A 144,179-nucleotide genomic window follows, 5' to 3' on the forward strand; every position below is an offset into this window, starting at 1 on the left:
AACCACGAAACTACGGTATACGCGTGAATCCGTGTCCCGAGAGAATTATTTACGCAACATACATACGTATGCAAAAAATAATTCTCGTGGCATACGAATTCACACACATACTGCGACTGAGTGTGTTCTCTCCATATGATGAACACAATTTTACACGCTTTTTGATACGAAAAACAGAAAAAACAAAAAGAGCAAAAGAAAGTGAGAGAGTTAGCTCCGCCTTCGTATACATCAATTCAAAACAGGTCGCATGCGAGTAAAACATAATCTATATCCCTAGACCTGTTTACAAGGTCTGCTCAGAGAGAACTAAAAAACTATGGTTTCCGATAGAGGTGAGTGGGCTGCCCATAAAAGTGGGCTGCCCACGCCCATGGGCATGGGCACTTTACAATTTCGTGGGCATAGGGCGCAGCATGGGCACTTTTCAAAAATGTGTGATCCCACAAACTTAAGTCTTAAGTGCAGTCTAGTCTTTCCGTACGATGTAATATTCATTCAAGGAATTTTAAAACGGCTATCGCACATAAAATCGTGTTTCCAACTGTGCTGTCAACATCGGTTTCGCCTCAGATTGACAACAAGCACTCTATGTACCAGGGCCTATTTTACGGAAACATGTTTCTCAAGTTTCTGAAAGTTTCCAAAATGTATCTAAAAGTTTCTTAAAGTTTTTTAAGGAAACTTTTCTAGAAACTTTAAGAAACTTCAGAAACTTCAGAAACTTTAAGAAACTTTTCAGAAACATTTTGGAAACTTTCAAAAACTTGAGAAACATGTTTCCGTAAAATAGGCCCTGCTATGTACTATCTTTTCTGACATTGCAAAATTTTACACTCGCGGAATTTTGAAAACTGATACATTTTCTGTTTCGTGGCTTACTGGTTTTTTTTGAGAAATTAGAAACTCAAGTAAAACACAGAAACAGAAAATGTGTCAGTTTTCAAACGAAGTAAAAGATTTTATGGCAAAAACGAGACGTTAATTTGCTCAAAAGAAATAACAGATTTAAATTCAATGACTATCCATCACTATCACACTCACCGCTTCTAAACGGTCAATAAACATTCTGTTCTCGCTTCACGACTACACAAATGTTCGATTCGATAAAATATTGCTGTCTTCCAATAAATTCAACAAGATGACTTTTAAAGTATAAAGCTCCTCTAAATGCGTCGCACATTATAAATAAAAAGTACAGCCGAAAAACCCCGTTAATAAATCATAATTTTCATTGGCAATAAATCTCAAGAACATTCGTCGAAATTCCAATGGATTACCCCATCATGGAGATGGAACAACAACTTTGTGAGAAAATTTATCTGTTTTGTATAACCCAGATTGTTGAACATGTTATTCTCGTTGAGTATGCTATGCCATTGTTTATAACGTTCCATTTACACGTACGTACGTACATATATATTGGATGCTGGCATTCCATTATTATTACCATCATCATTGAGACCTGAAAAGATGAAAATGACTAATGTGAGTTCGAATCGTATATATAATAGCATCAGTCTAATCATCGTAATGGTACAAATATTTATGGAAGTGTAGTTGGGTTCCAAAATCATCACCCCCAAAGTACATTGTTATATTAGTGCGCTACAAACAGACATTGCGTCTGTCTGTACAATACGAATGACAAATTTGCACATATTTAAATAATTCCATACCCACAACAGCCACTCATTCGTTCAAATAACATTTATTCCAACTGTTGTGGCTGTGTTGTTTGGCTGAAGCCCACTTTCCAAACTATATTATACGTCATTTCAATATATTATTATCAATCACTAAGAGGAATGTTAATGACTTCAAAATTTACATCGTATTTTTTGCCCTAACTCCCCTCCATTCTCATAATATGAATGACTCTCTCAACCGAAAATTGCATAATATTTACTTATTGTTTTGCTAAATAGTAGATTACATTGCGAAATGAACTACTTTCAGTTATTGCTTTTTTGTTGGGATGGCAAAGGCAAGGTTGTGTATTCTTGAGGAGGTAACGCACCGCCATGTAATAGCATTCAGTATTCAACCTTTGCATTAACACCAAGGTTAAAAAAAGGGTTGCGATCCCACTATTCAATACATAATAGGAATTGTAGGTAAGTACAGGTAATCGGAATGGGTCTTTTTGGTATCGACCTGAATCAAATATCAGTTGACCTGATTTCTCACTTCAGGTTCAGACAGAACCATTGATCAGTTTCAAGTGCAGGTGCAAAGGGCAGTTTAATGTCAAACGTCATCCACAGAGCCATAAAATCAACGATTTTCCATACATTTTGTTTGGTTATGTTGTCTGTGGATGACGTTTGACATTTCGATGTTGCACTTGGAACAGATCAATACTCTATCTAGCAAACAAACTTTCATCTCTCCGTGTCAAATTCACACCTTATTTCTTTGTATTCTACGAATACTCTACATCTGATTTTGACTTACTACGATGTAATGTACATGTAAATTCCAAAGGCTACTTAATTCTTTCACCACCTTAATAAACGTAGTTTGTTTGCTAGATAGAGTATTAAACAGACCTATTTTCAGTGGAATCTGCTACTCTAAAACGACAGTAGTAGATCGAAGTGCCTCTGTTGTTTTTCTGACCTTTTTAGTTGTTTAAGTTAAAAGAAATCAAACTTCAGGCATCTGTTATCGATTGGAATGATAAATATTAGTCAGATCTGATTCGCGTTTCAGCAAAATAAACGATAAAACAAATGAAGTAAGAAAATTTGAGGCAAAGATCGAAAAGTATCTCCAACAATCGAAGTAACAGATTTGTTCATTTATATCGTAATAAGGGGACATCCACAAGTCAGATATTGTGTAAGTTGAGTTTTCTTTTGTTGTAAAAAAGGGAAAATTCAAGGAAAGTGCTTAAAATTGACGTTTAGCAATTGTTCATTTTTTTCCGCTAGCAAATACTCCGAATGCTAGGGAGAAAAAACAAAGTTCTGAAACTCGGGTGCATAATCTACTATGACCATAGGACCTGCCGTTTCTGTTAAAAACATTTGTGTAAATGAAATCGCCCAAAACCACTTACAGTGGAAGTGTGACGCAAGTCCTGTTATCCACTTACAAAAGAGCGTCGGTGTAGGTGACGCTTACAGATTCGACACGCAAAAAGATATACGTCACAAATGGCAGCTGATGAGGAAAGTACGTGAAAGTTTTATCAAAAAAAATCTTACCAGAAAAATTTTAGGAAGAAAATTATAACAAAAAAGATTTGCGTCACAAGTGGCATTTACCATATTTTCTGAGTTATAGGTCACATAGCACAATAGCTTAACACGCTCATAGCTCCGAAATTATAAGCTTTTACGAAAATTCCTTCAAATTAGTTTCTTAGAATTACGTCCTCGACATACCCTGAAAATTTCATCCAAATCCAAATTTAAAAGTGTTGTTGTAACAGAAGGACAAAGTGGCAAAGTGACAAAGGTTGGTAAAATTCATCAATTTCAAAATGTATGAAAATCCATTCATTTTCTACAAGTTTCCAAGTTTTGAAATATCTCGACCAAATTTTAACCTTTTTTGGCCTGTGATAGCTCGTTGAACTCGTATGGACGTCCAGATTACGAATAAAATAAGTGAAGGTAGTAGGAAAAAAGTCGTGTATATATGTTCCTCAGTCCTATGGAATTTTTTTTTTTCAAATTTTTTTGTGTGAAGGGACTTGCGTCACGGCCCTTCGCTAACGTGGGGCCATGATCAAAATAGTCACAAATCTCTGTTAGAATATCATTTTCATGTGAAAATGAAGAGATTGAGTTTCGTAGAAATTGTTTTAATACATAACATAAAACATAATTGCCATTTCAGATTAATAACTCGACATACAATTCTCTGAATGCACCTTTTCATTATGTTTGGACTGTACGGGTTTTTTTGTTGTTTGATTCAAATGTTGATCTTTTTATCTCTATTAGAACAACAATTTCATATTTTAATGTGTATATTTTGTGGTGAATATTAGTAAAACGAGGCATATTTATGTAGCGGCATATTTGTTTTTCTCTATTTCGATTGCAGAAAACAAACAATCAATGGTACAGTGTAACCAGGTACACATACACTCAACGTAAACAATAAATCATTCCACCGAGTGCGAAACTTTTTCAATAAAGTGATGAAAATTGCCTTTCACGTTATCTACTTTGCTAGAACAAAATTTGTGCGATAAAAAAAAATCATTCAAAGTTATTCATCACTTGAACGTAGATATTTCGGTCCAAAGATATGCATCAACTATCTTTGGAAAAAGTTTGTAAGTGCAGAACACCCAACACATTAAACTCTAGGTTCGAGATTTTCCTTGCAATAAAAGACATTCGATTGTACAAAATAATTTCCACATCTGTTACTCTTTTCCATAGAAAGTCTCAGAGTTGCACTCTTAACTTTTAGCAGATTCATTTAAGGAATATTCAACGGACTTCTAGGTGCTAAATTGATGTTAAAAAATTGAAATATTGAACTATTGAAACATGGTAAGCGTAAATTTTCAGTACATCTTGTGTATAGATGTTCTTCAAATACATTAGAGATGACTCAAATGAGGCTACGTTTGAAAGTACCGCAACTTTTAGATGATCTATTTCGTTTATCTTATCAAGCCAGTTCATATCAGCGCAGGAATTCGGTAAAGTAATTAGTTTTTATGTATTTATGCCACTCATGACAGTTCAGGCGAGAAAATTTCTATTTTCTCTACACTTTCTCTGCCATAGAGGGAAAATAGAAATTTCTATTTTCTCTGCACTTTCTTTCCCATCTGGAGAAAATAGAAATTTTCTCAAAACCTCACAAGTTGCTACTTTTACATAACAAGGGATGAAAAGTAGAGTTTTCGTGTGTATTTTGTTGATCCGATGCGAAACCGATGTCAATAAACAATGATAACGAGACTTTTTATCTTCTTATCCCAAGTTATGTGCAATCAGAGGCAGTGAAATTTCTGTATGAATTTGCTTCAGCTTTCTTTCAGCTGATCCACACATACAATCAAAACTGGTTATACTTGTTTATACAGTTGAAGCTGAAATTTCACTGCCTCTAACTGCAACGGATTGTACATGCTCTCGAGCTTAAAGTCAATTTACTTTTCATCCACAGGGTTGTAATAAGCCACTTTCGCCAGTTGACACGATTGATACTCCAAGTCTGATTATAAAAGTAAGTAGCAGCAAGCATTTTCTCTATTGTTTCTAGTTCCACACACACCTTAAAATTGGGGACACATAAAGCAGAAAACATATGAACCCTTCATAGTGTAATTATAAACAAAGTTTAGAGTTTTCCTCTACATACAATTTAAACAAAATACAAGTGTTTCATTGTCTCTCTTCGAGTTTCTTTGTCAAGCCCAAGTCAGGCAAAAGTTCGACAAAAGATACTTTTGCAATATTGTCCTCATACACTGTCACGAAGAACACACACTTATTACCGAAAAGAAATATATAATAAATTGATTTTGCGTGAGCAACACACTTTTCGGTTGTAAGAATTCATTGAATTTGAGAAAATCTAAATTGAATTATCTGCCTTAATTTATCGTTGCCTAACAGAATGAATTAACACACTCGAAAACTATGTAAAAGAATTTTGTTGAATGAAAATCCTCTTTTAACAACATCGACAAAATAAAATCTAATTAATAATGTTTACAAGCATGTTGTGTAGTTGAGGGAAATAATATATAGGAAAATTGAAACAAAACAATTTTGGGTATGTGTCTTCCCATACAGACATAAGTTTTTCTCTTCGCTTTATATGTCTGCAAAAGGTTTCTTTCTTCGTTTTTTTTTTCCTTTTCTTCCCATGATGTAATAATATGAAATGAAACCGCACAATAACTCTAACAAACTCATACAGTAGACATATAATACCGAAAGCACTTATTGAAGTTTTCCCTTTGAAAGAGTTGGGTAAATCTTCAATGTAGTAAGAATACGACGAATCTACCACATTTTTGGGCAACGAAGCCAAAGTTTTCGTTTTGTCTTTCTTGGTGGAATCTATACATATATTGCCGTAAGGAATTTTGTGTATTTCTAATTATGATAGGTGTGCTGCGGAAATAGTAAAATACAACTCATAAGCCGACCTAAGAGGTTACAATGTATGTGCGATTGTGAAATATTTTAATTAAAAATATTAGTTATTTGTTCAACGAGGGAAATTGGAAATTTCACTTCGAGGGATGTGTGGATGTATGAAGAAAAGCCCAACATTACCATTCATTCATTCAAAAACCGAAAAGCCGATTCCCTTAAAACCAGTTCGAGCCTGCTCGCATGAATTACTTTTGCATTCAACTCTAAAGCAGGTAATTCCCTTGACTGTAAGTCAGGGTCTTATGCCGGAAATTACCCTAAAATGTTTGTCCCAAAGGTTGTATGAAATGTTATGAAAAACGGAATTGTTTGACCCAATATTTTGCTTGTAAACACGATAACTTGAGGAATTATCAATCAATTACTAATTTTATTTTTTTAATCGACGCAGAATTGAATTCCTGAGGTTAAGTTCGAAGATTCGAAGGGACTAAGGATCTGGAAGTTATTCCAGAAAAACAGTATTTTCCACTGTTGGAAATTCAATCAATCGAAGATGATTACTTTGATGGAATTTGATTTTGTCGGTTAGTTATATCCATCTATCACGTATGATAGTCACGGTGATAGTTGGCTATAGTCAGGGATAGTCTCAGGTGAAAGTCAGCTATCACGGTGATAGTTGGCTATGGTCAGGTATAGTCACGTGAAAGTCAGCTATCACGTATGATAGTTTTCTATAACAGTGATAGTCAGCTATCACGGGCAAAAGTAGCAGATTTCACGCCATGACATAAAATATTTTATGAAAAATTTTATGAATCGTTATTCAAATGTATGGAATGACCCTAAAAAAAACAAACAAAAAACTTTAAAACTCCCACGAGTGTGAAGTTTGCAGTCAGAGTGAAGCGAGGGCCGTAATTCGCACGAATCGTGCTATTTTATACATGATTAAAGGTTTTGTGAATGTAGTAAGTACCGGGGGCTTTCTTTTTGTACATAAGTGCGAAGAACGTCTACCGTACTATTTTATATTGTACCAAAGTGAAAGAGTCTTCTAATCGTTCCACATTCGCATCTTTTACTTTTGATTAGCGTTAGCAATAAGACTATGAAACTGATTAATAGACACGAGTGGGAAGTTTGCGGGCAGAGCGGAGCGAGGGCCGTAATTCACACGAGTCCTTGTCTTTTTATGATGTATGGTTGACTAAAAATCTGGCAAGAAAATAGATAACAGAAAAAGTTCGTTTCCTAAGAATTTGTACTCAAGCGAAGGTTTTTATAACAGTTATTTGTGATGTTTCGGAAGTTTAACCACAGAAAATAAAATGAAATTGATTAAAAATGTATTGAAAAAATTGTCAGTCAAGGACCAAAATGTGGGGCCTACTTTATTCAACGTAATTTACGCATCTAACAAGAATTAAATTGGTTCCTCAAGCACTCCAGTCGATAATATTCAGCCTGAGCTTATTTCGACATTGTTATGAAAAGAAAATCCTACACGTAAATCCGTGAAAGATTGCAACTTCAGCAGGTGAGTGGAATGCAATCCTTTATTCTGTTACATTGTAATTAAATGAATTAAGCTAAGGTAAAAAGGTACAAGGAAACAATAAGTATAATTACAGTTTCTGTACAAACTAACGTAAAATATTAATTGCTAAACACACACCACCCACTAAATTATTAAATTTTCTATAGTTTTCTTAATGCACAGCAAGATTTTCTTTCAGTTATCTTTCCAGTGAACTTTCAGCTAGTGTTCGTGATAGTTAACATTTGAGCTATTTATGTATGATAAACTAAAGATAAAGAGCCTTTGATTTAAGTCATTACTGTGTTACTCGGTCTTGCATCGATAATATAACTTGAGGGTTAAATATGAGATTTTGCACAACCCGACCTCAGCAAAGAGAACTAAATATCTTAAAAGCATGAACGACTCTACCAACACGGTAAATAAAGTTGTTTATTTCTTGCAGCACGGTTGTCTGTCTAAAATTAACAGTTTTTCGCCGAGCAGAAAACTTTTGGATCAAACGACTCTTGTATGTATCTTTTTATGAGGTATTGAAATTGTCAATTTACTGTTCACACTCGTTGCGAAATCATCGCGAAATTAATTTGATTCATTCCAATCACATGTGCATCCACGTTTAACTATTAATAATATTTTTCATGGATGCGTTGTAGATTGACTTATTTCACGGCAAAGTAAAGTAACCCAGGCAGGAGCACTTGTTTGTTTAGTGACCTGAATTATCGTAGTAATTGCGAATTAAATTTTTCAACTTATGTCAGTGTTCATTTGAGTTCATTTTCATACAATGTATTAGGTCCCTTATTTGACGTTTCAAAAATGAACCGCTCCTGCCTGGTTTATTTTACTCTGCCGTGCTTATTTTCTCTCCTCAATAGGCCATGTGAAAATTGTGTTTCTTGCCGACTGGTCGAATGACATTTCTAGTGAGAAAAGTGCAGAACTTTTGTCATTCGAACTGTCACTTTGTTTATGTTTTCGGAAATGGTATGGCGAATCGATGTTTTTGTTTCGTGGAGAAAAACGGCAAAACACAACATGCACGCATGAAAAACGTTATGTTCACCTCTGGGAGAAATAGGAAATAGGAAATTTGCTATGACATCACAGATATAATCGAGGAGCTTTATCAAATGAAGTCCTTTATAGCATAATGTATGTTACTAATGAAGTAAAAGATTTTTGGTTAAATCTGTTGAGTATTCTATGACTCTAAGTAAATAACCGATTTATAGACTGTAGCTGTGACATTGTTGTCTGTAAAAATGTATTACAGAATCTAGAATTTTGCTCGTCTCGTTGGTCGAGTTGGATAGGCGCTGGGTTTATAAACCAGAGGTTGCTAGTTCAAGCCCAGCTGTGGACATTATGAGCAAAAATGCTTTCACTTCAGATTTTGATGTCTATTATGTTTCACTAAATAAAAATTAAATGTGAATGTGAAACTTCGAATCTTAGCTGTAATTGTTCATCGACTAAGTGACTAATTGAATTTTTATTAGAGTGAGGTGGCTTAAAGGACCAAAAGAAAAATTGAAATTTTATTAGTGTGAGGAACAAATATTGAAATTATATAGTCTTTTACAGTTCGGAGAATGCAGCGGTCAGTTAATACCCAAACAGATCATGATTTGGGTGATTTTTACATGTTAGATCAAAGAATGTGTCCTACTGTTGTTCATCAGAAAAACAGGAAAGGGTCATCGCGAGTTTATTTGAACTTTTTTCCAGGCCAACATTCATTTCACACTTTATTTGTTGTACAAAATTTTTTAGGCATTTTCCTAACTAAAAAAAATCGAATTGCCACCGTAAAAAGCATAAAAACTGAACGAAATAACCCGTTTTAACTAAAGGGTTCTGTTTTGCAGACGGGTTCGTAAACGTTGTACGGCAAATATTACGGATGCCACGTACATTTATCATTCAATGTTTCGTTTCAGCGTTTATTTATGCAATACTTTATTTACCATCTGTTCATTTTCAAATTATTTTGTATTTGCAGTGCATATAAACACATCAAAATGCACGAACTGCAAGCTTTTGAGGCAGCATCGCATGCATCTTTACTTTAATAATTAAAGAAATTGTTTAAACAAAAGGCTTTTGATTATGGTATGAAGGTAATGCTTTAGCATACGATACGAGTCTGCTTTTTAATAAGATTTTGTTTTCCACTTCTGTAATTTTGCAATCAGGAACAATCTTCATTTAAAATTATAAAATTCTGAATTTAATTCAGAATGAATCGCAAGGCACATAAACGGAGTTCTTTGCTCTATACCAACAAGGAAAGCGTTTTTTTGCCGTTTTTAATTTTGAGCAAACAAAACTAGTCGAATCAAAACTAAAACAATAATCATATAATTGTTCAACAACAGCGAAAGGAGAACCGTTCTGTGTTAGCATTCGAGTACACATGAAAAATTTGTTGTTATTAAAACGGTATGAGAAATAATACAATGCACATGCCAACAGATCCTACAGTGAATGGAAATGAATTCAAGAGGAAAAATACAAGTAGAACTTGTGAAATGTTATGAAATGTTTTTACACACACAAATAAAAATGTGCGAATTTTCCGTATAACCATCATGTACTATTTGATCATGTAAATGTTATTGGGTGGAGGAGGTTTATGTACCATGTACGGTCGGTTCTTTTTTTTATTATGGTTAAGCAAATATTTTTGCCATCTCTTCGAGAAACTCGTCGGTTCTTATTAGGTTTATTTGTTAGCTCGTCAAAACAAAATTTACACGAAAGGAAAATAAACGGTTCATTAGGTAAAATATGCGTAAATATAGTAGACGATGTAGTTGTACATTTTGTTATTCGGCTATGTTTTATATATGTGCACATTTCGGCCTGGGTTACACAATTGTTCGAAATTAGAGGGTAACATGTTGACAGAACTTCTTTGATTAAGTTGAATTCTTGGAAAATAGAAAAAAAATCGATGATCATTGTAGGCAATTTATTAAAATTTGTAACTTGCGGAAAATGTTTTTTGTTTGTTTCGAAAACAACTGGAGGAACAAAACAATACTGTTATGTATAGGTGATTGTAATGCGTAAAATTCAAGTTCGTCGTAACGGTACAATATACATCAGTGACGTATTTGATGCATCGACAATGTTCTATATACGTGAATTCTTGGAAAGTACTTTAGGTGTAAGCTGACAACACTATTAGCTTTACCTTTACAGAGTGCAGCTCAAGTGCTGATATCCTAAACTTAAAAACCGAATCTGGTTAATTAAAACAAACGAGAACCAGTGTTCAAGCCATGAAAATATCAATTTTAAATTTAAAAAATTAATTAAAGAGACTATGCACGAATACAATGGAGGGAAGGGTTAGAGGTGAGTTTCTTTGAATTTTTTCGGTGAATTTTTGTGATCAAATTTTTCATACGTTTTCGGGAAAATGTCCCGTCGTATCACTATGAAGGGCCTCAGGGAAATATTTTGTGGAAAATATTTTCCTGAATTTTGCCACATTTTCCTAGATTTTTAAATATTTTTTGTAAAATTTGGGAAATGCATTGAAAACTGGAAAATGTTGAAAATACATGTAGAGAAAAGTGAAATTCGACATAATATCTAATTTGGTAGTTGTTGTGGTCTGTAATTGATTCCACAAGAATTTCGTTGAACAAATGAAAATCTAGATTTTTATTTTCTGAGTTTCTGGTTAGGCACGCACTTGCAACAGTAATGAAACGCTAAAAACAAAAATCTAGATGTTCGTTTGTTAAACAAATTTTGTGTGGAATCATTTACAAGCCACAAAAACTCCCAAAACAGAAAACTAATCGCGTTTAACTTTTCTCTATCTGTAGTTTTAAAATTGGTCACTGGAAAATATTACTATCAGTAAGGTCAAATAACCGGTATAAAGTGTGAATGTAGTGAATTCCGGGGTAATATTTAGTAAAATTCATATTTTTATATCTGTAGTACGTTTCACACGTATAATACCCACACTTTCTGTATGATTGCTTCTCCACACGTTATAATAGTGGACTGGGCACGTATGCTATCTATTTCACAATGAGGAAAATGATTCGCCCTTGATTCATACATTCCCTTTGAAGTACAACTGAACTGAGGCACTGAACAATTATTGTTCAAGTTGGATTTAGTTTATTTCAAAGAGAACCTCTGATTTTAATGTCAACTTCATTTAACACTTTTTCTCTGATTTGAAACCGGAAAATGGGATCAGGTTTAGGTTTGTTAAAAAGTAACCTGAATCTGGCAGGAGAAGATGTTAGGCGAAACCTTTAAATAACCTTATACGTGAAGAACCCTTACTTATAACATATTTTACAATTGATGCTACTGATTTGAATTTCCAAAATATTTTGATATATAAATGTAGTAATGATCCGCTTTAACAACCAATCACCGGCAATTATTTCATTTGTTTTCCCTCGTCGTATTTATACCTAAGCAACATATTTGCAGCGCTGAAATACAAAGTCGAAACCACGAACTTCCGACGTTTTGTTGGAACCAGGGCCCATTTTAGAAATTTAATTCAAACAAAATTCCCCAAAAACTCCTAAATTCTTGAATTTCTAAATTTTAGATTTTTTTTTTTAATTTTTAGATAATTCTTAAAAGTAGGCCCTGGTTGCAATGGAAATAAATTTCATACCACTTCAAAACGAAACCGTTCATACTGCTATACATCTTTGGTCACCGACTCAATTTTACTTTTCAATTTACAAACGAGAAAGAAAAGTTTTATTTTCATTCAAATTCATTTCGATTTAAATAAGCGAGCGAAGCGTTATACATTATTTATGTATATCTACACGAAAAGGAAAACAGTTAATGATAACACACCTTTTCACAATGAGTGCTAAAAAGCTTTTTATAAAATTAAAAGAATTTTTTTTCTCTACAATGCACGGAAAAACAATGCTAATTTGATTTTTATTTAAATTTATTTTTCTTAACAGAACAGACAAAAAAGAAAGAAAATGGAAAAACAAAAAGAAGTAAAAATACCGTCTCTATGCTCTAATGAATATCAACACTCAACACCGGTATAGAAAATAAAAGGGACATACGGAAAAAAATATCCTCTGGCTGACAAGTTGTTTATAGTGCCACACAACACGGCCAGGCACAGATGTTGTCATATACTTATTTACAGATTGATAAATATGTTATATCGTTTGAATATATGTACACAAGCCAGAAATGTGCTCGATGTCCTCATGAATATTCAATATCGATTCACAGGTAAGATAAGACTGCTTTTAAATTGATGAAAACGAAATGATTAGTAGTTCACGATGATGGAAATTGGAATTTGCTTTGTTCCGCATTTTTTCCCGATGAGAACTGGGTATAAAAAAAAGAGTCAGACATGAGTTTTGTGAAACAATGCGGAGGAGTTGTTTTTTTCGTCTATTGTCTTCCAGTTACAAACCAATTACATTCCGACCTTTTGCGATAAAGTTTTTTTGTTAATTGATTATAAATGTTGAATAAAATTGCGCCATTCAATTTTGTATAGCAGACAACATACTTTACTAATTGTGGACGGGCTGCACTTCGTTGCATATTTAATTTGAGAATTTTCATCTTCAAGTTAGAGTCAATGACTATGGAAAACATTAAATCTTTTTAAAGGATTCAGAGTAGTTCTTTATTCGTTTTTGAATAGTTTGTAATTTCCACTGCTAAATATAATCAGTGAAAAAACCCTTGAAGGCTGAAGATGACGTAGGTCCTTGTGTCTATTTTATGTACGAAATAACTGATATCGGTAATGGTGACGCATTCTGAGTAGGAACTCAAAAATTTTACGAAAGAAAATTTTCACACAAATCACATGTGCATCACCAATGGCAAATGATTAGGTTTTCATCTTGAAAAATGTTTTTTTTTAACATTTTTTAGTTTTTAAAATCTCCCTAAAGGAGGTCGAGATTTTTTAAAAGCCATTTTTATCTACAGTCCGAGAAACATTCCAAATTTCAAGGATAGAAACGTTGAAGAGTTGCTGCATCCTACTTTCAATAGGAACTAAGTAACTATGAGAGAGATACTTTGGGTCCTTGACGTACAGAATCAATATAATTTCCTCGACAATATTGGTTCGAAATTGAAGGAATTAAGAGCAATAGACCCCTTTCAAATTGGTAGCCTGAATTTAGGTGGAAAAATATTAGTTTTTTGATGATTTCACTGAACCAACATCTTTTTTTTAGTTACTTATCCATCCTATTTGAAGCAACTTCTGCAGATGGTGTAATTTAATATGTACAGGTTTCTCCAAATACGTTAACTTATGACTCACAAACCAATTTTCCCTTTAAAAAAGGTTTTAAATTATCATCGAAAAACAAAAAAATTTCCGCCCCAATATAGGCTACAAATTTGCAAGGGTCCATTGCTCTTAACTGAATACAAAAAATCAAAATTTTATCTTACACAAAGAATATCTTTGGCTATTCAACGATTGAATGCTAGTTGTGTGTTGGGTACGATTCCGCGGTGATGCCTTTTGAAGAAATTTTTCATTTGTAATTTGTATTCTGAAAAGATCCAAGTTTTTACAGGTTGGGATGAGGGCTTAGCCTGACGACCTTTTCATACATAAAAATTTATTTTAAAAAAATTAAAAGATTTGAAAAAAGTAACTAACTAAACACAGGCGTACTCACACAACGCACTCTAAATGCAGTACTGAAACTGGACATTGTATTATAAAAGTGATGCTTGTTGGGCGTTGTTCGGCCAATTCCTAATAAATTCCAAATATGAAAATTGGGCCAAGGTGCGAAAATTCAAAAGAATTCTGTAAATATGTTCCTTAGTCCCTAAAACATTTTTTTCCGTAGTAGTGGACTTGTTTCACGACCGCTTACTAACGAACGGTCATGATTATGGAACACGTACTTTACGTGACAAAATACGAACAAGTGAAGTATAATGTAGTTGAATTGATTAATCAGAGTCCTCCATGTGACCTAACGTTAATGTAGAGACCAACGTAGAAATTGTCTTGAATTATTTGAAAGAAAAAAAAATGATGAAAGGAGACGTGTGTACCTTGAAAAACGAGAAACCTTGAACAATTTACGATCTGCAAATAAAGACCACTAAAATTTATGGAGCCCCATTTCAATGCCATTACGTTCTTTTTATATATATTTCTTCCACACACATACCCAAAATACAGAACTCATTTCGACGCCCCAACTCCAAAATTTGTGTTTAACATAAAAAATTTAAATAGTCTTTGTCTTTTCTAAGCGCAAGCTATACGACGCCAGTTTGGCAAAAATTGTGATGGTAATTGAAAACTCAAAGAGAAATAAAAATTGAAAATGGAACAAAATTTCCCTGAACATTCGTCTTCTGGATAAGAATAAACTTCCATAAATGGGAAAGCTCGTTTCTTGTATATGTACGGTGTGTGTACGTACAAATGTATTTATTGCAGCACCTATGTATTGTGCTCTATTAATAACGTCCGCACGTTAGTTAGCAGGTGTGACGCAAGTCCACATTACAAAAAACAATTTAGGGACTAATGAGCATACAGAAACTATTTGACTTTTCTGCCTTGGTTTTAATGATTATCCAGCCAGATTAGTCTGAGCGTTAGTGATAGTTCAACGAGTTATTGCATGTCAAAATTGGCTACAAATTGGCGGTGATATTGCATTTCAAAATTTAGATTTTTGTATGCAAATTGGTCGTTTGCTTGCTTGTGAAAAATTTCTATCTCGAGACTGGCCCAAGCGATGTTGATGAAATTTTTAATGAATTAGTTCGGGGCGTGATTCTAAGACATTTGGCAAAAACATTGTGTCCTAATGATCTCGTTTGTGAGCTGGAGCTATCGGAAGTTTGTATGGAAGCCCCATATATTTAAGTGTATCTCGAGGTGTTGTGAAGGTTTGACATGTTAGGTGGCTCAAAAACAGCAGAGCCGGTGTGTTATTCGCGACAAATGTTGAGTAGTTGGAAAATTGTTTCAATTTTATGGTTTTTTGCTATTTGTGGTGCAATATAAAGAATTGCTTATGTTATGAAGTTAACCGTATTGCAGATCGGAGCTTTGGGCTTTATCCTTTCTGTTATCATTACTTTTGTAAGCAAAGGACTTGCGTCACACTTCCTCTTCTAAGAGGTTTTCGTCTGATATTATAATACAGTCGTAACATTCGTATGAATATATGCTTTGCATAAATAAAACATAAAAGCGAATAAAAAGACCGCCAACCAAAAACGAGGTCAAACTTTTGTCGAAGGATTTATTATTGAACTTTTTCGATATTATGACCAGAAAAATAATGTGATTGATGGTGGCTAAATATATCGCTTCGAACTATCACTTCGTCGATTGTGTTCGAACCGACCTCTATATATAATTCAAATTCGTGGTGGTGCAGTTCATATTGAAATGATGTTGACTGATATTCGAAAACTTTAAATGATCTGCGGGTTTCCGCACTCTCTTGAGACATACGAGAAAACAACATGAAACAATTGAAAGCTTTCATGACGTATTGAATCGACAACAAAACACTTTATCATTGAACTTAAAACATTGTGGTTCATAAATCGTTCGTTCTGTTTTGTGTGTTAATATTTTGCTGAATTGTATAATTTTGCAAAACTACTATATGAACTGCAAATTCGATAAAGCCACTTCCATAACTATATATATAACAGATAACAGACAAACTAAATGCCATGCTAACACTAAATGTACGACATACATCCACCATAAGGGTTCATCAAATAAATTTTAAACTTATAATGTTGTAATGTCTACAGCAGCATCTTCAAGTAGCATTACAAATAAATTACTTGAGCTTTTTCGTATGTAATACATTCAAGCGATGTAGGGTCGCTTCGAAAGCTTCTTTTTCACTTGTTGGCGGAGCGAGAGGAGATTGCAGTTTTCACACCATAAATTGAAAAAACAAAAACATATAAAATAAAATAGCATCGTAGATTCACTTCGGTCGCTCTGTGAGAACATAGTAGAGGTGGAACTCAATGTCTGCGCTGGGTGGTACTTCTTAAATAGTTAATGGAGTGAAAATTGTCTTGTATATGAAGTTTGTTTGTTATATATTTGTTTTGCAGAAGAAGAAACATGTATAGCACACATAGCGAAAGTTAATACGATTCAGACATGCCAATGAATCATTATGCTCAACTGGGGTTTGTTTGCCTGTCTGACCATTTGTGACAAAATAACTCACAACAAAATTTGTTATTTTCTTGATTCAATGTAACGGCAAAACTTTCGTTATTTAAGAAAAGACGGTTAAGGGAATGTATGAGATAGTTGATCTATCGAAGTACGACGTTCTCGGATAGCTAGTTTCCAGTGGTATACTACGTAATGGTTTGGATATTGCTATTTTGACTTGTTTCATATGCATTCTCTTTGGCGTTTCTCTTTTTATTTGTTTTAATCTACAGATGCGAGATCAACGATTCTCGACTCTTTACGCTTCTCCTGTTGAAACCGAAGAAATCGATGCGGATCGATGAGCTAATGAACTATCCTTTTTGTCAAATGAAATGAAATCCATCTTTAGAGTCGTTCCTGCGGAAGACTTTTCCGAAATATCTATGGAGAATGGGAAATTGACAGAATCTATGAAGCTTGGAAAAATTGAAAAACGCGCGGCTCGTAGCAACAGTAAAAAAATTTATGAGAAGTTTCATTTGTATGAATGGACCAGCTGAAAAACAACTGATGGAACTTCATGTATAAATTTCACTGACGTTCACTGTAGTTTCATTCAATCAATAATATTAATAAAAAAATCAAATTACCATGAGGGATTCTTTTGAAAATCCACCTATCAAAATCGGACCCATTTCGTCTGGGATGGATATATACATGGTTTGAAAGGTCTTTGCCAGTAGCCCTCAAAACAGGCCTCACACAGTCTCGAGCCACACCTGGTTGCTGGTGGAAGATCTCCGAAGTTGGAAAAATAGTGTTTTTTATCCGAAATTTTAGGCCGTTATAAATGATCGTTCCGGGTGAGAGTGGGCTCGTTGGAAAGCTGAGCTCAGGTACTTTCGGGTCATGCCTAGTTTGATTAGATTCATTGATATATGTTTGCAAAAAATGCAAGAAATTTTTTTCAAAATCTGTGTGAACTTTAGACAGGTCTGGGCTGGTACTGATGACGCTTAATGTAAACCTAAGATGCTAGTCGTAACATACATTGTCTAAGCTTTTTATTGATACCTCATTTGCAGTGCTGGTGATTGCTGGCGAGTTTTACGAGTAGCGGTTGTACTAACATAAAGTTCTGTTATGTCAGCAATCACCAGCACTACAAATGAGGTATCAACGGAAAGCTTAGACAATGTATGTTACAACTAGCATGTTAGGTTCACAATAACCGTCATCAGTACCAGCCCAGACCTGTCTAAAGTTCACACAGATTTTGAAAATATTTCTTGCAAATTTTTGCAAATATATATCTAATCAAACTAGGCATGACCCGAAAGTACTTGAGCTCAGCTTTCCAACGAGCCCAATCTCACCCGGAACGATCATTTATAACGGCCAAAAAATTCGAAAAAAAAACACTATTTTTCCAACTTCGGAGATCTTCCACCAGCAACCAGGTGTGGCTCGAGACTGTGTGAGGCCTGTTTTAAGGTATACTGGCACAGACCTTTCAAACCATGTATATATCAATCCCAGACGAAATGGGTCCGATTTTGATAGGTGGATTTTCAAAAGAATCCCTCCATACAATGTTTGTGAAACGTATTGCATCGGACTCAGTAATAAAGTTATCGAATTCGCCCTGTATTTTCCTATAGAATAAAACGACGTTAGCTGGTGCTCGTTATTATTGTCTAATACAGTTTCTGTAGACACAGACTCGTCTGTTTGGCATCCTAATATTATCGAAGAAAACACATTTCTTAGCTATTCATATTACCTGTATTATATGATGAGGGACTGGGTTCAGAATTCATTCAATTTGATGATCAAAGGACTTTCTTTTTGCCAGGCATCTTCCCGTTATTCACTTACTGTATAACGATATATTATATAGAAAATGTGCCTTGAAAACTAAGATCTCTTAATGCTGTAAACTCAGGACTATTTTTTTTCTTGTGCTCCATGAACCGGTAGAAGCCACAAAAAACCTGTTTTTGTGTAAAACGTCAAAGGTGTATACCAGTTTGCCCGGAGTTAGAGCAGCCCTAATATTCCAGGCAATAGAGAACGTCAGATTTTTTAATATGTGTCGCTAGCAAAACAGCAGCAAACTGTAAATTCAACGGTAAAGCAAACGGTGAAGCTTTTCCTAGTGCGAATTTAGTCATTCACTTTACCGTTAAATTTAAAGCTAGCGGTCGTTTGGCTAACGACCCCAAATAACTAAAGTCGTTTAAACAATTTTTTTTTGCTGAGTCCTGAAATCGAACCTGTAAAAGAGCAGCAAATGAACCGCTAACTTTGAGAGTCATTTCCCTGACCGTTTCTTAAACAAATTTTGACAAATGGGCCTGATTTCAAAAATTGGTGCAATCATAAAAAAATACTCGAATTCTACTGAGATATACGACCTTGAAGTTTTACATAAAAGCCGATTTTTACCGGTTCATGGAGCTCAATAAAAAAATTTGTTTAATTAGTGTTGAGCTTCTACGATATCCAGTAGTCAAAAATTCATTAAAACTGACGAGCGTGCGAGACAACGTTTTATTAATGCTCATTCATATTCGTTTATCCACTATTCGCATAAGGTGGCGAAAGAACAACTCTTTAAAAATTCCATTAATGTTAATAGAAATATGTTTGCAGTAAAACGCTAACGGTCAAAGTTTCGTAATTATTTTTAGCATAAGCATAGAGCATGCTACCATGCCAATTAAACAAATTACACGATATATGCAAGTTAATATTATTGCATTTTTACCCGTTCGGTAAATGATTCCCATTAATTCCGTTTCCTTAAAACAACAAACACATCAAAGTAGAATCTAAAATGTAAATTTTCTATCAATTTCCATTCAACGGGTATGCAAAGTCATAGCAGTACAGTATACGTATCAACACATTTACGAGACATAAAACTGCAAAGAACTACCATTATTTTGCCAAGTTAAACATGACATTTAAAGTGAAACCTTTTGGCTTTGCCATATTAAAATAATGAGTGGTGAAGATTAAAGAGTGACTGCCCCATATCAAGGTATATTATATGATGGCCTCATATAATAGACCGCCATACAACACATAAAAAAGCCGGAGTGTACGATGTATGCATAATATATGGATTTTAAAAGGTCATGTTATTCCCCTTTTAACGTGGAATTCCATGACTGTTGGTAATAAACTCTTGTGAGAATTTTACCACACAGGAAAACCTAATATCCGGTTTTCATTCAAATATATATTAATTTATATCATTTTGTAAGTGTTGGCTGTAAAAAAGGACTTTTATTGCAAAGGATAAATCATATTACGGGGTTCTTTTTTGAAAAGAAAGCTTACACAAGATTTCTCAATGGTTTACGTTATTTTCGGGCAAAACGCTTTTATATTGTTCGAATTTATTTAAATGTAAAAAGGGGTCGATTTTAGTGTGGGCGTTTTTTGACTGCTTTATAGACTACAATAATATGGTAGGTATATTGCTGTGTAAGGAATAAATAAGTTTATATTTAAGTGAAACGATTCAGGATGAACGGATATAGAAGCTGAAAACCATTTTTATTAACCGACAGAAAATCCTTTATTATTGGTGTACTTGTTGGAATATAATACTGGTGTATACACACTGCTGCTTAATCATGATGTTGTTGAAGCAATACCATTTAATGTCACCAAATTGAAGTGAACGGAAGCAGAGCCGGATTATGGTTTTCATCGCCACAGGGCTATTTGGTTTTCAGCGTCAATAGAAAACAATCTGCAGCCTGGCTATAACTTACTTTCAAATAATTATTTCGCTTACATCCACGTTAAATTGTAAGTGTTGAAGAAGTTGTCGTGAGCGAAGCGAGCGATAAATTTGTAAATTCTTATTTACAATGTATCTGTCATCTTTCCGTAGTCAAAGGACTAGGCAAAACGGTTAATTCAGGCCCGTTGAGACTTCGTAGAAAGCTGCTTTTGCAAAATTTGATAGTTTTTTCAAATGTAGGCAGATAGCAAAAGTTGTCTACTTAAAATTGGAAACTAATTTAAGTGTTCAGTTCATGTTCAGCGCAAACTGTCCATTACCTTACCTAATATTACCTTGTCTTCTACATAATAAAACCGAAATGTCGTAGCTTCACTGGGGTTCACGTAGCTTCATTTGGGATCAGCTAGCTTCACTTGGAATAGAAATTGAGTTTCAAAAGGAATTCCGATTTGCTAGAAATTTTGATTTTCTAGAATTTCCGACACACTCTGTGCACATTACGCTAGCTGTCTCACTCTACGTGTGCACGTTTAAGCGGCAAATCCGAGTATATACCGAATAATACTAACATATGAAATGTGAGGAACGTGTGGAACTAAGAAAAACAAAAATTCGCATGAATATTTCTAACTATTCTGAGCTGGTTGTACGATTACTTCGGAACTACGACACACTCGGAATTACGATTCTTGTTGTGCCAGTGTTGTTTTGAGTATCAGCATGGTTGAGAGTGTCAGAGTTGTTGGGAGTGTCATATAAGTTTGATGTGTCAGTGTGGTTGAGATTGTTAGTGTTTCCGAAGCCTGGGTATGTTATAAGTTTAAGATATGCTAGAGTAAAAGTTGGAAGCTATGATTCACAATCCTCTTAAGAGTCTTAAGAAACAATGTGAAGGAGCATTTTTTTTGGAACAATTTCAATCTAAGCGACAATTTGAGAGGTACCACAATGATGGTTCATTATTGGAACTTAGTCACTATAGTCCATCGGTAAAAGCCGACCCTGAACGGGAGTGTCGGAAGTGAGAATGTGTGTTTAATCTTCTATCAAAGAATGTGTGCAGTGTATAGTAACGGGGCCATAAAAGAATGATATTATTTTCATACATCCGCCACTCTGGCCACCATAAAAGGGTACTTAATAAAGTTTTATCATAATTTTATTAAAAGGCTGCTCACGTTCAAACTTAGAAGTACACCCAATAAGTCACATATATTATATTAACACGTCCTCCATAAACTCTGCATCACATTACTTATTTAACGTCTATCGTACGTCATTTATATAAATCGTTGGTCCAGCACCGTATATCTGTGTATAAAAATGGCATGCATCAACGAACGATACACCTCACTTGAACCGGCGATGTTGTAGTTTTATGAGATACTTCCGCAAAGGATAATCAAAGGGGATTGTTTTTTTTACGTTACGTTCGTTGTGTCATTTTATTTTTTATCCACTGTGTCCCTTCTTCCACAGCGCTGTGCCGGAGAGTGAAGATATATTTATGCAATATCAAATTTACGGATAGTTTTGATGTAGCTTTTACTGGCAATGTCCTTATAGTATTGCTCGGCAAATGGGTACACATAAAGACTATGCATTTAACAGCTATAAGGCAGTTGAGCTTGATTAATGGAGTGAATTTTGAAATCCCTTTTGCGGGTAAAATACATTATGCTACGCTGTTATAAACGCCCGACAGTGTTACAATGTCTGAAGAAGTAAAGTATACCGGATTATGGAAACTGTGATGTAATAAGTGTGAATGATTATTCAAATGGAAGGAAATCAGATTTTTCGATTGCCGCAAAATGTTCTCAATCTTCTCAACGTTCTCTCTGTGTTGGACTTGGTTTATATTACGTTCCATTGAGTCGATGATTTGAAACATTTTATCTGTTTACATCATCGACAATGTTCTCGATGAGATATTCTTCTTGTCACCACCCCACTGTTCTCATTTTTATTAATTCTTTTCTTCATTGAAGTCGCTACATCTAGGTCTATTATTTAGTACATATAGACCTAGACGTACTGTACATGTTTCGTTGGTACTCATTGCGCCGATATAACAGTAAAGATCGTCCTAGGTCATGAATATGCAAAATTAGTGCTCATAAATAACAATCTTCGTGGAAATATATATTCGCTAAACAACCGCCACAGCATTGCACATTTATGTACAATAATACACGTCATTCGTCTAGATGGTCACTGGTTACATATAGTGAAGACGGTTGAGATGATTATAGTAAATACTAAGTAACTGTACGAGTTATCTACATTCGTCTTTGCAATTTGTTATGTCAGATTTAAGAAGGAAATATATTTTCTCAGCAGCATTTTTATCATTTATCCCACAGTTTGAAATAATAAAATATTGTCTGCCCCATGCGAAAGTTGACCATTACATAGCACTTTGCCATTTGTGAAAATGATCAATTACTTGAAGAATATTATCGGGAATTTTCTTTGAATCAGACACACTTTTTTAAATGGACATTTATGATTTTACGGAAAGGGTTTTCCGGCCTGATCATCATAGACAGCAAAATATAATTAAACAATCTTCCTGGCCTGTGACAACTCGAAGAAAATTTTAAATTATCGAAAACAAGACACCTCTAAAAAAATTATTTCTCTTAATGTGGCTGAGCGATGTTCTTAGATGAAAGACAGATTTAGTAGACAATGAACTGGATTCTTTAAAAATATTTTAACGAGTTGCATCCGTGGGTTCAAAGTCCAAATATGGTATGAAAAAAACGGAATTACCTAATTTGGCTCGTTTAATTCTACGTGAAAAGCTTTAAGTTAAGCTGCAAAACGCCGGATAAAATCGGGGTGTACCATAGGGTTGGTCGATTTTCCCAATTTTAAAATCCACAACCAGTAGGGTGTGTGGCTTGAAGAGACGAATCGATCTGCATCAATAGTTTTTGATGTCCGATTACTTTTGAATATCCCATGACAACTTTTACGAGTTCAGCGCCATACTTAGTTTTGAGATTTTTTTAATTTTTTTTTTTTTCGTTGGATTCCCTTCAAATTAGTAAAATGAAGACTTGTAATGATCAAAAGAAACTAAGCGAAGCTTTTTGAAAAAAAAGTGCGAAATTGGCACACCTGTTCCACAATTTTCACATAAAAGTTCATATTTCTCACACAAAAAATCCATTTCGATTCATAGTCTCGGTTTTTGGTGCTATCGTGCAATGAAAAAATAAAGTAAATAACAGAAATCAACAAATATTACTACAGTGAACGACATCTCAAATGTCTCACTGTCATTTTTTTCAGAGAATGTCATTGTGAATTTGCAATGACACAATAAAATTCTCAGAAAAATTTGACAGTGAGACATTTGAGATGTCGTTCACTGTATCGATTTAATGTTTTTTATCTTTCATTCTATTACTTCCGACAATTAAACTTAACATTCTACCATTCTGCACACCCTACCATGAGAAACACTATATTTGGACGTGGATGTTGCTCTGTAATTCATTAATTCGGAAACAACTTTGTGATAAGGTAAGTGAGGTAGGAGCTGACCGGCTAAGCAATTTTTCTACTTTGGTCATCAGTATCTCAGGATGATTTCGATGAAACTAAGTTTTTCCTTCGTCAGAATTTAATTTGATCTGTTCCCATTCCGCATAATATCAGAAATATTGACAATTAATTAATTTTATTGTAAAAAACTGATTTTACTGAAGCACTGTTTTTGATGCAGTAGCTGACCACAAAAAAACGGATGTTTTTATACCTGACCAGTCTTGTTGCAGTAGTTGGCCGCTACAAAATTAAGACATTTTTCACATTTTTCGCAATAATCTCGCATTATTCGACACATTTTCACTCTTAATTCACAGATATTAACCAATTTCAATTATAAAAACACAAAATATCAACGAATTTTAATCACATCATTTTGTACACAACAATGCACATGGAAGGTGATTTTGTCACATGAAGAAAAATGTACGGAATTTGGTGCGGTCAACTACACAAACATGGCATATTTTTGATGAAAAGTTTTGACCACCATGTAATAATCCAATATTAACTTTTAGACGCTATTTATGTTACTAATATTAATTGTCGAACTATTTGCTACCTCAAAACACCAAAACTTTGTCTATTAATAATTCTTTTGTCAATAAAAACCTTAAATTAGACCACACCGATCTTATGATTTTTTTAAGAAATGTGCAATTTTGTACTGAGATGGTACACTGGTTTCATTTTATGGTTTTATCAAATAAGTAAACATAATAATCGCATTATTTTCTTGAAAAAATTAATCTTTAGGCTCTAAAGATTAATTATAACGTTAATTTGCGTATTTTCATTTGTAATTATTTTCCAAAACTGATAAATAATGTAGCTGGTCAGGTACACCTGTACGGTCAGCTATACCCTCACTTACCTTACTCACTGGCGCAAAAGTGTTTTTTTTTAGCAAAAACTTTGGTGTCGTTGTATGCCTCGCCTTCGACCTCGAAAAGAGCGCTTGTCGAAAAGACAGTTACTGAAGATTGTTTCTTAACGAACAACCTTGTGCGGTTGCTTTTATCACAAAACTACTAACTAATGTCATGAATGACTTTCTCAGCATCCAATGTAATCTATTATTATTGCTCACATTTTCATGCATTTCTCAAACTTTGCACAAACCTACTCCATGAAAGTATTCACTCTTTAAGTAAACCTATATAACATTTGAAATTGCTCCTCTGTGCATTGGTCATATTTTATTGTACACGAATCAAGTTAATCAACTCATAATGTTCCTAACTTGGTGTCCAGTTAATACTAACTTTATCCCACACTTTCGATTATGAAACATCATTGTATGAAGCTGGCGACCTAGAACAGTCGAATCACCGAAATGTACGCCATTCATAACACCGGTTTACCAACGAAAAAAAAAGCACACACAGTGAATTAAATAACCAGTCATGACGAATTCCTTAATGGATCGTAATTAGATGTTAACTTACCCATAAAGCCTTATACAAAATGCGTACGGTCACATTCAAAAATAATGTCAAATATCCATTCAGTCGTTTACCATTATATGGTTCTTTGTTGATTACAATGCATGTGACCCACAAAAGCACTAATAACACGATTCATGATGATGATAATGACGGCTGAGTTCTGCTCGAAGAAAGAAAATTGTCAAAAAATATGACATCCAGCGAAATATGTTCAGCAAAAATATGCAAGAGAAATTCTTGATTTTTTTTTGCCCGTCTTGCCATATTCGTTTTCATTTACCGCCAACACACACTAGTTATAGTATCCCACTTCTTGAAAGGGTTTCCTTTTCATTTATGCATGGCATAGGTATATATCGTATTATATATTTGGGACACGATAGCTCGATCATAAATAACGTTTTGTTCTGTAATTTAATGACTCAGCACTTTCTATCATTCCTTTTATTATAAGGCTTTTTCTGTAATATGCCGTCATATAATATACCACCCCGTTAATACAAAGAACGAAAATGTGATAACATCTTCAATATGAATGGAAAGACAGCTTTAATGAAGATCTTTGATAAAACGGTATAAAAAAACACCTCCGCCTCGCCTTACTTAGCCATTGTTTATCGGTATTGTGCGGTGGAAAAAAATCTTTGTAATAACTTGATTGGTGTTCTTTGTGAGTGGTATGTGTTTATATGGAAATGATTACCATCACAGTTCGCAATTGTGGTATATATATCCGTATTATATAAGAGCACTGTGTCGTATTTATCTCGGCTTCATGAGAACAATGTAATCAATTTTCCTTCCGATTCTTACGTTTATTTCATTTCATTTGACATCCAACAAGAAAAGACATTTCTTTATTGTATTTCTGTTCTCATTTTCACTGAGGTAACAGAGTATAAAATAATTGTCGATGTTGTTATTCCATTTCGTAGGATTCATGTCACAAGCTTGTTGAGAAGAAAACAGTGAATTGAAGAAAGTAAAAATAAATTTACAAAGGAATGAGCAACTATTAATGTGTTGAAGGTGCTTTTGTTGCTATGCTGCAATATCCGCTTTTGAAGAAAATGCGCTGAATAGTTATATGCAGAAGAAAAAAGTGATATTTTGATGAATGTGATTTATTGCTACCTGTACGTACAGAACAGAAGAGTTGGAATCGAACTGGTTAAAAAATCAATTTCGACATTTTTAACACTTGTCATGTGGATGCGAAAGGCCGTATTTGATATATTTCAATAATTTTAAATTACTGCCTAAGATCGGGTTGGGTCGTAAATGTGGTTGCGAAAAACTTTTGATCTTCCTCGTACCACTTCAGTTACTATATTTTCGATTACTGAATTGTTGATTTTGAATTGTTTGAAGAAAAATTTCGAATTGTACCCCTTGCTCCCAAAAGGAGGCCAACTTTACATTTTGTCGTATAAAGAAGACATCCCTTGATATAAAAATACTAAAATTTCAAAGATTGAAGTTGGGTGTGAAAAAGATTTTCGCATCTTTAGTATTACCAATTTCCTCAAATGGCTAAAATCTATGTACTGTCGGAGGTCAACTTCCCTCGCAAATGCTTGTGAGTTGATATCTTTCAACCGCAAATGGTTCTGTGTGGTTATGAGTTGATATGTCCTGAAGAAAAACATTCACGAAGTCCATCAATATTTCCGCAAATAGTCGAAACATTCTTTTTGTTATTTTCGAGCAATGGTTCAGAAGATGTAAGATACTTTTTGCTTGCCCCGTATCTCCTGAACAGTACCTATCAAATGAACACCCACACATTTAGTTCTTTAGTCTGTAGCGGCAGTAAATAACGGAAAAAATACCCTTTTTGTCTTTTGAGTATCCACTACGGTTTTGGACTATTTTGAGGCCATGGCCATATACAAACCATCGCTAAACAAGGCATCAGAACAGTCGGAGCGTTTGCTGCGACTTAGCCCCGTACGACCCGTAATCCTATTTCGTCCGTAACCATAATACGCCCGTAGCCGTAATACGCCCGGAACCCTAATACGCCCGGAACCCTAATACGTCTACAGCCCTCTAATGTGTCTGTTACCAAAATGCAAGTCAAGTTGGGCATGGTCAAATTTACTGAAAGTGTTCATTTTTAAAATTGCGCATAGCGCAATTACGAAAGCCCGTACGAAGTACCTCTCAAATAAAACCAACAATTTACGATATTATTTTAGAAACCCAAAATTGTTTGCCAACTTTCTATTGGGTATTCAATTATCTCTCAAATGAATCAAAAACTAGCAAAATCGGATGAGATTTACTCGATTTATGTGCAAAAAACACTTAGGGCCGAGTGGCGGCCTTAGTCCAAGGGCCCAAATTTGAAACTTTTTTGCCACGTTATTTTCGGTATTCAATTACCTTCCACAAAAAACTAAATCTAGCAAAATCGGATCAGATTTACTCGATTTATGTGCAAAAAACACTTAGAGCCGAGTAGCGGCCTTAGTCCAAGGGCCCAAATTTGAAACTTTTTTCGACACGTTCTTTTCGGTATTCAGTTACCTTCCATAAAAAACTAAATCTAGCAAAATCGGATGAGATTTACTCGATTTATGTGCAAAAAACACTTAGGGCCGAGTAGCGGCCTTAGTCCAAGGGCCCAAATTTGAAACTTTTTTCGACACGTTCTTTTCGGTATTCAGTTACCTTCCATAAAAAACTAAATCTAGCAAAATCGGATGAGATTTACTCGATTTATGTGCAAAAAACACTTAGGGCCGAGTAACGACCTTTGAGCCCTCCCAACAAGCTCGCGTTGCATCTTACCCAAAAACAATGTTCAGCAACTTTGTTCTACTCGTCAATACCTTTCATTTGATATATCACAAGCAGCTATTGCGTGCGTATTTCGGTAGATATCGTCGAAAGACTGAAAAACACCTATAGGGCCCTAGCTCTGGAGGGGCCGACCCTACCATGCCCATTTTCGAACTTGACCTTACTTTTGTCGATACCAATCAGGGAAAAAAAGAATTTTGAAAAAAGGTTGTGATTTACTCTAGCTAGAGGGGTCACGGACGGACGGACGGACGGACGGACGGACATTTTTTTTATTGCGGATTCGTCATCTATGAACACAACCAAATGCTTTGCCCTTACTGTCTGCTTCCAATTCGACGTGTTACAAACGGCATATTAATCTTATAAGCCCCCAGTACTTCGTACGGGGCTAAAAATAGTTCCCTCGTCGACGAGCCTGGTACATTTTCAGAAATCTCATCAAATAAGGTACTTTGTGTAAGGGGCCTAAAAAATAGTGTGTGTGAGGCGGAATCAGACTAAAGCAAGCGAAACCTACATTTTTAATTTTTTTTTCTCATACTTTGTGACCCCTAAGTATCTCCAAGTTTTCATACAAAATCTATTACTTCAATATTTTTATCAAAGATTTTGCTATAAAAGGGAGCACTAGATAAACAAAATCGACATTGTTGAACCAATTCCATGCGACATTATGAGTGTATGCTTCCCCTTTCTCTATCAATAAAACTAAGTGTTTTTTCTTACAATTAAAAAAAAGACTCAAGCGTCGAATACACCGAAAATAAATGGCAAATTGAATTTCTAAGCCCAATGAATCTGTATTGCAGATTTTTTTAAATGATTCCAAATACTACCATCGTTCCTAATAAGTAAATCTTCACTTCTGTAAATATAACTTTAATATTGAAATGAAATTGCGCAGGACAAAGCTGACGTATTTCAATTATTTTCCTATCTTCAACGTCAATTAGATTTCAATTGATGTGCCTTTACATTCTCTCATATAATATAATATTTCGCATAGCCGTTGGATCCAATTATATTCACTCATCTTACTTCCCAAATAAATAAATAAAAAAAACGCGCAGATTTGAACAAAACAATTCGCTGGTAATAAACCGAAATTTTCTCCACGACTAAGTTTTCTCGCAGATAGAGTGGAATGTTTAAGCAAAATGCCTCCAGCAATCTATATAGCTAATTTGGTAATTTATATTCTCAAACTACTATGTAGGTATGTGATTACAGGGCAATAAATCTGGTTTCTATTGTATCGTAAGTTGTGGAAAGCAGGATAAGCGAAAAGGTTTTCCTGTGATAAAATTCTCTTGAGAATCTATTGCGATAGGTCATGACATGGATGTGTGAGTGTATATATGCATGGGCCGATTACGAATATGAAAGAACAAAAAAAAAACATTTTCATACACCACCCTCGGATCGCTAAAAAGAAACGTGTTCATATATGAGAAAGTATTCTTACGACTGTGGGGTTATGCGAGTGGTAATATGGGAAATGGATTTAGATAATGTGAAAATATGGCCCGAAAGAAAAACAGCATACTTCTGGGTGTGAAATTTCATGATCGAAAAAAAAAGTTTTTTTTTTGCTCTTGTAAGACAAACTACATACATCATGAACCATTTCTTTTGTTCATGTTGTGTTCTTATTATTAGGTTTAGCATTTTTTTCAGTTTTTTTTTCAGTTTTTTTTTTCGCTTATGCGAAAAGTGTTTTAGTCAAGTTTTTGATAAGGCACGCAAAATATTGTTTCCATCATATGATGATGGTTTGGTCGGTCTATTTACTTTAATAAATGAATACACTTTGTACGGTAACCAGGGTGTTTTAAATGGAAAACCGAGAAGGTAAGAATATTTCTAAATTTATGAATATTCCCAATCTTTGCTGGGCAAACTCTTACAAACTTCAAGAAAATCATTAATCTTTCAGAAACGGTTTGGGATATGTTACCACTATGATTCCGTAAGATAATGTATCAAGAACTAGCTGATACTCCCAAAAGAATTGACAGTTTGAATATATCTTGATACGATTTTCGGAACGACGCGTGGCGGCGAGGATTCAAGCTTGAATTGAAACGTGATTTTGGCGAACTGGATTTAGTGGTAGTGGTGAAAGTGTTGCGGAGCCCCCTCAATGCTATTCCGAACTGATCCAGAAGGGCGAAGAGGAGTAGTCGGGCGCGGAAAAGTGCATCAAATAACCGGACACTATTACCGCCGGTAAAGTACAGTAAGTAAGTAAGTACGATTACCATTAAAGCATGCTGGTTGTATGTTAGGCTGTCTTGCAAGGTATAGCGGTGAAAGTAAGGCCCACACGCCAATGCGAAGAAATTATCAAATTGGAACATTTGCATCATCATCAAACCATCTGACCATACAAACCAAGTTCGGAAATTACCTGTGATAAGGAATGCCAATTGACGGTGAAATGATCTGATTATGATTGCGATTGCATTGTAAATTTGGTGATCTCAGGACAAGAATGTGGAGCATTATACTACGACAAATGTGAAAGTATTGCCTCGCATGCGTGCAAGGTCAACGACATTGTCGAATGTGGGATCGAATTCGCGAAAAAAAAATCGTCAACGATGGAAGGCATAGTGTCGCGTCGTGGTGAATTTTGCCATTAATGGATTAAACTTTCTGAAGGAATGATAAGAATTCCTGTTAATGGACTCTTTCCCAACATTTATGTGTTTGATGATGCTCAGCGAGAATAGGCAGCATTGTAAGATCAAAGATTCTTTGAAAGGAAATTTCAAAACATTTTTACTTTATTCTTTTTGATGTACGCTCGTAAGATTCAAAATTGATTTCAGGGAATCGCCAAATTCTTCGCTGATTTCGTACGCAATTAGTTTGATGTAATTCGTTTGTACCGTTTTGTCAGCCTTCCCCAGAAAGGCGGCAATGTTACCAATAATTCGTTTCTTCTCGTCAGCCGCAACTAACTTCTCCAAATAGTACCTCGGAAGCGAAAAGTTGTCATCGTTACCAGTGTCCACACGATCCACATCACCACTGACCGAAAAAATCGACTGTTTGACAGACTTAGCGCCTTCGTCAATGGAATGGATGCCACCGAAACTGTTCGGAAAATAATTTGGCGCACCAGCACCATTCCCGCCGACATTCATGTGTCCGTCTCTCTGATACGTATTCACTTGGAAGGGACAACTATTTACCGGAATTTGTGGGAAATTGACTCCGAGTCGGTACACTTGAGCATCTGGATACGAAAACATTCTAGCGTGTAGCATTCGGTCGGGACTGGGTTCGATTCCCGGCACCATATGCGATGGACTGAATGCTAACTGTTCCACTTCTGTGAAGTAGTCTTTCGGATTTTGATTCAAAATCATCGTACCCACCAATATCATTGGGAAATCCTCCAATTTCCAAAACTTCGTAACATCGAACGGATTTTGAGGATGCACTTCCGCTTGATCAAATGTCATCACTTGAATGTACAAATTCCAGCTGAGATACTCATTACGTTCGATGCGGTCGAATAGATCCTGTAGTAGGATATCTGGATTTGTACCAGCCATTTGGACACATTCATCGGAATCGAAAAACTCTTTGTTTTTCTGATTCGATATCCAGTGGAACTTCACGTAATTGGGGATGCCATCCGCATTCACCATTTTGAATGTGTGCACACCAGCTCCGTCAATGTACGCCAGAGATTTGGGTCGGGCGATATCGGAGAAGAGATATAGTGTATGCATCGTCATTTCGGGCCGTAAGCTAGTCATATCCCAAAATGACGTTGGATCGTGTAGATGAGTTTGAGGATTTCGTTTACGCGATCGATTCAAATCAGGAAAAAGCATTGGGTCACGTATGGGAAATACTTGGATATTATTTCCAACTAGATCGAAAATCCCTTCTTTGGTGTAAAATTTCGTCGCAAATCCTTTCGGATCTGTGATAGTGTCAGCCGATCCAGACTCACCACCAACGGTTGAGAAACGGACAGCAACTCGTGTTATTCGTCCAATCGTTTTCAGAAATCCAGCTTTCGTGTATTTGCTTACATCGTTCGTTACTTTGAAGAAGCCGAATGCACCGGCGCCCTTTGCATGAACAACTCTTTCCGGAATGCGTTCGCGATTGAATGATTGCAGTTTTTCTAGAAGGAAAGCGTCTTGCAGCAGAATATGCGCACGATTTCCAATCGCTTGAGATGCTGTCAACGATGGATATGTAATTCCATGAGCTGTCTGTGCTAACGGTTTAGCTCGGTTGAAATGCGTTGACGCGTAACACGGAAGCTGATTACTCGATGGTGATTGTGAAGTGGATGAAGGGTCTGAAAAGTGTTCATGAAGGGCACGGTTAAATCCAATTTAAAGTAGAAAAAGAAAATCAAAAGAAAAGATAAGGAAAAATTACCAAAATTCGCTAAACACAGTTTTGGTGTTTCAATTGGAAATAGAGTGGCGCGGCATCCATTAACATCCTAAAAATGTTGATTTCACCATTAACGTTTGGTCTAGATTCGGCAAATCTAGCCTTACACCACAAGAACAAGAAGTCTTAAGAGTGAAATTGCGAATACTTTGAACCGGCTAGCCATGCCATCAGGATTTTGGAAGAGTATTGAACCAACGAAATCTTTGCTTCACTACGAGTTCAACGAGGTATATCCCGCCTCTCTCGGAATCGTCGTTTTCGTGAATTTATTTTCTTGGTACATCAAACTATCTCAGAATGTAGCCCTAGGTCCGAGAAGCATGTATCTCAAGTATCCAACCAACCACAAACTCGGCTGCAGAAAAACAAACCAAATTTTATGTAAGAAGTAAGGTCGGGAAAGCTGAGGCAACTTTGTAAATTTAATTAAAGGTAAAAAAATGGTCGAAAATCGGTCTAAACTTCCTTGGAGTACTAGTTGACATTTTACAAACTGCCCTATCACTTATTGCCAATAGACCCTCCAGTGCAGGTTTTTATTTTTATTTTTAGGACGAGAAACATTTTTCTCTATACAGTCACTGGAACTAGTTCAGCCAACGGTTCGACGTATTTGATGTGTGATCGCCCTAGTCTAGCACTAAAATCCACTAAAATTTGAACCGAGACAACCAGGTAAAAAGAATACACTTGAGGACCACCAATTTTTTAAACAGCTCTACCACGAAAACGACCATTCCGAGAGAGTCAATATATACCTCGTTGAACTCATAATGAAGCAAGAATTTCATGGATACCATACTCTTCAAAAATTCGGATGGCATGGCTAGGCGATTGTTCAAAGAACTCGCGAATTCACTCTTAACTTTTACACAAAATAATGCATTGGTTGATATGAGTAGTGTATACCTGTAGCAATATCAATATTATTCCAAATAAATGTTTGAAAATAATGTTACACTTCATGTTTGGTTCGTGAAAGCCTTCACTTCAATTTTGTATTGAATTAATTTCGTGATGAAAGTAAGTATCGAACAAACTGTACTCGGCACACAACAGAGCTCAACTCAAGACAAAGAGGAAGTGATGGAAAGTGTTAAATTCTTTCAGAAATTTTTAAAATTATTCACCATCGTAGTACTACAGCATAATTGGGTCAATTGCAAGACCAGCTCCGACATCAATTAGAAATGCATTATTATCCCATTTAAAAGAATTTAGCAAACAAGTTTTTAGTTCGGAATCGATGTTATAAGTATACCTGATGCGAGCTACGATTGTGTATGACTCGATCCAATGCACTTCAAGCAAAAGTGGTACTCTAAATAGGGTACTGCAACTTGACAGTGCTCCATACAAAATTTTACACTGTAAAAAGAGTGGGGATAAAATTTCATTCAAAAAGTACTCTATTTGGCAGCTGTCATAAATATCACTTTTGCTTGAAGTGCGTTGATCGATCCCATTATCAAAATTAAAATGACCGAATAGACAAGCTCACGAAATCGCTTCACCAGCAACATCAACCACAGCAGAGTAAAGTCAGTGTTAATTACAGTTCATTTTCGTACAGTGTGTTAGGTCCCTTATTTGACATTTCAAAAAGAAACCGCTCGTGCCTGGTTTATTTTACTCTGCCGTGACATCAACAGAACATTCAAACCAATTTCAGATGAAATTTGATAAAGAAATAAACAAAATTTATCATTACACGTATAATCAAAATATTGTTTCTATTTTCTTAAAAGAGGAAAGTCTGACGTCATCATACTTGTGCGAGCATTCATATCATGACACCACGGTAGTAAGGTGCCGTGACGCAAGTTTTGTAATGTATGTACTACATCGATGACGTCACAGCTTATTTCCATACGGAAAATCATCATGACATGTAAACGAGGACTGGTTATATGTTGAACCTTATATTTATTATGAAAATGAACAGATGTCGACTCTTAAGAAATGATGAGGGCAAGAGTCGTCCTATTGCTGGGAGATTAATTTCAATAAAGAAAGAGGGTTCATAAAAATCTTGATTTGAAATGAATTTCAACCATCGAAGTTAGGCTATGAAATGTGTTACCCTTCTTAATAAAAATGTGGTGCTTGCAGTGCAAAATTCAAATTCTATTTCTCATTTTTTGGTGTTGTTGTCGAAAGGAGTGTTAAAAAAATGGTTCACAATGTCATCTGTCACGAGGTGGCATGAATATAACCTGATGGACGTTTTTGTTTTTAAAGAATTGTCAGATGTTCAGGTACTTAATAGCCAAAATGGTATATTCTTAGCATTTTCAAATTGCCTTTACGACAATGTATATGAAAAATGAGACACAGTTACAAAGTGATACACATTCTACTCAAATTTCCAAGCTCTCAAAAAATGTTTTTTAATCCGGCACGGTACTTCACTGTACCACCCGGTGACCGCACTGTCTGCAGTGTATTATTGTAATACAATTTGTTCGTATCGCCATTATCTTTTAAAGTGTGTTCGATATTTCAGAGACACTAATGACCTACTTAATCCACAATGGAATATTTTATTGATATTTCTATGAAACAAAAGGTCACATAACATCAATAACAACGCAACGCACACAAACTGTCATTACCATCAATCTGTTCATTTAAAAACAGAAATTACTCTAAATTTTCTCCAATTTTCGGTCCAATTTTCAATGAAAAAATCATTTCAGATCTCTCGATATTGTAAATTTTCCAGTATACGTAGAAGTAGATTCATCTTTTTTATTGTGCGTTAAATATAGGTCCAATTCTTAAGTGGACACGATATGTTATCAACAATAGCCCATTCACTTACAATATTTCCATCCACTTGAATTACGCATTGTGCGTTCGTTGGGTAAATCATTCAGAAAAATGTTATCAATTGTTTAGCGCAAGTGAATTATTTAGTTTTCGCTTCATATCAGACATGACAGCCGTCCAAGTCGCGTTTTCGTTGAAGCAGAAGCTGTGGCTTTTTCGCAGTCAACTCACCGCTAGCAGTAAACAGCCTCGATGAAGCGGGTAACAGTGGCAGAGACAGAAATATGCGACATGAGAAAATGCGACAAAGTGGATCTGTCGTAAAATTTGGATTTTTTTTAGCGCAACCATTTTTGAATGTTAATTTTCAAGAATTCGATTTGAATTGATTGAACACAAGAAATAATAAATATGTTCATAATTAATGCTCGCAACAGGTCAAACCTGGCCTGAAACAAGAAAGTCTAATTAAAATCATGTTGGGTTGAGGCTTTTAATTGATTGATCACAGGAATTTAATCAGAGAAAATCTCTTCACATAAACTGAATCAGAAAAAATCTCAGATCTAGAATCTAGACCGACGGGATCATATGAAATGAATCAGGTCGTTGGAGTGCTTTCCTAGGTTCATATCTCAACGTAACAATTTCTTTGGATCTATTCACATAAAACCAATTTTAATGTTTATGAGAACGAGAACATTGGCCATGGAATTTTTCGTTTTTGAAAACATTGAACACCGATTTTATTATTTATGAGAACACTGTCACGGGTGGCACATAATTAATCAATTATTAATATGATAAAATCATAATTTTGCACACTTTTTCACACACAAAACGAAAAATCATCACAATCAACCACATCAAAACAAAAAAATCTAATTTAGAATTTTCACAACTGTCACTTTTTCGTTGAACCACTTTGTCTCAATATGACGCAACGACAAAACGACTCTGCCACTGTTACCCGCTTCATCGAGGCTGTTTAGCTAGCAGCAGTGACAATAAGTGAAATTCGTATTTTTTTCCGGTTCATTAATTCTGTAAGTCATTATAAGGCGAATTTGGAAGCGGTGGAAATCGTCATTCGTTTCTGTGCTGCCGGTCGGTAACAATAAATTAGCAACACAACAACTGGGGGCCTCAACATCACTCCTCCAGTTAAATAATTCTGTAAGTCGATCACAATGCGTTAGTTGGAGCTCACGTCTTTAAATTTAGAATCTTTTCAGCTGGTCGACGCATACAAACAAAAGTGCTTAATAACGTCTTAGTAACAGCTGTAGCAAATTCATGTCTAAATTTTTGTATCGTTTATTGATATGAAATAGATGTGATGACGTAAAAGCAGGACTGGCTACCAAAAGACCCTCAGGGCGAAAAATGTAAAAAATGTCTGTGCTTACATAGAAGCAATTAATTGTTAACCAAGAGAAGAAAATAGGAAATTAAACCAAGAGCGAAAGTTTGCGTCCAGAGCGAAGCGAGAAGAAAATAAAATAGATTGCGTGTTTTGGTATTCAGCTATTTTAGGTGAGAAAATGATCATTTCCTCACCCAATATGGCTAACCCGCCATAATGAACATTTTCTCACCTAAAATGACAACAAAACACCATTTTCACAACGCTTCATAGTGGACAAAATAAGGATCTTACCATAGCTAAGAATATGACAAGTATTTGATGTTAATGCCGTTGACACATAACTCTCTTGAGGCGTGAGTCGAGTAGGAAGAGCGGTTGCGGAAAAGGTTAAAATATGTTCCTGACAACTTGATTTCGTCTCATATTATTTACTTGGCAGAACAAGCCTCAAAGATCATTGATGCAATGCATTGATTTTAATTCAAGTTGAAAATGACGCTCGATATTCAGCGACGTTTTCTCGGCTGTCATGTCTGCTTCAGATTATGGTTAACATGTATAGACAAACAGTAAGCGGATAATTTCTCACAACGCGAGATTATTTCACCGGAAAACTGCAACTCGTGTTAATATTGACCTTGCTTCGCAGCTTGGCTTCGGGTAAACAAATTGCACACAGGAAACACTATTTCCAATCATTTATCGTATTGATTACGTAAATGTTTATAATTATGGTTGAAATCACATGCATATAAGTAACTGTGATCATCAAGTTGAATTTGAATTGGTCATTTATTAGCCGCTTAATTCGGTGTTTATAAACTTCGGATTTTCGGTGCTGCAGTCAATTTAAATCTTGTGTTCGTTTGTGATACGAACTCAGCAGACTGACGTATTCATTCACTACAGACCTGTCTGTGGTGTATTAGTAGGTATACCATATGGAAATACGCTAAGCTAGATTCAACAATAGCTTCGATAAACATAATAAACGAATAATTTTATAGCTACTAACACTCGCGAAAGGTCTTCCAACTCTGATACACTCTTACATTGTCTGTTCATTGTTCCAACCGTTTCGATAAGCAAGCGTCTCTTGATTTCAATGGCAATAACACTTAAAACATCAATTTAATTATTGTTACGCTTTTGTCAACTGAATATTACACTACAATTGCGATCTGTATGAGGTATTGAGTGCTGTAGAATTGCGTTGACTTAAATAATTAACTTAATAAATAATATAGAAATTGTGTATGGGAAATGTGTTTTATTGTGATTTCGTGTGAAATTCCTCGTTAGCATGTAATACAAATGCCAATTGTTGATTTGAATTTAATTGACGTTAAGGCAAACTAATTACAATCAATCATTTGCATATTTTGCTGTTGGTGTTTTTTTTTCGTGTTTTTGTTTTTACTTCGGAAAATACTAAAGTTTCGGTGAAAACCTATTCTGCTAAAACCCAGTGTGAGTGAAATAAAAAAAACATGGTAGATTCTACGAAAAAAGAGGTTGATATTGATAGCATTTTGCTGGAACTGGGTGAATTCGGTCGATATCAAATAAAAAATTTCATTCTCATTTGCATTGGTATAATTGTTGTATCGGAAATGTCTCTCACATATGTGTTTACAGCTGGTATATTACAGTATCGGTGAGTACATTTTTATTGTTATTATCTTGTGCTGATTTAATTACCGTCTTTCCGATTCGCTGGCTTTTGATTTACGATTCACGAAAATAAATATATTGGAAAATTCAATACTCTCTCTAGCAAACAAACTCTCAGCTCTCTTTGTCAAATTCACACCTTATCATGCCTGCACGTTAGTAAGCAGGCGTGACGCAAGTCCACACTACAAAAAAATAAAAAAAAAAAAATTAGGGACTAAGGAACATATATACAGCAACTTTTTGACTTTTCCCCCTTGGCTCCCACGACTCTTAAAGTATGATAATCGTATTCTGGGCGTCAATACGAGTTCAACGAGCTATCGCATGTCTCATAAGGTTCAAAATTGGCCGAGATATTGCATTTCAAAATCTAGATTTTTGTATGGGAAAGGTCAGATTTGAAATGATGAATTTTAACAACCTTTGTTTGTTTGTTTGTTTGCTAGTGGAATCTATCTCTACGATTTTGCTGAAATTTTGGAAGTAGTTTCTTGGCATGATTCTAAGACTTTTGGCAAAAAAAATTGGGTCGACATGATCTCGTTTAGGAGCTAGGGCTTTCGGAAGTTCCCATACAAGCCCCATATATTTACATGTAAAATGAACGTTTTATGTGTCTGTGTGTTTCTCTTGATATGAAGGCGGTTTGGAGATAAAATTGGAATGTTTTTTACTTTCAGTTTTGGGAGTAGAAAAATTTGGTCACTATCAGTTTTTAGATTTATCTCCGGATTTATGGCTGATGAAACGTTCGTTTCTTCGGCAAAGTCTCAGAGTTTTGGGAGTAGAGTATGGGTGAAATGACTAAAACTGGAAAAGTGTTTCAATTTTATGTTTTTAGAGTTTTTTCGAAATGTATGGCAGATGGAGAATTGGTGTCTTCGGCATAGTCTCAGAGTTTTGGGAGTAGAATACGGGCGAAATGACCAAAACTGGAAAAGTGTTTCAATTTTAAGGTTGGTGCCTTCGACAAAGTCTCAGTGTTTTAGAAGCAGACAACAGCGGCAAAAATGAAAATTGTCGGGTAGTTGGATTTTCCTGTTTCAAATGTGGTTTTGGTATTATCTTTTGTGTTACGGGATATTTAAAACTGCTGTCTTCGTCTCTAAATAAAAACTTTTGATATGTTATAACTGGCGCTTTAACCTTAAAACTTACAAAAGTACTGATATCAGACAAAAACCTCTTAAAATAGGAAGGGTGACGCAAGTCCTTTACTTACAAAAGTATTGATATCAGAAAGGGTGACGGTCAAGGCTCCGATACGCAAAAATGTAACTTTAACACCAATTCTTTATATTAAAAAATTGCGTCACAAATGGCAGATGATGAGGACAACCAAACAACAAATTTATAAAAAAAAATTTTGTCGTCCTCATAACTGAGTGAATAATTGTCGTGGCACTATTTCAACTTATTCGGTCAAGTATGTTTCGTGAATGTAAATTTTTAACATACAAGAAACTAAGCTTACACAGGTGCAATCCGAAGTAATACCTCTTAAAACTTCCGAGCAAACATTTTGAATATCCATAGAGGTTTCTTGAACACGTCTAACTTCAATCTTTATAATTTTATTTTAATTAAAAAAAAGCTAATGAAAATAAACTAAATAAGAGGAATTAAAAAAAGAGAAAACTGAATTCTCGTATAGTCGAAAGTAGAATTACTTCAGAAATAGAATCGAAATCATCTGGCACTTTTCAACGAAGATGTATACAACTACACTTACCGAAAAACATCGAATCAAGTTGCTCAAGAACACACGAGTGAGCTTCGACTATCACGAGGTTGTTTCCATATATTTTGAATTACATACCAGTGAATTCTCGTTTATTGCCTGCCTGCCCTATGCGAAAGTTGATTATAACAACAGAATTCACGTAAAATGAATCGAAAATATTTTGCACGTAATGGATCAATTTCGCAGCGGGAAAACTGTCATCGTCCCACTTTCCCGGTGGTTTTGTGAGTAATATTTCAACATAAGCCAATACACACAAGGTGTGTACGTATACCGAGTGCACAGCACGAGGAAAGTATACACCGAGTGTGTATTGATCTATTTTGAAACATAATAGGCGAAAGCGTGTCAATGCACATATAGCGTGACCTTTCTATCACAGTAGTATACGGTAATAGTACATTACTTAGCAGTGGAGCAAATGATGGAAATGGTACTTCTTGTGTGAAGTTAACCATTTCCATCATCTGCCCCATTGCCAAGTATTTTATTCAACAACTTGAGGTAAAGTTTTGGCTCAGTGAGGTAAAGTTAACTTTATGTCAAATTTTTGACTGAAATACCTTACCTTATTGTCTGGAAACTTATATTTTGCCTCACACTTTGCAAATAAAAAGTGTCAAACTAGATTGTAATCTAATATTACGATTGACGTACAAAGTTGTCACTTGTCTTCCCATGACTTAATCGAAACGTTCATAATATTGACAGAGTAACCTTCTGATCAGCTGATTTGTAGCTGATTAAATGATTTAGTTGGCGGTAAGGTAATTCGAAAATTTACTTAATTACAATTTCTATTATCTCTAACCACGCTACTGTAATTTATCTACAGAGAAAGAAATTGCGGTGTTCGTTTCCTTGAACATTTTATGACTTAAATATAAACTAATAAGACTTAATGATGTAACTTGATTAATACTATATTAGTTGTAGGAGTAGGATTAACAAAGCTATGCGGTTAGCTGTACATTGAGATTATGTCATTTAATTATCACTTCAGATAAAACAGACTGTGTGGAACAATAAAACAATTTACTGAAATAATAAAAAAAATCAGCCGACGAAACAGAAGAGATCAGTCAAATACTATCAATGTAATTACACTCTCCATATGAATGTTAAATAATGTCAGATTACAACAAAGTTGTATATGCATCTGAGATTAGAATACTAAATGGTGTGATTTTTGATGTATTTCTACATAATATTTGACGGCGTTGAATGACCACACCAAGGCAGTTGTCAATTAACAAATGTGTCTTCTTCAAATATTTTTCATGCTTGATGTAAGCCTTATGTATACTCTCATTTTTGTGCACATTTTTCAAGCATTTTCCACAGTCTCACGAACTGAGTACTTTTAAGGTGAGTACAAAGTTCGTGAAAAATGTCTGAAAGCTGCTTGAAAAAAAGACCCATTAAAAATGCTTGCAGAATAGTGACAGAAAATGTATGAACCATCTGTCAAATATTTTGATGCTTTTTGTAAATCTGATGTAGACGCGTATTTTTCAGGCATTTTTCATGCATTTTGCACCGCTTTACTGATAAAGATGAAAAGTCTTCAGATGTATCCTTCGTTGTTGATGTTCCACCGGACGGTAGTAACTCCTAACGTTTCTGTCGAAAAAACATTTAAGAAAGGAAATCCAAAGAAGTTTACACTTTCAGGATCCTGGGAAACATTTCAGCATGCATTTATGGACGAAAGGCTGAATTTGAGTCCAACGGATACACATCGTTTCACTACAGATCGAAAGCAAGGCTGTAAATTTTGTTGAGTTCATGCAGATGCAAATGACCTACCACGTTTCATACAAAAAATTCACCACGTCATACAAATTCGATTTTGGTGAATTTGTTTGTATGGAAAAGGTGTGTTCCCGCGTATCTAATAAAATGGCGATCTGTTCGATCTACCCAAAGTTTACATTCAATATTCTGAAGGTACAAAACTTTATTTTACCTGGAAAACACACTAATTCCAGGGGTGGTGTTATCTAACACGCAGAAAAAATCAATCAAAACAAACAGAGCGTAATTGCTCTTCCCTTTCCCATGGATCGCGTGAAGCGAAAGTGGAGACGAAATGCTGTTTCGGCCTCCGGATACAGTGGCGGTCAGAGGTTAGCGTGGTCTAACCATCTTCAGTCGTTTCCACTGGTCCGTTACACGAGACAGCAGTAAATTTTCTGATTGAACTAGTAATTTGAAAATTTACAATAAAAGTTCTGCCACCTTTCGATGGAAATTTCGAAACTTAGTGAGAAGCTACTATGAAAATGTACCCACACTTGGTAAATACTGGAATACAAGAGAAATTTCTGAGGGAACAGCGCTGGCTGACTTCACAGCCTATTAGTATTCTCACCATAGTAACACATAAGTTAGCGCGATGAATTGTACAAAGTACAAAGTTATAAGTAGCCTCCTGACGCACGACATGAAGTCTGACTTTCTATGTCTTGAGCAATGAACAGTCGTCTGTCAGTCAGATCAAAACAAATCTGTCGTGGACCGTTCGTGATCAGTATTCTTACTAATTTTATCAATCACTTCGAAGCCTTTCCATAATTTTAAATTTTACTTAACCTTTCACAAGCGGTAAGCATATCAGCATTTTAACTATCGGATCTATTACTTCATTAAGTCCACGTATTTTCAAGAGATTGAAGCAATATCTTCTACTTCATTCGTTTTTGACCATACGTTTTTCAATATAAACCGTATTAGTCAGAGCTTGCCGTTATTAATGATAGCCGTTCGTAATAGTTTAATTAATTAATGCATTAATTAAGGTAGTTAGTCTGGGGGAGGATTCAAAAAAACAGTAAATTCGAGGTCAATGAAGGTCACGCTACTAAGGAACCATCTGCATTCTTTATCACAATATTAAAGTTTTATTCGTTTTTGAAGCGTTCCCATACATCAATCAGATGGTTGAAGGATCCGTACGGAGAAATGCAATTAATTTTGTATTCATTCAAAAATTTCGCTAGCAAAACTTTGGCCACATAGTTCGGAATTTAGGTCAAATCAAAACAGCAAATCAAATTATTTTAAAGTTTTCATTTGATGTTAAATAATAGCGAAAGTTTTCATATGTTTACCAATTATGCATGGAAACAAAACCCAAACGGAAATGGGTATTGAAACTCGCCACTGCATTCGTTCAACATTCGATTGGAATCCGAGTCGCCCCTTACCACTTATACGGAAAAACAGACTTGGGCCATGATACCACTGTACTACATTCCAATCGATACGGCTTTCAAACTTCAATTCACAAAATAATTCCGGAACAAATGTCCTCCTCTCATTCATGGATATATTATCGATAATTGGATGTTTCCAAAATATTTTGTGTGTACTGATTAAGCGGATGACGACTGACTTAAAGCGAGCAAATATTATTAACCAATTGAAACAGCATTCAAAGCATTCATTTCGAATTTGACCAAAGATAATTCGAATTGACGAGATAATTATTGTGATTAGGTACTGTGAACATGTGAACAACCTTTGAGCCGTAGCTGGAGATATTTTCAGCTAAAAGGTTGTCAAGTGCAGCCAAACGAGCGGGTTTTCTATTTTCATGTGGAAAATGTTTTTTATTTTTTTTTTGCTTTTAACCGCAAACGAATTACTTGATTTTATGTAAATAATACAGCGACGCCAATCAGCAATTCTGCCTGCAGTAGACAGGCGAATGCGATAATACTGGTAAAAAGCGTCTGTTTCAATTAAATCATTTCTGTTTTATGATTTTTTGAGTTGATTTTATTATTTCTTTTTGTTTGACTTGACACCAGATTTAGATTTGTTCGCTTGTGTTTTGAATTTAGCAATTTCCTTGTCAACTTTTTTCCATATTTTCTCCTGGAAATCGGGTCTGTATCCGAAGTGGAAAAGGACTTCAAGCAATACGAAAAACGGGGCCATGCTAAAATCGACAAACATTTGTAGTCCACTTCATCAATCAAATTTCAAATTAACTTACACAAAAGCTTGCACAAGATTGTCGAATAATGCTGGAGCTCGTCCTTCGTACACTCCATGTCCGACGAACTTTGAGACAAAAGAATTGTGCAATTGAATGTGCCGTACGAACGAAATTTTTGTTAATAAATCACCTGAGCGACCCAACAAACAACTTGAACAACGGCTGCTATTTGCCAGGCTGGATAGTCGAACATAGCTTCCGATTCTAAGTAGAACTTTCGTCCAGTTATGAGACAAAATCCTAAAAGAATAGCTGCAATGACGCCAGCTTTTTTATCCATCATTATGTACACAGCAGCATAGAGAACAGCGGCAACGAAGGTAACATTTAACGGATGAACGGCTGATACAAAAGAATTAAATGGCGCAGGTGCCACATATGGAATGTATTCGGATAGTACATAGAATGACCATAAAATGGGCCAAACGCATACAATGTGGATCAGTTTGTTGACCGTTGTGTGATGATAGGCTGCGTAGAATGTAAACTGGAGGATATTCTTCGTCAGTTCACTCCATTTTTAAGCAAATAAGAAATCAAAATACTGACTTGCTCCTCAAGGTCCGTAAGTCCCATGATGAATTCGGTTTAATATTTGGAATGGATCTGAAATAGAAGATTGTTGTCCAAGCGATCAAACGTTTCGTGATTAGTCAAAGTATACGATAAACACTCGAGGGTATACATATAATTGTTCAAGCGTTCGATATTCCAAATGGCTGGTAAACTTATCTAAGCCGATGACAATATAGTAATGTCGAAGTCAATAGATATATCAACAAAATGTAATGTAAATCTAATGTAAGTTCTTGGATTATTCATGAGAATATCCTTAGCAGATTACCTGCTATAGTTTCGATTATTCAACAAACTTTGAAACTGTACCTATGCGATAGGAAAACCTTTCTTGCACCGAATAGTACAACCGATAACGTCGAACTGGATTATTTTGCCAAATAATCTCACTTTGATTTAATTTTTTTTTGTTTTGTTTTATCAGCTAAATTGGTATCAAAATGTTTCTTTGCGTGGAATATATCCATGAAGATGTGTACGTTGTGTGTAGTGTACGAGTACTTGATATCTTTCTGTACTGTACAATGTTGTGTTTAAAAATGAGTGGGGTTATGATCTGAAGAATAATAATTATTTAAAGAAAATCGCCAGAAGATATACTACGGCTTTGATTATGATTTTTAGCACATCATTAAAATCACAGCAGAGTATATTAGATGTTGTGAACGAACAGGCGTTAAAGTGTTGATTATGAAAATGTCGGATCCACACTAGTGAAATATCCCCGGCTTGGTTCGGGCATAAATTTCTGACTTTTTCGAGTGATTTAGGTCCTCAGCAAGAAAGTTTATGTACGTATCTGTGGTGGACCGCTTAGACACTTTGGCTTATCGCCATAATTTCGCTCGAGCTACAAATCGCGAAATTGCCTAAGATGTACCGTCCACCACATATACGTAAACAACAATTCCTCTCAAAGATATTTTCACTCTTCAACAGTCAGTTTTTATTTCAACAATAATTTCACGTGTCAAAAATATTTTCCCCCGCCAAACGAAAATTTTTCCCAAAAAATGAAAAGTGTGAACTTTGGTGATCCTAGGCAAACGAGACATTTGAATTATATACACTACTACACGTCGAGAGACGATATACAAAATTGGGCATACTTTACAACCCTAGGATTGTAATAGTTATTTTACTAACGCATGCTGAAAGGCTTTTTTAAGCGAATGAGAGGCTTCCAGCATGAGCCAGAGACGAGTTATGGAATCGAATTCGCTAAAAAAATCCTTTTAGCATAAGTTAGTAACAACGTTTTTCCTGAATGACATTAGTCATATTAGCGGTGATCGTAGATTAAGCAAAATGGGTAAGATTTAAACACGTCATTCACAGGACGTTACGTTTATTAACTGAAAATTTCGACAATTGGTCATTTGCGCACAGCTAACTTCGATACTTTCTCATTTATTCACGGCGAACTTCGATAATTTCACATTTATTCATTGAAAATTTACAAGTTCTTGACAGTGTACTAGATGTGTGTTTTATTTGTGGGGAATATGAATGAGTTTCAGCTTCAGTTTAATTTTTTTAAATTGGTTCTTATGGTGATTATGACATTACAGGAGATAAAACGTTGTTCCTAACACGGTAGTAAATGGAGACTTTGCGCACACGATGTGTTGCTGAACTCGCTTCGCTTGTATCGGCAATCTCACATCTAGTGCGCAAAACAATCCCATTTACTAAATACCTTATTACGAAAATAGCTATTATGCACCGGAAAAACAGAATGACCTCCTATCCCTATCCCATCGTTCACGAATGAGGTGTATACCGACCCTTTTTTCTTCGGATTGAAATTCCTTTTTTCTGTCAAACAACCTTAAACCACCAAATATTTTCACTAAACTCAACTTAACAACAATGAATCAGTAACTTTTCCATGCAATAATTTCAGATGCAATATCCCAGGATGTGACCAAGAACCGTACAGTTTCAGTGAACCGTGGGTTTTCAATGCGATACCGGATACGAATGGCATACGGGACAAGTGTACACAGTTCAAACAGGTTTTCGTTCCGGAACATCCAGATGTGTGTAATAACACCGGCATGTTCGACCATTCAAATAAGGTGACGTGCACCGATTTCATTTACGATACCGACGAATTGACTCTACAGAATGAGGTTTGTTCTTGCTTCGAAGTAATAAAACTCACTGCACCCCGGAAACTGAGTCATTACTACGTTGACATAAACGTCACAACTCATTTAACGGGACTTAGTGAGTAAAATCACTTACGTAATTGTTTGGAACTTTGTATTTCGCCTTGTGTGGTTCCCTCGCCCTCGGCTCATTTGGCGAAATAAAAAGTTCCAAACAAGGACGTAATCTACTATATCATTCGATTTGATTGACATTTTTGTTTTATTGTTGTTGCACAGTTCAATTTAACTTGTGATAATGAATGGAAATTAACATTAATTGGTACGATAAACAATGCTGGATTATTTTTCTTCATGGCCACCATGGGTATTCTATCTGACAAGTATGAGCTCAACATTTTAAAAAATTGTTTAGCCTAATCGAAACCAATTAAACAAGAAAACATTTTTTTTTGTATTAGATTCGGTCGCCGCACAGTGTACATATACAGTCTATTCGCTGGTGCCATAGCTGGAACAATTAAATCATTTTCCGTAAATTATGTCATGTACGCCATATTCGAATTTATCGATTCGTCTCTGGTATCTGGAACTTATGCAATCGCATTTGTATTGGCGATGGAAATGCTAGGCCCTAGCAAGCGTGTAATCGGCGGAATTTTAATTGCCTGTAGTTATACCATCGGTGAAGTGTTGGTAGGGTTTATTGCAATGTACGCATTGAACTTTCGACTGCTCATTCGGATAGTGTACTGTCCGATGATTTTGGTTTTGATCTATTTTTGGCTGATTCCGGAGAGTGTCCGGTGGTTGTGGGTAAATGGCAAAAGCAAGGCAGTTATAGATGTTGTGTTGAAAGCGGCGGATGCAAATAAAATAACGCTCAAGGACGATACGTTACAACTAATTTATAGTTGTGGTATCGAGCCGAGGACTTCATTGGAAGCGCAAAGTCCGAAAACAGCAGAGACCTCAGAGAAAAGGAAAGAGATGAAGAAGGTATTCCGTTCGAGGATACTGTTGCTTCGAATAGCCAAATGTTTCTTAGTATGGATGACGTGTGCGTTCGTCTATTACGGTCTCAGTTTGAATGCAGTTTCTTTGGCTGGCAATAAATTCTTGAACTTTATGCTTGTCTGTGCCGCTGAGATTCCCGGCTATTTTATTACAAATTTATTAAGCGGTCGAATCGGCAGGAAATGGACTCTAAGTCTATCGTTATTCGTTTGTGGTTTGTCGTGTTTAGGAACGCAGTACATTCCGATGGGTGAGAGCACAATGGGCAAATTGAGTTTATTCTTTGTGGGAAAGGCGGCAATTACCGTTTCATTTACCGTACTTTATGTGTTCACCTCGGAAATGTTCCCAACCAGTCTACGTAATAGTTTGGTACTAATTTGTTCGACAGTTGGACGCATTGGATCGATGTCAGCCCCACAAACACCGTTGCTGGTGCGTAGGAAAGACTGAGTTAAAACTTAGACGCCCTTTTTGTAATTAAAATCTCTTTCTATTCTCTGAAGGCCAAATACGTTCCGGCCTTACCACTTCTGTTATTCGGCGGATTGGCTATTTTATCAGGATTTACTGTTCTGTTGTTTCCCGAAACGTTAAACACTTCGCTGCCCGACACAATAGAGGAGGCAGAAAATATTGGAAAGAAGAAAATATAAAGAAAATTCGATTGAACGATGCAATCGTTGCTGGTCATTTTATTACCCAAAGAAAGAAGTGGATTGACCATACTGCGCTGTACGTATACATTGATTTGTACTCTATCAAAGTAATTAGCTTTTACAATAAAATTATTCTATTTATTCAGATGCCATGCTTTTATAATCTCAAGTGTTACATATGTGGGCTGCCACGTAAAGCTTTTTTTTATCTAAAATAGAGCTCGAACAATTGATGTGTGTTTGACAATGACTTTAATCGAATTGTAGCATGATGACATGATTTGTGTAGTGAATTAGTACTTGTAATCGTTTCCAATCGATTCAGCACATTAGATTCAATTTACTTGAACTTAATTTCAATTGATAAAATTTTGAATTGGCACTTGGATTCAATTTAACTTTTATTTGCTATCATATTTAGCATACCCAACCCATCGATAAAACGATAGTTAAAGTTGCTGAATACATTTTTTTGATGTCATGCAGTGAACGAATTATAACATCAATTCAGTGGTATTTGGTTTGAAATTATTTAACGGAATTTCATTTAGCGATATTTGCTTGTGCAAGAATAAATTTCATTTCAAACTTACATCGAGGAAATAGAGTTAAAACACCGAGTACACAAAGAACAGAACTTTCGTTCGATTTAATTTGATTTGAATAGCTCTAGGTGTTCTTTCCGTATAACTATTCTTCGATTGTATTTACCTTTCTCTGAACGCAGTAATATTCGTACGTATTCTATTTATAGATTTTTTTTTTAAATTGAACCGTAAATGCTTACCAGCACACGTATACTCAACGCGATATTTGTAGACCGAGAGTCCATGCGCATATCAGTCCCTTAGAAGAACGCAATTCGAAACCTGAGCGTTCTTATCGTACTACCTACGAAGACAACGTTTTGTTTAGCGGCTTTCGGATATGAGCGTTTTGGAAACATCTTACCAAGTATAGACATTTCAGTAAGGTTATGCATCGAAGAGAAATTAAATTTTGATTGTCAAAATTTGTCAAAATTAAGATACTGTTGCTTCACGAAAAATAACTTTATTGTCTGCCCCATGCGAAAGTTGATCGTTAAGTAGCAGTTTGTCCCCTGCGAAAATGATCCATTGCATGAAGACAATTTTCGGTTCGTTTTATGAAAATTCTTTTTTCATATTTATATTTCGCATTGCTCAGGCAGTGAAGATCCTGCTGCAGAATTCATTAATTCGGAAACAATTTTGTGACTCACGCAAACTCACTTATGCATCTCGGAACAAGAAACTGGGGAAACGGTTATTTCGACTAAAGCAAGGTCGCCTTCGGCTCGGGTAAAGCAAGTTTCTTGAGTACACAGGTTACTAGTATCACAAACAAATCACCATCTAAGGTACTATTATTTGTTGTCCCATCTGGAAGGCTTAATTAAAAACTGATGAATTGCAACAATTCTTCACATTTTAAAATGGCTCAGTTCTTTCCGTGGGGGAAGAATGAACTTTCATGTTAAACGAAAAATCTCCGTGAGAAGTACATTAATCTGTTATGACAACTTTTCGGGCTTTCATTCTTCATTTTACTAAAATATCTTCATTTTGACACCGATTTGGATATTCTACGATGTTGGTCGGCTGAGATATTTATAAGGCCCATCCTTGTTAGGACATCATATCGCTCCAAAATAAAAGTCGTAGAAGAAACAGTATTTCCCTAAGATAATGTCAACAATGCTCTTGCTTTTACATATGAACGACTCATACGCACATGGGCTCCCGACCTATTATAGCTCACTCAGAAATAATTTTCAGAATTTCCCTTCAAACGTTTTTCATAAGAAAAATATTTTTCTGATGAATATTTCATTGGAGTAATAAGTAAATGTTTCAGCACAAATATAAAAGCTTTTAGCGAACCAGAGAACATCGATGTAAGTAAACCATACATATTTGAATGTCCTAAATTTGGTCCAAAAATGGGAATTTCGGTTCTTGCTTTGAATTGACCAGAAATATTCAAAGTGATTGAATTTCATGAATTGGATAATGCAACGAAAATAGTTCTGAGTGATTATTAACTATGCGGAGACTTGCATTCATTCTGGAACGTTTTGTTCATGGCACGATTTGCTTTGCTCTTGTTGAAACTAAATTTCTAATATGATGCTAATTAAGGTTATTGTCTACTATGGACTTTATTAGTCTAAAATTTCAATAATATTCAGATACTCCGTTCGTTCATAAACAGAATAATTGTGCTGACTGACTAACACTCACACACACACACAAAACCACAGTGGCGAGCACAACTATTGAGCTATATTTATAAATGAGAGAATAGGTTGTGATTGTTGGTTGACTTGGCCAATATAATTATGAGCTCGCAATGAAATTTCGACGATTGTTGTTGTTGGTGGATGTTCAAGCTATTTGAAAGCTGAGAAGACTGGAATGAAGTTCAAAATTCACAAAGAATTCGCCAATTTTCATAAAACGACTGAACATAATACTTTACTGTAACACGATAAGTCGCTGATATTACACATTTCGACAGTCCATCATAGCCTGTTTTCGTTTTCCCGGCATCATTATAAAGAACACTAGGCAAACGAATATCGTGCACTTGTATGTGCCATAGTGCAAAATTAAAGTATAAATTTTGTAGTCTGGCAGCGATGAGATTCGAGAAAATGAAAATGAAAATATTTACGTCCATTTCATTCTGTTAAGCGGTTGATCATCTACAGGGATAGAAAAGTGAAATTCGACATGTTGTTTTGATTTGGGATTTGTTGCGGTTTCGGTGTCGAATTTCAATGAACCATGTAGATGATCAATTTTGACGCGAAAGAGACTTAATTCTAAATTTTCTTTTATTACATTGTCAAACTTGACAGAAAAAAAATCAATTAGGTCTGCGCATTCCAATGTCTAGCTAGGGTAATATTGCCATTTTCAGTCTAACAACACAACGTCATCATAAAGACTTACTCTAACTACACATAGCGACGTGAAGGAGACCTAATTCAAATTTTTGTTTAGTTCTTCTGTCAAGTTTGACAATGTAACAAAGGAACATTTTGAATTAGGTCTCTTTCGCGTAGTTATGCGTAGCTGCACTTACTGTCGCTACACACACAGCAACGCGAAATATACCTAATTAAAATTTTTCCTTTGTTACATTGTCAAAATCGACAGCAAAAAAGACAAAAATGAATTAGGTCTCTTTCGCGTCGCTATGTGTGGCTAGAATTATTGTCGCTACACACAACGCAAAAGAGACCTAAATCAATTTTTTCTTCTGTTACATTGTCAAACTTGACAGAACAACAAAAGACAAATTTGAATTAAGGTCTACTTCGCGTCGCTAGCATCAAACTGTTCATCGACAAATCGCTGGACTATTTAAAGATTTAGAGAACAGCGGACCGTATACACGAAACTGTTATGCCGAAATTCTATAAGTGTATTGAGTTGAAGGTGGCTATATGCCATGAAAATAAACATTTTAGCGTAATTCAACCCGTTCCTCTTGTACATTAGAATCATTCTGAATCATTTGCTCTGAACATGTGAGGCGCGAAGCATAAATATACATTTAAAATAATGCAAAGTGTTATTACTCAATTCTAAGACAGACATAATGAATCAACTGAACCATCAATCGCCAATGATATATTGAAGTCGTATTTCATCATTAAACACGATCGTCAAAGTACAATAAAAAGATCAGAGAGTCAGATAGTTAAACGTTTTTCGAGTGAAATTTTATTGTCATTGCTGTTTAATTTAGACGAAGCAATGTTCTTGTGATAATATCCGTCGGATCCGAAAAAAAATAAATAATTTCTGTGTTCAGACATAATTAAATTTAAATTGCTAGCTAAAACAATGACCAAAATCAAATTTACCGGTCTTGCTCAATTGTACGCTGAACCGTAAAGAGTTATCGCTTTGAAAAAAAAATATAGCGAAAAAAAGCATTGATCTTCATCGCCAATGAATGATAAGAAAATTTGACTTTTTTTAGTATTGACTAGTGTCTCGTGACGTTCAGTTGAAATTCCTATTTATTTCGTATACTCGCAGTGTCGTAATGTTTCGTCGAAGAATGGTGTCATAGATAAATAAATTATTGTTTGTTTATGCTGCGCGCAATTACTTTCTGTGATAACCGAAAAAGAAACGTGAACTATCGACAAAAAAATTGTAGAAAAAAAAATCCGGCAAATAAAATGAAAGAAGAAACAACAAAAAATGACTTTGACTTAGATTCAATATTGCCGGAACTTGGTGATTTCGGTCGATTTCAAATCGTTGTTTATATTATATCTTGTGTGATCATATCGTTAACAGCTGCTGTTGGACTGAGTTATATATTCACCACCGGTCAAGTTGATTACAGGTAAAGTTTATCGGTCTATTATTCGATGGATTGTTCTCTGATTATGTACGTAATTTATGCAAAAAAAAATATCTTGAATAGCGTTGAATGATCAGCTAGGGTAACGACACCGGTTACGGGACTCGCTTATTTCAGTTACGAGCCGACCAAAGTCTCTCTACTCGTTTGGGGCTCGTAAATGAAACATTTTTTTTATGATGATAAATGATGATAAAACGTCATCTTTTATTGTAGACGGGTCGTAACTGGAGGGGACTCATAATATCCATAAAAATTCCTAATTTTTTGATAACACTTCTATGAAGGTTTTTTTTTGCATTTTTTGCACGGTGTTGTTCATAGTGTTCACACGATTTTCCATAGACGATTGAACGATGCAATTCCTGACAGTAAACAATTCTTTTTAAATTCGTGATATCTTTTTTGAGAAACATTTGTCGGAAGCGGTTTCGGTTAGGATCTATCTGATTATTATTTTCAATTGATTCTACCACGGACGATATTTGTATTGAAATTTGATTCAACTGTTTTCCAGCTGGTTCACTGGTTACATAACAAGAATAAAGTGATTTTTTTCGAGTATTCAGTGGTGATACCCGAGCCGAGGACAAGGGTTACATGCATACTCGCCAAAAACAAGTTGATTAATATTCTTCGACGGGAATAAAGTGCGGGGCAAATGTAGATATTTACGTATCTGTTGTGGATGGTGTATTTTAAGAAATTTTTCGAGTTGGAGCCCGTGAGGACGACAAGGGAAAGTGTCTGAATTCAACCGTCCACAACAGATGTGAGAAAAATTCTGAAATGTATGCCCAAGACTGTAAACTAGTTATACTTCTTATAAGAGTGGGAATAGTTACACGCACCTGCATGGTTGTGGCAAAGCTACAAAGACTTATAACCGATTACGATTGCATGAGTTAACCAGCTGGAAAACAGCTGAATGAAATTCCCACACAAATATCACTGACGTTCACTGTAATTTTAAAAACAAATATAATCACCAGTTCATTAACAATGCAATTTCCTATCCAACCACCGAATTTTTTTTTAAACCGAACATACCACCACCTGATAGAGAACTTCTTTATGCTTTGATCCACCAGATGTCGAATACCAGAATGCGACAATAGCTCATCGGTCTACAAGAGTGATTGGCTGAACTTTACCACACCTGCAGCAAAGGGACGACCGGCTACATGTACACGATTCGTTAGCACACTAAATCTATCTCAATACTACGATGACAATGTAATGATTGAGCCAATCTGTAGTGCCGATAATTTTAATCAATCTTTAGTGGAGAGGTGCACGTCTGATTTCATTTACCGAAATGATGAATTAACCATTTTGAATGAAGTAAGTATACATCACATAGCAAAAACGAATCGATCTCGGTTGGAATGGGTTTAGCGGTATTGTTATTATTTTATTTACATTGATTAACCTACACGGTAAATTGACGTTAATTGAAGCACGCACAACAGATAATATGATAATGATGATGTAACGTATGTGTGTATATGTATACACTACACCTTTTATCTTTGAGAGGTAATAAAACACAATCGCATAATAGTACATTATGATACCGGGGAATATTGCCAGCGTTATACACTCGTGTATATTAGACGAAACACGAGTGCAACGAGTGTCTGTGTAATATACAAGAGATTACTACGCGTGTAACATCCAGAAAAAGAAAATTCAGACAATACTTCGGTTATGTGTAAAATTTCTCGGATAGGTGTAATATACTTCACTGACGTATATGAGACATGGGCACTGTTTTCTATACGTGAGACATAACGAAAACGTAGTTACGTATTTCGGTTGTTACATTTGAATATTCATGTGTTACGTATTGTGGTGATGTACGTGGAATGTGAATAACTTACGAATGGGACGGAAGTTTAACCCCTCAGAAAGATGCTTAAGCTAAAATTATCTATAATCGATCCAAGTCCACAACTATCTTGCCGTCAAGTCGTAACTAATTCCTCATTCTTTATGAACTTAAATTCAATTATGTTAAAACAAACGTCATATCACTGTTTATGTGCGTTCTGTTATAACGCGCTCTGGGTAACTTATACGCCACACACGTTTATAGCTTTCAAAGTACGCTTCAACAATAAGAAAAGTTAACCAACACTACTGTTCTGCAACATTAGTAAGATCGTTGGCTCATGATCCAGAGGTCACCGGTTCAATTCCCAAAGAAGTCAATTTTTAACTTGAAATATTTGTTACCAATAACTTCTAAAATGTATAATAACTACTGTCAACTGTTACTATCGTGTATATTGGACACCATTTTGTAATAACCAAGTTTCTAACATTTAAAAAATGTCTTTTAAACATGGTTATTGCAAAATGCTGCTGAATTGTAAGTGAATTCAATAAAATTCATATTTTTAAATCTCTGTCAAAGCAAAATACGTCTCGCATGTATTATATTCGAGATCGCTGTATAACTACCTTATCACACTTTTTAACAGGTGGCACGACTGATATACGTATAGCATGTAGGAAATTTCGCTCAGTGAATATTCTCTGTACTCTCTTTTATATTACAGACACTTGTTGCACTCGTGTTTTGTGTAGTTGCACTCGTGCTTTGTGTAATGTACACGAGTGTATAACGCTGGCAATATTCCACAGTGTCATAATATACTAATATTGTGTTGGCGTAAACGACCAACTTATTGACATTATAATGTAGGCAACTCTAGGTAAATAATAATGACGTCACGCATATCGCACAATATGGCAGAATTAATGTTCGGAATAATACTAAGGAAAATAGTGTTTAATGTCGATAAATTCACCGCAATGCAATAAATTTCAATATACCTTCCATTGGCTCTGCTATCTATAATACTAAATACTTAATTTTAACTTCGATAGAACATTGTATTTCATTAACATTGCTCAGCACTTTTAACTCGATTTCGAATAACTTTCATCGAAACGTGTATATGGTTGAGTCAGTAATTAGTTATTAGATGGTTCAGTGTATGCATATATACAACGAGTTATATCTGGCGAAAATGAAACTCACATCGGGAATTTCGACGAATTCTCTAAAACACCTTGTGCGATGTTTGTTCAACAGCAATTAATATCAAACATTGAAGTAATATACAAATATTATGAGGAAGATGAAAGCGACGCACACGTTTTACAAAACAATTAAAAAAAAATCGCGAAGTTAATTAAATTCTAATTATCAAAATAATAATTTACACGATAACGATATGTTCAATGTTTTCCGTACTTCCGATCGAATTTTGTAAATAAAAACAACGTTTTCAATTCCGTGCAACAACAACAACAACAACACAGTTTAACGGAATGAACAGAACTTTTCGATGAACCAGTTAGAAAGAGACTGTTTTAATTCATTGGGTTACGTCATATTGTATGCATGGGACAGTGTGGTGTTAGTGTAAGAATGATATTATATATATAATGCGAAATGTAGAACGACTGTCGCAGTCGTGGCAGAAAAAACTGTAGAATGTAACAAAATAATCATCTGTTATCGACAACGACCATAATATGGCGATAAGAATAAATGACAAACATATTGAAACTAATGATTTCGCAGCAGTCAGTCTGGTTGTAAGTGTGTTTAGATCGAATGAAGTAACAAACTCGATCACTCGATTTTATACTGGAGAGGGATTATAGCGCCAGTTCTCTTTTTTGTCAATTCTATCTCACTTCCACAGATAGAGTATGATTCACTAATTCACTGATAGATGTCGCTGCAACAAAGCCAATGTCAACAGAAAAATAATTATTTTTTTACTCGTCGGATTTTTTAGTCAAATAAAATGCAATCGTATAGCACTTCAACTCAGGACTCCAGAACAGTAATCAGTTTTTCAATCGAACCTATATTTTCTTGGAGCACAGCAGAGTAATATAAACCAGGCAGTAGTGGTTCATTTTCGAAACGTCAAATAGACCTAATACACTGTATGAAAATGAACTCAAATGAATACTGCCATAAATCGCATAATTTTATTGGCAAAAAATAAGGCTACTAGATTATTCTTCAGGTCCCTAGTCGAATCAATCGCTCCTGCCTGGTTTACTTTACTCTGCCGTGCTTGGAGATAAGGGTTTGAAAAAACGTTTGCTATCGTTTCATCATACCGTTTTTTAACACTCATATCGCCAAGCCGATATAGAGCCGATTTAAAAACTAAGTACTGTTCCAGAGTCCTGCATCTTTTTTCTTTTGACATTGGCTTTGTTGCAGCGACATCTTTCAGTGAAATACTGAATCGTACTCTTGAAAAAAGAGAACTGATGCTGAAATCTCTCTCCTAATGTACTTGCCACGTCTCTGAAAGGTTTTACATTAGCTCAATTCCTGTCAGTGCTGCTAAATTTAACAACTGTCAAAAAAAGTAGTGTCGGAGCTACAATAAATTTAACAATCGATAAATTTAACCGAATTTTACAGTAAAGTTAAATTTATCAGCTCCGTTAAGTGCTGATGGGATTTGGACTCTTCATTAAAGAAAGTTTAATCTATGCTTCTATCAAACCGCCTGAGTCTAATATATTTGCACTACGTCCATTCACCATGAATTAGTAGATTACATTGGATGCTGCGAAAGTAATTCATTACATGATGTACAGTTTTGGGATAAAAACAAATTTGCATGTGTGTTTTTCAACAACAAACTTTGCCTTCTGCTCAGATAAACAGACTCCACACTTGTCGAAAAACAGTTACTGACTCAAGCTGTTCAAAAACATACGAGTGACTTTGAGGGTATCACAAAGTTGTTTCCGAATTATTGAATAGGGTTAAACCATTATGGCTCGTAAAGTTCGTAAGTATGGCATTAGCGTGAACTTTTGACATTTCTCTCATATATGTCAAAAGTCTACGAAATCAGCATACTCACGAACTTTACGAACCATAATGGTTTACCCCTAATGTATTATGGTTTATTGCCTGTCCCATACGTAATGGATCATTTTCGCAGAGGGTGTACTGCCAATGGTCAAATTTCGCATGGCGAGGATAATAAAATTTATTTGGACTTGCAGATGTTCAGACAGTACAATACTATCTCATGTAGATAGTAGTGTTTGGAAACTTATATGTCAATCAAACCTCTCAATTCAGTAACTCTGTCTCAGCCTCATATTTAAATTAGTCAGTACTAAGACTGTGACTCTTTTCACTTAATGTGATTAAATTGTTCGACTTCTCTTCCGAAGTCATATTCGAACATAATAATTGAACATCCCATACGATATGCTACTTTCTAGGCGGTTCTAATGTTTCAGGACTTTCTTTGTTTCTGTGTTAAATCTTATGTAGAACAAACGATGACCTCTAGCTAGTAATAGGCGAATGAAATGTATGTTTAACATAACGAAGTAATAGATTTTGTCTCAAACACTAGCAGATAGTAGTAGTTGTTCCAGCAATACAACACCAAAACCATCAATCGAGTACATGAACTAAGAAATACAAATGATGTTGTTGCCATGCGCTTGCCGTTTATAAAAGGTTAAAGTACTTAGTTTTGAAAGATGCCTTTCTACCACTGTCCCCAATTTTCTAAAAGCTCTATTTATCATCATCATCACCACCACCACCATCATAATTCAGTCAATTCCAATTTTTCAAGTTCAACCTAACATGCATCGAAAACGAATGGAAATTGACAGCAGTAGGATCCGTTGGTAATATTGCAGAGATGCTTTGGCTTCCTATAGCAGGACTCCTATCCGATCGGTTAGAATTGACAAAGAGATTCTTATCTTTGCCCTGTGTGGCCTAAATGTTTTCTTCCGACATTTCTAGATTCGGTCGACGAACAATACTGATAACATGTCTTCTGATCGGTGGTACGATGGGTCTGCTGAAATCATTTTCGCACAACTACTTGATGTTCTTCATTCTACAAATATTCGAAGGAACTCTATCCACTTCGCCTTACATTGCGGTATTCGTCTTAGGAATGGAGTTTGTCGGTAAGTAGTATTGGCATAACTGATTTTAGCCCGATCAATCACAGCCTAAAATTCGTAGGACCCAGTAAACGAGTGATGGCCGGAACTCTCTTGAGCTCAACTTATTGCGTCGGAGTGATGCTGCTGGGTGCTGTCGCAATGTACACCGAACATTTCAGGCATTTGCTGCAAATACTGTATGCGACTGTGTTGCTGGTGTTGGTGATTATTTGGTGGATGCCGGAAAGTGTTCGATGGCTGATCCAAATGGGCAGAAATGAAGAAGCGGTAAAGATTATTCGAAATGCTGCTGTGACAAATAAGGTGACTTTGTCCGAAGAAACGGAACTGGAACTCGAAAGGTTGAAATTTAAAGTGACCGATAAAACTGAAAATCAAATAAATGGAAAAAGTGACATTCAAAGTGCGTTGCGATCAAAAACTATTTTACTTCGATTGTTGAACTGTTGCTACTGTTTCTTTGTGAACGATTTAGTGTATTTCGGCTTAAGTGTTCATTCGGTTGCCCTGGGCGGTAATAAGTACACCAATTTTATATTGATCGGACTATCTGAAATACCAGCCGTTCTGTCATCGTATGTGCTAATGGATAAACTAGGCAGAAAATGGTCAATATTCCTGTCCATGATGATCAGTGGTGGAGCCTGTATTTTAACTGAGTTTTTACCAGAAGATGCATTGACATGGCGCTTGGTCCTATTCATTTTTGGCAAAGGCGGAATATCCGTATCAATTACAGTGCTATACGTTTACTGCTCCGAACTGTTTCCAACAAATGTGCGTCAGAGTCTGCTAAGTGTAGGATGTACATTCGGACGATTGGGATCGATGGCTGCGCCTCAGACGCCATTACTCGTAAAGATAAAATTTTCATTCATCGGCTTCTTTCTGTTTGATTAATTTGGACCTCTTTGTCACATAGGCTCACATCTGGCCCGCCCTACCACTTCTAATATTCGGTGGAACGTCGCTAATGTCTGGATTGTTTATCCTTTTCCTACCGGAAACGTTGAATGCTAAGCTGCCAGACACTCTAGAAGATGCAGAAAATGTCGGTGTCACTAAGAAATATGCTGCTGTTGAATTGAAGTCGTTGAAAATATGATGGATGGACAAGGGATTAGAATAGCCAATTTTGAACATTTTATCGACGACAAAAAAAAGTTTGTTAAGTTTTTTAACTTCCTCTGAAATATTTGTGATCTCTATTAAGGTAAACTACTTAATTTTCTAAATAAATATTTAATTGAAATGGTGGTACAGAGAGGAAAGCACTCCGTTTTAATTATTTTTGTTATTAGACTAGACACAGACCAAAATGGGAAATGAACCAAAAAAAATATTTTCCTTCCATATTGTCGTAATCCCACACAAAATATTTGTTTTGGCTTAAAATCACAAAAAAAATTTCGCGAAATACCTCTATGAAGTAAAATTGGATGACTTCATTTTTTAGCGGTTTTCATCGACCTGTCTAGCACAACTGAACTTGAACATTATTACAGCCATACATGAAGACACATTCAATACCTTTCGAATGACATCCTGATCGATTTCTTAGTCGATGATATGTAATGTGAACAACGGTTATATTGAGATTATTTCGCGCTAATGCACCAATCATTTTTGAAATTAGTAATTTTCGTGATTGGTGTACTTAATTATCCAATCCAGGTATGGAGTTGGGACTTACTAGGAAAATATTTACATACACGTCTTGACGTACCACACAGATTCATGTCATATATCTCATCGTCTTTTTGAACCCGTACTGTCTTAAGTTCTGTATTAAGTAAAGTAATTATTTTCCTTGTAAAACCTAGCTCCATACATGCCACTCCTTAACAAAAGATATGTTTTTGCAAAATACATTCTGGGTTACACATTCTGATTGTGGGTTCCTGAATCGATTCTAGATTCCTGAATCGATTCCAGGTTCGTAAATCGATTCCAGGTTCGTGAATCGATTCCAGGTTTGTGAATCGATTTTAGGTTAGTGAATCTATTCTAGGTTCGTGAATCGATTCTAGGTTAGAGAATCGATTCTAAGTTCGTGAATCGATTCTAGGTTCGTGAATCAATTCTAGGTTCGTGAATCAATTCTAGGTTCGTGAATCAATTCTTGGTTCGTGAATCGATTCTAGGTTCGTGAATCAATTCTTGGTTCGTGAATCGATTCTAGGTCCGTGAATCGATTCTAGGTTCGTGAATCAATTCTAGGTTCGTGAATCGATTCTAGGTTCGTGAATCAATTCTAGGTTCGTGAATCAATTCTAGGTTCGTGAATCAATTCTTGGTTCGTGAATCGATTCTAGGTTCGTGAATCGATTCTAGGTTCGTGAATCGATTCTAGGTTCGTGAATCGATTCTAGGTTCGTGAATCGATTCTAGGTTCGTGAATCGATTCTAGATTCGTGAATCTATTACAGGTTCGTGAGTCGATTCTAGGTTAGTGAATCTATTACAGGTTCGTGAATCAATTCTAGGTTCGTGAATCAATTCTTGGTTCGTGAATCGATTCTAGGTTCGTGAATCGATTCTAGGTTCGTGAATCGATTCTAGGTTCGTGAATCGATTCTAGGTTCGTGAATCGATTCTAGGTTCGTGAATCGATTCTAGGTTTGTGAATCGATTCTAGGTTAGTGAATCAATTCTAGGTTCGTGAATCAATTCTTGGTTCGTGAATCGATTCTAGGTTGGTGAATCGAGTCTAGGTTCGTGAATCTATTCTAGGTTAGTGAATCGATTCTAGGTTTGTGAATCGATTCTAGATTGGTGAATCGAGTCTAGGTTCGTGAATCGATTCTAGGTTCGTGAATCGATTCTAGGTTCGTGAATCGATTCTAGGTTCGTGAATCGATTCTAGGTTCGTGAATCGATTCTAGGTTCGTGAATCGATTCTAGATTCGTGAATCTATTACAGGTTCGTGAGTCGATTCTAGGTTAGTGAATCTATTACAGGTTCGTGAATCAATTCTAGGTTCGTGAATCAATTCTTGGTTCGTGAATCGATTCTAGGTTCGTGAATCGATTCTAGGTTCGTGAATCGATTCTAGGTTCGTGAATCGATTCTAGGTTCGTGAATCGATTCTAGGTTCGTGAATCGATTCTAGGTTTGTGAATCGATTCTAGGTTAGTGAATCAATTCTAGGTTCGTGAATCAATTCTTGGTTCGTGAATCGATTCTAGGTTGGTGAATCGAGTCTAGGTTCGTGAATCTATTCTAGGTTAGTGAATCGATTCTAGGTTTGTGAATCGATTCTAGATTGGTGAATCGAGTCTAGGTTCGTGAATCGATTCTAGATTGGTGAATCGAGTCTAGGTTCGTGAATCGATTCCAGGTTCATGAATCGATTCTAGGTTCGTGAATCAATTCTAGGTTTGTGAATCGATTCTAGGTTAGTGAATCGATTCTAGGTTGGTGAATCGAGTCTAGGTTCGTGAATCGATTCTCGGCCCCTGAATCGATTCTAGGCTATAGAATCAATTCTTGGTCACAGAATCGAATCTACACTCACGGAATTTTGAAAACCGACACATTTTCTGCTTCGTGATTTACTGTTTTTTTGTGAATTCTGCATGTATTTTCAGGAGAAATGTAAAATTAAAGTAAAACACACAAACAGAAAATGTGTCGGTTTTCTAAATTCCGTGTGTCCCTGAATCGATGTACGTTCTTAGTTTTGGGATGAATTTTGGGAAAAAAAAATTGTTGTGGAGGTGTGTGCATACTTAGATAATTACATCAAAAACAAACACGAAAATAATAAATATTATGCACGTATGACAAAGCGGTCGAGGCTTGCCGAGACGGCTTGTCATACGTGCATATTCTTTTTTATCGCATAAGCGAAAACGAGACAACAAGATATGCGAATGACACTTTGACAATTTACAGAAGTATAATGTTTGTTTATATATCCTAGGTGAATAATTTTTTCGGGGAATCACACCGCGTATGCGATAAAGTTTTTTATTATTTCAACGGCCAGAACGCTTTGGCGTTGCCAAAATTACATTCCCTCCTACTTACGGTAAGGTAATAAATGGGCTTCAAGAAAAAAAATTGATGAAAACAAATGAAGTAAATTTTTTTTAAAATTTAACACTATCAAACGATTTGAAACGATTTTTTTCGGTGTAGCCACATCTTGTCACGGCCCATGTTTTTGCTCTAAAGGGGCCAAATCTAATTTTCAAAAATCTCTCTATTATTAGTGAAGCATAGACTGACCCACCAGAATTTATCCAAAAGAGACAGATTTTCATAAATCGCACTTTTCGGGTCCTAGGTATTTTTTTTAATACTGACTTTTGATGATACAAAAAGAGTAAACTGCACAACTCTTCAAGTGTAAATGAATCTCTGATTCGAGCCAATAATTATTTAGGTATATAAAACATTAAAAGGAAAAAATGCGACGCAGGCGAAATTTTTAAATTTCTTGGTTCGTGCAGCCTACAGGCAATCTTCTGACCAGAAGTAGTTATAATTCATCGGGTTCTGGTGAAGACGTTTCTTTCAGCGCAGCGGGAAGAACTGACCGGGAAATATCTAGATAGATCTGCAAACTTGAAGTTAGAATTTTGGCGTGGTAATTCAAACTTTGGAAATCATGACCGCTAATGGTGTCGCATTCTGCGTCTGAACTCAAAAAATTTAACGAATGATTCGGTTTTCGTCTTTAATAGTTATTTATGACATCGACTGCGAAGTACTTTATTAGGCTATAGATGTGTAATTAAGATACGAGGCCGCAGGCCGTGTGTCATAAAACACATCGTGACCCTAATCAAGTACTTCGCTCCGAGGTTTTATACTAAAAATTTCTTGAAAATGGTGTGGTTTCCTCAACAATTGCCATTCGTGACGCAAATTTTGTTGGTAATTTATTGGTTAAATTTGTTGAGTTCAGTCGAAACATTAATTGCATGGTGATTGGAGCCATAGGGGGAGGTCAAATGCTGTAAAAATGCTCATCAGTTAGAAAAACGGTTTCGCCATAAATACAGTGAAATTGCTGTGGTGGTAAATGTCGACGGCAGTGTCGCCACTTTGAGAGGCACTGTCGCCAATTGCCTACACACTTGTTCCTTACTTTAGTCCCTGACCTATACCATGTTATTACCTGATACGAAAAATATTCCGTCCTCAGGCTTAAGTTTTTAAGCCATCAAATGTTCCTAACGAGGATAGGCCTAGTATTTATCTTGGCCGTCAGGCATCGTAACCGAAATCGGGGTCAAAATTAAAGTCTCCGAAAGGACTTATGAAATTTAAAAATTATTGAAGGCCTGACGTGCCAGGCAACTTAGACTTTTGAATACCTTCACATAAATCATTTTTTAGATCAGTTGAACTCTGTTTGACTATGTTTTATTTGACGGCAGAGATATGCATTACTTAGGGTATAAGGCCCCTTTTGAGTTTTTTGTAAAAATGAATTGCGGCGAACCTTCGTTCACAAGCTTTTGTAATTTAATGTTTGTTGCAATAAACGAATGTAACGGGAGAAGGGAAAGTACAAGGAATCGCCGATTTTCATCCAGGTGCCTGTCCAGTCTTTCAACTGAACCGTCTTAAAGTCCTAATCCAATCTAATCTAGGGCTCTTCTAGGGTTGAAAGACGAACAACATGGAACAAAAGTTTTTCGTATCAAGCGTCGGGAACTGGGAACCACTTTAAACACAAGAGTAGAGACAAGTTTAATCTTAATGTGGCATATCAGTGCATTTATTCGTAAAAAAAGCTTCCGGAATCTCCTTATATTTTTACGACTTTTTAGAGAAAACTGCGAAAATGTTTGCAGGAATATATGGCTCTGGAGGTGCGAAGATAAAGACACGCTACGCTCCTCTATCGCCTATATTCTTAAATCTCTATTTTCTTTACAATTCTTTGGTCGTCTCGGGTAACTTTTTATTAGCAGTCTCCGGCAGAAACGCCACCAATGTTCCGGAAATGATTGTCAACACACTGAAAAACGCAAACGGCAGCGATGCCACATATTTCATCTAATATTAAAATAAAACTGTTGGTTATAATTGCGGTTACGGTCAGTTAGACAGGTCAACTTACCAATAGTGGTGTTTGTGGTGCTGCCATCGCTGTGTAACAGATTTCGAAATCATTTGTAAAATGTAAAAACGATTTTGCATATGAATTGACTATACCTCCAATAGAACCAAAAATCGAACACAAACTCATGGTGCTCTGTCTTAAATTGGTTGGGAACAGTTCGCAGGTGTAGACATATAGGATGGTGAATGCTATCGTCGCAGAGCATTTACTCGAGCCCAACAGAAATAGGCGCCAAACGTTTTTGCGACCCGATATGAATAAAACTGGCAGGATGCATGTCAGTCCACTAACCAGCAATGAACCGCCCAATAAATATTTGCGTCCGAGTTTGTCGAGAAAGAAATACGTAATGATGATCGGTGGATATTCGGCCAGACTGAACATAATGAAATTAATAAATTTATTCCCGTGAAGATTCACCGACAAAATGCTCAATCCGTAGTAGACTAAGGCCGTACTAAACCAGCAAAAGCAGCAAGCAAGCAATCGTTTGAAGATCGGCGGCGATTTTATGACCATCTTAAATGTGTTCGCATCTTCAACGCCGATGTCCTCGGCCGGTGGAGTATGATAGCACAAAGCCTCAATTGTTGTTTCCGATAAAACTTTCCCATTTATCCGGGCTGCCCGGAGTATAATTTCTGAAGCGTCTTTGCGCCGACCTTTGTTCAGCAACCATCTTACACTCTCCGGTATTGTCCATATGTACATCAACACGACAAACGTTGGCAAATAGAGCGCCAACAAAAGCTTTCGGAAATGTAACGTATTCATTGCAATGACACCGAGTAGTACTTGACCAGTTGAGTACAAAAAGGCAATTAACGACCCACCGAGTACGCGTTTCCTCGGGCTCACCATTTCCAGTCCGAGAACGAATAGAACGTTGTAGATGCCGGACGCAAACAATCCGGTTATAAATTCCAATAACAGAAAGAACCAGTAACTCGTTGAAAAGGCCATTATTACTCCGAACACACCACAAAGTGACAGGGAATAGATAAGTAACGTTCTTCGGCCATATCTGCAATCATAGTGATAAGTTATGAGTGATCAAAGCAAACTCACAGGTGTGTTTTTTTGAGCAACGAGCTTCGGTAACTGTCTTTTCTACAAGTGTAGAGTTTGCGCCTAAGCCGACGGCGAAAAACAGTCACCGATACAAGTTGCTCAAAAACACACGAGTGAGTTTGCGAGTGTTATAAAATTGTTTCCGAATTAATGAGCTACGTAGCAAAAGTTGACGCAGGAATTCACGAAAAATGAAGCGAAAATATTCATCAATGTAATGGATCATTTTCGTAGGTGGCAACAAATCGTTATGTAATAGTCCGCTTTCGCATAGAGCAAACAGTAAACAAGAAAAGAGTAAATTAGGGAAACATGTCATTGGAAAATGTCTTACTGTCCTAAGTGTGTACCCCAAACAGTATGTACCATACCGATCAATCCAATCAAACGAGCCGTCAGAACAGTCGGAGCGTTTGCTGCGACTGAGCCCCGTACAAACCCGTACATCTATTGCGTACGTGACCCTAGTTCGTCCGTCGCCCTACTCTTACCGTAAGCCTACTGCGCCCGTATACGTCGGTAAAGTAAAATTCTTATGAAATGTGTACGTCTTAAAAATTGCGCATAGCGCAATTACGAAGCCCCGTACGACGTTCCTTTCAAATGTAACACAAATTTCGAATTGACCTAAAATTAAGTAAGTATCATTTTCACCGATTTATATTGATTTTACAAAAATCCAAAATGGCGGCCGACGGCCATTTTGTTAGGAAGTGGAAAGTACCTTTCAAACAAAAAAAAATTGAAATTCGGTCAAAGTTTACTCGAGATATTAACAAAAAACACCACCTTCACTGTAGCCACATATAAGCTCACTCCAAGAGAAAAAGCTCACGCTCCGGTGAATCGAATTTCATAAACTTTTCCCTGATTGGTACGGTCAATACCTATCTAATAAAGCAAAATTTATCTAAATACGTTCAAATTTGGCCAACCTACAAGCAAAAACGGCTTGCCGCCCTGTACCTAGTTCACACCAAGGGGTCTAACTCACGAGTCGGTCATCCAATTTTCATAAACTTTTTTTTTTGTCGATCGGTATTGTAAATACCTTTCATTTGACGTATCACTTACAAGTGTAGTGCTTAAATGTCTGGAGATATCGTCGAAAAACAGTTAGGCACTTATTGGGCCCCAGCTCCGGAAGGGTCGACCCAAAATCGCCCATCTTCGAACTTAGCCTCACTATTTTGACTATCTTTCAGGGAAAAAAAATTTTTGAAATCGGATTTGATTTACTCAAGATATCGACGTGACAGACGGACGGACGGACGGACAAAATTTTTATTGCGGATTCGTTATCTATGAACATAGGTAAACACTTTGCCCTTATCGTCTGCTTCGAATTCCATCAATTACACACGGCATCGTAATCCTATAAGCCCCTTCGTACTTCGTACGGGGCTAAAAAGGTATTTTGGACATATCATAAGCGCGTATATACGGTGCAAGGGTCATGATTTTATTATAGTATGTTGTGTTACAAGTATTGTAATGTTGATTTTTTCAGCACTAGACCCAAGTTTTCCTTACGAGCGGAGCGAGTAAGGAAAATTGGGTCGTGTGCTGAAAAAATCTCATTACAATACGTGTAACACATCATGCTTCGTGCCAACCGAGAATTGAAATAGACAAGAGCACAAAAAATCATAATTTTCATTGTAAACAATCACTCTTCAAATTTGATCGATCACATTGCTTTGCATTTTCTCAAACGAATGCTGTAACAACTCATACAAATTCCATATCAACACTGCTTTGAGTGTTGTAATATCACATCAAACGGGTGCTGAAATAAGTCACTTTACAACACTGAAATGAGTGCTGACAAGAGTCGTATTTCAATTCTCGGAGGCATAAAAAACATTGTAGCTTTTAAAAAAATCTTTATCAAAGCCTAATGTCAGTGAAAATGTCACTAATGACATTTCACTGTTTTTTAGTGAAAATTAGACAAATTTCTGTCCTAAATGAAACACTCTCTCGTTATTCCACTCAACAAGAACGAATTAATAGCAAAAACTTCACTACCTACGTTAGTATACAATGTAAGGCGATGGGTTTTCTAGAGCGTCGAATAGATATCTGTTTACCGAGACCAGAAAATAGGAAATTCCGCCAAGAGCTATGTTTGTGGCAAGAAAGAAGTGAGTGCCTCAATTACGCTCGAGTTGGAATTTCTTATTGTTCTTTCAAAGGGATGAACACAATGTTTTGCATATGTGCGAGGTGTGATTTCCCATTTTTTTTCCACGAAACAAAAAACGTCAATTCTTCATAACCATTTTTAAAAAGAAAAACAAAGTGACAGCTCAAGTGAGAAAAGTTGTATTTTCTCCACACAGGAGGAAAATGTCTTACTAGAAATGTCATTCAATGTCAATCGTCAAACACAATTTTGAGGGTAGAAAGTATGGTGAACCACACATAATGAAATAACATTTTTCATGCCTTGGGCATTAATTTCAGAATTTTTCTAGTAATTTATGCCATCAGCATGAAATGTCTACGCATCTGTTGTGGACGGTTGATTTTAGGCACTCGCGGAATCTACCGTCCACAACATATACGTAAATAACTATTTAGATAGCAAAAAATCGTACGTAACTCCACGAAACAGACTCAATGCTAAATCAATGTGGCGAATAATTTTGGTTACTGTTTCAATCTGAATGATGATTGGCTGCATCTACGTAGTTTTGCATTCGTACTTTTACACTGCATTTTCAATAATACAAAGCATCGAAATATAAGCTTTTCATATCGAAAACCATTCGGTCTTCATTCATACATTTATAGTTTGCATTGATGCACGGTCGAAAACATATTTTTAGAATCATATTTTTCTTACCTATCCGATAACATTCCATAAAATGGAAGCATCAACAGTTCCGCAACATTTTTCACCGTTCCGACAATTGCCAATTTCCATTCATTTGCCTCACAGGTCAAATTAAACTTCGAAATCGAATGTTTCGTTCATTCAGTTATTGGCATCCAATTAATTTCATGTTTACATATTTTGCAATACGAATAAAAACAAATTCCTTTGAACTAACCTCTTTCAAAACAGTCACTTCATCGGTTTTATAGACAAATTCGGTGCAAGAAACCGAATACGAATCATTGAAAAGCATCTCGTCACAATGATTTGCTGCGCTTTTAAAATGACTATCGAATGGAATCGAATTATATCGCAAACATTTCGCTGGTACGTTATGGCTGTGAGGTATTGCGAAACGAGTCCATTTGGGCAAATAATCATCGTGTGGAGGAGAATCACATTCCGGTATATTGCACCTTTCGAAAATATTCAAAATTAATTGCAGCAATAGCATCGGATGGCTATAGAGCAAACAACTTTTTTTTTGTCCCTCGTTAAAGCGCATCACTGAACAGAATACTGTTCACAATTCAGGGGAGAACTGTATAGATTTGCTCTATGAACCATCGAAATAAGCGATACTATACCTATATTCAAGGCTTCCAGCAGTGAACACAAATTCAAAAGTGAACCACGAAATTAATAGAACTGGCACACAAATAACTGCGTACATAAACATTTGAAATAGACCGAAGTCTCCGATTTCAATGAATATTTTGTCTAAGTCAATAGTTTTTTTATCGACTGTCGATTCCATCGACGTCATTTTTCAGTAAATTAATCGACAATAACGGTAACTGACCATCGATTTCCAGGCACAATTTTTTTTATTCAAACAATTTTGATACGACTGTCCTCTTTGTCGCTTAATTACTGCCTAACTGATAGCGAAAACGATTGAATTATTAAACACCTTATTAGGAACCAGCTGTGAAAACCGGAGACTTAACACAGCGATGATGAGATGAGTACATTGAAGGCAATAATAAACGAAGCACACAATTCTATTGTGGAATGTGATAATCTCTGGTAAATAGTATTTCAATGAGTTCGATTATTTTCGGTTAAATTCACTGAACAAATACCATGAAACAGATGCGGTTCAAGTGACGACAAATAATTTCAGTTGAAAAACACGATCAGACGAAATCGGTGGCTCTAGTCATTGTATTGCCGACAGAATCAACAGAAAACAGTTTCGTCTCAATCTTTTAGTTGGGCATCATTATATAGTGTGAATGGCTGTGGTGATGCAACAACACACGCACCTAATTTTAATAGAGAAACATGTGCTCGATCATATGCTACGCGAACCCGTAGGAGCTCAGTTCGAACTCTCGTTTTTCTTTCATCTATCTTGTCTTTTCTTCACTGTCTCTCCTTCATCTAATCACGTATACATCATCTCTCATCGGTTTCCCTGTAATTAAGAATTTCGCTCTAAAGATCTTGCTTACATTTCTTTAAAATTGGCAGCAATGTTGATAGATCTCTACAAAATTCAAGGTCCGACTTTACCATCCGAAGACACCCCCCACCTATCCGAAACCTTAGTATTCCATTACATTTCAAACAAAATTAAAATTAGCGAAATCGGCTAAAATTTACTCTATTTGTATGTAAAAAAAAGAGTTAGGACCGTTAGGAGGGCCCTAGTACCGACATTGGTATAAATACTTATTACTAATTACTAATACTTACTAATTGTAATGGACTGTTTGCAAATTTGTAGCCTACATTTAGGCGGAAAACTATTCGTTTCTTGATGATTTCTCTGAACGAAAATCTTTTTTTGAAAAAGTTATTGGTTTTGAGTTTTCAAAAAAAGATTTTTGTTCACAGTAGTCTTCAAAAAATTAATATTTTTCCGTCCAAAATGTAGGCTACAAATTTGCAAAGAGTCCATTGCTACCTAAAGAAATACTAAAAATTAGAAAATCGGCTAAAAATTACTCGACTTGTTGGCAAAAGCACTCAAGATAGAGAGGTCTTCGACTTCTAGCGCCCTAACTTTAGATATACCGATCCGATTTTTTCCCGGATTGGTATAGTTGATACGATACCTATATTTTGTCGTTTTATTTACATTTAATATGATTTGTTCACCAACAGCCTTTTACGGCCAATAAAGCAGATGCGGTCTGTGCTTTACGTGACTACCGAACTACGCCTGTAAGTATGCAAATACTCTCTGAGGAATTTTTGGTGGTTAAGTGATATCTAGCCTAAATATAGGCAATACGTATGCACACAAATTCATCGTATTTGGGATACTTCATATGAGTCATTCAGTGTGTACATCGTTACAGCCACCAAACACACTGCAACTACTCACATTATAAAGATTGAGTGAACTTCAGGACGTTACCAATGCGACATAATCGCTAGAAAAATTCAATATAGAATTGCATGACATGGGAATTGAACTCACGTCATTTTGGAAGGCCACTAAGCCATCCCTTCCATTGAGCTTATTTTGGAGTAGATTTTCTCAAAAGACCTTGTGACACTTAGGCGGCCCTATCTCAGGAATGATCGGCCCGAACTTAGCTCATAGTTTTCGATTATCTTTCAAGAAAAATAAGAGATTCCTCATTCGACGAACAACTTTGCCGATTTGTCAATTGTAAGTGTCTCAAAGTCGAACGTAAATCTAGAAAACTTTGTATTTCGTACGAGTCTAAATATTGGATTTATCCAGTACCATGTGTGTAACATGTCGTTATAGACGTATTTAGTATAAAGGACGACAGTTTAAATAATTGATTGGAGACGAAGCAGTCTTGTGAAGTCAATGAATCAAAGAGGAAACGAACAAAAGAGAGTTTAATTTCCAATATCTTTCTGCAACCACATCAAAACCTAAATTGCAACATTTTGTACCTTGTCACAATTGCATCCAATGCGATTGCATCCAATTCACTTTAAATAATTCGAACAAAACAATTTCACTTTAGAATATCCGCTTTTGTATTACAGAGACAAAGGTTCATACACTTTCATGCAGTAATGACGACTAAAGTCAACAGTACATCCGATGTCTGGGAGAGTGGATTGTATGTGAATCAAACATCCATTAAGTTTCACTGCAATTATTTACCAATGCCTTCGGCTTCCTCAATCGTATCTGGCAATTTCATGTTAAATGTTTCCGATAGCAGAAATACCAGCAAACATGAAACCATCGACGTTCCTCCGAATAGAAATGCAGGAAGTTGTGGAACGTAGCTAGCCTGTATGATGGAAATGTTTAATTGAGTGCTTCTTCTCAGTAATTACTTGTTCAGTTCATACCAGAAGTGGTGTCTGTGGGGCTATCATTGCACCAACACGGGATCTTGAAATGATTTAAATTTTGCGATTGCGGTTAAGAGAGAGAGAGAGAGAGGTAATTCGCTAAGGTAATTCATTACTTGATGTAACAATTTTGTGATAAAAGCAAACTCCCAAGTGTGTTTTGAGCAACGTACCTCTTCTCGACAAGTGTCGAGCCGAGGTAAACAACTACACTTGTCGAAAATCAGTTATCGAAGTGGTATCGGGTAATCTGGCACACTTTTACCGCACTACGTGAAAGGTGAACTCTAACACGCAAGTTTATTGCTGCAAATGCTTTTTTGGTATCGAAAAATCGTGTTAGAGTTCACCTTTTACGTAGTTGAAAAATGCGTTGTTTTAGCACCGTGTGGCAAATTACCCCACGTCATCGAAGTTGTGTAGTTGTACACCTCGCCTCCGGCTCTGCACTTGTCGAAAACAGATGCCGAAGCAAGTTGATCAAAAACACACTTGCGAATTTTCGGGTATCACAAAGTTGTTTCCGACGTGATGAAGTCCGTAGCAGCATCCAATGGATTCTGGTTTACTACCTGCCCCATGCAAAAGTTGATTTACACATAAAGGAAAATGACCCAAAAGAGTCGACATGCAATGGATAGTTTTCGCAGGAGGGAAATTGCTATGTAATGGTTAACTTTCGAATGGGGCAAGTAGTAATTGTTATTTGTTCAACGGTGGAAGAAAAGTTAAAAATTGCATTTAGAGGATGTTGCCACAAGTCACCCGAGAAAGCGCAATTTCCAACTTTTAATCCTGAGTTAAACACAACGTTTTTCACAACTAAAGTTCTAAAGTTTCAACGGAGCCAAGAAAATGACTGTTTTTTCGCCTGTGTTGTAACTATTTCACAAAGGGAAGAAAATAGGAAATTTCACCAAGAACAAAAGATTGCGAGGGCCGTAATTCGCTCAAGGAGGTTTTTCCTATTCTCCCCGAGGTGAACACAACGTTTTTTATGCTTGCGTTTTGCGAAAATCCGCATATTTGTCCACTTTGAAGAAAATAGAACAAATAGCGTGTTTTGGTATTCAGCCATTTTGGGTGAGAAAATGGTCACTTTCTCACCCAATATGGCTGAGCCCGTCATTTTCACAAACGCTTTATATAGCGGGATCAAAATAAAGATTTTCGCATCACTAAAAAATATGATTCATTTTCTACTCACATCATATTACAGCTACTCATAAAACTTTGCCTAAGATTGGTGGGAAAGAGTTCCGTTGTGTAAACGTAGGACACTGTGAATGCTATTGAAATGGCACATTTGCCGATTCCAAACAAAACCAATTTCCATACGGGAGAGAAATCCGAAACGAATTCCGAAGTAATGCAAACAACGGCACAGATTAGCATAGCCAATTGCAACGACCATTTTCGTCGGAAATTTTGCATGAGAAAGTACGTTATGATAATGGCCGGTACCTCTGCCACGCTAACAAGTATAAAATTGATGTACTTGTTGCCAGCCAATGTAACCGCATGTATACTGATGCCGTAGTAAACAAACCCATTTGTAAACCAACAAAAACAACAAATCAAAAAGCGAACGATTAACACTCTCGACCGGATGGCAAGTAAAAATGGATTTGATTTTGCTGTGCCGACGACGGTCTTGTTGATGCGATCGGGTTCGTTGTCCGAAAAGTCGTACATTGAATCCAATGTTGAGTTTGATAGTTCAACACGGTTGGTCTTAGCGGCTTGGTAAATTATTTTCAAAGCTTTCTTGTTCTGACCTTTGCTCATTAACCAACGAACACTTTCCGGAATGTACCAAATGTAACTCAACACCAGCGCGGTGGGTAAGTAGATTGTTCGTAACAGATGGCGATAATTTGTAATGTTCATAGCAACGAAACCGAGTATGACTTGACCGACAGCAAATATTTGGGCAATAATCGTTCCGCCCAGTACACGTTTATTAGCTCCAACCAATTCCATTCCAAGTATGAACACCGACATATAAATTCCGGCGGCACACATTGATGTGATGAATTCCATGATTGCGTACATCCAGTAATTTATTGAGAATGATGTTACCGTTCCGGATATTCCACTGAGGAGCAAAGAGCCAATGAGTAAACTCTTACGACCGAACCTTTTTCAAACAATTTTGTTTTAAATGTTTTGCTGGAATAAATCTACGGAAAATGTTCATTGTGAATACCGGTCTGATATAATCCCTGTGACTGGCAGAATGACTACCTCAGCAATATTTTTTAGTGACCCAATTGTAGTTAACTTCCACGCCTTTTCACACGTCAAATCGAACTGTAATGAATGGGCATAATGAAGAACATAGAAAGACCAACGAGCCTAAAAAAGCATTGATTTACATCATTCAAAATTGTCAACGAATCAGTTTTGTAGACGAATTCATGACAATGAACAACATTCGATTGATTGAAATATTGCCCTCGACATTGATTGTTAACATACTCCATGTAATTATCATCTCCGTGAAATTGGTACTGGGTACACTTTGATCCCAATGGTGTTGTGAAATTCAACCAATCCTGTTTGTATAGGTCTGAGCCTGCATTATCACACTGTGGTATGCGACATCTAAAAGACATCGAACAAAATCTTAAATGTGATTTTCACTTAACAAGAAGTCCTCCGTGTGAGAGCCGTGAGAGAGCAGGCTGTCAAGTAAATAATGCAAAAATTGAACAAAATTCACGGAGTACTTTTTGGTAAGTGGAAATCAAGCCTAGAGCATGTTTTCAACTCGCGAGAGAGCGAGCTCTCAAGTAAACAAAGCAAAAATTGAAAATATTCAATTTTGTCTCTCACACGGAGTACTCTTTTGGTAAGTGGAAATCAAGCCTTACACGAGATTCTTTCAATGTCAGGCATAAATCATGTAAAACCAAATTCCACCAGCATACACATAGTTGATAGTTACATTTCTGCATAAAATGATACAACTCTCATACCTATAATCCAAATTTCCTGTGGTAAATATAAAACTTGAACAAAAAAATGACACCAGCAACACTGGAAGAATAACCGATATATAAATCTGAGTTTGGAATCTACCAAACTCTCCGATTTCCGTCAATACAGAGTCCAAATTGAATTCGATCTTTTCCATAATTACACTTTAACTATCAACAACACACGACACGGCCGGCCGTCCACTCATTCAATGGTTTAAAACGATTTAAAATTTATTATTCAGAAATTTGTTTTCGTTTTGATACGAAAGATCACCTGTGTCTGCATTTATAAAAGCGACAACGCAAAATTTCACCATTCATTCAAAATCGAATCGAACCGTCTAACTGATGTAAACATTTTAACGAAACCGAAAACTGTTTTTGTAATTAAAATGAGCGTTTCGTAAATTAAAAAAAAACCTGTCACCCATTCCGCATATTCTACAGTTCAGGTTTATGGACCCGGTTGGATAAATTAAATTTCTGTCTGCCTCAAAACTATTAATTTAAATAATTCGATTTTTCTGCTGACAGGTATACCAGGTAAACATTGTAGGTATACAACACGTTTTTGCATCGTCAAAACATCATGTTTCGTTGAATCAAAGTAAATTTCAATTGAAGAGCTTTTCAAAAACGTTCGTAATATTTAAGCTAAAAGCTGTTCGTAAATTTGAACATCACATTTTCGATTCACAATATTATAAAGTTGACCAAAATACAAAATAAAACGCCTTGCGGAATACTTCTCGGGTGTTGTTTGATCGATAAAAAGAAGTGGAGGCGGTGTTGTACACGTTGGAAAATATAAACGTAAAGCCAATTTACCGAATAAGAATAGTATATTACTATACAAGGGAAGCAATTTGATATTTCGTATCCAGATGAAAAGTGTCCGAGGGCTTTAGCCCGAGGTACTTTTATTCATCGTTATACGAAATATCAAATTATTTCCCGAGAGTGTAGTATGACGTTTTCCTTTACGAAGGAGGGAAAGACTTTTGCTTAGGGACGGAAAATCCCTTTTCCCTCTCTAGTAAAGGAAATTATTATTTTAGGTTTTGGAATAACCATTTTGTCACTGGGATGAAACAACCAATGTTTACTGTTTACATGTTTACCTATACTGCACGGTCTATAATCGTCTGATACCACACCGTGAATTTTCATAAGGTCATGTGATTTACGATGGCATTTAATTTGACTAAAATCCGTCGAGTAAAAAATTAATTATTTTTCTGTTGACATTGGCTTCGTTGCAGCGACATCTTTCAGTGAAATAGTTGATCGTAGTCTATCGGTAGAGTAGAATAGAGGAAAGAGAACTGATGCCATAATCCCTCTCCTGAATACATAGCAATGAGCCCTATGCACATAATGTCTGGTAAAACACAAATTTTGATTCAAACACCACGTGATTTCTCCAGGTCGCTGGCTGAATTCATGAAATTGTAACTTTGTCACGGCACGACAAATTTAAATATTTTGAGCCATAGCCTTACTAACAATAGTCCAAGGCGCTCAGGGCGTTATACAGATTTTATAATTACACCGTGAGACGCTTGCCGCTTGCAGATGGTTTCCAATGCAGCCACCGACTCATGATTTACATCCACTGTCGTCGAAACAGGTTGGTTTTTAAGTAACCTGAAGTTTGAAAACTTATCGGGTTCAACCTCAAATCTATTGTTTAAGATCTGATTATTTCGGGTTAGATTAACCTGAACGATTGCATTTTGTTTCAAAGAAAATTTTAGGTCCATGTGAGCTTAGGCTCGATTTGTTAGAGATTCAAGAACTTATTTTAATCCCACGGTTTTTTCTCGCTGTAACAACGGTTCAACTAAACTCCGACGAGATTAAGAGTGCAATGGCTCAATGTGAAGATTCTTCACTGGTTTGTTGTAGGTCCCGGGATGTAATGAAAGTAATTCCCGAGGGATTAAATTTTAATCACAAAAAAGATTCGGTGTTCATCTCTCGAAAAGGTCTAAATCTCGGTCCATATTTCAATCTAGCTATGTAGTCTTCTTACTGTTGAGTTATCAAATATGAAACAAATCGATAAAAAAAAATATTTCTTTTCTTGTTTTATGAATTCAAATTGATTGTATGCACCACGAAAAACTTCGGATTCTTTATGCATGGGCTGCAGTGATTAATAGCTCGCCATTATAGCACAAACTTTCTTTACATATAGATAGACGCAATTAAAAAATTACCTTCCATTTCGATGATATATCACAGCTGAACAAGTAAAATGAGCGAATAGAAAAAAACTTTTTCAAATTATAAATTAAAAGAATCTTTAAATAGTTTAACCTCCATTAATTTAAAAAAGTACAAAAGGACGAAAATGGGGGAAAAGTTTCGAATAAGAAGAACCATTATCACAATTTTCAGAACTTAAATATAATTTTTCGATATTTCTTTCATCTTTTTCACATCTTTGGCTCTAATAGAAAAAGTTTCATTTTTTTCTTCTTTGGTGCATAGTAGAGAATGCACGTTTGTTCTGTTAACTTGGTGCAATGCATAACTGGCACAGTAATCAGACCAAATATATCGTGGAAGGGGAGATAATGACAATATGACACATTTAAGAAAAAAATCGAATTTTTATAATTAGAGTTTCGTCTTTTGTCTGTCAAGGAATTATTAAATAGGAAACTTGAAGTAAAATTTTATATCTTCAGAAACAGACTTATCATCTTCCTTTTTAGGCAGAGGAAAGACTTCTCTTTAGGAAATCCATATTAAGCAATGCCGATTCCAGGAAATTTTCGCTTTTTTGTTTATTTTGAAGAAAAAGTAACTGACACTCGATATACTCTATCCGACAAGAAAATGACATGACATAAAAGAGGCCTGAAGCCGATGTGTTCATATTCGTTTTTCGGTGGTGTTCTTTTTATAGAGCCTAACATAATAATTTTGAAAATATTACGACGCGCCTGGATCAATCCTTGACTTTGCACCAAACTTTCTACCTTTTCTGATCGATGAAGTTTCATCTGAGGTGAGAAAATGACAACAATAGTTATTTGTTCAACGAGAGAAAACAAATTGGAAATTGCATTTTGAAGGTGTTGCCCCAGTGTAACAAGGATCACAAGTCACCCTAAAAAAATGCAATCCCCATTTTTTGGCCCAAGTGAACACAATGCTTTTCACAACAGAGACTTTCTCGAAGTTTCAGCGGAGGGGAGAAAATGTCACTTTTCTCACCTACGTTGTCAAATAGTTAAATACGTATCTGTTGTTAACGGTATATTTTAGGCAATTTTTCGCGAGTTGTAGTGTGTAGCCCGAACGAAGAGAAATCAACAATCTAAAGTGTCTAAAATAACCCGTCCACAACAGATGCGTATACAACTTTTCATGCTGAGGGCCTAAATTACGAGAAAAATTCCGTAATTTTGCCCTAGGCGTGAAATAGTTATGTACATATCTGATGTGGACGGTATGTTTCAGGCAATTTTGCGAGTTGTAGCAGCCCGAACGAAGTGAGGGCGACATTCTAAATTGTCTAACATGAACCGTCCACAACAGATGCGTAAACTACGTTTCATGCTGAGGGCCTAAATTACGAGAAAAATTCCGAAATCTGTGCCCAGGGCATGAAAATAACTATTTCATGTGTCGGGCCCGAAAATGAGGGAGTTTCGATATTTTTCTCAGGTTTTCGACCCCTTACATGAAAAATTTTTTGAGTATCTGTTTTAGACGATTGATTTTAGGCACTTTCGCATGTAGCCCTCACTTCGTTCGGGCTACAACAAGCGAAATTGCCTAAAAACAATCGTCCAAAACAGATACACAAATAACTATTTCATGTGTGCAACCTTATTTTCTCCCCCCAAAAGACCATAAGACAATTACGTTTTGTTGTCGATTGGTCGAATGACACTTCTAATGTGGAACTGGCACTTTCTTTATAATTTGAAAATTGGTATGGCTATGGTGAATTGATGTATTCGTTTCGTGGAGAAAAGTGGTTTATCACACCATGCACACCGAAAACGTTGTGCTCACCGGGAGAAATCACCCAGGTATGGTCTAATGTCACCTCGGGGGACATAACGATTTTAAATACGGGTTGTAACTCACTCATTTTCATATTATTTTGACAAAAGTAATGAGCACGTTCAAAATAAATCGACAGATTTTGAAGAATCGACCATATCTGGTTTGTAATTCATTGGGAAAAATCGCTCTTGTTGGAATATGCTGTATGATTTCTAAACGATCGGTAAACTGATTTATAAAGTCAGGTGATGGCTGTGTATGAAAAGTGAGGAAGAAAGCCTGAAGTAATTTAATTAATTTAGGTAAGGCGACCGTAAGCAGAGTTTAGTATCCGTCGCACATATCACATTCGTAGAATCGTACATTTCATTCCAATAAGGTTATCGGAAACAGATTTTCAAGAATCAGACACATTATTTGAACCGAACAATTCCAGAAAATCCGTTCAATTTAACCAAATATCATCCATTTACAAAAACCAACTGTACAAATATTCCATTTGACCCAATAATTCCCTCTCAAGCGTTAGCAACAATAATAATCGCATACCAATCAGGGACTATTTCAGTGGAAAAATTTAATTTTTCGATGCAATAGATAGATGAAATGAACCACTGATGACAACAAATACATTGTCCCACAAATATTCACCGTACGAACAGTTTTAATAATCCACATTTCGAAGAATTCAATCAATTGGATAAATTTAATGATAAAACTAGGGGTTTCCATTCGACATGGGGATGATTTCATTAATCGAAGTAATTAACTTTCCGGAATTCTTTATTTAAAGTGGACAGCAACTGTTGACCGTTCCCGAGCTCTTTGCCTTTTAACACTTCCAATATAATATAATTCTGAATACTCTTTATGTTGCTGAACTTTTTTGTGATAATTTCTAGTAGTTCAGGCTGTATATTTGAAAGCCATTTTTAAATTCTTGTTAATTTGAGATTAATTTTTTTGATAGGTTACACTTAGGGCATTTGTATAAGGAGATATTCTTGTTGTTCTTTGAATAAACCAAATTGAAATTGAAGTCTTCGTATAATTGGACAAGATTAATCAAACATCAATTGTTGAAGGAAGAAGTGCGTTTCAAACTCTGTCCAGTGTCTCCGTGGAGTTATCATCCTAGGGCAGTATTGCTTATGTTGGTTTTACATGAAAACGTCGTTTTAAGACAGTATTGACAATTGAATAGTTATTTTCCTGACGAATGCTAAAAGGTTTTTTTTAACAAATGAAAGCCCTCAAGCACGAGCCGAAGACAAGTTCTGGAATCGAATTTGCTAAAAAAAAACTTTAATGTTTTTCCTAAACGACGTCGAAAATGCGTGATTTCAACACTAGTTAGGAAATATTTATTTATGCAATCGAGATGCAAAGTACTTTACAAAGTTGATTTCGTTAGGCGTTAGAGGAAATTTACCCCAAAAATATGTGGAAATCAGCTTTAGCCGACTCCAGATACACGTAATTAATGTAAGAATTGCTTCAAATAACTTAAACCACTTATTTATGAAGATTGGATAACAATTCCACTCATCCTAAAGGAACGGGCACTTGAAGATAGATAATAAATTGAAAATTTCGTCGTAGAGTGACCTTGCTGCAAACAATATGTCGCAGCAGATAGTTGTTGTGGGACTGTTATGGCAAGTGTGGTATTGTTGTAAAGCTTAGACTGCAGTCTGATCAGGCATTATTGTTTTGTTGCAGACAGGACAACCTGTGTATTACAGATGAGTCCAAGTTTCGCCGAGGATGCTGAATTTTTTTTTTTGAATTTGTACAATTCAGACAAATTTTCTAAAATCCATTCTCGGCGTTTCATAGAGCATGGAATCCTTTACTAATATCACCATTAAAAGAGTTTCCAACTCTCTTCTTCTTGGACATATCACCATTCAAAGATGTCGAATTTTCGACTTGAACTGGCTGTAGCTACGTTTTCAGGTTGTCGAGGGAAGCCATTTTAACACGAATGAGCTTAGAATTGGTCCCTATATCCGTTGATATAACAATCTGTATTCAAATTGACTCGTTGGTCCCGCACGGCCATTAGTGCCGGTCCTCCAAAACGGTTGGATGGATCCGCGAACTGAATATGGTTTCTAATAGTACTCGAGTCCCTCAATAAGAACATGAAAAAAAATCAGAGGTGGTGTCGCGACTCTATTTAAGTTTTGTTCAACCCCACCGTGCGCAGGCCGTGTGACATAATCCACATTGTGAGCCTAACAAAGTATGTACTTTGAATCGAGTTGCATATAACGTTTTATGCCACAGAGGCATATAAAGTTTGCAAATTTTGCATATTATGATACAGAGTGGCATAAATGGTTTTTACATGCTACATAAGTTGAAAGCTCACACGAAAACTTCTACTTTTCACCTTTTTATCCCCAGTCATGTAAAATACTATTATTTGTTTCGGGAAGGACCGTATTTCATAAACAGATAACGGATTGGACCGGATTCCGGCGAGATATAAATCCGTTGGGTTTTCTCTGATTGAGTTTCAGAAATCCATACCGGTTGGAGTTTGGGCGGCCTTTTGAAAATGCTCTCCCATCTCTATGTTACACACACACATATTTCAGGAAAATAACAAAGCGTATGCCTCATGATAGAGTTGTGATAGAAAAGAGTACCAGCGCATTTAATTATAGTCAGAAACTGTACAATTTTACAAAAATATCGTTACGAAATTGATCTATTATTTACGCTGTCCTTCCACAAATAACATAAGAAGACGTTTAAAAGAAGGTTGGAGTAGAGCACGACATTTTTATATCAAGCGACAGGCGTTCAAAGTGCTAAAAATCATTTAATTAACAGAATTGAAACTTAATTAATTAATTCACGTGAAAGCTGTTAACATTACAATGTGTATACACAGACCGAGAGATTGACCAAACCGTATTTTTCTGATTTAGCGTACCCGAATTTGATGACTGTGCCAAAGTAATAAAATATTTGACAAATAAGAATCGTCAACATTACCTTACAGATCAAATACACTACTTGCAGTAGTCATTAGCACGTCTAAATCACGTTTAAATACATCAAATTAAGAAATTTCGTTTAGTGTTGTTTTACAATTCAACGAATTTGTTTGCTGTTTAAAAATATCATCGACGAAATTTAAAATTTTATTTTGATGACGACGAATTTTTAAGCATATTTTACAGAGTCGTTGTAGATAGATGCTTATATTATTATATGCATGTGTCTGGAATAGAACTGCGACGAGCATAGCTGAAATGAATCATAGCTCCAAACCGTTTCCTCCACTTGTACTATATTTTCTGTTATTGATCTGAGTGGTCAAGGTCAAGGTGGTCAAATAGAAACAAAATGAGAAAACAAAAAAGTTTCTAGTCAAATACCACTATCAGTAGAGAGATTACAGCAACAGCTCTTTCCTCTATTCTATGTCAACTATAACGACAGAGTACGATTCACGATTTCACTGAAAGATTTATTAATTAAATTCTGTTGTCGGAATTGCTCAGCGTATTTCCTTCATTACCAGATATTTCGTCTACATTTCATAGACATTCTCAATGGCCTAAAAACAACAATAAATACACTTTACCCTAACAGTCGTAAAATTACATTGTCTTCCTCATTGATACTCTTTCATTCAAATATCCTTACATTTGTGTTCACTCTGTAACAATTAAAGCATACAATTCACGCCGTAAGTGTGCTTAAAATTTGAATTTTAAGTGAACGATTCGATGAAAAAGTGAACCGAAAAATACATTTCAACGCTTCATTGTATGAAAATGACGCTACGTTAGAAAGACCTCCGCACTTTCCATTTTGAATTTGGACCGCACTTACGGCGTGAATTAACTATCGTCAAATAATACATTTAAATTCGTTTACATTTCATCTAAACTCCAAATTCAGGTTCCATTCTTGAAACTTAAACTTAAATTTAACAAAATCAAACTAAAATTACTGAAACATGTCGCTTTTCTGTAATACTGAAGTCATACGCATTTTATATGACGTATTTGACTAAACTTCGTCGAGTTTAAAATTTATTATTTTTCTGATGGCATTGGCTTTGTTGCAGCTCGTCATCTTTCGGTGAAATAGTGAATCGTTCTCTGTCGGTAGAGTCGACATTAGAATAGAGGAAAGAGAACTGATGCCGTTATCTCTCTCCTGCAATAGGGGAACACCGAAATAATAAAAAACATAGCTAACGCCGACCCGTACGAAACACCTATTCGTATCAAAAGCCTTTAATGTGAAACTCTTCATTTCTCTTACTTCATTTTCTTCTCTGCTGAAAAACTATTCTCCCTTTAAAATCACTTACATTATCCACTCTTTGCCTTGTTATCATATACAACTAAATTGCCGGAGGCAATATAGACAGCCCCGTACGAAGTCAAATTTCATAAATTCCTATTTAAACAGTGAAATAGTGAAATATAGGTAAATATAATATTTCACTATAAATAAACATTTCACAGATGAATATGCTATTATATAGCTCAATATAAGTGAATATAGGTATATATAGATGTCCATATATGGAATGCCTGAAGTACCTATCTAATAAAGCTAAAACAGACGAAATATGTTCAAATGTGGCCGATCTACAAGCAAAAACTGCTTGCCGCCCTGTGCCTGTTCCACACCAAGGGGTCTAACTCACGAGTCGGTCATCCGATTTCCATAAACTTTTTTTTGTCGATCGGTATTGTAAATACCTTTTATTTGACGTATCACTTACAAGTTTAACGTTTAAATGTCCGGAGATATCTTCGAAAAACCGTAAAGCACTTATTGGGCCAGAGCTCGGGAGGGGTCGATCCAAAATCACTCATCTTCGAACTTAGCCTGTCTTTTGACATTACCAAACGGAAAAAAAAAGAATTTTCAAAATCGGATGCGTTTTACTCAAGTTATCGTGCAGACTGACAGACGGACAGACAGACGGACATTTTTTTTCGCGGATTTGGCATCTCTAGACAACCACAATAGGTTTCCCCTTACTCAGGGAGTCCAATTCGACGTGTTACAAACGTATGCGTAAACCATAAGACCCCAGTACTTCGTACGGGTCTAAAAAACAATAAGACGCAATCAACACTAAAATTCATCACTAGGGTGGCGGCACCAGTCTCCGAACTTATTAATGGAAGAACAATAGGTACATATCCGGACCCGAGACTGGTACATACATGTCCGGAAACCACGCCATAAATTTCTCAAGTTGGAACATCAATTCCATCGAGCCATCAACATTTAGCAAATTCATTGTTAAATAGGGAACGCAACCGGTTTTTTCAGTAAATTTAGTTTAGGAAGCTCCAGATTTTTGTCTGTGTAGCTTAAGTGACAATCGAGTGGTAGTTTAGTATCTGTAGACATCTGACTTTCATCACAAAAAATAATTGTTTAGTTAGTTAGTAAAATATTGGAACTAGAGCTCTTTTTGTAGATTGAAATTTGGAAAATGTACCAGTTATTTACCGGTTATTTTAGCGTCATTTAATAGCACGAAAAGAGCTCTAGTTCAAAATGTTGCTAATTAACTAAACAATTATTTTTTGTTACTAAATTTACCGAAAAAACCGGTTACATTCCCTATTCTTAAATCTATTAATTCATGTGCGTTACGTTACAAGGCCGGACTGGCTACCAAAACGTCAACAAAAATTGATAAAGTCCACCGGGCGAAGTCTATCACGTCGATATTTTGATCATAAATTTCACTAATTAAGATAACATCAAACCTCACCTTGTCGTCGTTGTCGACGGTATTTGACTGGATGTTGTGTAGATATACCCAATTATAGTTATTTGTTTACTGAGTGTAGAAAATAGCAAATTTCAACAATGCCGCAATTTCCCTTGAGTTGGAACTTAATATTTCTTACAGAGGTGAACAAAACGTTTTTCATGTATCGGAGCCGAAAACGGGCGTTTTGCAGAACTTTTCTCGGATTTTCGATGTCTTATAAGAAAAGTTGTGTACACATCTGTTGTATCCGGTTGATTTTAGGCACTTTCGCTTGTCGCCCTGCCTTCGTTCGGGAAATCGCCTAAATTGCCTAAAATCTACTATTACCCATAGATACGTAAATAACTATTTGATGCGTGCACGTTGTGTTTTGCCGTTTTCCTCCACGAAAACATCGATTCACCATCGAAAACATTACCAAAGTGACAGTTCGAATGTGAAAAGTTCTATTTTCTTCCCACGGTAGAGGATTTTTAGATTTATCAGGGTGGGACGATCACCTAGGTGATCTTGAAACACAGATCTTGTGATCCTTTGTTTCCTTTCCGGTCATCATTTAAATCAAGACAACCTTCCGGTAATTGCACCAACCACTCTCCTTATGCATTTACAGTCCATGCTGAGCAAATCTTTAGCCCATCTAGCGTTCGGCCTCGGGAAGAATCGCTTCGTGTGAGCGCCTCCCTCGTACGCATTCCAGCGCTCCAAGTGTTCACCCTCCACCCATTTCGATCTCGCTTTTGCGCATATCGAATCGGGTATAGGTAGGTACGGTTCAAGCCCGTCTACGAGAGCAGCAGAGCCTGCTTTGGCAAGCTCATCCGCCTTCTCGTTTCCATCCACGCCAGAGTGTGCGGGGACCCAAACCAGGCAAATCCGGTTATTTTGACCCACCGAGTTTAGGTAGTCTTTAAATTCTTTGATTAGCTTGGAGATCGCTACGGGTGACGATATTGCGATATTGTGGCAGACGCTCTGGCCTTAATTACCAGGTCCAGAGGTGGCAAATTTAGTAGCACTTCCATGGCCGCAGTCGCCGTGGTTTTCATGGCTCCAGTAACACAGATGCATACTAGCCTCTGAATATCACCCAGTTCCTTCCTAGCTCTTTCGATGTCGAGTCTAGGCCACCATACCACGGAACCGTGACTCACCATGGGACTAATGACAGCCTCATATAGCCACAGAATAGCCTGCGACCTTAGACCCCAGTTCCTCCCAAAGGAGTTCCTGCAGATCCAAAAAGCCGCTAGAGCTTTCTCGCCTTGTCCTTTACATGCGCTATCCAGTTGAGTTTGCTGTCAAGTATGACCCCAAGGTACTTTACCTGAGAAGAGAGCGCTAAGTCAACATTAAAGAGCCTCGTATTACCCACGAGGTCGGATCCTTTGTGCCTTCTGCTGAACAACACTAGGTCCGTTTTTCCTGGGTTAACTCTAAGCCCTTTCGCGTTACACCAGCGCTCCACTATCTTCAGTGCGACTCTGACCCGATCGCCTAGCGTACTCTCAAAGCTTCCTCTGACTAGGATCGTTAGATCGTCCGAGTAGCCTTGGGCGTAGATTCCCTCATCGACCAGTTCTTTGATGAGAGAGTCTACTACCATACACCATAGGATCGGTGAAAGGATACCGCCTTGCGGACATCCTTTTGCTACCCAGAGATTGGTCTTCTGACCACACACATTGGCCTCCACCGACCTGTCTCTGAGCATGTTACTGACCCATCTCACAACCATACGTCCGACTCCCCTTTCCTCCAGCGCTCGGCGGATAATGTCAAAGCCCGTGTTGTCGAAGGCCCCTTCGATGTCCATGAAACATCCTAGGGCCACTTCGCCAATTACGAGCGACTGTTCCACTTTTGCTACCAGTTTGTGCAACGCAGAGTCCGTTGACTTACCTGCCTGGTAGGCATGCTGGTTGATGTGCAGCGGGTATCGCTTCAGCACTTCATCCCTGATATATGGTAGAGGAAGTGTTGCACCTTTTTCACTAGAAATTGTCATCCGACCAGTCGTCAAGAAAACACAATTTTCTCATGGTCTATTGAGGAGAGAAAACAAGGCAAAACACAACGCGCACATGAAAAGCAATTACAATATCCACGATAGTCCCTATAAAGGCGACTTTTCTATTGTGACTCATATACAATTTATACTTTTCATATCGATTAATCTCTGCATACCCTCCTTTACTTTCATAAAACGCAAATCAAGCGTCATAAGGCTGACAGCTCAACACAATTTTCTTTATTCCTGTTTTACGGCATAGTATATGTACCCTTGAATAAAGGAGAATCATCTGCTTCAAACAAGAGAACATTGCTTGTTTATCAAAATAAATTCAACGAACTGCAGATATTTATAATGTGTAACTAATTCACGATGTACGCACAATGCAGTTTTGTGTGTACACTGTTTTCATAACACAAAAATTAAAAATTGGCTCTCATTCATGCTTTCTTGTTTATTCTATTTTTGAAAAAAAAAAAATCAGTAAAATCCGAAATAGCTCTCTTGGCAACGAACTACTCATCTTTGTTTTGTGCATAAAGAGTGTGTGAAACCAACAGGGGGACACTGAGTCTGAAATATGTCCGAGGTAAATTTGTCGTTCATGTAGAGGATGAAGTAAACGTCATGTAGACATTGACGAGAGCACCGATTTGTTTGCATGTATTGCAGGTAATGTTTCTGTATGTAGTACTGAGTACCTGCATGTATCATTTGCTCATAACGTTCAACAACATGCACAATTTGATATTAGGACAAAATATACATCTGCACATATGAGGTGGATATAATGTACTTCATTGATAAATTCAAGTGAATGAACTCGAAGAATCGTTCAAATTTTTATAAAGATTTTCGATTCACACGTCTTGAATCAAATTCGTCTTGAATCAAATTCGTAACAACAGAGAGCCGAGTCGAATACTCTCATCGACAAAAATCGATGGAAAAGTTTCAAGCGAAAAGAAACAAACGAACATATGGCTCTGTAGTGTGGTCTGGCAAGCCAATGTTTGTTTGAATTTCTACAATGTAACGTCGGTAAAGTTCTGCTGTAATTGATGCAACCTTTGTCGTACTACCAAAGCGTAGCGTTAAACAAGAACTTTTTGTTGTTCTTATCTGAGGTCTATTAAGTTTATTTGAATGTGGCTCTTTGTGATAGTCGTTCCACAGCAGTAGTGCGCGACCGTGAAACTCCATAGCAACGATTGTGTTTATTAGAACATTTTCTAAACTAAAAAGTTCATTCCGAGCTACTGTAATTCAATTTGTTGCGGGACATTCCGATGTTTGATTTTTGTTAAAGTTTGTAAACAAATAAATTTATAAAAAATGCCTGAAATAGTGGAAAATGTTGATAAGCCAGAAGATTATTATGGAATTGATTTAGATGGTGTCCTTAGTGAATTGGGTGAATTTGGAAAATTTCAAAAAATTATTTACTTCCTAACGTTCCTGCCAGTGATATTGGATTCGTGTTTGTGTATGAGTTACATTTTTACAACCGCGCAGGTGGACTACAGGTAAAATGGTTTATTATGTTTTTCACGTTACGGTTTAACACAAAAATTCCTGATGACGGTGGTTGAACTTTGAATATTTTTTTTTGCATGCGGAAGAACGAAATTGTGAGAAAATAACTGTTGTTAAGAAGTGGAACGCAGTAATTTAAGTTGAGGGATTACGATGTTCAAATATTGTAAAACTTGGAAATTATGAGTAATCTATCCAGACAAAGTGTAAGTGGAGTCAACGCATAATTTTCCAGTGAAACTAGAAACCTATGAATGTTAACTACCAGGTATGGTCTGATGTCACCGTGCAGGACATACCGATTTTCAAAACAGACTCAAACGCACTCATTTTCATACAATTTTTACATTACCAAAGAATACGATAAATCGACCGATTTTGAAGAATCGGCTTTACCTGGTATGTACATTCATTGTCAGAAACTAAGTATGGCCAATAGGCTACTTCGCCGAATGGAACGCACTCACTAGCCGTGGGGTAAACAACCATTTGACTGAGTGAGTACGAAGCAACAGAGATATATCAAAATATATGTCATGCTGTTTCTTCGCACTCACGTAGTCAAATGGTTGTTTACCCCACGGCTAGTGAGTGCGTTTCATTCGGCGAAGTAGCCTTATAGACCGATTTATCTTGAACGTACTCAAAACTTATGTCGAAATTCTTCGAAAATGGGTGAGTTCCCAAAACCTGTATGTTTTCCGTACAGAGAAAGGATAGGTCTTATCAGTTATCTGTCTCCGAACCAACATTTGACCATACCTGCTCTACACTTTCACTGCAATTTTCAACGTTAACTTATACATTCGTAATAAATAGTGGATTTAACAGGAATGGTTGATCTAACAACCGTCGATTAACGAAAAGAATATTCTGTACTACAACCAAAAAGTGAGGATTATTTTTCAATACTTTCTCTAATTAACATTGCGCTGGCACTTAACGAGTGCGTGTATAAATTTCACAAAGGTCGCCGGTAGCATTCAAATAACCAAATAACGAACGAAATTCGAAACTCTAATGAATATTTTTCTTTCTTTGAAATATAATCTAGACTGACTCACAACTTTGAATTTTGCATGTGTTTTGATAAGCTCCACAGTCAGTGGCAATTCGGAATAATTCCCTTCACATGTTCAACAAATATTTCGAATTACAAATTTTATGAATTCAATCTCTGTACGTTAGTGGAAATTCATTCTGATGACGGCCTGTTGGCAGATGATCAAAATTGTACATGTTCGAAGGACTTTAAAATGTCAGCCTATATGTAACATGATCAAATTGTAAATGTTAGTTTGGTCTAATTTCGTTCCTCGTTCAGTTCCCATTAAGCTTTTATGTTACTGTAATTTGTGGGAAATGCATAACCTCGCAAGTCGGATATTAGAAATGAAATATTGACTGAGTGACGCAAAGGAAAGTAAAGTAAAGCCAAGATTAGGTGAGCCGCATTAAGAATCTGGGTCGAATTTACGCAAGCGTCTTTTGCTACACCGACGAACATCTAAAAGTACCGCAGTGTTATCAATCACTTATTTCCATATTTCTCTTACTTCTCACATTTCTTCAAAACGATAGTATAGCGAATAAAACTGCACTTTTAGGTGTTCGTCAGTGTAAACCTTATCCACAAATAAAGCACTCTATTGAGACTCTTATCATTAAATTAGTTGAAAATTGTGCCCTGGTCGAAGAGAATGTTAATGATTTAAAATAGTTGCTTATCAAGCGGCAGCTTTTAACAACCCAGCTGTGATAAAATCACAACAGAAATTAAAGTAGTGCTCAAGTCATAATATTATGCAATAAATTTTATACTCGGCAAACATAAAAAAAGTTATGACATTAAAAGTACCTCACACGCGAACTTAGCCCCCAAACAAAACCATAATTATATAAATTCGTGACATCGGAGAAATGATTGTGTCATCCTGAGGGGTCCTTCAAAGCTTCATCAACATTGCTTTCATTCAAAAAATTTTTTTCAAGAAAACCTTTTAAATTTCCTGATTTTCATTACTGCGTAAAAATGCCATTTTCGCATAATACGTTACTCTCCGTCCTCTCTGATTTCTCTCATTTTGATAGCATATGAAAAGCAAAAGGAAAGGACTGAGAGAACAGCTAAGAGGATTTTTTACGTGTGCAAAAGAGTAATGATTTGACTACTAAAATAAATGGTTTTCAGGTCGACTATGGTCAAATTTGGAAACTATTCTCATGAAATCGAACTCTAATTGACTCTCTGCAATGCGATCGACCTACATTCCAATTGTGTTAGTGGTCAACTGTTAAAGGTGTTTTATATTCCTTTATTAAGTTGAAACAACGTAGTAAAAAGATGGTTTGAGTTGATTTTCACCAAAAATTCACTGGTATCCTCCTACAAACGTTTCAGCATATCCTTTTTGGAGAAAATCACATTCCTTCAGTCTAGATTAAAATGTCCAAAATAACTCGATTAACATTAGATGAGATAACTGTATGATCATCGAATATAATGCATAGTTTTCAGTATGCATTTCAAATTGTCGTACAGCAATTAACCTATCAACCTATGATAACCTAGCTGATAAAATTATAGTGCACAAAATGAGGTGTACTCGTCCAGAAATTAAATATCTCACAACGCGTTGCAACGGTAAGAGAATTTTAGTCTAATGTGGTTTGCTATCTATAATAACACAAAAATACTTATCAGCAGTGTCGTAAAACGTGGCTAGCGGTTGCAGTTTTATGAACATTTCCTCGGGGTAAAAACTTAAAATAGTTTTGATGGATGCATTACATTAATTTGATAATCTGAGTTCGTTCAAGTGGCATATTATATCAAGCCAGTTTACATTTACTACAAATAATTCTCTTTGTGTGCTGTTTGTTCGGAAGTGCATCGATATGATGGTGAAAAATTAAAATATTTAATTTTATTCCCTTGACTGAAAGTCATGGGTCTTATGGATGATAAACATCCTAAAATGTTTGTCACACAATGTTTACTACTATGATTGAAAATGCATGAATGTATGACCAAAAACCTTAAATACAGAAAATGTTTGTCACACTTTGATGATTCGTTGATAACACGATAACTTGACTAATTTTCAACGGATTTCCAAAAACTTTTTTTTATCTCACGGGGAACTAAATTCCTCAGGTTAAGTTCGAAGATGGGTCGTAACGGATGAGTGATCTAAGAGATATTCCCAAAAGAAATTTTGTCTTGTCGGTTGATTCCACGATAACTCGAGTAGTGTTCGATGAATTTCCAAAAACTTTTTATTAATCGACAGCGAATTAAATTGATGAGGTTAAGTTCGACGATGGGTCGTAACGGACGGTTGATCTTAGAGATATTCCCAAAAGAATTTTTGTCTTGTTTCTTGATAACACGATAACTGAAGTAATTCTCAACGGATTTCCAAAAACTTTGTTTTAATCGACGGGGAATTGAATTCCTGAGGTTAAGTTCGAAGATGGACTATAACAGTCGGGTGATCTTAGAGATATTCTCAAAAGAATTTTTGTCTTGTTGGTTGATTCCACGATAACTCGAGTAGTTTTCGATGGATTTCCAAAATGTTTTTTTTAATCGACAGCGAATTAAATTGCTGAGGTTGAGTTCGAAGATAGGTCATAACGGACGGGTGATCTTAGAGATATTCACAAAAGAATTTCCTCAACGGATTTCAAAAACTTTGTTTACTAGACGGGGAATTCCATTCCCGAGGATAAGTTCAAAGATGGGCTATAACATAACGGTCGGGGGATCTGAGAGATATTCCCAAAAGAATTTTTGTATCGTCCCGTGATAATATCGTGTTTAAGTTGAGTAATTCTTAATGGTTTTCCACAAAAGAAAATTATAAATACTAAAAAAGAAATTTTTGGGTTAAGTTCGTTAATGGAATATACTGGAATAATATTCTAGGATTTATTCCAAAAAATTTTTTTGTGTAATATCTTGGTATCGATGATAAGAAAAAAATTAAAGTTTGGACGAGTGTGAACTTTGCGGCCAGAGCGAAGCGAGGGCCGTAATCACACGAGTTCCATTTTTATTTAAGAGGTAAGCGAGAAATTCGCCCCTTTATAGGGTCTGTTAGACAATAAAACTTAAGATGCATCGGTGGTTAGCTAAAATTGTAGTATTAATCAATATAACGGAAAAACTCGCACACGTTCGGCTGGGTGTCTCTTACAGAGAGACAGTTGGAAAAATTGTCATCAATAGTAATAAATTAACATATAAGTTACCATTGTACTATAGCATACCAATAAAAGGTGTCAAAACATGGTCTCATTCTTCCATGTTTTTATAAAAAAAAACTTTACCAGCTCTAAAAAAAGTGAGCAGTGTAACGAAATTTTCATAAACTGCTTAGTTTTCTCATGGTTGGTCAAACTGCTACAACCAATACCCTCTCTAGCAAACAAACTACTTTTATTAAGGTGGTAAAAGAATCAAGTAGCCTCTACATGTAAATTACAGCGTAGTTAGTCAAAATGTAGAATAGTGTTTGTAAAATACAAAGAAATAAGGTGTGAATTTGACACAGAGAATTGAGAGTTCGGTTGCTAGAGAGAGTATTGCTACAACCTAATCTGTTTTATGTTGAAAGCTAACAATTCGTGGTCGTTATTGCAGTCGTACATACTTGAAAAATGATTCTGGCGGAAAGATATCATCAAAAGACAGTATTTAAAAATCACCCAAATGTATACTTTTCAGCAAAGCATCGATGCCTCTTAAGTACTGAAAATACGTATGAGCCATTTTGAAGTATGAACACAGTTTTTTATGTGGATTGAGAATCTGTGGTATTTAAGTAAAGGGAATAAGAATCTCTAAGCTAAACTTTGCTACTGGACGCATACCCTTGTACATATAACTTTTAGAGTGATTTTTTTTGCTTGGATTACAAAAATCTTCTTGAGAAAATTAGTCAGTCAGTCAAGGGATCTGACCCATCCAAAAGATGGGGCCTAGTTCAAAAATAATGGTTGATACCGAGGACTGTACTTTTGAGAAATTGCTTTCCAAATTTCCTTTATTTCATCATGTTCAATTCTATTAGAAATCGAAAACACATTTCCTGGATGGGATACGGTTAATTCTGACAACCGTTAAATTGCCATTTTCATCTGATGGCATCGTTAGAATCATTCGAAATGATCTCAAGATAACATTATTTGAACGCATTGTCTACAAAATGAATTTAACAGACAGTGACTGAACGTCTAAATGTCTTCGTTGTTTGTATGAGAGTGTTCTTTCTGAAGTAATGTATTAGTTGAAAAGGAAATGAAACGGTTGGGAACGGGAAAACATCCGTCTTGAAAAAGTTCTTCACAACATCCTTTCATGCAATAATTGGTTACTATTGCCTACAACGCCGCAAAACACTTTTATGGGTGGGACAGGCCAATTCAGACGCCACCTTTTGCTCAGTAGTTACTTTGTGTTACACAAAGACTATTTCGACATTAATTTGCAACTAATGTCTAGTTTCCTTTTACTAAAAAAGTACTCCGGAGAGACAAAATTGAATTTTTTCTTTGTTTATTTGACAGTTCACTCTCTAACGGCTCTCTCACGGAGTACTTTTTGTTGAGTGGAATGGACACTTAAAGGTGCCAGCGCAGTTCACCGTTTTGGGTCTCCGTTTAGACAATGAGCATGCGCAGAGAGAGAATTCTCTCTGTGCGCATGCGCAATATCTAAACGGAGACCCAAAACAGTGAACTGCGATTGCAGCTTAAATATTATTATTATGCCGTGCTAAAATCAAATAACGTAACGCATTAGATGTGAGCTTTGGAGAGCTTTCGAAAGTTCAGAGTTTTTTTTTGAATCCATTATAAGAGTGGAAGATTTCAGAGCTATCAAAAGCAGAAACAAATACGGTACGTTATTTTAAACCAATAATCTCTCTAGTAAACAAACCTCGTTTTGACGCTGTCAAAATACTCTACTTATTTCTTTGTTTTATAGAATCATGCACTGCTAGAAGCATCTCTAAATCTAAGGGTTACGGTATCGGCCAAAAATATGTCTCCAAGTTCTATTTGTCTTTCATCATCCCCTCCTAATCTATTTTCTAGAGTTTCCTTAAAACGGGACACGTAACGCAAGTACTTGTACACACTTCTAAAACAGCATTATTAAATGCAAGGAATCGAAAGATGCTCATATCATGTCACAGATCGAAACAGTTGTGAAAACCCTTCGCTGCTAACTGATATGTCCTAACTGATATATCTTGGGGAAAGGGTAGCATGAACCCAGTGAAGACTGTACATCGGAAATTACCCGATTCCAAGCGTTAATATCTGCTATTTTGGAAGTATATAAGAACTTGCGGCCCATTTCTCCTTTTTAAGGTCTTTGTCTGATAATATCACCTTTAAATGATTTGTAAGAAAAGCGACATGATAAGAAGAAAGAAACAGATCAAAATTCAAACTTTCTGCTATCGATCAACTTACTTTGTTTGCTTTGTTTTACGATTTTCATTCGCTTCTCAATAAAAGACCATTTTAATGCTTAACAAGACCATTACGAATATTACGATTGCTTCAATCACATTCACGTAATCACTAGTTCATTGCCAATCGTGCATGCAAAAATGAATGAGGTAAAGAGAATTCTTTGTCGATAAGAAATTGGTCGAGATTGAAATGAAATGCAGCAAACTATAAGCATAAATTTAAATAGAATGTTAGTACTTTGATTGACGCAGTCACAATAAATTCTCGGAAATTATAAATTTGTGAACTTTTTTTTTCTTGTTCCATCGAAACTTTTCCACTGCCATTGCTAGCTACAAATAAACATTTTAATTGATTCAATAAAACAATGTGTTACTGAAATGTAAATTTAAATTCCGTGTTCGTTTTAGTGTACACCAATTTATTGATTAATACGAAAATTATAACGGCACAAATGAGCATTCATATAGAAAATGGGGGCAGTGCAATCCAGATGGATCAGATATAGGCTTCAAATGTTTGACAAAAATAATTAATTCAAATTAAAATGTAAAATACATTTAACCAAAATATGTCTTCAACCATATGTGAATTACCCAATTGGTATCGATTAACAGCAATATTGTGAACAGCATGCATTTGATGAATCTGAGTAATTTAGTCTCGGTTTTATGAGGAGCGAAACATCATACGAATTAATATCGGAGTTGATACCGCTATTGAGAGAAAGAAGTGGTTGTCAATTGATTCGGGTTATTCATAAGCATAACGTCTTACGTAAACAATTAAATTGTTTTTTTTTTTTGGCTTTCAAATAAAAATTACTTTGAGTCAATTAAATCATTTAACATAACTACATCGCCAATGGATTTATTGGCCGATTGATTGATTGGATGTCTCAACAAATCTACCTAGGTTCGTATATGTTGTCATATACTACTGACTACTAATTCGTATAGTAATTCTTTGAGATATCATAACCGGTACGCAGCAGGGCCTGATTTCAGGGCTTAGAGATGAGTGGTGATGACGTAAAAATCTCGTAATTTTTTTTTTGTGGAGCAAAAGGTTCAGGTACAGGTTTATTGTCCAGGGCGTACATTAATGAAAATCTCATTCAAAATTGAATTTGAGCCCCCATGTCAATCCGTGACGGTAGTCATTCAGTTACAAAATTATTAGAACGACTATGTCTTTAATACGCCTCCTTTAGTAGAACAAATAACTATTATCGTCTCCAGTCAACCCTCGAAGTTTTCATTGTAGGAGTAACTTGAGTACATAGGGAACGTTAGTGAAGAGGTAACATTAAAGATTTATTAAGAGGCGAAAAACGCACCGATTTCTGTATCAGATGCCTTAATTAAAAGAGTAAGGGCCAAAGTTTTTCTGATTTGATTTCCCCGTTTCTGCGAAACAGTTGCCTGTGACTCATATATTAAAAATTAATTTTTAAATAGAAATTTTCTGCCTTCAATTCGCTACAACTTTACTGAACATTAGTTTTCTATCTTAGGTCGCGATGGTCCAAGGAGCGTTTTTCCCCCACCGCGACTCGAAGATCCTACATGAAAAAATGCAATTTTGTTAGAATATTATTACACATTCAGGGAGTTCTTTCAATCTATTTGTGAAACCTCCATTTCTGCTGCGGAAATGGACCAAGAAAACCATCTTTTCGACCATTATTTTAATTCCTTCAATTTGAAGTGTTCTGATGAATCTCCAGTCGAGCTGAACGTGAAAGGTATTTTATTTGGCATGTAATTAAAGTGATAGCTATTTAATAAGAAATGATCACAAGAAAATAGGAAATGATCACTAGAAAAAGAGAAATGATCACAATTTTTTTATGATAGCAATAAAAATAGAATTTGATCACCAAAAAATAAGAATTTGATCACTAAATATATGCAATTTTACCACTAACATATGATCGTCTCGAAATAAGAAATGATCTACAATTATACGAATTTGATTACAAAAAATAAAGAAATGATCGTGCAAAATAAAAAATTTGATTGCAAGAAATAAGGATATGCTATCTATTATTCTGTTTGATTATTAGACGATGCAAGAGAAAAAAAAATTAACACCTAAGTTACCAACACCGTTCCGGCGCCCGGCTCGCATTGCGGCCCTCCGCTTCGCTACGGGGCAATGGGCCGGATCGCTCGGCGTGTTCAAACGCTTTTTATGTGCAATGAATTACACAGACTAATTATTAGACGATGCGAGAGAAAAAAAATTAACTCCTAAGTTACCAACACCGTTCCGGCGCCCGGCTCGCATTGCGGCCCTCCGCTTCGCTCCGGGGCAATGGGCCGGATCGCTCGGCGTGTTAAAACGCTTTTTATGTGTATTCGTTCGGACTTTTAGTGATCAAATTCTTTACTTTTAGTGATCAAATTCTTTATTTTTAGTGATCACATTTGATTTAGCGGGTGGTAGGTACTACTTGTGATCACTTCTTATTTTAGGTTGATAGAATCTTATTTCGTAGTGTTATATTTGAAAAACTGGTTGTGATCACATTCTTATTTTCCTGCAATCATTTTTATTTTCAAGTGATCAATTCTTATTTTAGATTTATCGCTTTTATTTCTTCCCATTTTATTTGTATGTGGAGGTCCTCTTTCATCAAAAACAATGTGTAGTATTCAAAGGAATCAGAAATTCAAAATATTTTATTACGAGTAAGCGAAAGTCACACCATTTTACATGAGAATTATTCCCTTGACTGAAAGTCAGGGTCTTACACCAGAAAATACCGAAAAATGTGGGTAACAAAAAGGTTCGCTGTGATTGAAAATGTATGAAATGCTATGAAAAACGTTAAATGTGGGTAACAAAAAATCGTTGAGGGCACGATAACTTGAGTAATTTTTAACCAATTTGGATGTTTCTTTTTTTTAAATACGTGGAATTAAAATCCCGAGGCTAAGTTCAAAGATGGGCTATGTAGGACTAAGGATCTGGAAGCTATCCGAGAAAAACGTGATTTTATACTGTTGATCATAGCCTCGATTAAAAAAGATTACTTTGATGAAATTTGATTTTGTTTGGTAGTATGGTTTGTATAAGTTTAAGTTTTAAGTATAAGTTTGTTTTCGACGTGCATGAAACTAGTAGGAAGAATAATTTCATCATTCGATGCCCATCTTCTAACTTGTAAACATATCTTCCTAACAACTTGATAGTTGACTATCAAATTTGATAGTTGACTAACAACTTGATAGTTGACTATCAAATTCGATAGTTGACTATCAAATTTGATAGTTGACTAACAACTTGATAGTTGACTATCAAATTTGATAGTTGACTATCAAATTTGATAGTTGACTATCAAATTTGATAGTTGACTAACAACTTGATAGTTGACTATCAAATTTGATAGTTGACTGACAAATTTGATAGTTGACTATCAAATTTGATAGTTGACTATCAAGTTGTTTGGCATTTATCAAGTAGGTAGTTTTTTACTCCCTTTACAACCACATCTTACGCCAGCAAAATGCTTGTTATCAAATTAGCACACTTTGATTAAAAAGAAATAAAAAAAAAAGTTAAATTTTTTAGATGAATTATCTCAACTAATTTTTGAAGATTTTTTTTAAATTCATGGAATTAAATGAATTGAAGAGAATATTCTAAAAATTTTACGAGTGTGAAGTTTGCGGCCAGAGCGAAGCGAGGGCCGTAATTCACACGAGTCGTGACATTTTATTCATGATTGAAGGTTTTGTGAATGGGAAATCGAGGGAATATTTTTTCTCGGTGTACCAATAAATTTCTCCTTTTACAAATATTTTTAATCCCTTTACCATTATAGAGTGGTACCAATTTATCTAAAATATTGGTAAACTTAGTTATTTTCAACGATGAACCAAAGACTAATTAAGTTCATTTATTACCATGTCACCATGTGAAGGTATATTAAGTACCGGGAACTTCCTTTTTTTACGCAAAATTGTAAGAGAAGAACATCTATCGCACTTTTTTATTTTGTGAAAAAGTCCTCGTTTCACATTCACAAAACAAACTTCGCATCTACTCTGATGTAACAAAAAGGCAATCAAACAGAATAATAGACAGCTCATACGAGTGGGAAGTTTACGGCCAGAGCGAAGCGAGGGTCGTAATCTACACGAGTCATATTTTATTTATGATTTGAGGTTGATTGAAAATCTTGAAAGTTGAAAATTTTTAAGAAAATTGAGAGCTCAAAAAGTGGTCAAAAATAATTCCACCTTACCCTCGATGGTTTCCAAGATTTTTTTTTTCAAATTTTACTGTCATTTGCGTGGAGTCATTAATATAGTAAATATATTATGTATTAAATGTGACAAGTTTTCATGAATAGTCAAAAATACATTTAGAAAAGTGTCAGTCAAGGGACCTGACCCGCCCAAAAGGTGGGACCTAGTAAGTTATAAATTTAGTTAAGCTTCTCTTTTTTCCGTCGTGTTTCTCTTTTAATCGCTATCGTTGTACCAGAGCAACGCACTTTAAGCCTGAGTGGTACTTTAAACTCAAACAAAATTTGACATTGTAAAATAAATTTTGTAAAAATTTTCATACAAAATAGTATTCTTTTTGACAGTTGTCACTCAAAACATTTTTGCTTGAAGTGCGTTGACCAGAGCTATAGTTGAATGTCTTACTGTACGCTTCAGACGAAAATAAAAGAAACCTACGTATCGCCATTTTTAATCAACGGCTTGTGAATGGATTCGCGTGTGTCTTCCTCTAATGTGTCGGATTCCGGTTTTTGATTAAATTTGAGTCAGAATTTCATTTTGATTTTTATTATACTGGTCATTTATTCTGAATTTTGTATTTTTTTTTTGATTTCATGGCGTTTAAATAATCTTTAATTTCGTGCAAACCAGTTTGGTACTTACTGGTTTTTGTTTTTGGTTATTTCTTGTTATTGACTTATTTTTAAAATTTTGTCGCATTAGAGGTGATTTTATAAAGTACTGTTTCATGATTTGTTATCAAAATGAAAGAAATGTGTTTGTCATTGAATATGGTCGCGAATTGAGACAGAAATATATTTGGAAAATAAACATTTTTTGGTCGAGCTTGTTTTGACTTTTGTTTTCAAAAAATCTTGTTAATGTTAATTTCACGATTTGATTTTTTGTTGTATTTTAAGATTTAAAAACTTCTGAAAAAGGGGATTCACAGTGGAGTTCCTTTGTTTCATTTTTCTTTTTATTCGCTTTTGTTAACAAGTCGAAATCAAATCACACATAAATGATATTGATATAGATGCCAAAATTTGTTCAGCATTAGCAGCTGGATCGTTAGTCCAATATAATCTATCTTGGAACAATATCAGGAATTCAATTCTCCCCACGAACATGTCAACTTTTATCCTATTTCCTTGGTGGCATTTGCATCACTCGTTCCTAAAATCGACGATTTTCATTTCTTTCAAAACATATCTAAAGTTTTACCGATTTTAACATGTGATAGCTGTTGGAAAGATCTCGATGAGTTCATAACACTTGCTTTGTAGCGCTGCATAAAACTCTACAAGAAATGATTAATTTGAACGAAATTTCCACAAATTTCAGCTAAAAGTGGTCCAGTGGAAAGGCCAAACCTAGTGAGCTCTATGAAATAAAACAAAATTTGCGGAAATTTGAGATCAGTGAAGGAAAATATTTGCAAAAAAGCGCTAAAAATGGTATATATGTCGAAAATAAACTAAAGTCTCAACAAAGTGTTCAGATTTTTATGAATGAGGGAAACATCTCGTCAGGATATGTGCAAATGGAAGCAACGGTAAATCGAAACTACGACGTAATTTTAAAAAGTCAAATAAAGACCTGTCACACTCTGTGTGAATAGCCTTTTCATAATTTTCAATACTTTTGTAAGTTAAAGCGCAAAAATATCCATAAATTCATTCTAATGTGATGCATTCAGGAAATGGCATGTTAAGCTTTTAAGCCAGTGAAAGTCTACATAATTCATTCAAATATAGCTCTGGTACAAGAATAGTCTTTGAATACTAACTACACATATTCTTTTTTATGAAAGAGTAGCATCACATACACACTGACAAAAAAGGTTGAAACTCTTACCTGTACCAGGTAGCTTTGTCTCCAGGTAATCTACAATAGCTGTCACAGCCTCATACAAAAAATACAGCTGTGGCAAATAATGTACATTAACTGGAGACAAAGTACAGGTAAGATTTTCAACTCTTATTTGTCAGTGCAAAAAATTACCTTTCACGTTCAGCTCAACTGAAGATTCTCAAGTACACTTCAAGTTGAATCAATTATAAGAAATTACGAAAAAAATTAAAATAATGGGCTAAAAGGTGGTTTTTTAGTCGATTCCCGCAACTCCATTGAAGACAATTTTTTCAGTACTGCACTCTTTCCGCTATATTTTCTAGGAAGATGCGGGAATTTGAAAGAAGATTAGGTTTAAATAAAGAGACTTGAACATTCGTATTGTATTACTAGCTCTGTCATATTAACGATACTACAAAAAAATTACTTTCTGTTGCGACAAATCATGTTGTAATGGAACACATTAATAATAAAATTGCTCAATGTTTCCGATTGCAGTTCCGTTATGTAATCTTATTGAGCCATTGACTTTGACGTCTTCATACCATTCTTCCAAAAAATTAAAATTTCGCAAAAATACGTGATAGTCATAACGAACAAATAAATACAAATCTAGCCAAACCTTATTAATCGCTGAAAAAACGTAATATCAAAAGATTCTGCAACCAATTTTTGAACCGCTCCAAATTTTAGAAATTATCTGCATTTTCTTCTTTCAATTGAGTTTACAATCACCATTACCAAGAAAAGGACAATATTAGAAAACCAACAATACAATTAAAGTTGTTGAAAACCAAAAATAATGAAAGAACCACAACCGAAAATAAACGGCACATTATGTCAAACATGCAATAATATTACACCAAACTGTAACAATATTACAGAAGTTGCAATAGTATTCGTTTGTAACGCAATAAGATAACAAACGAATATTATTGCATCACAAAAACGCGGATTCGATTTCTAAGGCTATGGAGCGATATTAAATTTTTTGACTTGCGTACTTTGAAAGAGCTCATGAAAGTTCACGAAACTAGGTTTTTGAACCCAAAAAAAATTTGGTCCAAGTCCTTAGGTTCACTCACTGAACCCTCCGAATTCCGTAATAATATTGCAAGATTACAGGGTTCAGTGAGAGAGTGCACACACCTGGACGAAACTTTTTTTGGGTTCATTGGTGTACTTTGGTGAACTTTCACGAGCTCTATCAAAGTACACAAGTCGCATAATTTTGGAATTCAATTTGGCCTTAGAAATCAAAGGTGCGTGACTGTAATAATATAGTTCCGGGAAAATCTTATTACAGTAACATTACACATATTGCAATCTTATTGTATTTTTATGTTTGCAATGTTGGCACTGTAAGAAAGTTCGTTCGTTTTGTTTTTAATTTTTGCAAAATGCGAAGAGCGCCACAGTTTAAAATTGTGTGTTCTACATAATGTACTTATTTCAGAATTTGATCGGTGTAGGGCAGTGTTCAAATTTAATGTTATGGTGCGAATATGTGTACGTAACTCAAAGTAAAACATTTTTAGGCTGTCAGCTATAATATTTCTGATTATATGAACTATCTTAGTCATTGTTGTCACACGTTTTAAATTCTTTATTTAACTCAAATTTTTATTAATTTTATAATCTTCGCAAAGAAGTATACAAAATGAAATCTAAAATTGGAATTGAATTTAGGCTACGATAAAATTACAATCATTGCAATGTTAATTGCATTTTTATGAATTTTGTTGACATTTTTGCAAATTATTGACTTAAAACCGATTCACAAACGTTTTTGAATTGAACTTTTTCGTCGGTTTCCACTTCGCTTCTTTAAAAAGGAAATCGTAAAGTCACCAGAGAAATTTATTTAATTCTCTTTTTTTGTAAATTCCCGCATCTTCTGAAATAACTTCAATCTGGTAAAAATATCCATGAAATTTTATAGTATTGAAATGTAATAGAATTCTACAAAAATTACATTGGAGTTTCAGCTATACTCCTTTGTGAAATCGGTTTTGTTCCTACAGAGTTTCATTTTTTCCCAACAAAATAAATAAAAGAAGCGAAGCACTCTGACGCATCTGGAAATTTTCGTTTTTATTCTCTCATTAAAATACATTTTTAGCATAATATTTTGCAGTTTTTTTTTTCCGATACGTAAATTTTGCGTTTCAGAAAAATGATTCAACCTCAACACACGAACGTCGCTACATTGCGCACGTAAACAACATATTCTTGAATAAAATGAAAAATCTATAAACGACCAAAAATAAATACTTTAAACATTTTTGTTAATTAGTATCCGCTTGAATATTATCACAACATTCTCATTCACACATTGCAGAATTAAATAAAGAATGTAACGTATTTATATTCCAACGATAATTTTAATTGAAAAATCTCCTCTTCATCAACCGAATGGTGCTATTAATTACAGAAAAAATGCTGCAAGCATTTGGAAAATTTTCACAAACTATTTACATCTCAACCCCTTTACTGCTAATATTTTGTATTCGTGTCCATGTTTATTATCACTAAGCAACACTGGCTTAGTTAACTAATGGTTGAATATTGAGTATTTCCGATGAAACCACAAAGCCATGTCTAACGCACTATGACACCATCAGTAATAGGGATTTTGCGCAAATGGCGTATAATTTAGAAGTCAACTTATAAGTTGGAAATTATAAGTCACATCTTCATTCAAGAAGTTCTGGAAGGCTCCCTATAATATCCTACTTATAAGTTGTCTTCTTATAAATTATAATATCATTTGCGCAAACTCTCTAATATTACAGAAACTTTCAATAGATGTCTGGTCACTAATGTATTGTGGCAGCTTGTATTGATAAATATTCCGTTCATGATGCAGAATAAGTTATGGAAAAGGTTTTTTTTTCAACAACAACATTACTTAGTTCACATCAGCACCAGGCTAGTTGGGTTTGCCTTTTATGATACCAAGTAGATTACATTACCGCCGTTTGACTACACATTTTTTAAATAATGATTTTTTCTGCAAATTTCAGTTTTAGGTTGGCACAAAGCATTATGTGATACAAGTGTTGTAATGAAATGTTTTCAGCACACGATCCTATTTTTCATACTCGCTCCACTCGTATGAAAAACTTTTGGGTCTAATGCTGAAAAAAACCAACATTACTACACTTGAAACAGAACATACCACTTTTAATAAAATAAATCTCTCATTTACTCTACTCAGTCAAAATGGATTATTCAAAATCTACCGACATACATTCAATGTTCTTGTTTAAAAGTGCACCGAATGCTAGCGTTATTTGAACAAACTTCATTATCATCATATTCTCGTGTAAAAGTCATTCCTCTCGTTCCGGTTTCGCTTCGACTCGTTCAACAAACATTCACATTCATAGACATGCACACATTCAAACTCGTGCAATCATGTGTCACTTACTTCACCAAGGTGGTAATATATACTATCATCGCTCAAAGCTCTTTCGGCATTCGTGTTCACTTCAAAATTAGTTCTAAACACATGAGAAGCCCTAAATGAGCTTTCATTAACACAAAAAGTAGAAATCATTTGGATTTCCTTTGAGGGAAATGAAAGTGCGGACGAACTAGCCAAAATGGGGGCTCTTAATTCATTTAATGGACCAGGAGTCAGTTCATTTTCTCTATTCAACCAAAACTCTACTGATAGAGAACGATTCACTCTTTCACTGAAAGATGTCGCTGCAACAAAACCATTGTCAAACAGAAAAATAATTAATTTTTTACTCGACGGATTTTAGTGAAATAAAATGCCATCGTGTAGCACATGACCTCAGGACTCTGTAACAGTTGTCGTAATCCCTCTCCAGAACCAGTGACAGGTATACCTGATTCTCCCATTAAAGCAAAAATTAAGAAAATAAGGGAAAAAGCATTCACACGATATTGGCAGAATATTCCTGGATGTCGTCAAGCAAAACAGTGTATCAATATATATAAGAAAAACTCAAAGTATCTAATAAATATCAGCAGATAACGACTAAAAATATTCACTGGAGTGATGACTGTACATTATGGCTTCAACAAACACTTATATATACCATTGGAAAAAGCATTAGAATTCAAGGATTTGGATTAGGATTGTGTGACTACCACACAGATTTAGCCGAGCGCTACCTCTGCAACTGTCCGGCTTTTATCGAAAGTAGGCGGAAGTTCCTAGGGGGCTAACTTATCAATCACAAATTGATTATACATTTGGAGCCACAAAACATCCTGAACTACAAAGCTAGTACAGACAGATTCACTTAAGAGTGATATCGCCAAAACTTGAACCAATTTGAAAACAAGGGTTCGGCGATCCGGGCGAGCTATAGCGCGTTGGATTCGTCTTTCAATTCTAGACAATACGTATCTTTTCCTTTTTTTTATTAATTGTGTACTTTTGGTGTAAATTGGTAAAATGCAGGCACATGTCATAGGGTAGGGAAAACACTTTTTTAGTATTAACTCGAGGTAGACGATTTTTTAAAAGTTGAAATGTTGTGCGAATGTGCGCCTCTGAAAGACCTATCATTAGAGTATAGGCACGAGTCGGTGCCACTGTACGTTCGGGAGTAAACAATGAAAGTATGGTCGATTTTCGCACAGTACTGCTGGCCTGCAACAGAACGTTTCCGTGAAACCGACTATGGGGTGTTGTAGCTGGACACACTCACTATCATCCCACGTAAACTAAACCTCAGAAAAATTGTGTTGCATTCCAGGAAGTTGCACGAAGTAAAGAGTTGCCCAAACTTAACCAATTTTTTCATAGTTTCGAGTTCAACGAACGGCGTTAAAGTCTGATTGTGATCAAAAATTATCCTAAAGTTATGTTATTTGCATTTAGTGATCATATCATGAGTCCAGGAACGAACAATGCCATTAATCTTTGTCTATATTAATGTGAGTGGTTTTTTTCAGTATGTCTGAAAATTTCAATTTTAAACCGCCTCAAAATATGGTATTAATTAGCTGATTCCAAAAATATGTTTTTTCTAATTTTTGGAATCATTTTAGTGATCCGGAAAAATCGTCAAAGTTTGTATGGAAATATATGGGAAAATTTTTTTTACATACAAACTTTGACGATTTTTCCAGATCACTAAAATGATTCCAAAAATTAGAAAAAACATATTTTTGGAATCAGCTAATTAATACCATATTTTGAGGCGGTTTAAAATTGAAATTTTTAGACATACGGAAAAAAGCCACTCTAGCTGAGTGTAGACAAAGATTAATGGCATTGTTCGTTCATAGACTCATGATATGATCACTAAATGCAAATAGCATAACTTAAGGACAATTTTTGATCACAATCAGACTTTAACGCCGTTCGTTGAACTCGAAACTATGAAAAAATTGGTTAAGTTTGGGCAGCTTTTTACTTCGTGCAACTTCCTGGAATGCAACACAATTTTTCTGAGGTTTAGTTTACGTGGGATGATAGTGAGTGTGTCCAGCTACAACACCCCATAGTCGGTTTCACGGAAATGTTCTGTTGCAGGCCAGCAGTACTGTGCGAAAATCGACCATACTTTCATTGTTTACTCCCGAACGTACAGTGGCACCGACTCGTGCCTATACTCTAATGATAGGTCTTTTAGAGGCGCACATTCGCACAACATTTCAACTTTTAAAAAATCGTCTACCTCGAGTTAATACTAAAAAAGTGTTTTCCCTACCCTATGACATGTGCCTGCATTTTACCAATTTACACCAAAAGTACACAATTAATAGCAAAAAGGAAAAGATACGTATTGTCTAGAATTGAAAGACGAATCCAACGCGCTATAGCTCGCCCGGATCGCCGAACCTAAGTATTGATTTTCCCCAAAATTGGTTCAAGTTTTGGCGATATCACTCTTAAACCACATGTGTAAGAAACAAGTAATAGTAAGCACAATAGGCCTCTGTGCGCGCTCGACTAGCTCGAGCTACTATCTTTAATAATAATAAAAAAATCATCGCAGTTCTGCGTATGGTATACTCGTTGTAATGACGAGTATATGCACTTTTTTTACCGTTTTGATGTTATTGCCAGTCAACCGAACTTAATTAATAGGACCAATTTATAAAGTTGCAAAGTTAGCCATCTTTATTAGAATAAGTCGATTGTTTGTGATGTAGAAGAGGCGTTTTTATTGAAATTATGATAGACTTTGCGAAGGCAGCTGGTATACAGCTCTGATGCTGATAGTAATAGAATCATTATGAAGTCACAAATTGATAGTCTGGATTTTATTATATCAAAAGTCCACTGTGAAAAGTATTCTCACTTAAATTGCACCATACGAACTAGGTGAATTAGTTCAAGAATGGATTAAAGAATTTATTCATTTTTAAAACCGGCTTTTCGGCATTTTAATATGTAACTTTCACTTGGGACATAATATATTGGATGCTGTTACGTAAATTATTAATTTGGAAACAACCTTGTGATTCTCACAAACTCAATCGTGTATTTTTCATCAACTTGCTTCGGTCTACTGCCTTTTCGGCAAATGTAGTCTCACAACTCCCCTTCGACTCGTATATACAAACTCTACTGTTGTCGAAAAGACAGTTACCGAAGCTCTTGGAATCTGTCTTTATCACAAAATCGTTACGTCATGTAATGAATTACTTTCATATCATCCAACGTAATCTGCTATTGTATCAAGCGTTTTAGACTCTACACAAATGAAGTAACAGATTTTATAATTGGGTTGCGATACGCTTGTCGTTTGAAAAAAATGAAACATTGGTAAAATGAATGAAATCATTAACGTTGCTAAATGCTAGACTAAATGTTTGTTCCACTAAGACAATATTACAAAAATTGAAATTATTGATGTCAATGATTTGAAGTGTACACAATTAATTAGCGGAATATAAATAAAAAGACTTAACTTTGGGCCATCGATAAAATGAAAAGAAATTGCGTTCAACGGACAAAAAAGAAACGATAATATTGCCAGAGGATGTCTTGTCTTAGGTAATGTTTGTATTGATTTGCTATCCAATTAGCGTAATTTGATATTTGCTTTTGATTTCCTTGTTGTAATAATCCGTATTTACCAATTTCTTTCGTCATACACCTTGTTTCAGTCATTCTCAAGCCGTGAGTCATGAATTTTTTTTTCTCGCGCATAATGCGTGAATCATCTGACGTGAATCATTAGCGGATTTAAGTGGGAATTTCCAACTCTATAAATTACCGTCTGTGTAACTAAAAGATTTCATTGGTTGAGAGGCTCAGATTGGTTTAATGAAGTTTCAGCGATAGGATCGGATTAATGAGGTGGATCTAGATCCAAAGACTGAACCCAGCACCTAAGGCTCGGCTGACCATGCTTTGCATTTCTTCTGCCGCTTATATTAACGAGATAAAACATCTATTTACGAAATGCGTTTATGAGTGTAGAACTGAAAGCTTTATTTCCTTCTGTTGCATTTGCGGCAAAGAATAGATTTGCTACCTTTTCCTGAAACACTGTTGAGATTTGCGTAATTTGTACCGAGCTCAGTCGCTTATACCCAATAGGGTGGATCGATTTTTCAAGTTTTAAGTGTCACTTTGACATTTTATGACCAAGATCATCGTACCCATCAAACGCGGAGATGGGAGCGATATAAATGTTACAAAAATCCCTAGCTTCCAAGTAAAAAATGTTTCAAAAACTGTTCGCGCTTTACAATAGAGCATGGATCTTGTCGACGTTTTCACCAATTGTCAGCGAATTTTCTTTAGCTGAATATGGCGCGGTTGTACTTCTCAGGGTAAAACTCCACAAAACAACCATATTCAGCTATGAAAACAAAGATGATGCCTTTAACCTTTGTAGTTTTTAGGGTACGTTTTGCCATACCCTATTAAAACGCAAAAAAAAATTAAAAATGACTTGGGCGGTTGTGGTATACTATATGCTTTTTGGATGAGAATTAAAATCTTAAAATCAATCCAGTTTAATCTACACCCCTCCAAACTTCAAAGAACGAAGATGATAACTGAGTCTCGAAATTGCATAGTATAAAGGGGGCAGTGGTCGATACTGGACTTGTTAATAAAATTCTTTCACGTTCCATCGTTCACTCAGCCTTTTTCACAAGACATTATCGTGATGTCGAGAATTTTTGAGATGAAGGGTGACTTTTTTGGTACGTGACGCCCTGAAAGGAACAGCGAATTTTCTCACAATGTTCGTTCATCATACACCACATCCGAATGTTCAATTCTCAAATGATTTAATAAATTTTTTTACAATTATTTTTCCAGATGTAAAATTCCGGAATGTGATAAAAATGTGACAGAGTACACACCCATCTGGCTCGAAAATGTTGTTCCATTTCAACACAATGAACCAGAAAAATGTATGCGATATTCAACAAATATGTATAGCAATAGTTCCATCCGCCAGTGTTCAGGCGATGGATTTGACAACACAAAACGAATAAAATGTGACGAATTTGTATACAAAACCAATGAAGTGACAATATTGAACGAGGTGAGCCGTAGCAATTAATGAAACAATATGATATCCCACATATATAGCAAATTATCGACAAAAAAATTCTTTCACACGCTTTATGATACGAAAACACTCGAAATCACGTGCCGAAAATTATTTTGAAGCATCGGCATGAGAGCAAACAAACGATGTTTAATAGTAGCTACTTGTGGTTTCCACTCAAAGTACTCCGTGAGAGAGCAAAAAAGACAAAGCAAAAATTGAAAAAATTCAATTTTTTCGTTAAGTGGATATCAAGCCTTATTTACTTGCAGACAGTCCAAGGAGTGAAAACGACCTTTTGCATGTGTCCGACTTGACAAGGCGGAGTTGATACTCTAACTCTCTTAGCTGTTTCTGTTTTGTGTCTTTCGTATCATAATGCGTGTTAAGTTCTGTTCATCACAGAAGGAATACCACTCAATCGTAGTATGTATGTGGATCGTATGCCGAGAGAATTATTTTTACACTCGCCAAACCATGAAAGCACTGAATATCACGCGTCAAAAGTTATCGGAAACCACACTTTTTTAGTTCTCTCTTAGCAGACCTTGCAAACAGGCCTAGGGTTTCAGACGATGTTTTGCTTAATGGTGGAGTTTCTTTATGTTATTCGTCAAAGAGAGAAATTTGATACGAAGGCGGAGCTTACTCTCCGTATCAACGAGTAGTGTGATGTACATCGAACGATCAACTCGTTCGGCTTTGTATTTTCGGTTTCGTTTTTATACGGTTTAACTTTGAACGATGTGTAACAATGTGATAGAAATGCTTTGTATTTGGTTTTGTTGTTTGTGTATTTCATGGTATGACGAGTGTGAAATTTTGTGCATCACAAGATTGAAACCACTCAATCACAGTATGTGTACTGTATACTGTAATTTCGTGGTTTCGCCCCAAGTGATGCAAATATCTATTTGTTTCAGTTCAACCTGACATGTCGAGAGAACGAATGGAAATTGACATTAATTGGAACGGTTAAAAACACAGCCGAGCTAATTATGCTACCAATTTCGGGAATGCTTTCAGACCGGTAAATGCCATTATAAATTTTGTTCATGATGACATTAAAATACACGCAGACATATCATACCAACAGATTCGGAAGGAGAACTATGCTGATCTGTGCATTTTCACTAACAGGAACGTTAGGAATTTTAATTTCATTTTCATGGAATTACTGGATGTTTGCGTCGCTGGAATTCGCCACAGCTCTTCTAACGTCCGGTTCATATATGTCCGTATTCATACTTGGCATGGAACTGGTCGGCAAGAATAAGAGAGTGCTCGGCGGAGCCGTCATTTCGATGATATTTTCATTTGGACAAATATTTTTGGGCGTTGCTGCAATGTATGCAATGAATTTTAGAATTTTACTGCGAATTTTGTACTCGCTGGCACTGGTCACAGTTTCCTATATATGGGTGATACCGGAAAGTTTTCGATGGCTGCTGAGCAAAGGTCGGAACAAGGAGGCCGTTGACATCTTGTTCAAGGCAGCCAGAGTGAATAAAGTCGAATTGTCGAGTTCAACAGTACATGCGTTGAATAAGTGCGCGGAAAGTAACGGAACCAATTTGCCGACACATTCGAAGACTCTGTCTGTGCTGAGTGTCAGGTAAACTAGATTCAGCATCTCGATAATTTCCTGGTTTTACTCAAATTAACTTTCCCATCAGATCCAAACGGCTGTTCCTACGACTTGCTAATTGCTGCTTTTGTTGGTAATTCAGCAATTATTTTCGTTAGTCACACGATTCACATTCATAAAACTCAATTTTTCTTTCCGGTTCGGCCATTCAAGGTTTACAATGGGATTCGTTTACTACGGACTAAGTGTACAGTCTGTGGCGTTGGGTGGCAACAAATTTGCTAATTTCATTTGGATCAGCGTCTCCGAAGTACCAGCATGTATCATTTCGTACTTTTTGATGGTATGTCCGCTTGTCCTGTGCAACTAATTTTCAATTAATTTTGTTCATTGTTCGCCCCAAAAAAGGATCGAGCCGGTCGAAAGATCACATTGTCCAGTACGATGATTTTGGCAGGAATATTCTGTTTTGCGTACGAATTCATTCCGGCTGAAGCAATATTCCTGAGGATTTTCATGTTCTTCATTAGCAAGTGTGCCATATCTATTTCGTTCAGCGTGACATATGTTTACACCACAGAATTGTTTCCGACAAATCTAAGGCAAGGATTAATGGGTATATGTGCAGCCTGTGGATACATTGGTTCGATGACGGCACCACAGACACCATTGTTGGTAAGTGATTCTTGTTTAAATTTTTTATCACATTTAATGGTTGAATGAGTGCTCTAGAGATGAGCGGACTAGAGACGAGCCTGATTAATCGGTTGTGTTTCAGAAATACATAACGGGTCGGGTTCGGGTGGGTTTTGAAAAAATATCAACCCGTTCATCTCTAGTGTAGACGCAACAAAATAGATGGAAAGGAGACGATTTCATTGTTTAATTTCTCAGTGTCTTCGAAGGATTCAAAGGCTTTCTTTGAAGCTTCATTTTACTCGGGAGCAGGGCCTAAACTTCCTTTATATTCTAAAAAATTCCTAAGATTTCCATCAACTTACGGCGAAATTCCGTAAAATTGCATCAGAATTCAAAATACTCCATAGAATTCCTAAAAATTCAATCAAATTCCTAAAAACTCCATCCACTCACCAAAAATTCAATGGAATTCCTAAAAATTCAATCAAAATCCTAAAAATTGTAGAAATGATAAGTTGGTACGCCTGTGGTGAGATAGAAGGAACATGTGAATGACAGTTGGCTACTATGGGAGAACTTTTCCCATAAGAGCCAACTGTCATTCACATGTTCCATCGGTTCCATCTATCTCGCCACAGGCGTACCAACTTATCATTTCTCAGCGAGGGATTCTTTTGAAAAGCAGTCTACCAAAATCGGACGCATTTTCTATTGGAATTTTTTATATTTTCCTAGAAAGGACTTCGACCCTAGAAGCTAAAACCACTTTCAAAAAAATTCTTCCAAGGTTGTGTGCCTGGTAAAAGGTGAGCAAAAACCGAAAAATTGCAATTTTCTTACAAAAATTTCTCCAGTTACACGAGCCGTACAGGGTCGTGTGGGATGTCATTAGAAAGGTAATCACATGTACTATTGAGCCGAATAGGGACCCTGTACGGCTTGTGTAACTGGAGAAATTTTTGTAAGAAAATTGCAATTTTTCGATTTTTGCTCACCTTTTACCAGCCACACAAGCTTGGAAGAATTTTTTTGAAAGTGGTTTTAGCTTCTAGGGTCGAAGTCCTTTCTAGGTATATATAAAAAATTCCAATAGAAAATGCGTCCGATTTCTAGGCTGTTTTTCAAAAGAATCACTCCTGCATAAAAATTCATCAACTTTTCAAAAATTCCATCAAAGTCCAAAAATTGCATGGAATTCTTAAAAACTCAATCGAATTCCTAAAAATCCATCAAATTCCTAAATATTCACCTAATTCCTAAAAATTCCTCAACTTCTTAAACATTCAACAAATTCCCAAATATTCCATGAAATGTCTAAAATGACCAACAACTTCCACAAAATGTCCAACAACTTCCTTAAAATTTCCAACAAATTCACTATAATGTCCAACAACTTCCACAAAATGTCCAACAACTTCCCTAAAATTTCCATCAACTTCCCTCAAAATTCCCTCAAAATTCCATCAAAATCCGAAACATACAATCGAATACCTAAAAATCCAGCAAATTTCTAAAAATTCAATCCAATTCCTAATGTTGCCCATAGCCGAATAACTCTCATGATCAACCCAAGAAAAATTTCATGGAATTCTCAAAAATTCAATCAAGTTCCTCAATTCTCGAAATTTTAATAATTTTTTTTTAATTTCGAAAAATTTGCCGAGAACTCATTTCCACTCTGTAGGCAAAAGCATGAAACGATTACCGAACGTTGATTCATCTTACAGGCTCGTCTGATGCCGTCACTTCCAGTAATACTGTTCGGTGGCATTTCGATGCTATCCGGATCGTTGGTGCTATTCCTTCCGGAAACTTTCAACACAAATCTTCCAGACACCATTGCAGAAGCGAAAAATATCGGCAGAACCAAGCAAATCGAAACAATTACGTGAAAATAGTTTGGTGCTAATTTGAACGGCGTTTGATTTTCGTATGTGTGTCGGTTTTTTTTTTATTTACTCTTTAAGAAGATTGAAAGTGAGCATATATCATTTGCGCTATGATTTTATTTACCTTTGTATTTTGTTATCTAACATCTGTATAATGACTCGATTGTAATGTTACATTCTAAGCTATAAGATCACATTGAACAGAAAAAATAAATTTTTTATTTTTCCATGTTGCGTTTTTCCTTAAAACAGAATCATAATCCAAAATCTCCAGCCAAGATAATTTCAAATTCAAATGCAAAAACATTAATGTGCGGTAGAACGATGCATTTATGTAAAATTTTCGCTTCCCAGTATACACTCGGCAAGCTATAGCTGTACACAGAACAAAAAAAAACAAACTAACCCACCACCGCTCGAATAATATTTGTGAAGACTTAACCAGAAAATTATGCAAACATTTCCATGAAAAATTGCAAGTCTAAGTACACACATGCATAACCAAGCCCATACCCTTTAAACACTATGCATTATACACCTCTCAGCCACATTACGAACATGAGCTGTTCATATCTATAAATAATGTGAAATATTAATTCATAATTTTGCCGTGATAAAGCGTTAAAATAACAAACCATTTCCTTTGAATATGCTAATTACTATGAATACCTTTCCTAAAGTTTTGCACACATTACTTGAAACGACAGGAAAGCACTCTGCTTTTAGGTTGCATTCTATCATTTTAATATGCATTGTCTGAATTGTGGTAACTTATAACTACAGTCTATATAGCGACGCATTCCATGTGAATGTTACATTGTTATATCCATTACAATGTGAAAACGGTATGTGGGCGAAAATTTGACGTAATTTTTTCTTTTGTTCACAATAAGACTTGGATTTCATAATTCCATTCGCATGACATTATAGCCTACGTGAGAACTCACATAATACTGAGGACTCTGGGCGTCTTATTTATGTTGAACAAATGAAGTAATAGTACATTTCGTACCTAGGACTATAAGTCTTTTTCAGCGTGTGAGAATCGAATGAAGCGACGAAGTCGTACTTTTCGGGTGCTAGGTATGAAATAGTACATTTTGTTACGAGTGATGAAAAGTTGAAAAGTCGGTGCGGAGCCGAGTAGGCGATTTTTGTGCTTGAAAACTGAAATGAGACGAAACCAGCCATTTCAACAACAAAGCATGCACACTTGATCGCGACCGGAAAAATATATATGAAAATCCATTTTCGAATTTCAGTTTTCAAGCACAAAATACTTATTTGTGTATCTGTTTTGGACGATTGTTTTTAGGCAATTTCGCGAGTTGTAGTCACTTCATTCGGGCTACATGCGAAAGTGCCTAAAATCAATCGTCCAAAACAGATACACAAAAAATTTTTCATGTAAGGGGTCGAAAACCAGAGAAAAATCTCAAAACTCCCTCATTTTCGGCCCCGACATATGAAAAAAAAAATTTATTCACTAAGTTCCTGGGAAATGAGAAATTACTTCATTGGCAAGATCGTTAAAATTCATTTCCCATGGGCGTAGTGAGTAATAGTAGCTTACGTCCTTATTTGGAACTTTTGTCATTTCCCGAGGTGCAGTGAGTTAGTTACATGCATTTCATTTTTGACTCTCGCACATAAATTCAAAAATTTTCCTATTTTCTTAAATATTGGAAAAATTTAATAAAAAATGTTTATCAAAAAATAGTGTTTGCATATTGTGCCATTTTCTGACCACAAACAAAACGTTTAGATACATTTTGCTGAAAAATTTAAATTCGTAAACTATAGTTTGGAACTGAGCAGGTGCAAAAATCTCCACTGAAAAGTGTTTCCTATTTTAATCACCTATGACTGTGCATGCAGATTACGAAAATCTTACAATTCTTCAAAAAGTGCATAATGCTACATAGCAACAATTTTCGGTTGTCACCAAAATTCGAAGTTTGGTCGAAGTTTGTGGAAGGAAAATGTAAAAGGTAAGTTCAGGTATATTCACTATAGTCTCCCTTCGGGTAAAACGATAAATTAGAATCGACTTCTGTTCACAAAATATTAACAAAATGTGAAAAATTCACAGTTCGTGCTCAAAATAGTTCACATCTGTACTCGAACTGTGTATCATTTGTTCACATGTTCTTGGTTTCTGTGCACATTTTGAGTTGTGTACACATAATGTGAACACTCTGTACGCCTGACTTTTTCCGTGTACAGAATGTGAACACTCTGTACACCTGAATTTCTTTTGTAAACAGAATGTGAACATTCTGTGCTCTGGAATTTTAGTGGACAGAATCTTCATTTTTTGGCCAGGTGGCTAGTCACTGTATTTTATGAGCAACGTAGAAGACAAATATGAAATAATTTACATTGTTTGTTTGAATTTCGTCTAACTTCAGACATTCTGCAGTGTACATTATGATTCAGGAACAAAGAATTATTCATCTGTGCGGTGTGATTAATCTTATATTCTTCACTCAAAATGCTACGATAAAATTACGGTTTTTCTGATAACAGTTCAAGTACGAAAATATCTATTTTCTGCCCTCTTGTTTTGACATCGGAGAAAATATCTATTTCTTCTCCGAACTGTCACTTTTGTTTTTGTTTTGAAAAATGGTGTAACAAATTGATGTTTTGTTTTGTGTAGCAGAACGTTTAATCACACATCGTACATTTCTACATTTTCATCCCAAGTAAGTCTTGAAAATCGTCCGACTACCGTTGCTGTGTTTATCTCTGGAAGATAATAGGAAATTTCAACTCAATTCAATACTTCAATAAAGCCACGCATTCCGATTACAATCAAAACAACACACGTAGATCATTGTTGAAGTAACAGATTCAATAACTATACTAATTGACAGACTTGCCGTCTATGAAAGTTGGAAGGTTAAAATAAATGAATTTCATGTTCGATCTGCATGTACGTTTTATACTCGAACTCACTGATGTTTATTGGAAATGCTTTTATGCAATTTCAATATACATAGACACAATTCGTGAATTTTATTGATTCGAGACAACTGTGTACAATTGTAATGAATGTTTTGAAGTACTTGTCGTTTAACAGGCACTGTGTGTTATTTTCCCAATTGCATTCGAAAATCCAATTATTTCTGTTTGACTTGAGTTCGAATTTCATCCAGAATGACTTTATAAATGCAATAAGTGTATTTAGACAGCATCACAGTTTAAAGATGTTCCGAACGCGAAGCGCAAAAAAGTCGAACACAAAATAATTGGTTAACAATTTTAAAGTGTTACACCGTCATTATATTTGTGTCTATAGATTTAGTCGAGGGCCACAGAACATTGTGTGCGCAGAATGTCTCAACGGTTTCTGATAAAGTTTGATGTCCTGATAAAGAAAAGTTCGGATGCCATGCTGTTTGTCGTTTTCGAGAAAAGATGGAGGAGGGGGGAAATTTGTGGTGCTCCAGTTTTTAACCTTTTTTGGTCAGAATGAACCAAGTATTTCGTGATTTTGTTAGTGAAAGCTATAGAGAATTTCCTAATTCCCGAATTTTTGGAGGGCGGTCCAAAAACGTCTCTAAAGTCAAAATTTAATTTGAAACATCGTTTTTTCACTGTTTCTTACATTTTTGAGTGTGAAAAAATTAGTGCATTGATCCGGGTCCGAATGGCATGTTCTATTTATGGATCTTCGGGCAGCCGTAGAACAGCGGAATTGAATACGCTTCTGGTCTAAAAGATTTGCGCAAATATCTCTCGTTTACGACGGACTGGTCAGCGGAACAAAGGTTGCGTATTTTTGTTAAACGGATGGACGTATGACAGAAGAGTAATGTTATCGCGCGTAATTGCTATTGGTAATGTTTTAGCTAGCTAATCTTTACTGTCTGTTATCTGGTCTGTGTCATACTGATCTTCTGACGTTTGTACGAAGCGTATTATTCGAATGAAACAAAACGAAAACAACGCATCAAGTTGTCAAATGATGATGTCATACATATTCATTCTGTTTTGAATTTGTTGTGGCATATCATGGTTCTATTTGCGATGCTTTTGAATTGTGTTTTCGTTTTGACGGAATTTATTCAGATCGTTCGAGTTGGCAGTTCTCACGTCAATTGCGTTGGAATGACTTTGTGGAGCCGTGTGATATGCGCCATTCGATCATTCGATATCATAAAATTGTGAATGGACTCACTAAGCACAATTTCGATATTCGACTAAGCCGTGAGTTTCACTCGCATCACACTCGTCTGTCTGAAAACTTAAGATGCCCTGATAATCATCCAGTCTTAAAGCAAGCGACGTACGAATATAACAGTTTTTGTAATAGCCTTCGTCAGATCAAGTGTATTAAAACCTTTAAATGTAAACTGAAAATCGAATTTGAACACTGACATCAATTGAATAATAATTTTATTCGCAAAAAATAAGGCTACCAAATAATTCAGGTCGTGGCTAAAGCACCGTGTCCATTGTTTGAGTTTTGAGAGCTTTCGAATTTTTAATTTAATCGGAAAAATGGAATATTTCCGTGAAATGCAAAAAACTCAAAGCTCTCGAAAGCTCCAAAGCAGAAACACGGCATAATGACAAACACGGCGTAATTGTCGATAGTAACATACCAGTTTCCGCTCCGGACATGTACCTGTAGTCGAACACGTATTGTCCTCTCATTGATAGACTTTTTTCTGGATGAAAGAACAATATGTGTCGCACTACTGGTACATGCCCGACTAATTCCACCACCATATTACAACGCTTGAAATGATTTAGTATTTTGAACAAATAGAAAATGGATAAAAAAATTAAACAAAAAGTCTCCTCCATGTGTTGTTTGAAAAGCAATCCAAATAGTCGTAATAAATGACTTGAAATCACATTCGCCTTGATCTGGATACCCTCTTAAAACTGAGCGATGAAATTGTATGGACAAATCCAATTCAGAGCTTAAAAGAATTTCGTTGCTCGGAAGAAAGAAAATACTTTTGTATCCACAGCAAAAATATCGAAACGTTACAGCCATGTAACATCAGTTTGATACACAGGCCCCTCCTTATCATTTATTTCATGTCATCGAAATCGAATGCGATTTATAGTATCGAATGGATACAAAATATGTGCTACACATAATAGTGTAGCTCGGAACCTTCATTTCGAATATCACATTCTAGCTGAGGGTTTTTTTTTCTGGGGCATATACACATATCAACACACATATCAGCCATTTATTTACTTTAACAAAAAAATAAAGTAGAAAAGAACAACATTTTCATTATTATGGGATTTGTATGTATAACAACGCAGTTTAATTTCCGGATTCAACCCGAAATGGTAGTAAAATAAACACTGGATGTCTTTGAAGTGCTTGACCCAATTTCGTGCATAAAACATTTGCAATGTGCAGTCCAGCCACTTATAGTTTTGTAATTTTGTCGATTGAGTGGCTTTTTCTCTGCTGACCACTGTTCATTCGTATCCATTTTTATGTGAAAACTAACAAGAACTCTCATTGAAAAAGCTCCATAATTTTTGTAGCAGTGACAAGGACCAAAATGTCCCACACTCATTTTTGTGGGGTTATTAGGTGAGCCCTATATTAAGCTTGGGTCGCTTGGGTAGAATTTGTGGAATCCATACTGGTGACATAGTAAGGCCTTGGACCTTGTTGCATAATCTAAATTGATTTGTTGATTATGAAAAACAATCGATCAGTGAGCTAAATTGCAAATTTAATTTATCTCAAAATGATCCCCTACACAGACGGTCACTTATTTAATTTGGTATGAAGTGGACGTTAGTCATATTGGTTGTTTATTGAACTCGAAATTGTACTTTCCAAGAACGTATGTTACCAACCAACAACTTTTTATGATATGAAATTGTTGTTCAATTGATTTTACGTGAGGATATATCATTAAATTTCTTATATTACGGCAACAATCGTGCCTCTCATTATATATAGCTTTTCAGTCGGTGAATACATTTACTGCCTGCTCAATGCGAAAGTTGAACATTACATAGCAATGAGCCCTCTGCAAAAATGAGCCATTACATGTGGAATACATTCGGTTAATTTTTCGTACATTTTTATGCGAAATTTAACTTTTGTATGGGATAGGCAGTTGAACAGAATTCATTGGATGCTATTGGATGTTATTTATTCGTTTATTGATCAATAAACAGACCGTTAGATCCAATAACATATCAATTATTAATTTACAAATATCCAAAAAAAGGTTTTTAAAGAAATTTCAAATTGCAAATAATATTTCCGTTCCAGTCACTACTGCTTCAAGACCAAATTCATTCCAATACACATGACCGAACTCTTAAACGACCTAATTGAATCATCGAAAAAGTTACAACTTGGAAAGTACTTGTCGTGATGATTTATATTCTATTAGGCGGTTCGTTCTGTTCGGCATTAGTTGAATATGCCGATGAGTAAAAAATCGGTTTGCACTCGTTAAGATTTCTTCTGGTCGGTCTGCCATGATTGTCTGCCAAGCATTTGTTACGCCTTCCTTATCGTTACGCTGATGTGTTCGGCGAATGAAAGCTTGTTATCGATGATGACTCCTGATCACATTTCGAGTTGACATTCAAAATGAACCCAGCACTTTTGTGCAGGGCTTACTTTAGAGAATTTTAATTCTGAAAATTCTGAAAAAATTCCGAAAAAGTTCTGAAAAATTCCGAAAAATTATTTCAGAATTGTTAGGAACTTTTTCGGAATTTTTTTTAATTTTCGGAATTTTCAGAATTAAAATTCTCTAAAGTAAGCCCTGCTTTTGTGATGCAAGTCTACAGAGAAAAAAGTTGGTACCAAAAAGCAAATTTTTTCCTTCTTTCTGAAGGCTCAACCGTTGCAAAGAACAACGATTATGCTGCGTTTACCACCGTTAAACTACAAATCTCAAAATTGCTTGTGTGTTCTCGGCCTAAGGAAAAGGATTGTTTGCGCTTGGAGTTAAGTGTCCATTCCACTCAACAAAAATTACTCCGTGAGAGAGTGAGCTGTCAAATAAACAAAGGAAAAATTGAAAAAAATCGGTTTTGTCTCTCACACGGACAGGGCCTATTATGTAGAATTAATTCGCAAAATTTGCAAAAATTCACAAAAATTTGCACAAATTTACGCTTCATTTTCAGCACATTTTGCAAGTCTTTGCGTTCTTTTGTTTGTTATAGTACAATTTAAAGTGAATAAAGCAATTAATTTGACTTTGAAGGTGTGTAGAAGTTATTTTTTGAAATTTTTTTGCAAATTTGTGAAGAATTTTGTGCGAATTTTTGCAAATTTAATTCTACATAATAGGCCCTGCACACGGAGTACTTTTTTGGTAAGAGGAAACTAAGCATTAGTCGCCAATATTGACAGAAAATATACCGTTCAAAATTGCTCACTATCACTATGAGGAACACAAAACTGTTAACGTTAACGTCGGACACATGCATAATAGACAACAGTATGCCAAAGTTGTTACAACTGTGATGCTGTTGAGTTGAATTGTTGAACGATAATGTTTCATAGAAGAAAATAAATCGCCGTGGGTTATGCTACCCAATTACACTTCTCACACATACAGTCTATTATATAGCGATAGCATAACTTCACTCATTACATTTTGTGCAAAGCGCGTCTATCCATCGGCCCAAAGACAACGTTATTCTTCGGTCGTTCCGATTAATTTAAGGCGTCAGATTAAAATCGAATCACAACAACAATGCCACTAAAGTTCATCTTAAATCGACTGTGCTCTCGATACACGTATTACATGATTGGTTCGTCGAAATGTATACTTTAATTATGAAAGTTACTAAATCTGTTCCGTACAGCAAACTTATCCTTTTGTTTGTTTGTTTATTATTTTCCCCTCATCGCAAATGTGTAAGGCACCCTTTGCAATTTGTATTTCTATCATCAACCATTCACTGTTTGTATATTTTCCAGTCAACAAACTCTATGCATGGTAAAGCTTACTTTTCATAAAATATTAACAGGAATATGAGATCCTATGAATAATAAAGTACACGTCTTATCTGCCCTGAAACCGCATAGAGGAATATGCACTACATTATGCCGATCTACTCAAGCGCTTCGGCCCATGTACCAACTTGTACTGTGATTTTGAATATATAGAGTGTATGCTGTTGAACTGTAAGTGTGTGTGTTTCATCTAAAGATTAAAGATTACATAAATCGAATTATTAAATATGCATGGGTGCAGGACGACTATTATGTGTGTTCTGTGTTCAGTTTTCTTTAGTTTTATGAAAACTTTTCTTTAGGAATTCAACATCTTATTTGATTTAACATTATTCATTTGCAAATTAAATGCACTTGCTTAATTTGATGAATTGCATGCTTTATTAAACAGCGATATATATCCTGTAGATAAGAAGACACGAACAACGAAATATCGGAAATACAGCCCACACGAATCACAACACAAAACGAAGAGAAAAAGAAAATTGAGGAATGCCGAGTTTTAATTATTTTCAAATATTTGTATGACAATATTTCGCCCGTTTTCTCATAACGTAAGTTACGTTACACATACATCCAGCATCCATGAGGTCTTCTCAAATGAAAAGTCACGTTTTTGCATGGTAATTGACCTCGATCTCGTATCGGATTTTCAACTTTTCCGTCCTTGCAAGGGCCTTGCAAGGCCTTGTGACATAAATATCTATTTTCAAAAATTCGATAAATCAATTGATTGATGAAATCAATATCAATCGAATGTTTTATCGATGATCAGAAATAATCAAGTATCGATTGTTGCTAATCGAATGGAAATCGGTTATTGATACAGTCTCGGAATTATAAGAAGTTACATTTTCAACAGTTACAATCCAATCGACGTTATTCATTCCATATGCGATTTACACGTTATAATACATACACAGTAACTGTCGTAACGTTGGTAGTGCATGTGGAAAGAATAACATCGATTGGATTGTAATGGTTGAAAATGTAACTTCCTAGAATTCTTCCACCGTAATCAAATGTTTATCAATTGTTCATAATCGAGTGTTTCGTACATTATTGATAATGAGAAAATGTAAACTAATCGCCGGTAGCCGTTAGTGGTTATTACTCAATATTGAATGGAAGGAAGGCGTATTGTTGCGAATTTCGTACTCTGGGCTTTTTTCCCGGTTTCAGGGAAGTATTACCTGATACAATATCAATTCACGCCATCATTCCACCGAAAATTTTAATTTTTCCAACTACCAACTTTGTCTATACTACCTGTCGACAAAATACCGCTGACTTCATGTAACTAATAGGTTTTTCGTCCATAAATGCCGAACCATAACGCTAACCCTAAATCCTGACAATAAAGGCAAATGTCAAACGATAAAGGCAAATGCAAAAATAATTAAATTTCGACTAGACGGATTCTGATCAAACAAAATGCCAGTGTGTAGCGCGTGATCTCAGGACTCCGGAAAACTAATTAGTTTTTGAATCGGACTTCTATATGCCGAGCGATAAGACTTTAAAATCATGACGTGATCAATGTGTAAAATTTTAACTTTATCAAAGTCTTATCTCTCAGGAGATGTTGTTCCGATTGGAAAACTAATGGCTTTGTCGGAATCCTGAGATCATGCACTACACAGTGGCATTTTGTTTGATCAGAATCCATCGAGTCGAAATTTAATTATTTTTACATTTGCCTTTATTGTTTGACATTTGCCTTTATGGTCAGGATTTAGGATTAGCGTTATGGTTCGGCATTTATGGACGAAAAATCTGACGTCAAAAACTGTGCGTTGAAAATATGCACTATGTTTTGAAATGGAAGGCGCCCTTATGCCGTGAATTATATATCAATCGAAGGTTTCATCAATAATAGATAATCATCGATGATCGATAATTACTCGATAATTTTATCGATATTTTGGAATTTTATCATTCACTGATGATATTTCTTAGTTCTTATGTCAATACTTTGCACGAGATTTTGTCGTAAGGAGTTTTTGCTTGACTATTAACCTTTCCCGAAAAGCCAAGCATGTCAGCAGCTTTACTATTGGTTCTATTCGCCTAGTCGGTTGGCCTGTAGAGGCGCCACATTTTTTTATAGTAGAGGACGCCAGCTTTTTTGGACAAAAACGATAATGCCCCACAATAACAGTAATTCCCAACAATAATGCCCCGTCAAAAATGGCGACCATTGTGAATGCATTCACATGGACAAGTCAATTTTCTATTTATTTTTGATTTTTATTCTAAAAGTTCGTCCGGATCTATATTTTATCACAGCAATCCGTAGATCTAATTTGTAGCGAGCTAGCGACAATGAGCTGGAAAAAAACTATTCACTTTACAACGCGCTGTTCGACGACAAACATCATCCACTACACAACAAACACGTGCTTAACCTGCAAGCGGAACACATGATGTTTGTTGTCGTACAGCGCGTTGTAAAATGAATAGATTTTTTCCAGCTCAAAGTCGCTAGCTCGCTACAGATTAGATCTACGGATTGCTGTGATAAAATATAGATCCGGACGAACTTTTAGCATAAAAATCAAAAATACATAGAAAATTGACTAGTCCATGTGAATGCATTCACAATGGTCGCCATTTTTGACGGGGCATTATTGTTGGGAATTACTGTTATTGTGGGGCATTATCGTTTTCGTCGAAAAATGCTGGCGTCCTCCAGTACAATCTAACTGGACTATTTTTTTGTGTAAAAACTTCACGTTGATTCATTCCTATGAAATGTCACAGCAGTGAAGTTTGTTCATGAAAAAGTAATTCAGTGACAGCAGTCTTTTTATGAAGAAAAGTAATAAATTGTATCCCATATTACTTCATTTGAAGTGTTTGAAGATATTGACTTCAATCCTTTTACTTATTTTTTGTTAAGAATATGTGGTTTGCTATAAAAGACAGTATTAGCCAGACCTTGCAAGCAAGCATATAAATTCGTCACGATAACAAATCATATCGATCTGATCGATCCGTCAAATGATGAAAATTGATATTATTGTCTATTGAGTTCGTAAAACTACTGATGACATTTTCGAAGGCCTGTCAACTGTAACGCTTTTTAGGAAATTATTATTTTCGAGCTATTTACTTAAGTTATAAAGCTTAAAAGTTCAGTTCTTGTCTAGGTTTATTGATCTGAGGTGAAGCCGGGATCGGCAATTCTATGATAAACAACGTTTCTGCAACTGAGCAGCGTAAACTGAACTTTTTATGCGTGATTTGGGTGGCGATTGAATGGTCTTTTTTTCTCTGGTTTTCTACGTTTTATTTTCACCACTAGTGGTGAAATGGATTTTCATATATGCTTTTCGTCACTAGTGGTGAAATGGATTTACTTCCACTCCTTCTGAACATGTGAACCATTAACCGTAAAAAAAAATTCTGCCCTGACCAAATTTCGAACCACCGACAGCAAAACCCAATGCTCATCGAGCAACATCACTAACCATTTGGCTATTGAGATATATAATCGCAGTGAACCAATTTTTGAAGCGTACATAAATGCAGTCTACTGGATTGTTCATACAATATTTCGTTCATACAGTAGAATGTATGTTAAAGGTACAGTTATGTTTTGCATTTGAAAAGTTAATTTTTCGCAGCTGGTTGCAGAAAACGTTGTATGCAACACGTTGCGAAAGTTGTATTTATTGTCACACGATGTGGTCACATCACATTTAGTGACAAAAACTACCACTTTTCGCAACTAGCTGCATAAATTATTATATTCCCGACCTAAAGAAAACAAAAGAACTGTACAATCCTAGGGTTGTTACAAATATTTTCTCAACTCAATGACGAAATAGTTATTTATACAACAGAGTGATAAATGCTTTTTAAACAAGGCATCAGAACAGTCGGAGCGTTTGCTGCGACTTAGCCCCGTACGACCCGTAATCCTATTTCTTCCGTAACCATAATATGTCCGTAGCCGTAATACGCCCGGAACCCTAATACGTCTACAACCCTCTAATGCGTCTGTTACCAAAATGCAAGTCAAGTTGGGCATGGTCAAATTAACTGAAAGTGTTCATTTTTAAAATTGCGCAGAGCGCAATTACGAAAGCCCGTACGAAGTACCTCTCAAATAAAACCAACAATTTACAGTGAACGACATCTCAAATGTCTCACTGTCAAATTTTTCTGAGAATTTTATTGTGTCATTGCAAATTCACAATGACATTCTCTGAAAAAAATGACAGTGAGACATTTGAGACGTCGTTCACTGTACGATATTATTTTAGAAATCCAAAATTTTTTGCCAACTTTCCATTGGGTATTCAATTACCTCTCAAATAAAACAAAAATTAGCAAAATCGGATGATATTTACTCGATTTATGTGCAAAAAACACTTAGGGCCGAGTAGCGGCCTTAGTCCAAGGGCCCAAATTTGAAACTTTTTTCGCCACGTTCTTTTCGGTATTAAATTATCTCTCAAACGAAACAAAAACTAGCAAAATCGGATGAGATTTACTCGATTTATGTGCAAAAAACACTTAGGGCCGAGTAGCGGCCTTAGTCCAAGGACCCAAATTTAAAACTTTTTTTGCCATCATTCTATTCGGCATTCAATTATCTCTCAAATGAAACAAAAACTAGCAAAATCGGATGAGATTTACTCGATTTATGTGCAAAGAACACTTAGGGCCGCGTAGTCCAAGGGCCCAAATTTGAAACTTTTTTCGCCACGTTCTTTTCGGTATTCAATTACCTTCCATAAAAAACTAAATCGAGCAAAATCGGATGAGATTTACTCGATTTATGTGCAAAAAACACTTAGGGCCGAGTACCGACCTTTGAGCCCTCCCAACAAGCCCACGTTGCATCTTACCCAAAAACAATGTTCAGCAATGTTCTCGTCAATACCTTTCATTTGATATATCACAAGCAGCTATTGCGTGCGTATTTCGGTAGATATCGTCGAAAGACTGAAAAACACCTATAGGGCCCTAGCTCTGGAAGGGGACCCTACCATGCCCATTTTCGAACTTGACCTTCCTTTTGTCGATACCAATCAGGGAAAAAAAGAATTTTGAAAAAAGGTTGTGACGGACATTTTTTTTATTGCGGATTCGTAGTCTATGAACATAACCAAATGCTTTGCCCTTACTGTCTGCTTCCAATTCGACGTGTTACAAACGGCATATTAATCTTATAAGCCCCCAGTACTTCGTACGGGGCTAAAAAGCATTTATCATCGAGTTGTATACAACGTTTTTTGCAATAAAGGCAGCGGACAGCTCTACTTTTCGTCACTTTTTGCGAAATGTAAAATTTTCGTTGCCTTCACTTATATAAGTAAAACGATAAATTAGAATCGACTTCTGTTCACAAAATATTAACAAAATGTGAAAAATTCACAGTTCGTGCTCAAAATAGTTCACATCTGTACTCGAACTGTGTATCATTTGTTCACATGTTCTTGGTTTCTGTGCACATTTTGAGTTGTGTACACATAATGTGAACACTCTGTACGCCTGACTTTTTCCGTGTACAGAATGTGAACACTCTGTACACCTGAATTTCTTTTGTAAACAGAATGTGAACATTCTGTGCTCTGGAATTTTAGTGGACAGAATCTTCATTTTTTGGCCAGGTGGTTAGTAAAATGTTGTATGGAATTCGATGATAAATGGTTTTTGAAATGTGTGGAGGTGTTGGTAAAATTGGTATTCTGAAACAAATCCGAAGTTAGCGTGTACAATTATAGTTAGGGAACAAGATTCTAAGTACGACAGTGCGATCTTTACTTTACAAACGTCTTTTTTACGCACTAGTGTACAATGTACACTGTACATACATGCCTCTCAGATACTTTCATCAGTGCAGTGGAATAATCTGATAATGTATGGGAATCAGTTTCACCAAAGAATGGCTTGAATTACGTACGTATTGAAGCGAATCATAAACATCGAGAAAAAAAATAAACATCCTGTCATCGTATAATTCAGCCGCCAGGTAAATTACTAGGTTTTTGTAGTCGTTATTTCCATGTGACACAATAAACTAAATGGGCAACATTCTCGAAAAATTAAATCAAAATTTTCGTAGTTACAACAAATTACCATTTTATTTCGAAAACAATAAACTTTCAAGCTGAACAGAAGCTCCCTGCCGAACAAAAAGCAACCACACACAACACGTATATACGTAATTCCAGAACTCGAAACCGAAAAGTGAGAATTATCGTTGTCATAACTTTTTTACTGATATGTCATCAGACGAAAAATGCTCGTTTTTCTGTAGTTAAAGAGAAATAAAATGGAAAATGAATGGTCGCTGCTGTGTATTGTGACAAATGTTTATGTATTACACACAACTAGAGCTTATTTTTCTATTTGTTCGCTATTCCCATGACTTTGACTTTTCTTTTATTGCATCGGATTATTTCGATCGAAAGAAAACCCATAAATTTAGGTTGTATCGCAAGTGCTTCGAACAGCACAGCGTAGCTTATGAAAACGAAAACTTTCTTTAGATGAATACATTAACCGAAGTAAAGATGTCATATTTTTTACATGCGTCAAAAACCGTCCTTTTCAAGTTTCAAGCACTACTTTCGACGCCCTCAGTATGTAAACTCCATTACATAACTCGGGATAAAAATAAAAAGTCTACTTTTCATGTGTTTATTGACCTCGGCTACGCCTTGGATTAACAAAATTCACACGAAAACTCTACTTTTCATCTTTTTATCCCTAGTCATGTAATAGTTATTTAAAATTGAAATTAACAATTGACTTGCCGTAATTTCTCTCGATTATAGTTTTGAACGACCATCGGTTCCTTCTGTTCTCTGTGGACTTGCGCCACAAACATTTCATGACAGAATACAGATAAAACATTCGCAAGAAACATCGATACAATGTCAGAACAGATTTTTTGTATTAATAATAAATGATTCGAATTCAATCAATGTCCGAACTCTTTATTTTTAACAAATTTTTTGGTCATTGGATGTCATTTTATTATTTTATTAGACAGTTTGCGCAAATGACGTATAAGTTATACGTCGACTTATAAATATGAACTTATAAATTATAAGTAAGTCAGTTATAAGTTATAAGTAGGGTGGTTATAAGTTATAAGTCGACTACAATTACAATTGCTAAAAGTTTCCTATGTGCAGAATGAGTACCAGCTGAATATCACCAGCTGGTGTACAAACAAAAACACTTTGTATTGTTTACAATTCAAAGACAACCTACCCACAGTGCATTTCTACGTTAACGTCATCTACGCGCACATAACACGTATGAATGAAGCAAACACATTGTTAAGAATGTGTTTTGATTGCTTATCATACAATAAGTGTGTGTTAGTAGATCCAGCTGGTGCTCATTCTGCATATATGAAACTTTTAACAATTGTACTTATAAAGTCAAATTTATAAGTTCTTAAATTTATATGTCAAACCGTTAAAAGTCAGAGGTTTATACGTCATAAGTGATAAGTCCATAAGTAATGACACAACTTTGTGGTGAGTTTTATTATATCATCTTTGCGAAAACGGAAAAATGCCGAACATTCCGAAAATCCAATAATTTTTTGGTAATATTATGTTTCGATTGCACAATGATGTCAGGATATTTACTAACAGAAAACAAGATCAAACAACAAATAATCATAAATTATGACCCACAATTACCAGTAAATTTTCCCATTTTTCATCTATTCTTAAGGTTATTGTCAGAAAATGGATTTTCCCTTTGATTTGAAAGCTAGGTGTACGAAGGCAATATGTCAGGTCCTAATAACCAGTTTTAATGTGTACACCTTTGACCGGAGCGAATAATACTAATGAAAAGGTAATAGAATTCTGTCACTTTTTTAAACGTAATAGAGCAACGAAGATGTTTATAAATCATTGCCTGGCGCGTGTATATCGTACATAATATCGTACTTATATATTTCATTCATATGGAAAGTATAGCAATCAAAAAAAACGGCATCGAATCTGAATAGACAACAAGACAGCCAGTACCTTCCTGTTGCTTACAGTAACATCATCTAATGTTCTTAAGGATAATCCGAAAGAGACCAGTCGATGAAAAAATCTTCCAGAAAAGTCCTGTCATGTAAACCCTCTGAAAAGGGGAGAAAATCAGCTGTGATAATGTGTCAACCTATAATGTTGATAGTAAACAAATAGCAAGTGTAACGTAAACTTAGACGAAATTCCAATCAGAATTTATTAATAATTCAAGGTAAAATTGTTCTAATTCCCGTGTGATATTAATTGTAAGGAAATTTGATTGTGTTTCTAGCCATTGATAATGCCTACGATGTGTAGGCGAAATATTTGGCAATAAAATCAACCAAAATTGAGCGATTCGAGACAAAACAAAGAATTTTCATTCACGCTCATCAACAACCAAAAATTCATTCATATGGTTTATCGTGACCACTTATGGACTTATCACTTAGAGACGTATGACGTATAAACCTTTGACGTTTAATGGTTTCACGTATAAACTTAAGCACTTATAAATTTTATCTCCTGCAAGCTGATATTTCATACATTACGCGTTTCTGCATATAAACACAAACACATACATAACCACAGCCTATACGATTGGATAATTCACACATAACCCACCTAGGGTAAATTTACTTTCCATCTACATATTTGAAAAAAAATAAAATCGCCGAACGGCGGAAGCGAACACGGGACCAGCAGCATATCAACCAAACATGCTGACCACTACGCCAACTAATCACATGCAATTGGTGTCGGTAGTGGTTCGTTAGTCACTTCCATATCGATCAAATAATCAGAGTAGTCGGAATGATGTGATTTGAACGAAATGTTGAGTTGGATAGTATATGTGTGTGAGTAAGTAAATAGAGGATTCTCTGTATGATGTTTTTTTTGTTGTGAATGCGTTTTAAAACAACATGCCTAATTAATTAATTTTAAATCCAAATTTTTGTGGTTATTTCGCTAATGTATGAAATATCAGCTTGCAGGAGATAAAACATTGTTCTACCTTGGTGTATATTTCTCGAATCACTTCTTATGTACAATTGTATATACACTCGCTGGCGCTCGTTATATACAATTGTACATACGAAGTTATTCTCGAAATATACACCAAGGTAGAAAATGTACTATGACCTTACAAGTAGTCGACTTATAACTAATGACTTATAACCACCTTACTTATAACTTATAATAACTGACTTACATATAACTTATAAGTTTATATTTATAAGTCGACGTATAACTTGTACGTCATTTGCGCAAACTGTCTATTATGTACTGCATGCTGTAATTGTGCACTTAATTTATACATATATTTTCAGAATATATGATATACCAAGGACATCACATCTCGTTGTTAGATATATTTCACTCGATGTCATAATAGCTATTTATGTAACAAGAATCGTATGAAGGTATTTTGTCGCACCAGATGTCGATTGTCACCCGCCTTCGTGGGTGTCTTAACCTGTTTTTTCAGAACCTTGATTGAAATGGCAATTGTCAAAATCACATCGAAGCCATTGATTTATGATGAAGAAAAGGTACATTCATCTCGCAGAAATTTTAATTTTTCATTACTTTTTCTGTGTGAATGAATAATAAAAAGAATTTCTTTAAAATACAAAAATTTAATCGAAAGAATAAAAGAAATGAAAATTGAAAATGTCGTGCGTAATAAATACTAGAATAATCACCAAAACTAATTGATCAATGCAAAAATTGAACTTGACTTGAAGCAAATTTATTCGGTATTTGATAATGAGCCCGCTAATATATGCAGATATGGTACTTTTGACAACTGCCAAAAATGTGGAATGTAATGTGGATTGGATATATTCAAGATTCTCGAAAGTGTCTGGGTTATAGTTGTTAGCCGCTGTTAACAACGTTTTTCATTTCTTCGCTACGCGACGAAGTTATATTTCAATATTAGTTAGGAAAATAACTATTTCTTTATTCGAATAACTATATAAAGTAAAATTCCAGTTGCACAAATATTGCACGTGGCACGACGCATCGATAATTTTGAACGAAATTCTGAACATAATAACAACGCAAAGACACACTTTGACAATATTTTAATTGAAATGAAATTACTTTCGTAGAGTTAAACTATTTTAAAGTTGTGTTCGCTATAAGCAGCATTCAGGTATAAACTAAACCAGCTAACCACAGCAATGATATTGAATAGAAGATTTGAAAGTCTTTTGCGGCGGCAAAAGATATGCATATCTGAAGTTAAGTTCGCTTCTGTGTGCTATCGAAGTGGTTTATATTTTGCAATTAAAGTAATTTCCGTATTCAAAAAGTTCAAAGAGTTGCTGGAATATTGAATCCTGTCTAAGTCTTATAGGTAGAAACAATTTAGTTAATTTTCTTCGTTGAAGTTATCTTAAGATTAGATAAATATTAAAGGAGAAGAATATTATACGTAAGTTTAACGATATTTATAAGGGGGTATAAAGAGCTGAAAATCTTTTAGATATTGGAAGAGACTATTGGCACTATTGTCTTTATAATACTGTGGCTAATGGCATCAGGTGCTAATAGTCTCTTTATTATACTAATGCTAATCGATCCTGAGTTTGTTCGATCTTAGGGAAATTGTAAATTGTTTTTCCGGGTGCCAATAGTCACTTCATTTTTCTGTGGCTAGTGGCACCCGGTGCCAATAGTCTCTTTATAATACTGTGGCTAATGGCACCGGGTGCGATTAGCATTAGTATAATAAAGAGACTATTGGCACCTGGTATTAATAAAGAGACTATTGGCACCCTTTGCCATTAGCCACAGTATTATAAAGAGACTATTGGCACCCGGTGGCGATAGCATATTCGTTAGATATTTAGGTGGTATGAGGGAAGAAGTAATGAACCAAGCAATTCCTCCATAATTATTATTTTACTGACATCTGAATAGTCTCTTTATTATACTGCGGCTAATGGCATCAGGTGCTAATAGTCTCTTTATTATACTAATGCTAATCGATCCTGAGTTTGTTCGATCTTAGGGAAATTGTAAATTGTTTTTCCGGGTGCCAATAGTCACTTCATTTTTCTGTGGCTAGTGGCACCCGGTGCCAATAGTCTCTTTATAATACTGTGGCTAATGGCACCGGGTGCGATTAGCATTAGTATAATAAAGAGACTATTGGCACCTGGTATTAATAAAGAGACTATTGGCACCCTTTGCCATTAGCCACAGTATTATAAAGAGACTATTGGCACCCGGTGGCGATAGCATATTCGTTAGATATTTAGGTGGTATGAGGGAAGAAGTAATGAACCAAGCAATTCCTCCATAATTATTATTTTACTGACATCTGAACTCGATGAGAGCGGAGATAAACCTAATCCATCCGATACATTAATCGTCCCGATACAAACCTAAGAGTAATTATACCTAGAGAGGAAATTTCAAACAAAATTACGTAAAATATGTGGTCCCAACATGAAATACGAAATGTTTATTGGTATGTGTTTTCCTTCTTAATTAAGAGGGCAAATTGAACTATCAAAAGCGTCAACGAAAAGCTCACACGCATTTTTTGCAAACATTTTCCGCGACAAATCCTGAATTTACGTTACGTTATTTATGAACAACCCCTAAGCTGTACATTCTTCGACTCTAAAATAATTTCGTCACAAAGAAAAAATGTGTTGGGGTGATCAGGTTAGCTAAATATATACTATTTTACTACGTCGATTTTTTGTCGAAACCGTTTTAGCGACTTTTTTTTAGTCAAAACAGACTACATTTAAGTCGCATTCATTCGTTCTATCAATTTTCGATAAGCTGTAGCTTGTACATGAACTTTGATGTTGATAATCAACGTCTAAAGCATTCTGAAAGAGTATTTTTTTTGTAAACATTCTATTTTTGATTCTATTTATTTATTTATTTCTCAATCACATTCACGTTTTCACTGAAAGGGTTGCGGGAAATAGCGAGTAAACCATAAAAATACGAAATTGGATTAAACTAAAAAAAAATCGTAGTTAAGCGAGCTCCATTCATCGTACACTCGCGGAATTTTGAAAACCGACACAATTTCTGTTTTGTGATTTACTGGTTTTTTGCGAATTTTGCATCTATTTTTATATATAAAAATACATGCAAAATTCGCAAAAAAACTCGAGAAGAAACTCATCTAAAACACTGAAACAGAAAATGCGGCGGTTTTCAAAATTCTATGTGTGTATATTACTAATTCGCTTTGTTGTTGTGACGAAAAACGTCGAATTATTATCATCCGGCGCAAAAAGCCACTTTTGTTACTATTCCCACATTTCCTTTATCTTTAAATTTTGAAGGTTAGTATTTACTTTAAAATTGTACAAAGGTGACAGTTGCGTTCCGAAATGGCTATCTAATTACTGAGAAAAACTCAACCATTTGGTCACATTTCCCACAATGGGGGACTGAAGTTTCCATAATTTCGGTAGACAACGTAATTCTAAGCAACTACCGTAAAATTATAAACATTTATATTTTTAATTAATTGTTTTCTGATTTTCAAAAATCAGTCAAACATACAAAAGACTATACGTCTCCATATGACTCTCTTTTCTTCTCATGTCATTTTTTCTTAATTCTCTCACGAAAAAGGTTTGCTTTTTGGTTGAATTTGGGTCGTAGTAGTAATTGAAATATAAATTAAAAGTATAAAACTTGAAAATTCGGCAATAGTGTAGAGCATTTTCTTGTTTACAATAACATTCTTAATCTAAATACAAAAAATATCAAAAGTTCAACGTCCCATTTGCAATTGTCCTTTACATCAGCACAATAAATATTCTCAAAATCAAGAGAAATTCAAGTATTTCCGCCTTTTCATTGTAGAAAACAGCTCTGTTACCTCAACTTTCAAATTTTTGACGAAAAATGCGACTGAACTGGAGAAATTTCTGTAAGAAAGGTGCATGTTTTCAGTTTCACAAGCTTCGAAGAATTTTTTTGAAAGTGGATATGAATTCTAGGGACGAATACCTTTCTGGGTACATATGAAAAAATCCACTGGAAAATGTGTCCGATTTCGGTCGGCTGCTTTTCAAAAGAATCCCTCACAACATTTGTTATGATAAGCGATACAGTTAATTGTGCAAGGCCACTTATATAATTATGTTTTGTCTGTGGTAGCAGGGCTTGTTACGTTGAATTTTGCAAGAATTTGTAGTGTACCTCGTTGTGAAATTGTAAAGTAATTTTAATAAAAGGTCAAAGCCTACCTAAGGTCTCCGATTTCATATATATGTTGTTACATACAATATTGTTTTACCTTGTAAGGTAAATAAAGACTGGAAATTAGTCGTAAAACGTTTGACCACTGTTTCGATCTGAGAGAAATTTAAATACGTCTGTCGACGTTTTGCATTAATATGCCGTTCAAAAATCCCACTTCATGGCACATGGCGACAGTGGTACTGATACTAATATTAATTTGCACAACTGTAGCGAAACGTAATTGACACATCATAGAGGCTACCAATCTCAACGTGTTTGATTTGAAGTGAAAATAGACTCTGGTTTCAGATAACAGAATCACTTCCAATTAATACTCGATTTAGTAAAAAAAAGGTACAATTATAGAAATTATACTACCGAATGAGGTTAAAAGTACATAAATTGGCGTCAGAAGTGATGATAAAAGGAAGTTCATGACCCCGCATCAGAGATGATAGTAGTTAACACTTGCACACTCTTGTGTTGTAACTCCGATACATTCATTTAGATTTTGACAGCAGTTTGACATAGTTCTATTTTGAAACACTCTAAGCGTTACCTTGTGAAAGTGTTATTTTTGAGATAGTTACTTAACTTGTTGTAATAAAAAATTTAAATGGAAAGAATTCGCTTCGATCAAAAAGGCTTCGAGGAGTATTTCAACGAGGTATTCCAGTTCATTTATCGCCCAGATGACGATAGCAAGATGCTGGTGGACGCTGTTGAGAGACTTGAATCGCTAATTTTTGATCACATTAAGCCAGCCGTCTGTCTCGAGATTGGCAGCGGATCAGGCTATGTCATCAACTCAATTTCAAAAAATTTCGGCAGCAAAATTTACAAATACTAGTTAGTAGTCAAACTGTGATCCGAAGTGCTTCTTCAAAGTGCATTTTTTTTAATTGTTTAATTAGTGCAACCGACATAAATCCGATCGCAATCGAGACGACTCTTGCATCAGGAAGAGCCAATGGTGTTAGCAATATTCACGTTGTCATGACTAGTCTAGTGGATGATATCAAGAAGAATCTGACACACCAGGTGGATCTACTGGTAACCAATCCACCTTTCGAGCCATCCCCAGTGGAAGATGTTGGTCGCAAAGGCGCCATTTGTGCTTGGTCGGCAGGAAAGAATGGAAGAGCTATTATCGATCGCATAATAATTGAATTACCGGATATAATGTCTGATCATGGTGTGGCACTGATGTGCTGCGTCAAAGAAAATGACGTCAACGATATAATACGGCGGATGGGGGAACAAGACTTTTATTCCAACATTGTGATTGAGCGTGAAGGTACCACTAGCTCGAACTACAATCGAATTTATCAGCAGTATGTTATCGCCTTTAGTAAAACAAATTACTGGGCGGAGCCGTACTAGTTTTCTCCATGATTTGAGTGGACCGGATTTGTGGAATAACAATCGTAATGACGAAAACAACAAATTTAAGAGAAATATGTAAAGAAATCCTTTACTTACAGTTTTGCACATTTAAATGGGGATATTATATTTGACCGATAAATTAATTCAAAACTACCGATAATTTTTTACCGATAAAAAGTAATAAAGTACCGATAAATTCATAAATTTACGACTGTTTATCGGTCGTTTATTAATTTTTATCGGTCGTTCATTATTTTCATTTATTTTTATAATAAAATATAAAAAAATATTTTCACACAATCTGTTAAGGCCCGTCATTGGGAAATGACAGGACAGTTTCCCGAAAATGTATGTAAAATTTTATCACAAAAATTCACCGAAAAAATTCAAAGAAACTCACCCATGATGCTTTCCATTGTATTCGGTCATAGTCTCTTTAGGTCGCCAAGGCATATTTGAACACTAAAACACTAAAACTACGGACATCGTGGCGATTGATCCAAAGGGGAAAATTGGTTATATTCTCGATCCAACAATACGATGGGAAAAACATTTAAATCAGGCCGATGAAATAAACGTTGAGAAACAGAACCATTACGTCGATACAATTCCAAATTACAAACAAAGATTTCCAACAGTCGAAACTTGGGAAATTATTGGACTATTTTTTGGCGCAAGAGGCGTAATACCAAAATTTACAGTTAACATTTTGGAAAAGAAATTCAAAATTAAAAAGGAAAAAATGAAGGAAATCTTAATCACAATAATCAAAGATTCTTTAAAAATATTGCACCATCATTTGTATAATTAGAATGGTGTCTTAAAACAACAAAACTACAAGAAAATTTTTCTAAATGAAATTCTGTGTATTTTACAATTCTATGTTTATAGAACAGACGTCTTAAATAAAGATATTATTATTATTATTATTACTCGATGCAAAAACAAAAAGTTTTTTTTGTTTTGTCGCGACAAAAACACAGAAAATATTTCGACACAACTGTGACACTCCGCTACTACAAGTACTAGAATCAATGTTTGCTGTGTTCACTTCGGCGGTAAAATATTTTCATTCAAAAAAGTGTCGGACATTTAAAAACAATCATCAAACGGTTGACAAAGGGTAGCGTATACATTTAATAATGCTCATCGACCATTTTTTAAAGCTTTACGAGAGCTCAACGGACATTCTCTTGTAAGACTGCGCTGAGCGTAAATAAATGTTCGTTCCTCTTTAGTAAGCTAAGAAGACTTCGCGAAGTCTAATTATGCCACCTCTTTGAATAAAAATATCGGCTGAGTTCTAATAATTCTCCGCTGAGCTCTAATAATTCTTCGCTGAGCTTTAACAAACCTCCGCTGAGCTCTAATAATTCTCCGCTAGGCTTCAGGAAGTGTCCTTTAGGCCTAAAAAAGTTGCAGGAAGGCTTAATGGAGCGAATCGGACACTCAGCGGAGATCTGCCAAAGCTAAGTGGAGTCTTATTAAATCATAGCAACAATTATTAGGTATCCGCTGATGCTTATTGAGTGTTCGCTTAGCTTCATTGCCTTACTACAACGTGCTAAGGTCTGACGGACTCTTACTGAAGCCTAGCGGAGAATTATTAGAACTCATTAGAGGTTTGTCAAAGCTCAGTGGAGAATTATTAGAGCTCAGCGGAGGTTTGTTAAAGCTCAGCGGACAATTATTCGACCTCAGCCGATATTTTTGTTCGAAGAGGTGGCATAATTAATTCAGCGAAGTCTTGTTAGCTTACTAAAGAAGTGGAAGAGGTTACAATTTTAATAAATGTCTACCATCGTTGAAGTGTCGGACACTTTTTTGAATTAAAATATTTTACCGCCGAAGTGAACACAGCAAACATTCATTCTAGTCCTTATAATAGCGGAGTGTCACACTTATGTCGAAATATTTTCTGTGTTTTATCGCGACAAAACAAAAAACAAAATTTTGTTTTTGCATCGAGTAAAAAGTGTTTTAGTGTTTAAATATGCCTTGGGGACATAAAGAGACGGTGCACGAATACAATGGAAAGCATCATGGGTGAGTTTCTTTGAATCTTTTCGGTGAATTTTTGTGATAAAATTTTCCATACATTTTCGGGAAACTGTCCTGTCATTTCCCAATGACGGGCCTTAATGCCAATCGATTCCAAACACATTTTGAAACATTTTGGTCCAAAAAATATGAAAAACCACTTAAAACAGCAAAGATATCTCAAGTTTAGTTTTTATTTCCATACTAAATCGCAAAATAGAAAAACTGACAGATCGTAAAATAGGAGAAAAAAGCTCTCTCTGACGTATAAATTTATACGACTAATGGCGTGGATTGAGTTGATTTAAAGTTTAATGTTTTGACGTGCTTTAAATGATATAATAGTGAAATACCTTTCTCGACTGTTAAGTCTCAAATCAGTAGTCAATTTCATTGACTAAAATTAAATGTAACGATAAATAGGCTAGCTGAAAAATCATTTTTTAGTGAAAAAACCGAGTGTTCTCATGAGCTTTGGCCGGTTAACCGCTTTGGTTTAAACCAATTTTGCATTTCTTAATGTGGAAGTGAATGGTTCAAGGTCGCTTATCGCCAGTTTTATAACTGCTGAGATAATACTACTCAAAGGTTAAATATACAAATCCACAGATATTATGACGCACATATTTGGTAGAACATAATATAAAGCAGCAAATTTAGAAAACAACTGATAGTAGGTAGCATACATTCTTCTCTTAAAATTGTTTGAGTGCAAAATGTTTACTCCAATCTTCCTTTGTTAGCATAGTTTCTAAGGCTTTTGTAAACTGATTAGATGAATAAATGATCAAATGTTTTTTGCTATTAATAAATTCGACTTTATTAATGTATTCACTAACGACGCTGGAAGGTCCGATCTGTGTTCCGTATGACGTGACGTAATTCTGTATGCAGTTCTGTATAGAATACGTGCACGATACCACGATATAAATGCTATGGTTTCAAACCTATAACATCATGCTCGCGTTTATCGCGGGCATGACGCAAACCCACTTCTACAAAACACTTTTTAGGAACTAGGTAACATATTTACGCACCCATTTTGGCCCCAATGACCAATTTAGTATTTGGAATCTGGGTATCCATATGAGATCAAGGAATTATCACTTGATAATCGATTAAGATTTAGCCAGGGCCGTATCTAGATGGGGCGCAGGGGGGGGGGGCCCCTCCTATAGAAGTCATTTTTTCATTTTTTTTAATTTTTCCCATACAAAATAATTTTTTTGGACCTTGCGCTTCCCTAGCGCACTCGGATTTTGAAGTCTGGCTACGGCCTTGGATTTAGCCGAAGTAATAATTCAATAATTTCAAATTTTTGATTTTTGTGTGAAAATTCGTATTCGTATTTAGATAACTCAGATTTCAGACGTTACAATATGCAACAGATTTTGATGTGCCGATCACCAGCTGATGTACAAACAAAAACATTTTGTATTGTAAACAATTCAAAGACAACCTAGGTACACACAGTGCACTTCTACGTTAACGTACATAACAAAAATTTTACGTGTTAGGGGTCGTTCACAAATGACGTCACGCTATTTTATGGAAAATAGTGTCAAAATTGGCTATAACCGTCCAGTCTCCTTACGGAGTGACATCATTTTTGTGATGTTATGTAGCGTAAAATAATGGCATATAAAATTGAAGTTGGACACTTGAGACAGATGTTGTGGTATCAAGTCCTTGTGTTGCTCACTGTCCTCGACCAAAGAATAAAAACAAATTTTGTGTTTGTTGTGTTTATTGTTTGCCTTGCATTCGACTCACCTGAGTCATCTTCATGGATGGAAGAAAATTCCATCCATTCTTCGTATCAAATTGAAGTTGTTACCTTGTTGAACTCGTATGGTCTCGTTGAGCTTTCGGTCACGGATCGAATCTAATATAAATCCAAATTAATATTTTTCGTACGAATTATATCTGTCGTTATATTAACGGATATATCTAGCAAATTAAAACAATGACGACGAATTCTTTGTCGATTCGCTTCACTGAGGCGTCACAACAGAATTGGGTATCACGATATTGTATTTGTTTACTGAACTGTTCCATGAAATCGCATCACATCCTGTTTTTGTGGTTCCATTCCTGTTTTATATTAGACAGTTTGTCTGTGTAATACCCGGAGGGAAGTGATTTCATTGGATAATAGTTTTTCCGTCTGAAGAAAGTTCAGTTGGTTTTCTTATTTGTGTACATTATACGTGAAAAACTGTTCGCTGTGATATACAAGTAACTGATGCGCGAAGATTTATACTAACCATACTGTCGTATATATGCACATGTGATCCATAAAATGCTATATGTACAATAAATAATATATTTTTTTCAAAATCTTCAAGCCTCCGTTGTTTGTCAGTGAGTTTCAATAAATGGCAAACTTGAGAGGCACGCATCGAAAATCCATAAAAGATTTGTTTTTCCTCCATATTTCTTGAAATACAATATCTCACTTTGGATACATTCTGTATTTCTTCGGGTGATATGTCTGGGCTGATGTGTGTTGTGTATGAGTTGCTCTTTTATTTTCAATACACTGAAGACGGGAACCAGTTAAATCCGAAATCCTTCGCATATAAATATAGTCATATAATGCGATACTTTGCTGGATGAAAAATATTGTTTATTTATTCATTTCCAGTTGTCAAAACAAAAGAAAAATATTTATTTCTTCTCTCTGGGATACAAAAATTATTTGTTTAAATAATTTATTGGGATGGTACGGCGTTTGTTTTGATTTGGAAAAGATTTTCCTAATAGCAAAACCCAAAAATAGGACTATTGAAGTGCGTATTGTGAAGTTGTTAGCTGTCCTGAATGCTGTAAAAGTGGATTCGCCTTTTAAAACTGGATAATAGATTAAGTAATGGACCAGCACTACTGGTTACACGATTTTAATTTTGATTACACATTTAACCACTCGTACTTCCGAAGCTTTAATAAACCTTCAATGAGCTTTAATATACCTTCAATGAGCTTTAATATACCTTCAATGAGCTTTACTAAACCTCCAGTAAACTTTAATAAACCTCCGAGGAGCGTTAATGAACCTCCGAAGAGCTTTAATAAACCTCCGATGAGCTTTAATAAACATCCAATGAGCTTTAATAAACATCCAATGAGCTTTAATAAACCTCCAATAAGCCTTAGAGAATTTACAATAAACTTTAATACATCTCTAATAACCTTTAACAAACTTCCAATGAGCTTTAGTAGGTGACAGCTAAGCTTTAATAAGTGACAGCCAATATTTTGAAGCTTAGTAGCTATTCCCTAAAATTCCTCAATTTTTTAGTAATTTTTTAATTATTTACTTCTAGAACAACTTCTGGATTTTTTTGCTGTTTTCGACCATATGTAAGTCATTCAAACAATTTTGAATGATCGTTCTCATAAAATCTTTTCTCATGCTTTTCCTCGGCAGGTTTTCCGAATCTGTTGCAACCTCCGGACATTTCTAGAGATGACGGTAAAAGACCGGACGGTGTGGCTCTAATTCCATGGAGTCTCGGTAAACTGATATTCTGGAATGTAACCAGAGACACATCTTATATAAATCAATCATCCAAAAAATCTGAATCAATTGCAGATAATGCTGAAAGATTCAAGCATAATCATTACATACGTTTAAAAGAAAATTAATTATTTACACCCACTGCTTTTGAATCAGTAGGTTGCATGGGTCACGAAAGAAGAACATTTAATAAGAAATTGAGTAGGGATGGGAGACGTTCAAAGTTATCGATAATATCAATCGAAAGAAATTATCGATAATTGATTAATCATATCGTTATCCATAATTTAATAATTATCGATAATTATCAAAATATCGGAATTCGATAATTATCAAACTATCGATATCTTGATATTTATCTGAAAATTCATGATAATATACCGATATATCGGAATATATCGATAAATATCGGATTTTCGGACCGAAATATCGATATATCGAATTATCGATATCTTGATAATTATCAAAATATCAATAATTATCGATTATCGATATTTTTTTGATAATTTTCGATAAAAAAAGTCGATAATTATCGATTATCATTATCATTATCATTATCGCCCATGCCTAAAATTGAGTTCATTAATGCGAAAAGCTTCTGGCGAAGCACGCTCAATGGATTACATATTACAAAAGGTTTCTATTGTCATTCAACCGGAGAAACGCTAGTTGCATTGTGAGGAATTTGGGACATAATGGGCTTGTTCCAAGTAACTGTAAACACGAACTTTGACCACCCGAACAACGACAATTTCATCCACAGCAACGTCGCTTACGTGATATTTCATACAAATCGAGCAACGTCGCCTACGCGATTTACACAGAAATATTATTGAGGTTATGGTTCTGTGGATGAAATTTGACAATTCATATGGCCTTGGAACAAACATATAGAGTTGATAATTTTTATTTACTGTAAATATTTGTTTTTGAAAAGATCGTTTTTTACTGGTTGCGCCTTGCAGAACTCTTTTCGCTTTTAAATAAACAATTTAGGTTTCTTCCAAGGCCGTTCAAAATGTTAATCGTCATCCACAGATAGGCCAACACAACATCACTTTGAAGTTTTAACGAACAAATTTGTTTAAGTTGCGGTTATATTTGCTTCTGTGGATAACGGTCGGTTGTTTTCGGTCTGTCAAAATTCGTTTTTACCGTACGATGGAAGCAACCTATACAACAATGAAGTGGTATTTATTAACACAAACTTCTATAAAAAATATCTCATTCTCATGATTCACAAACAAATAAAATTTGTGATTTGTCGGGAATTTCAATTTCCTACAAGAATAGCGGAAACTAACTAGAGTTGTATGTTATAATCATTTTCACCGAATCAATTTTGAAAAAAAAAACCGATGATTTTTGGTCACAATTTAATAATATTAAAGTTTTGGTTGCATAACGATTTTTTAGTTAAATTACTTTAAAGTCCATAGTGTATAGCAAATATTTAATATCACACCAAATTTCAACTAAAGAAGTACTAGATCTGGAAAGATATAGCTACACCAACCTGGTATAAAAGCTTCAAAATAGAGAATTAGTTCATTAAACACGTTGTTTAAGGCCACAGAAAATGTACCGCACAACATTGAAAGACTAAAATGAAGATAATTTACGACTGGGTCAAAAATGACAAATGTAAATCTTAATGAGTTTTTGCGTCACCAGAGACATGAGTCAGTTAGCCTCCATATACACGAATACACACACACAAACGCATTATGATTGTACGTGTATATGTGTAACGATGTACTTAGCTGGTTGTCCAATACGTGACAATACGAAATAAACCTATTGAAACATAAAAGGAAAAGAATAATTGAGCCCGTAATCCACCAACAAAAATCATATATTCTATTTAAAAAAGCATAAATTCCATTTTGTTCTTGTCATTATTTAACCACGTTCATGCTTCATATACACCCTACCCCGGAGGATACAAGTACACAATAT

General features: G+C 35.6%; 8 protein-coding genes across 18 annotated transcripts; 4 read left to right on the forward strand and 4 right to left on the reverse strand.

The window, feature by feature from the left end:
- Positions 1-31,185: 31,185 nt before the first annotated feature.
- LOC119082051 (catalase-like) lies at positions 31,186-33,654 on the reverse strand. Its single transcript, XM_037191418.1, has 3 exons — positions 33,589-33,654; positions 32,810-32,876; positions 31,186-32,726 (listed from the first exon to the last, which is right to left on the reverse strand). The coding sequence occupies exons 1-3, from the start codon at positions 33,652-33,654 to the stop codon at positions 31,186-31,188; spliced, it is 1,674 nt and encodes a 557-aa protein (XP_037047313.1).
- A 4,007-nt stretch (positions 33,655-37,661) lies between these two features.
- On the forward strand, positions 37,662-48,816 carry LOC119071076 (organic cation transporter protein-like). Of its 4 annotated transcripts, none has more exons than XM_037175741.1 (6): positions 37,662-38,161; positions 38,441-38,628; positions 46,881-47,109; positions 47,368-47,471; positions 47,550-48,540; positions 48,612-48,816. In XM_037175741.1, the coding sequence occupies exons 2-6, from the start codon at positions 38,462-38,464 to the stop codon at positions 48,759-48,761; spliced, it is 1,641 nt and encodes a 546-aa protein (XP_037031636.1). In that variant the 5' UTR covers positions 37,662-38,161; positions 38,441-38,461; the 3' UTR covers positions 48,762-48,816. The 4 variants fall into 4 exon arrangements, with proteins under 4 accessions (XP_037031636.1, XP_037031621.1, XP_037031613.1 ...); XM_037175726.1 differs by having other exon boundaries at positions 37,662-37,903; positions 37,979-38,628; XM_037175733.1 differs by having other exon boundaries at positions 37,884-37,899; positions 37,979-38,628.
- LOC119071217 (2-hydroxy-palmitic acid dioxygenase MPO1-like) lies at positions 44,153-56,423 on the reverse strand. Of its 4 annotated transcripts, none has more exons than XM_037176040.1 (5): positions 56,409-56,423; positions 44,948-45,004; positions 44,529-44,885; positions 44,396-44,463; positions 44,153-44,338 (listed from the first exon to the last, which is right to left on the reverse strand). In XM_037176040.1, the coding sequence occupies exons 2-5, from the start codon at positions 44,972-44,974 to the stop codon at positions 44,179-44,181; spliced, it is 612 nt and encodes a 203-aa protein (XP_037031935.1). In that variant the 5' UTR covers positions 44,975-45,004; positions 56,409-56,423; the 3' UTR covers positions 44,153-44,178. The 4 variants fall into 4 exon arrangements, with proteins under 4 accessions (XP_037031935.1, XP_037031926.1, XP_037031953.1 ...); XM_037176031.1 differs by lacking the exon at positions 56,409-56,423 and adding an exon at positions 45,243-45,400; XM_037176058.1 differs by lacking the exon at positions 56,409-56,423 and adding an exon at positions 45,365-45,389.
- LOC119071024 (organic cation transporter protein-like) lies at positions 52,268-60,442 on the forward strand. 4 transcript variants are annotated; one of them, XM_037175631.1, is made up of 7 exons: positions 52,268-52,939; positions 52,979-53,156; positions 54,266-54,518; positions 58,826-58,932; positions 59,002-59,171; positions 59,230-60,026; positions 60,094-60,428. In XM_037175631.1, exons 1-7 carry the CDS (start codon positions 52,897-52,899, stop codon positions 60,274-60,276), a joined length of 1,731 nt encoding a protein of 576 aa, XP_037031526.1. In that variant the 5' UTR covers positions 52,268-52,896; the 3' UTR covers positions 60,277-60,428. The 4 variants fall into 4 exon arrangements, with proteins under 4 accessions (XP_037031526.1, XP_037031533.1, XP_037031517.1 ...); XM_037175638.1 differs by having other exon boundaries at positions 52,268-52,936; positions 52,976-53,156; XM_037175622.1 differs by having other exon boundaries at positions 52,268-53,156; positions 60,094-60,442.
- A 4,460-nt stretch (positions 60,443-64,902) lies between these two features.
- LOC119071128 (solute carrier family 22 member 3-like) lies at positions 64,903-70,193 on the reverse strand. Its single transcript, XM_037175799.1, has 6 exons — positions 69,797-70,193; positions 69,385-69,625; positions 69,177-69,283; positions 65,347-66,278; positions 65,252-65,280; positions 64,903-65,187 (listed from the first exon to the last, which is right to left on the reverse strand). Exons 1-6 carry the CDS (start codon positions 69,973-69,975, stop codon positions 65,062-65,064), a joined length of 1,614 nt encoding a protein of 537 aa, XP_037031694.1. The 5' UTR covers positions 69,976-70,193; the 3' UTR covers positions 64,903-65,061.
- A 1,968-nt stretch (positions 70,194-72,161) lies between these two features.
- On the reverse strand, positions 72,162-76,033 carry LOC119071104 (organic cation transporter protein-like). Its single transcript, XM_037175751.1, has 6 exons — positions 75,488-76,033; positions 74,885-75,113; positions 74,716-74,819; positions 73,714-74,646; positions 72,504-72,546; positions 72,162-72,442 (listed from the first exon to the last, which is right to left on the reverse strand). Exons 1-6 carry the CDS (start codon positions 75,643-75,645, stop codon positions 72,302-72,304), a joined length of 1,608 nt encoding a protein of 535 aa, XP_037031646.1. The 5' UTR covers positions 75,646-76,033; the 3' UTR covers positions 72,162-72,301.
- A 12,267-nt stretch (positions 76,034-88,300) lies between these two features.
- On the forward strand, positions 88,301-114,284 carry LOC119071061 (organic cation transporter protein-like). 2 transcript variants are annotated; one of them, XM_037175705.1, is made up of 8 exons: positions 88,301-88,835; positions 109,705-109,933; positions 110,863-110,969; positions 111,036-111,554; positions 111,616-111,660; positions 111,741-111,870; positions 111,936-112,202; positions 113,894-114,284. In XM_037175705.1, exons 1-8 carry the CDS (start codon positions 88,645-88,647, stop codon positions 114,056-114,058), a joined length of 1,653 nt encoding a protein of 550 aa, XP_037031600.1. In that variant the 5' UTR covers positions 88,301-88,644; the 3' UTR covers positions 114,059-114,284. The 2 variants fall into 2 exon arrangements, with proteins under 2 accessions (XP_037031600.1, XP_037031592.1); XM_037175697.1 differs by having other exon boundaries at positions 88,302-88,835; positions 111,036-111,548; positions 111,610-111,660; positions 113,894-114,259.
- Positions 114,285-135,758: 21,474 nt separating this feature from the next.
- Positions 135,759-136,864, forward strand: LOC119071200 (methyltransferase N6AMT1-like). Its single transcript, XM_037175990.1, has 2 exons — positions 135,759-136,123; positions 136,189-136,864. The coding sequence occupies exons 1-2, from the start codon at positions 135,891-135,893 to the stop codon at positions 136,655-136,657; spliced, it is 702 nt and encodes a 233-aa protein (XP_037031885.1). The 5' UTR covers positions 135,759-135,890; the 3' UTR covers positions 136,658-136,864.
- Positions 136,865-144,179: the final 7,315 nt, after the last annotated feature.

Source organism: Bradysia coprophila, chromosome II (genome assembly GCF_014529535.1).
Source record: "Bradysia coprophila strain Holo2 chromosome II, BU_Bcop_v1, whole genome shotgun sequence".
NCBI lineage: Eukaryota > Metazoa > Arthropoda > Insecta > Diptera > Sciaridae > Bradysia > Bradysia coprophila.

Coding starts and splice junctions, on each gene's coding strand:
- LOC119082051 (XM_037191418.1), bottom strand. CDS start 33,654: ATGCCATCCGAATTTTTGAAGAGTATGGTATCCATGAAATTCTTGCTT. Junction 32,877..33,588: donor TTCATTATGAGTTCAACGAG/GTATATATTGAC, acceptor CAACATTTTTAG/GATGTTAATGGATGCCGCGC. Junction 32,727..32,809: donor ACTGTGTTTAGCGAATTTTG/GTAATTTTTCCT, acceptor AACACTTTTCAG/ACCCTTCATCCACTTCACAA.
- LOC119071076 (XM_037175718.1), top strand. CDS start 38,462: ATGGTAGATTCTACGAAAAAAGAGGTTGATATTGATAGCATTTTGCTG. Junction 47,110..47,367: donor AATTGACTCTACAGAATGAG/GTTTGTTCTTGC, acceptor GTTGTTGCACAG/TTCAATTTAACTTGTGATAA. Junction 48,541..48,611: donor CCCCACAAACACCGTTGCTG/GTGCGTAGGAAA, acceptor TATTCTCTGAAG/GCCAAATACGTTCCGGCCTT.
- LOC119071217 (XM_037176040.1), bottom strand. CDS start 44,974: ATGGGACTTACGGACCTTGAGGAGCAA. Junction 44,886..44,947: donor TTACGGACCTTGAGGAGCAA/GTCAGTATTTTG, acceptor AATATCCTCCAG/TTTACATTCTACGCAGCCTA. Junction 44,464..44,528: donor TTGTTTGTTGGGTCGCTCAG/GTGATTTATTAA, acceptor TTTGTCTCAAAG/TTCGTCGGACATGGAGTGTA.
- LOC119071024 (XM_037175622.1), top strand. CDS start 52,897: ATGCTGCGCGCAATTACTTTCTGTGATAACCGAAAAAGAAACGTGAAC. Junction 53,157..54,265: donor ACCGGTCAAGTTGATTACAG/GTAAAGTTTATC, acceptor TTGATCCACCAG/ATGTCGAATACCAGAATGCG. Junction 54,519..58,825: donor AATTAACCATTTTGAATGAA/GTAAGTATACAT, acceptor CAATTTTTCAAG/TTCAACCTAACATGCATCGA.
- LOC119071128 (XM_037175799.1), bottom strand. CDS start 69,975: ATGACGTCGATGGAATCGACAGTCGATAAAAAAACTATTGACTTAGAC. Junction 65,281..65,346: donor GATTTTTGGTTCTATTGGAG/GTATAGTCAATT, acceptor TCTGTTACACAG/CGATGGCAGCACCACAAACA. Junction 65,188..65,251: donor CACCACAAACACCACTATTG/GTAAGTTGACCT, acceptor TTTTAATATTAG/ATGAAATATGTGGCATCGCT.
- LOC119071104 (XM_037175751.1), bottom strand. CDS start 75,645: ATGGAAAAGATCGAATTCAATTTGGACTCTGTATTGACGGAAATCGGA. Junction 72,547..73,713: donor ATGAGTAGCTGTAATATGAT/GTGAGTAGAAAA, acceptor AATCATTTCAAG/ATCCCGTGTTGGTGCAATGA. Junction 72,443..72,503: donor CCCCACAGACACCACTTCTG/GTATGAACTGAA, acceptor TCCATCATACAG/GCTAGCTACGTTCCACAACT.
- LOC119071061 (XM_037175705.1), top strand. CDS start 88,645: ATGCCTGAAATAGTGGAAAATGTTGATAAGCCAGAAGATTATTATGGA. Junction 111,555..111,615: donor CTGTCTGTGCTGAGTGTCAG/GTAAACTAGATT, acceptor CTTTCCCATCAG/ATCCAAACGGCTGTTCCTAC. Junction 111,661..111,740: donor GCTAATTGCTGCTTTTGTTG/GTAATTCAGCAA, acceptor CGGCCATTCAAG/GTTTACAATGGGATTCGTTT.
- LOC119071200 (XM_037175990.1), top strand. CDS start 135,891: ATGGAAAGAATTCGCTTCGATCAAAAAGGCTTCGAGGAGTATTTCAAC. Junction 136,124..136,188: donor AGCAAAATTTACAAATACTA/GTTAGTAGTCAA, acceptor TTGTTTAATTAG/TGCAACCGACATAAATCCGA.